This window comes from Nuphar pumila, chromosome 2 (genome assembly GCF_984573655.1).
Source record: "Nuphar pumila chromosome 2, dmNupPumi1.hap1.1, whole genome shotgun sequence".
Classification (NCBI taxonomy): Eukaryota; Viridiplantae; Streptophyta; class Magnoliopsida; order Nymphaeales; family Nymphaeaceae; genus Nuphar; species Nuphar pumila.
Window position 1 is genome coordinate 133,496,795 of NC_143250.1, and position 144,179 is coordinate 133,640,973.

The window sequence follows — 144,179 nt, forward strand, 5'->3', positions numbered from 1 at the left end:
CAAGGTAAATAGATCAACGGTCATAATATAGAAAAAATGAAAAAATCCTGAAAACCTCATTTAGCACCTATCATTTTCCACCTACCCATTACTCTCTCTCTCTCTCTATCTATCTATATATATATAAGTGAAGAAAACATGCTAAATGGGTATTTTAGGCTTTTTTCATTTTAATTTTAAATTATAACCATACAGATGTGGTCTACATACTTGATTTTATAGGGATCAGCTCTTGGAGAATTTGATTTCAATGCATGGGTGAGTTTTACAGGGTTCAAAAAATTAACGGTCCAAAATTTTTGTTAATTTTCAAGGCTTCAAATATCACTTTTTTTTATCAAACACATGGTCTATGCACCGATTTCTAGTCAATCGACCATGCCAACCACATCTATGAGGTCCGAATGGCAAAAGAAGCACTTGAAAAGATGAAAAAATCAATTAAAATAGCATATTTCAAGCATGTTTTCCTTGCTCATATATATATATATATATATATATATATATATATATATATAGAGAGAGAGAGAGAGAGAGAGAGAGTAAAATGTTTTCCCTAAGTGGGGATGGGGTAACCTTTGGAAATGGCGACACAAGGTATAAATGTGTGTTTCTTTTTTTTTTTAGTTGCTTTTCATGAAACCAATCTTACTGATGTGACCTACATGTTTTTCTTAATGAAAACAGACTTTTGAATCGCCAGATTATGACATTTAGGTATGTTTTTAACTGCCTACAATTTATGATACTTTTTTGGCTCATAAAATCATATTTTTTATTGAACAAACACTATTCAAAAGTTTTTCTTGCTGTTTGGAACATTTTTAACATATCTATGAGGTCCAATTTTATCAAAACAACCTCGCCTATGACTTTCAGAGGCAACATCTCTCTCTCTCTCTCTCTCTCTCTCTCTATATATATATATATATATATATATATATATATATATATATATATATATTAGCTATCCGCAAGTCTGTCATACCCTCTAGTCTAAACTGTCCATTCTTTTATATTTTCTTGGCTTTTTATGATCTTCATGATTTGGTTAGCCAAAAACATGTGTAGAAATCGTCCTGTATTGTGTTTTAAGCAGATTTTCTAAAGGCTAAAAAATTTAACTGTTTACAATGTCAAATTTTTCAATATTAAGAAAATCATATTTTTATGATAAGATTCAGTTAAAGTGTGTTGTAGTCTAAAGTGTGGCTATATATATATCTATATCTATATATATATATATGGAAAACATTTGGTCACGATGACATGTACACATACCTCTTCTTTTTCATTGTTTTCATTTTCTTGATTGTTTTTCATGAAACTAACCTTGTAGATATGATCAAATTACATATTTTTCTTAGTGGGAATCAACTTTTCATTTGTCTGATTAAGACACATAGGTGCTTTTATAAGGCATAAAAAATCAAGCCTACAATGCAATAATATTTCAGGTTATAAAATCATGTTCATGCAATAATATTTCAGGTTATAAAATCATGTTCATGAAAAAAAACACGATTTAAAAACTAGATCCTACCATTTGGAACGTGCTAATTACATCAATGAGGTCTAATTCATTTTAGGAGGCGTGATGTTTTGGTAACATTACGAAATGTTTTCCTTATATGTATGTGACATAGTTTTCGTCCATGATTGACGTGACTCAGCTAAGTCAACACAGTGGTTTGATAGGTCATGTTAACTTTATATATATATATATATATTTGTCAAGTCCCGTTTTCGTCAATAATTCTATGGTGCTCCGGGAGCACCTACTCCCACCTAAAGAAAGCTTTAATTTTTTAAAATTCTTGAGGCTTTTTGTTGATGAGACCTTATAAAAATGATTAACATGCCTTTTTTTAGTAGAAAACAATTTTTAAATCATGTGAATGTCCTCTATATGTAGGTTTTTCAAGATCTTTAAAAATCGGTGATCAACAATGTACCAAAATTTTAAGACATAAAAAACCTTATTTCTTTGTCTAAAAAACATTATCCAAATCATGGTTTCTATCAAATAAACTATGTTGAATGAATATATGAAGTATGATTGAGTAGATACAACTTACACATATGGTTTCTAGTATATATATATATATATATATATATATATATATATATATATATAGAGAGAGAGAGAGAGAGTAGGTCCTATAGTCACCAATCATTTTCTGCATGGTTTGTCTCAGAAGTTTTTGTTTTGAAAAGTTGTTTTTTCAACAAAAAAACTCGATAAAATATCATAAGTTTTAAAAATAAAAATATAAAATAATAAAAAAGGTAAAAACAATACATTTAATAGGATTTTTCTTGCAAAAAAACATAAAAAAAATCCAAAGGGCTTTTAAAATCTAAAAGAAACAAAAATGAATACCTAAAATATATAAAAAAGATGTTTATGAAAATCTTGAGAATACCATGAAAAAAAATCGATTGACCTTGAAATAATGACAATATCATTTCAAAATATTGATGACATCGATGACTATGGTAGGTGAATAGTTTGAACCATGTGAAAGGCATCGAGAATCTTACTCCTACAAATGTGCTTGGTAAATATTCAAGCATTCAAAAATCACATTTTTCATAAAAAAGACATGATTCAATGGTTGATTCCTAGCAAATTCACCATGCCAAACACATCCACATGGTTGGATTTGCAAAAAAAATGTTGGAAATGCTCATATTTTTAGTTCTCATATTCTAGTGACTCTCTCTCTCTCTCTCTCTCTATATATATATATATATATATAAGAATATTTTAGGCATGCCCTATTTTTGTTAATAATTCTATGGTGCTCCGGGAGCACCTACTCCCACCTAAAGAAAGCTTTAATTTTTCAAAATTCTTGAGGTTTTCTGTTGATGATACCTTATAGAAATGATTTACACGCCTTTTTTTAGTAGAAAACAAATTTTAAATCATGTGAATGTCATCTATATGTAGTTTTTTCAAGATCTTTAAAAATTGGCTTTTGCTAGGAAACCATACTTAAATGGTGTTTTTTTAACAAAAAAACATGTTTTTTTTTACTATGAAAATATCAACAGTTATTGGCTGCTGATTTTTTAGCCTTTAAACGACACTTCTCATGTGTCATAACCAGACGATTCAAATGTTGATTCTCTTAAAAGCAACTTCATGGTAAATCACATCTTTATGCATAGATTTTAAAGACAAATGTTTAAGAATTTTAAAAAATATCAAGCACGTACAAAGTGCATATTTATGCATTTACATCTCTCTCTCTCTATATATATATATATATATATATATGTGTGTGTGTGTGTGTGTGTGTGTGAATTGGAGTGTTAACTAGGCATTTCCAACACTTTTTTTGCAAATCCAACCTTGCAGACATATTCAATATGGTTCATTTGCTAAGAATCGATTGTTGGATAATGTATTTTCAATAAAAAATGCAACGTTTTGATGCTTGAATATTTGAAAAAACTCTGAGCTACTGATTTTGAAGTCTTAAAAGATCCTTCTTATGCATCATAATCAGATGATCTAAGGTCAGTTTCTATAAAAACCAAGCATCTAGATCAAATTCATACTGTAAAATTTAAGAAAAATAAATAAAATACATGAAAATCTCAGTTCATACTTTAGTTCATATATTTTTAGTTAATATATTTTAGTAGCCCTATATATATATATATATATATATATATATATATATATATATATATATATATATATATATATATATATATATATATATATATAAAGAGAGAGTAAAGTGTAGCTGATTGATGAAATATACTTAATGATATGTGCTTAATGGGTTTTTTCTGCTCTTCTCGTGTTTTTTTCGCAGTTCTAACCCTATAAATGTGTTGGGCATGGTAGATTTATGGGAAATCCATACCTGGATCTTGTGTTTTTGATGAAAGAAAATGATATTTAGAGCCTCAAAAATTTAAAAGGATTTGGACTGTTGATTTTTTAAGCCTTATGAACCCACCCATGTGTCAAAATCGAACACTTCAAGAGTTGATCCCTATAAAATCAAGTACATAGATCACATTTGTACCTTTAGATTTTAAAAATAAAATAACTTAAAAACCCATTAAGCATATTTCATTAAGCACCTCTCTCTGTAGATATACACACTTTGTTGCCTTGTTGCCTAGCACTTTGTCTTGCCATGTTTTTTCCATGTTTTTCTTAAATTTAACCATATATATGTATTCTATATGTTTGATTTTATAGGAATAGACCCTTAGATCATCTAATTTTGATGCACATATAGGTTTTTATAATGTTTAAAAATCAACTATATGAGATTTAAATAAATATTAAAAGTTTAAAATATCATGATTTTTATCAAAAAAACATTATCCAAGTGTCGTTCCCTAGATAATCACTCATGCTGAGCACATCTTAAATGTCGGATTTGCGAAAAACAACCTGAAAGCATTGTTCACTCGCGGTAAGTTCGTGGGAGTGCGGTATTATATATAGGGTTAATTTAACATTAGATGAATTCAACATTATGAAAATGACTAAAACCAATGTTATCAGTATCGGTGTGTATAGGCTTATATGCATCGACATAATTTTGATATGTCGCATGCCTGAATCAGCTACTTTTAATAAATATATAAAATATCAAAATTAATTATTTTAATGTTTTTAACATGTTGCATTATGATTGACACATAATAATTTTTTATTATTTTTAGACTGATATATATATATATATATATATATATATATATGGATAATGTTTGTATCTTTATGGTTAAGAATCCTCTAATGAAAATTTTGAATATTTTTTGTTTTTTTATTTTCTTATCGTCTAACCATCCACATATAATCTACATGTTTGGTTTATCAAGAGAAACCTGCCCTTGTTTAATTACATTGTTAAGATTGATCTTTTTGCCTTGTTTTTTAATAGTTTAAATTGGTAGTCACCGCATGTTGGAACATTAAACTATGCCCCCTTAAAAGCTGTACGATTAGGGGGGGAAATGACATGCTTTTGGGAATATTCAAGTATCTACGCAAATAATGAAGCATATCTCTCCGCGTATGGTCGTCGACAACTCAAGCTTGTGTCAGTTAAGTATGTGACAGATTTGTAAAAATAAAAAATTTAAAACACTGCACTTATTTTTTTGTTTTTATTGTGAAGGGTAAATTACGAACATGGCATTCATTATTTTCAGGCGACCAGGATATTGGAATTAGCACCTTTGACTTCCCCCACACAACTGAGTTTTGAAAAAACTGTTTCAGCAGAACTTCAAAAAGAACATGGCAATCACATTCTCCTAATACTGAGCTAGGATTAGATGTTTTTATATAATATTGGCATACTGAAATCATGGTCCAAACTGTGGGTTTCCTAAGACATGTTAGTCTGTTTTATATAATGAAAATTTGCATCTGTACCCAAGGCTTGACTTTCCTTAAGACATGTAAGCCCATTGAACATTAATGTTTGTTTATTACAGGAAGAAACTGCATTTGAAAACCAAAGATTTGAACCATGCTGGTTTTAGCCTGCCATACTTAATGGTTTGATAGCGTAGAACCCTGTAGGTGCCCCCTCTCATCTCTTAGACAGACTCCTGCTTCACCTTGCAGAAAGGAGTATCCATATGGGAACTAGAACTTTGGGTAGGCCTAGACCTCCTTACTTTCTTATCCATGAATTCAATACCATGTGGCCAATCTCTCTCTCTCTCTCTCTCTCTCTCTCTATATATATATATATATATATATATATATATATATATTAAGGCCTGAAATTTTGAAAGGTGATTTTTTACTTTTGTTGGTATGACAGTTCTTAAGAAATCGTTCATTGAGACTGTTGGATTCAAGAGTCAAGCCACTCTCTCACTCTCACACACACACACACACTTTTGAATAGTTAGCCCGTGAATTGCATATAAATTACAAATTGCAGGGCCATGACTAGGCCATTTTTCCAGGAACTGATGCACATGTCGACTCATATCATAGTCAGGTCCCCACAATAATCAAGTACACCTAGGCGCCGAATGACTAGGCGATTTGGCTTAAGGGACCCAACCTACTAATATCCTTATAGTTTTTTTTTGTCGAGTCTCCTCTTCCTATGGATAATCTAAAGCATATTCCACTGCTTCATGTGGCTTGTCTAGGGAATATTTCTAAGTATGTCCTACATTCTACATTCTGCATTCTACTATGACAGCATAAGCAGCAGCCTTTGACTTGTTCACATTCTGAAAATGCCCATATATTTGGACCTAATAAATTTTGGGATGTCCCAATAATCAACAAATGTCAAAAATGCGTTTGTCACACCCCACTCTAGGGAATCCACTTTCCCTTGAAAGGTACTTCTAAGAGGGAAAGAACTTCCCCACCATGGGAGGTGCAAACCTAGTTTGATAGGAAATATGCTTTTTGGCGTTTATTATGTAGACTACACCACATATTTTTCATGAAGATGTTGGTTTCTTTTTGTTAATAAATAACTAGATGTATCTTAGTTGTAACTTAGCATGATGTTATTTGATTTATTTAGTGATTTTAAAAAAAATATGTTATTATTTATTTATTTTTTTGTATTTAGTTGACTAATAACACATTACTTTTATACAAAATCAAAAGTTAACAAAACCCGAATGGGTCACCGAGTTGACCTGCTCGAGTCACAAGTCACTAGTGGACGAGCCGATTTTTGAACTATAGTTATTAAATAATTTTCTTCTTTTTTTTTTACAAAAAACATGTTTAGTTTCAACCAAGGTTCCTAATTATGAAGATGACACTATAGTTCTTCAAATTTTTTTGCACACTCTAGTATAGTTTATTGTCATAAAAATTATTATTTTTACTGTGCATTTGTTCCCCTCGTTCAAACATTAACTCAAGATAGGCTTGCATCTGTTGTGTGCAATCTTAGAATCACAATCATTTATTTACCTATTGCAAGATTGTGATTCTTCTCTGAGAAAGTATTGCCACATTTTTCTATAAAAAAAGCAGGTACCTAGAGCGGCCTTCTCATTTTCGTGCTTGGTGTAAACAGAAGTTTCCTTCTAAGCACCTCGTTCGGGTGGGATTGCTTATCACGTTACTGCTAGATACATATGGGTGATTCCTAACAAAGTCATCTGAGTAAACACCAGATTTTCCAACCAAAATTTATAGTTGATGGCCTCAATGCAGTAAGAAAGCATATACTTCCTATTTTGCGTCTTGTTCCAGGCTTCATGCTGGCTGTATGATAATCGTTAGTCTCTTCCTCCTCAAGGTTTTCTGCAGTTCCCTTATTCACTTCTTACCGGGTGTAGCTTTCCTCTTTTGGGATTTATAACCAAAAGAAATCGCACCTAGCACGAAGACCTGGTCGTGCTGGCTCAGCTTGCCATACCTATGATCGCCGTGCCAACAGTGTAAAACTCCGAGGCTAAGACTCCTGTCCCCTGGGCCTATGCTAGGCAGTGGCTAGCGCAGAGGAGCGACACCCTTGAGATTCAAACCTTCACCGTCTAGCAGCTAAGGCCCCACACCACTACGCCAACCTCCTTGGGGCCTTGTGGGGTGAAATGCATATGGGATTTGCTATCCGTGACCATTTGGGTCACTACTTTATGCTCTACTGGTTTTTTAGCAATGGATATAAGTTTAAGGATGAGCTTGAATGTAGCAATCTTGTGCTGCAAAACATTGCTACTCATGAGCAATGAAAACCTACCCACTAAAAAACATGCCAAAACTTACCCAATGATTTTTTTTTTGGTATTTTTTTTCAAAATTTTGACTGTATAGATGTGTTCAGCATGACTGATTTACTAGAAACTGACACTTGGATCATGAATTTTGGATAAAAAAATGGTATTTGGAGATTCAAACATTTATGAAAATTATACGCGGTTGATTTTTAAAACTTATAAAAACCTATCCACGCATCCGAATCAAATGCTCCAAAAACTGATTCCTATATAAACAAACATATATATCACATCTGTATGCTCGTAATTTTGAAAAAAATATCAAAATTCTAATAAAATGTGCAGTGGGTAGGTTTGGCATATTTTTTAGTGGTATTATCAAATTATTCCCGAGGGTGGACAGGGTCCTGCTAATAAATCAGGCACTTGAAGGCCAAGGTATATTATTGGTGATTTTGGCTTCCCTCATGGATACCATCTTCTCCTTCAAAGCTTTTCAGTGCAGATATGTTCCCAACTCAAGTAACTTTGTCAGTTATAAGCTCTCTCATGGCCTCTTATGGATCGGATCTAACAGGCTTTGGAAGGATAAACCACAAGATTGGTTTCCTTCTATGTCTTACCCCAGCTTGTCAATCAAAAAAAAAAAAAAGAGGACCTCTTTTTATAATAAAGGGCATCAAACAAATGCTCCCCAAGTGTTTCTTCAAATGTTTTGAGAATCACTTCCCGGTTTTAATATCGAGATTCCACATACTGCTTTGTATAAAATAGGGAATAGGTTTGTTTTTATTCTTCAATTTCAATGCTCTTCTTTCTAAGCTTGATAAATAATTTGATAATGACAATAATTTTGAAAGGCAAGCTGGGGTTAGGCAGACCCAAACCCGTTACTATTCAACATACCACTGGGGTATTGAACCTGCAACGTCCCACCACAGGGAGAGGTGCACTGACAGCTCCTACCAACCGCGCGGAGCCCCCATCCTTGCCAATGACAATACGGAGTATATGCAAATGGAATTATGTGTGAAATGCTAATAACTGGGCATTTTCCATATATTTTGCATAAATATTACTCTATAAATGTGTTCAATATGGTCCATTTCCTAAGAATCGATGCCTGCACTGCGTTTTCTAACAAAAGATGCAAAAAGATATGCATTTTTTGAGCCTTGAATAGTCATGAAAATTTTGGACCATTGATTTTCAACCCATGTAAAAACCTATTCACACATTGTAATTAGGGATGGCAGTGGGGCGGGGCGGGGCGGGGGACAAGGTCTCCACCCCCGCCCCGCCTCAAGATTTTATCCTCTACCCCCACCTCCATCCCCGGCGGGGATGGATTTTATCCTCCACCCCCGCCTTCATCCCCGTTTCATGTCTTCCATCCCCGATTCAAACGGGAATGAGGCGGGGTGGGGAAAAGTGCACGTCCATCCCCGCCTCCATCCCCGAACGGGGATGGATTTTAATCTTCGTCCCCACCTCCATCCCCGTTTCATACCCTTCATCCCTGGTCCAAACGGGGCGAGGCGGGGCGGGGCACCGCTTTCCCCCGGTCCACTGCCATCCCTAATTGTAATCAAATGATTTAAGAGTCGGTTCCAATGAAACCTATTAATGCAAAAAGCAAATGTCAAATATCAACCCTTGCTCTTTGAAATGGAGGACCACAAGGTTTACGTGACTACACCCACGGGGTTGGTAAGGACCTTATCATTTTGCCTACTTTGTTATAATATCACTTGGTGGGATGCCAGCAATTTTGGGTAGGGGTGCATATCACTTGTCCTTGACCAAAGGAGTGAATTAATAAATACATGAGAGGGATGGCTGGCATCTTTAGTGATGTGCAAACTCAGCTTGTTTTACCAAGTGGTCCTGAGTTCTGGATTGGTTTGTTTTTTCAGGACTTTTATTAGTAGCTGAAAGTGAACCAAGATCAAGTTGGATCACTTTGACTTGCTGCAAATTTAACTATAGTAGTCTTGACCTTGATCAAAACTAACCTCAGTGCCTCCAAATTTAACCTCAGCTTTGGCCCAAGGGAGGTTGGCGTAGTGGGATGGGGCCTTGGCTGCTAGACGGTCAATCAAGGTTCGATTCTCATGGGGCATCACCTTTCTACTCAAGCCAAAGCATAACATAGGCCCTGAGAGCACGAGTCCTAACCTCAGAGTTTTATGCTGCCAACATGATGACCGTGGGTATGGTAGGCTAAGCCTAGGGATGGCAGTGGACCGGGGCGGGGGACAAGGTCTCTACCCCCACTCTGTTTCAAAATCTGAACCTTCATTCCCGCCTCCATCCCCGCACAGGGATGGATTTTAACCTCTACCCCCGCCTCCATCCCCGGTCCAAACGGGGGTGAGGCGAGGCAAGGCGGGACCCGTTTTCCCTTGGTCTATAGTCATTCCTTAAAGGATTGGGGATGCAGTGGGGTGGGGAAAGGCGGAGATTGAGACAGGGATGGGGCGGGGCAGGGGAAAGCATAAGTCCATCCCCGCTACGGGGATAGATTTTAACCTTCATTCCGGCCTCCATCCCTGTTTCATGCCCTTCATCCCCGGTCCAAACAGGGCGAGGTGGGGCCCCGGTATCCCCCAGTCCACTGCCATCCCTAGCTAAGCCAGTGCGATCAAGTCTTTGTGTATGTTGTTGTTTCTTCAGGTTATAAATAAATAAAAAAAACCTCAGCTTTATTTGAGCCAAAGAGCCTAATGCTTAGAACTTAATGCCGTCCAAAGTGGGCTCAGTCTTAGTAGTCAAAGCATCCTTAGGTTTGAGACTTTTTTTTTTTGGACCAGGCCAAGAGAAAAACCATTTTTTTTTTATATTTACATGAAGAAACCACCCCAAGATCAGAGACCTAGCCGTGCTGGCTCTGCTCATGGGCTTACACTTGCCCTTAGAAAGGGAATGCTTCAGCTTGCGCAAGGGATGACATCCAGTGTTGTGAGAGGCGTACGCCTTAGTACCTGAAGCCTACGCGAAGCACACGCTCAAGGTACTGAGGCGTTGCAGTGATGCGCCTAAGGTAAATATAAAAAAAGAAATCTGATTATGAGCAGATGGGGTTTCAGCTTTTCAAATCTGATCATTAAACAAAGGTCGTTCAGATGCAGTCGAATACGCATTGAATTCAATCCATTAACATCCCTACAAAAATGCCACATATTTTTACGATATTTTAGATATACCACGGATACTTGAGAGTCTCATGTTGTGAGAGGCTTACGTCTCAGTACCAGAGGCCTAGCTTCGCCTCACCGCATTTAACAACCTTGATGACATCCATAAAAATCCATGGGCCGAATCCTTTAGGGCTAGGGGAAAACCCATTTGTTACTGACCGCATATTGGCAGGCCTCCTTCTCGGTAAAAACCTTCAAGTCTTCAAAAACCCTAATTTTGTGTTAGTATTTTTTAACTAATAATAATTATTTTTTTTTATTTTAATAAATTTTAAAATATTTGTTTAAAAGCATTATAGTTTTCGGGGTCACTAACCGACACCAGGGCATGGGACCAATTCTTAAGTGCTGTCTAGTCACTTTTTGACTACTAAGGATCAAATAATTAGCTTAGCCTTTCAGCTTGCAGCTGGAACCATTTGAATTAGGGGCGCATATAGATCAGGTATAATCCAACCTCCTATCTGAATCTGACAATTTATTTTCGGATATAGATCATTATACTAAGATCCAAAAGATATTGGGATCAGATTCAAATTTGCATATTTGGATCATTTTTTAAATTGGATTGGATTTGGACCAGTGCCTTATATGGAATTTATTACTCAGATTCAGATCTGATCCGAGCAGTTTGCATATTTTACATGTAGAGACTAGAGACCTTGATTCGATCTTCTTTGACAGGATCTAGAATGACCATGTATAATTTGGATCTGGATCAATCTCACATCATTATATCTTATTCAGATTCAGACTCAAATTTGGATCAGCTGAATGAAGTTGGGATTCAGACTCATAACAGTCAGGATCCAATCCGTACCCGATCCGCTTTGCAGATCTCACTCCAAGCTCACAGTTTGTTGGGGCTATTGTTTTGGCAAAGGGTAGTTTGGTCATAATGTACCATGCAATTGGATAAGGCAAGGGAGAGTTTGGTCAATGACTCCAAAAGAAAAGAATCTTTTAAAATTCTGACTTGGCGAACTTATAAAATCCAAAAGTGCTTCCCATATTAAAATGAAATATTGGGATAAAGCGAATCTTTCTTAAAATAAGCAATCTCTGTTGCTAAATTCGCGAACTTGGTCACATTCCTGATGATGCCAAACACAACTTTACATTAACCAATTCAAACTCAAGGTGCAATTAATGGAAACTGGACCCCTTTAGTAGAACCTGAATTGGACCCACTTCATATTGTCTATAAACCCAATAAAGAGGTGGGGTAGAAAAAGACTCCACTCGTATTTGGTAGCTTAATGTTCATCTTGTCAGGCATGAACCTGGATCTGGATCGCTTGTTCCGATGAGCTCTTTTGAATTAGAAAAAGACTCCACTCGTATTTGATAATGTTGATTTATTATCACATTATATAGTTGGATTCAAGTAGCAAATATTCCAATATGAATTGGATAAGGAACATCAAACATGTATGGTCAGGTCTTGCCCGATCTGGGATTTGGATCAGATAGGCACTTGGATTCAAGTTCAAACAGGGACTAACCGAACCATTTTTTACATTTTCCACTCGGAAGCTAATAAACCTTTTCTGTGTAGATCCAGACCTATGGTTCCACTGAGAGATCCAAATCTTATCTGGATCTGGATAAATTTTATAAAAGTTGGATAAAGTATCAGATCTAGCATGACCGACAAATATCCAGACCGTTTATTTTTATTTTCGTATAACCGACACATCACAGACTTCCCGGGGATTGTATCGGGTCTGAACTGGATCCGATCCACATTATCAGGTATCTGGGGTTTGATACAAATATGCCCCGGTGGATCTAATCAGATCCAGGTTGGAATCGAGTGAGCAAATATGGCTGGATCTGGTGAAAGTACCAAGTGTATCCCAACCCAATTTTTGAGGAAAAAAAAGAATAACTTTTACCCATTTTCAACGATCCAGTACCATATAGGCTTATGTCAGAACCAGATCCGAAGCCATACTGTGATATCAAGGTTGGACACGGATCCTGATCAGGACCCGCTCTACAAAAAGTGGATTCAGTACCGGGTCAATAATGATCCGACCCATATGCAACGGGGATCGGCGCTTCCGCGTGACAAAGAAGGAGAAATCCATTTCCGTCCTCATTCAGAACTATTTGGACAAATCAGTCATTTGCAATTTCCCCTTCTTTACTAACCCCAACGTGGATAACTTCCTTGATTAACACTCTACTAATGACCTCGATTGCCCAAAAAAATCCACTAACGAAGGAACAAAGCTAATTCCTCACTCAAAACTACTTGGGCAAATTAGTCATTTACAGTTTCCCTTTCTTTACTTTCTCCTACGTGGAAAACTGTCTTAATTAATTACACTAAACCACCACTTACCCACAGAAAGTTTCGCTAATGACATACTAAACACTGTTTAAGGAATCCAAGGGTCTTTACGGCCGAGTCTTGTCGATTTGACGGTACAGATCTTCCGTATCGGGAGGGGGATTATCCCAAGGACCGTCCCTATTGGGATTCGAACCCCGGAACTGCCTTTTCGCCCTAGCCGACAACATCATGATACATTCCCGAATCTGGACATGGCGAACCTGAAAAATGCCGATTGCATCCCAACCGCGCTCGTTCTCTCTCTTCCCTACCTTCCCTCTCCTCGCTATCTCTGCAAACAGTGAACTGGAGTCATCTGATGGGTGGGGGCCGCCCTTCCCGAGATTCACTTCGCGTTCAGATTCCTCAAACCGTCAAAGATCCCACCTCCCTCCTTCTTGCTGACCTAAGAAAACCCTAATTCTTCTTCCTTTTTCCCGTTTTTCTTTGACCGATTTGTTGGAATTTGGTGGGAGTTTTGATTTTTTCGGTTTGTGATTGCGTGGAATTTGTGTTTTTTCTGAGAGGATCGGGATTTTCTTTTCTTTTTCGACTTTTTTTTGGTGAGATATGGGAGGATTTTAGGGTTCTTTTTATTTTTTTTGGTTTCCTGTTGTGTTGTGGAGGGGTTGGGAAATGGAGTTTGTGGAGGAAGTGGGAGAGAGCTCGTCGCCTCCGAGAACAGCTTCGTCTCCGCACCATGATATCAGGGATGATGTTTACCGGAGGCTCGTCGATAGCGGGAACGAGGCGGCGCTCGATCCGGGCTTCCGCGAGCTTCTGGACGCGCATTTCAATCGGTTGCCTCCGAGGTATTTGTGTCTCGAATCCTTGAGTTTGTTACTTTTTGAATTCCGTGGTTTAAAGGAATGCGGAGGATTTTTTGGTTAATTTTCAGGGATTTTTATGCGTATTAGTTGAGTTGCGTACGTGTTTTTTTTAGGAATTCTTTTGTGTTTTATTGATGATAACTTAGAAATAGAAGTTTCGGATTGGTTTAGGGTTTATAGCGAGAAGCTATGATTATGGTTTCCTGGTGTTGGTGCCAGACACGTAATTTGAGAAGAGGGCTACATGTAATTAGAGTCTTGGTTTCTTGGATTAATTGAGTCCCTCTTCTTCAGACTCTTTTTTTTTTGTTCTTTAATTGTTCTGTTTGGATTCTAATCGCAAAGGAAAGACAGTGTAACTTTTAGGATGCTAAGAATTCAAGCTTTTATGATGGGACAGTTATTTGTAAGAATAAATCAAGCTGGTTTGATTATATGAGAGAAACTGCTATTCTCAAGGATGTAATCATTGAAATCACAAAGGAGTATCTGAATCAGTCGTACAGAATTACATCCTATCCTTGTAAAGTTGCACATCTTTCTACACAAATAGATTTGATGCACAGAAACCTCTATACTGATTGTGGTCTATGTTTAGATGCATCTTATCAACGAATACCTAAAGAAACTACAGGGCTCAAGTTTGAAGCTGTAAAAAATGATGGGTTTCAGATGATCCCTAGAAAAATGGCCTACTTTTTTTTTCCTGATTTTTGTTATCTTCAACCAGGAGGTTTCGGTGCACGAAAATACTAAAATACTGGTGTTCTTAGGTGGGATTTAATTGATCACCAGCATCTTGTTCTCCTTCGTTCAAAACAATACTTAAGAGATCTTTGACCCAAGAAGTGCCAAGACACTGCGTTGGTGCATGGGATTCTAGTCTGGTTGTGGTAAGGACTAAGGACACCACCAGATCGATGTTCTACCAGATAAGAGCTGGTAGATGAGTCAATGAGGACGATTGATTTGCTGTACAAAACTCAAGAAGTGCAGGTGATGCTTGATGTTGTAACTTAGATGCAGTTTTGACACATCTGTCTGATTGCAGTTTTGGACATATGCAACAGATGGCTAAATTTTCAAAAACTATCATCATTTTATTGCAATATTTTTCGAAGTTGATATGTTTCTAATTCTGCAATATTTTCAAAATATCACCTATTTTGGCAATATTGTGCTTTAATCATGATCTTACAGGGTAAAAATATCTTTATATTTATACAGACTGATATTTTCCCAAGATTTTCCTTCTTTTTTGTAGTTTTTGTGAGATTTTACTCGCTGAGATTTTCCCAAGGACGAGATTTGTGAAATTGCTTTTGACTTCATAATTAGGCGTAGGAATTTGTTTCAGGTTCATAAGATGCCTCTTATAGGTGGTAATGTGGTGTGAAAAGTCAGATGATTTGTTTAGGGACCATTTATGCCACTAGGATATTCCTTTTCTATTTTTTTTATTTTTATTTATGTAATGCATATGATATCTGCACTTATTTTCACTTCCTCTTCAAATGAATCCACTTTAAGCAGAATTGCTTCATAAGGCACAACAGAGCTGATGGATATATGGTTTCTAACTTTTGGAAGCCAGCCGGAAAGAACTCTCATTTAAAACAGCCGTGTAGCTGATTGTTGTCTCCCTAATCATGGAAAGCTCTTATGCTGTTTCCTTTTTTATTGTCTATGACCAGTGTTGGCCATAGTGATGGTGAGAGGAGTTTTTTCTTTTTCTAGATCTTGATTATTTGATCTTTTTCCTGTTCCGTCATTGTCGACCACCAATAGTCCTTTCATTATGCTAAGTTGTTTCTTGCTGCTGCGTGATTTTCTGATTCTCTTGAGATTGTTGTGTGCTTCTTTTTAGTTTTTTCCCTTTTAGGTCTACTATTGGTTTTTTAGGTATTCACAATTCTTTTATATCAAATGTTACTGACAGTTTGTCTTCTCTTGTTTAGTTATATACTAGATGTTAATCTTGAGAGGGTCGAAGATGTGTTGCTACATCAAAAGATACTTGCTGATGCAAAGAAACCCAACAAGCGACCTGTTTTTCATGCTCGTTTCATGGAGGTTAGTGTTATGTAGGAGAATAAAGTGTTCTAGCCCAATTTATGCATGTTTTCAATGATCAATTTCTTGTTCTCATTGGAGATCATATTTCTGCTGATAGATGATCTTTCTTGATGAATGGTAGACTTCTTTTTTGACATTTCTGGATAAGGTGTAGGAGAAAATCGTTATGCTGGGCCAGTAACTCATGACAAGTAGGTAGTTGTGAGTGGATGGCATATTTCTTGGGCTACAGATTGCAGATTGATGATGCAAAGGTTACAGTAAGTGATGCATGAATATTAACACACATATTGAACATAGAGAGGAGTTTGTTTGCTTGGAAGGTAAGGTTGAAACTTGAAGTTAGCAACCAAGAAACAAGAAGTTCAAATATGCAGCCTTTTGTGGGAAAGATTAAACACGCTGTATTTGAAATAGCTGACAGTGCCCATTCCTTTGGTTACAGTGTTTTGAAGTGGGAAAAACAAATTCTGTTAACCGCTTGGTGGCTGTGAATGCCTTTTAGTGCCTCAATTGTGCTGCTTATGTGCTTCTTCATTTACCTCTTAATGGAATAGCTATCTCTTTCATTTAAGAGGTGGACCGAAGGAAAACTCTATCAAAGAAATGACAAAACAAGGGCTGGTTTCATGAGGGTTTTCAATGAATAAGATGAAAATGAAGAAGCAAAAAGGAAGAAACAAGATGCATAAAGCATAAAAAATGTTGGCAAGCTCATCAATCAAGATCAACTGACTCCAGGCCACACAATATAGGCGTACATCTTGCACACTTACTATATGAGTCAACATCCATTGCAAGTTGGAAACTTGGAAGACTTGTTGACAAAGATTCTAGAAAATTTTCTTTAGCCAAAAACCCATTGGTTGATAATATTCACCATCCTCGCATATGCTTCTATTCAAGGTTGTAAGTAGCGTATCGTTACCCATATCGATCAGACTTAAAGTTAGATACGTATCATAGCGTATCATAAAAACTCATAATTTTTTTAATATTTTTTTTCAAAAATTCTCAAAAAATAAAAAATTAGAAAATATTTTAAAAAATCATAACACATGAAACAATGATGAATCACACAAAATTCAACCATAAAATCACATATGAAGCATTTATGTCTCTATGAGCTGGATAAGACATTATCAAACATCAGCTAATATAGATAATATTGCATGCATATCTCACAAGAACAATGCAAAATATTAAATATCTTGCATTTAAAAATATGCCACAAGACTCATACTTTCATATTACATAAACAAAAACAAAATAACCAAGTTTATATACACTTAAGTGTTAAATAACCAAGTTTTTTGAAAATATAACCTCAATCATCATCATCATTATTTTCTTCTTCTTCTCATGATATTATGCTAGGGGCTATATGATCAGAAGTAGGGAGCTCATATTCGTCATATACATCCTCCCAAGGTTGTGGCCTTACTCATCTTTTTTCTTGTCTTTTTTCTCTCAGACCAGTGAGTAATTAATGACGTTGTCATTTCACGGCATTCGAAAAATCTCTTGACATGCAGGGGCCAACATTGTGATATGTCCCTGCTAAATGATGCTTTAACCGAGAGATACCGCCTGAAACAATCTAATGACAACAATTACACTTGATTTTCAATTGGTTTTCACTCACTACTTAAAGTGCCCCATTGCCATTGTAGATCATTTGATGCCATTTTCCTCCAAAAAAGTTCAATGAGAATCAAAGAATACAAATTTGTTACTTTAGCCCACTCCTTTGAGTGAAAAAGGATAAAAAATGCACTCTTACGTGAGAAATCTGCAAAATCCCTCTCCCTTCTGCACGAATAGGCTCCCAAATAACTCTTACGCTTCTTAGGGTTCATGGGTTCTTAGGTACCTTAAAGGTACACTTGGAGATGGTCTCTATTATAAGAAGAGAGATAGAAATGAAGATATGCTCACAGGAATGGCTTTCTCAGATGCATATTGGGCAGGTGATCCGGATGAACGAAGATCATTCTCTGGATATTGTGTCTTTACAACAACAACAACAACAACTACTACTACTACTACTACTATGCCTTCATCCCAAAACAATTGGGGTCGACAATATGAAGTGCCATACATTAATATCTTTTTGTTCGATAACATTACAAAAAGGGTTCTTTGGAATTCAAAGAGAATCGCGTAGTAAATATCGCCCTTCTTAGAGCCTTCCCCAATCAACCTCCCGGACCGACGACCTGTATCCAATATTTGTTAGATGAAAATTTTATATCACACCCATGATCTGAGAGTTGAGAAACCGAAAGTAAATTTAAGTTTAATTTAAGTATAAATCTAATTTTTGGAATAAAAAACCCTTGTTTTTCAACATTTTCAATTTCTTTTACTTCAAGAGATGTTCCATCCGTGGTTGAAACAAAGGATGGAGAGCGATTATTTGAGTAATAAAAAAAAGAACTCATACTTGGGGTCATGTGAAATGAAGCACCCTAATATAAAAGCCATGATGTCTTACCAGGAGGAGAAAAGGTTGACATGGCGGCTCCGAAAATAGCCCCTTTGAGAAGAGGTTGAAGAGCATTCACAATTTGCTACAATGAGAGAGCTCTATTTGAAGATGATGATCTTCCTTTTGAGGTTGGGATGTGGTAGCCATGGCTAGCAACTTCTTCCATTTTGGGCATATAGGCTTGATGTGCCCCGGTTCCTTACAAAAATGACACAAGAGCTTGCTATAATCCCTCTTTGCTCTTTGACCGCTTGAACTTTGGTTTTGATTTTTGAAATGAGGAGGCTTGTAGGTCCTTAAATTGCTCCCCGGTCTTGAAACGACATTAACACCTTCATTTTCTTCATTATTGGAGGGTGTTGCTAGAACACTTGAGTTACTCTTACTTATACCCATACGTGTCTCTTCTCCACTTAGTTTAGTAATTACATCTTCAAGAGATGGGGAAGTGAAGGCGGATAAGAGAGATGATCGGATTTGTTCAAATTCGGGCTTAAGCCCATTCAAAAATTTGAAAAAACGATCTTCTTCTAATTGCTTGTGCCTAAGCTCAATAGCCTCTCCGCTCCATTTGGGTTCAAGCATAGCAAGCTCATCCCAAATGGAAGACAACTCCGTAAAATACTCTCTAATAGTCATTTCGTTTTGTTTAAGAGTCAAGGCCCTTTTTTGAAGATAGTATTTGTGGGACAAATCCCTTGAAGTGTACATTTTTTCAAGGTATTCCTACACTTGAGAAGCTTTCTTGAACTTTATAATGTTGGCATTGATTCTTGTCTCCACGAACGAGAAAATCCATGAGAGGATTTTGAAGTTTCTCGTCTCCCATTCTTTATGTTTTTTGTTATAATCTTCAAGAGCCTTGGCTCTTTCTTCTCCTTCAAGAATTTTTATTTTTCTTCTTTCCATCAAGGTGATCTTAGGTTCCGGTTCGGTAATCGAGCCTTGGACATAGCCCCAAAGTCCTTTTCCTTTAATATGCGCCTTCATATTTTTGACCCAAATGTGATAGTTTGAGCCATTAAGTTTAAAGTCGAGAGAGAAATGAAAGTCTTTTTTACCCATTGGAGATGAGAAATGCAGAAAACAGATACATACCTCAAGAGATTTTTAGATCTTTCTTGGTGGAAGAATATTCTAAAATATTGGATGAATAAGAGAATCCACGTCAATCGCCAAAAAATTGAGGCCACATTTTTTGAGGCACCGATAAAATGTGAGAATCCACACGATCTTTTTTCTTCAACCTTGCTCTGATATCATGTGAAAGTATCTTCAACAAGATACTATAATCAAGACCCAATATTCTTGATGAAGAACAAGTGCATACATGCACAATAAGAACACTAAGAACACTTGTGCACAAAGGCACAAACCAATCAATCTCACAAATGCACTAAAAGAAAGAATATAATCTTTATTGAACACTTGGGCTTTGACCCAAAGCCATGAATTAAATACAAGGGGAGGATCCCCATTTATATAGAGGTGGAGACCTTGGAGGGGCTCCACTTCTAGTCGTTGGAGCCCCTCCAACGGTCACAAATGTGATCGTTGGAGGGGCCCAACGACTAGATGTTGGCCCCCCAAGGTACACACTAACCTAGGATTTGTGACCGTTGGAGGGGCCCAACGACTAGATGTTGGCCCCCCCAAGGTACATACTAACCTAGGTTTATAGAAAAGAAAATAAGAAATAAAAGAAAAATAAAAAATAAAAGGAAATTACAACATATCCAAAAAGTGGATATGTGCAAAATGACTAAACTACCCCTCTGACTATTACGAGAAATAAATATATATTATATATATATACGTAGGTAGATATATGTATATATATATATATATATATATATGAAATATATATGTGCATGTATCTTCCTATATATATATTAAATAATTACATTGATTCGGTATTACAATTTAACAATGTCATCTTCTCCAAAAAAACTAAATAATAAGCAAATAATAGAGATTTTTTAACTTAACCCACTTCTTTGAGTGAAAAAATGGTGAAAATGCACTCTTACTAGAGCAAACTGAAAAAACCCTCTCCCTTACGCATGGATCGACCCCTAAATCGCTCTCACGACTCCTTGGTGTTGGACCAGTGTGGAGCTCGTAAGGTGAGGGTTGGGGGTGTATGGCCTCGAGGCAAGAATTCTTGTAACGTAGTTTTGTAATTTTATCCAAAATAGGTTGCCCTAGACTCCTTGTATTTAAAGAGGGCAATCCGTCTTTTGTAAGATATGTGTGTATCTCAATCTGGATATCAATGCGGTCGTGGACGTAGGCAATTCTTGTCGAACCATGTAAAATCCTTGTTCTTTGTGTGGTTGATTTCTTTCTCTTTTCCCTGATTTTGTTTCTTCGATCTATCGATAGTGTGTTGAATCATTCCCTAACACTAGGGTGCGTATATACCCCTCTAATGGCCTCTTCACAAATGAGAAAGTTGGCCCTCAAGAGGTCTTTACAACAACAACAACAACAACTACGCCTTCATCCCAAAACAATTGGGGTCAGCGATATGAACCAAAAAAGAAATTCATTTTGGGTCTTCCACATGAATCCTTTTCCTCCAATCATTTCTATCCAACGCCATGTCCTCGGTGAGGTTCAAAGCATTCATATCCTTTCCTATCATCTCCATCCAAGTCTTCCTAGGCCTACCCCGACCTCTTTTAACTAATATATTTTCCCATTTCTCCAACCTTCTAACTGGAGCATCATTAGGCCTTCGCCGAATATGTCCAAACCACCGTAAACGATTCTCTCGCATCTTTAAAACCCAAAAAATAAAAAACAAGTTTCGACCATTTTTAAAGTACGCCGAAGGTGTATTGTACAATATAGGGGTGTAACGTATTGTTGTTTCCCATAGTAATGATTTGTATCGTACGATACTTACAACATTGGTTTTTCCAATATCCTTAACTTAAATGTGTTTTAGATTGTTGCCAAAACTCTAGGTGTGTTTTGAAATTTTCTTAAAAAGTTAGGTGCTTTTTTGGAAACACTTTTTAAGAGCAAAATGTGTTTAGAGGTTGAATCAGTAACTTTATCATGTTAACTTGGGTTAATGATAAACTGACTTAAATAAAAGGCAATGTGTTTTTTGTTAAAGGAGCATAAATTTAGGCGTGTTTAAACAATATTGAAAATTTAGGTTTGTTTTTTACTATTGCCAAAACTTTAGGTGTTTTTTTTTGAAAATTTCCCTATTCTTTTGCTTCTCTTGGTCAACATTGTTGTCTGATCTAACATTTTTTTTAAGGCCTTTATGTTTACATTCAAATTGGGATTTGTAGCTTTTTTTTTCTTGCAATTGTTGGTTTTGATTTTAGAGCATATATTATAGCACCTTCTACTAAATGTTCATATTTTTGCTTCAATTCCTTAATTTCCTGGCTAATAATCATTAGTATGTCCATTCAAATAAGGCATTTCCTTTGCATACCTTATGAAATGTGATAATTCATACTGTCTATTAATTTGATTTTAATTCTTTCATTATAAGTATGCTGCCAGTATGTTGATATTTTCATTTATTAAAGCAATTGTTATATCTGTCAGCATATTCCTACTAGAGTGGACAGTGAGGGTATTCCACAACAATGTGTAAAAGATGTTTCTTACATAGTTGGATGTGATTGTGCTGAACCTGAAGAGGACGTGAAATCAAATAGAAGGTATTGAATCATGTCAATTCTTTGTTGACTACATGTCAGATTATTTTTTTCAACTCTTGAGAAGTAAAAAATGGTTTTCAGAATGAAATTTGAGTAACTGCATGAATCCCATCAATGGAATTGGTATTTTATGTTTTGCTGGACGTATGTTGTAGATGTTCTTGCAAGAGTGGTTATTGATACTTGATACTGCTCTATTGAGTTGATCAGGATGTACGAGATTGAATTTGAACCTTGCTCAAAGCTTGAAGACTTGAACTTGGATGCAAGGCAGTATATTGGGAATGGAGATGGAAGATTTCCAACTGGAACACATTATTCAGGAAGGTGTTGTGAAATCTGACTAGGCATTTGATATTATGGTTTTTGGGGGAATGATCTTTGTAGTTTCTTTATCTCATTGTGACATGTTTATCATCTTGACCTAGCCGCATGTTTTTCTAATCTGGAAGGCCTTAACTTCACTGACTGCCATTGCCCCTTTTAGAATTCCATGGTAGTGCTTTCTCTTGAATAAACATGGTACGTCTATAATTTATACAGAATAATTGCATTTATTAAGTACTACTTCCCAAAACTAAGAATTCTTTCTCTGGAAATGTAGTGGCTGTGAAAGTACCCCTATTGGGTTGTCCACAAAATGTCACCATGGAGCTTTGAAATCTGTCAGGTGCAATAAAATTATAAAAATCAGTACCTTGTGGAAGCCTACTATAACCCATACACAGTTGCAACACCTCAGATACAATGTAATGATGTATATAAGCATGTGGTAATTCTTTTATATACCACAGGAGAATTTTACATATATATGTGGTAGTTCTTTTATATACCATAGGAGTATCTTACAGTATTGGACACAGTTTCTACAATGACTTTGGGGAAAAGTAGAACTATTTATGATTAGCACACTGTGATTTCAATGAATCCTTTTGAAGGTGATGTCTACTTTCTTGTAAAATTACTAAAATGCCCTTGGTAGTATCAACTAATGTAGAGCACCAACCTTGGTTTTTGGATGGTGCAAGGGGAAAAAGTTGAAGTTGCTAATGTCCAGTAAATGACATGGAGAAGCAATAATCTTGGTCCTACAATTTAGAATGTAGGCTTTCTGGAAATGAGGAGTGGGTGTCCCTATATGTGCCCCTTTATTAGGGAAACTGGAGGTTTTAGTTGTTTTTGGTTTTGTGACTTGTCATTGGGCCACCTAAATGGCCACATCCCTCTTGGTTCAACTCAGTGAAATACTTGAAGCTCAGTTGCAGACCTGTTGCAAGCTGGAATCATCAACACTCAGAGCTAGTGGTGTTGATGCCAGTCGGAGCATGATATATCTTATAAGTCGATGTAGCAATGTACCAAAAGTAGGCTGTCAGGTAGTGGACTGTGGACATGTATTACATACCCACATATAACGTATTTAACAGGTCACTGTGGATTGTGGTGATGTTGTACCCAATGGTCTCATTGGAACAATTGACAAGTTGTTGGCATCAAAACAGGGACATTTTTTCTGTAAATTACTTTTCAATCCTTAAGGAAGAAAGCCAATTATACTGGGAGAACTCTAGAAGAGAATTGCAGGATCTGAAAAGAAAAACCAGCAGTTGATAAGTGGTAGCTATGAACTGTATCCAATTTGGCAAACAACAATTGTCAATGAAATTACATATGCATGTTAAGATATTTTGATTAATCTTGATCTGTAGTACTGTTGGTGTAGAAGATATAAAGATAAGGGATATTATGATCATATATAGGTGTTTGTTAAAACTAGAAAACCTCCAACATATTTTTTTTGTTAGTATTCTTTTCTTCTGTTGTTCTAAGCTGTTCTTTAGCTTCCTAATCTCTCTCTCTCTCTCTCACACACACACACTAGTGCACATGCTACATCATAATCAACAAACTTTGGTTTCAAGATTTCCAATCTTCATCTTGGACATATTTTCAGGGTACAATTTGAACTTAAAGTCTACTTATTTGCATTTTGAACTCTTACTCTGGTTGTAATATGTCCTGCTTTCACTAATTTTTCTTTGTTCAATTTGACTGTAATTAATTCTGTATTTTGGTGTTTTCTTTTTCTTGCAGTCAAGAGGCCGCTGATGTCCCCATCCATGAAATCATATTTTCTACCCTTGATAAACCAAAGCTTCTTAGTCAGGTATATCATTAGCAGTAACACATGCATGCTGCATGCACATGTGCACACACACACACAAGGAAGTTATCTTACTGCAAGTTTTTGGTGTTGAGGAGGCTTGTATCTTGTAGGGGATGCTCATTGCATACCCTTTGCCAAGTGGGTTGTGTGTGTATGTATATTTATATTTATTTGTTTATTTATTTATTTATGTATGTATCTATGCATGTGTATCTGTGTACACCAGAATAAATATGTAACATTTAGCAAATAATGCATAATACCAACAATAAAAGCAACCATAATTGGAATGTTGTAAAAGTGTATCTATTGTGTGTACCAAAGGGGTCTAGGATTGAAAGTTTAGGACATTATAATATTAAAAAATTATTAAAGAATACAATAGGGCACACCATATAAAATTGTAAGGTATCAACCATCAAATATTTACTTCAAAAGAATAACAAGTTTCAGTAAATATTAAGAAAATAAAAGGAATAGCTTCTGGATGTCCTTTATTGATCATTTTCACTAATCACAGCAAACACAACTTTTTTTTTTTTAATTTTTCTCTTTTATTTTTGGTCTTATATATTATTGATGATAAGCTAAAAGAAAATTTCATTTTTTTGTGTAGCCTATTAATAGGGTGTGTAGGACTTTAATAAGGTCTTATTTATTCAGTAGTATCTTGTTGAAAGTGCAAAAGATATAAATGAAATTGTCCGAAAACTTTTGATGAAAATACCAAAAATTAGATTGCCGGATCATATTGTGTGGATGTGTGACAGTATGATTTATCATATTGTATCATGTGATATAATTCAATTTTCAAAACATTGGTTTACTCACAAAACTGCCAAGGGATCCAAATTCTTCTTTAAAGTATTTTGGAATGTAGTTGACTCTCCTTTAGGGCGGCCTGTTTGATTGCTTGTCCAAGATTGGAATAAAGCAGAAAAAAAAGATGTTTTATTTGTTCTGTAACAACTTCCTTCAGCATTTGTTTCGACTCAAATAGGAAATCATATTTTTTGTATAAAAATTTTAAATATAGAAAGCCCTAATCAAATCAAACCTAATTCAAATGGCCCTAATTTGAAACCCTAAATCAAAAAGCTCTAATTCGAAAAGCCTAATTTGAAACCCTAAATTGAAAAGCTTAATTCAAAACCCTAAATTGAAACCCTAATTCGAAAAGCCCTAATCAAGCGAGAGAGGGAGAGATGGTACTGAGGAGAGGAGAGATGGTCGCCGCCATCGGGCGGAGCCCACTGTTAAATTATGTATATATAAATATATATATATACATATACTTATATATATACATTCGTATATATATAAGTATATATATATATACATTCGTATATATATATAAGTATATATATACATATATGTATATATACATAATTCTTTTTCTTTTTCTGTACAACCAAAAACCCGATATGGGTGTTTTGGTAAATTACCATGTAATTTTTCCTTTTTATTTTTTTATTTTTTCTTTCTTTTTCTCTTTTCCTTTTTTCTTTTTTATTTCTTATTTTTCTCTTTGGAGTACCATAAGGGGCCCCACCCATCTAGTCGTTCGGGCCCCAACGATCATATTTATGACCGTTGGGGCTCCCAACAACTAGAAGGGAGCCCCCTTTATGGTCTCCTTTTAGTTCTCCTCCTCTATAAATAGAGGAGGCTCTCCCCTTGTAAAGGTATTGGGTTTTCACCCTCCACTTTCTTTCTTCAATAATATTCAACTTATGACTTTAAGTCATTTTCTACTTTTGTGAGTTTTGTGTATACACTTTTAGTGTTTATGTTCTTGGCTCTTGTGGTCACTCTTAAAGAGTGCTTTTTGCTCTATTGGTGCTTCCGCCTCTCTTCATTACATGGTATCAGAGTTCGATTGGTGATTGGGCTTCTCTTTGCTATCTTGGGACGTGTGCCTCTCAAGCTTTTGAAGAAAGAAAGAATATTTGGTGCGATGGAACGTGATTCTAAAGTTGAGCTTTCTTTTAAGCTCAATGGGTCCAACTATCTTATGTGGGCCTCCGCTATGAAAAATCATCTAAGAGGTAAGAAACTATATGGTTTTGTTATGTGAACTACTCCCGAACCTTCTCTTGTTCTCACTAAAATCGAAAATGAGGTTGAAAAAGCTTTAGATGGCGATGAACGCATCAAAGCTATCAATGACCATCAATCCAAAGTTGAGGATTGGGAAAGTAACCATGCCAAAATTTTGGCATGGTTTATGAACAATGTAGACCTAAAAAATTGTGCTAATATTGCCAAATTTAGGAAGGCCAATGAGGCGTGTTTTTTTTTAAGGGTACGTATACCCAAAAGGATCTTGCCCATCAATTTTTTTGTCAAGAAAAAATCCGTTCCACCAAACAAATGGATATGAGTGTCCAGGACTACTTTAGCTCTCTAACTCTTTGGGATGAACTTGTTCTTCTTGAGCCTAAATGGGTGGCTCCGGAAGATATTGAGTTAAGAAGGGAACAAATTAAAAAAGAGCACTTTTGAACAAGTTAGGGCATCACTTCTTCATAGAAGTAAAGCCTTACCCATTGAAGATGCCCTTGCCGAAATATGCCAAGAAGAAACTCGACTTGGCCTAAGCATTAAGAGTGATGAAGTTTTGGCCGTTTCTAGGCCCGGATCAAATGTAAAATCATATAGACCTCCTCACTTTAACAAAAATAATGGGCCTAGAAAGAGAATAATATGTCACTATTGCAATGAATCGGGGCACATTAGACCGGTTTGTCCAAAGCTTAAGGGAAAAGTAACCGCGGTGGGAGAAAATTCTCCCAAGAAGGAAGAAGAAAGTGCCAAAGAGGGAGATATCAAAGAAACTTTTAATCATATCTCCGAAGTTCTCCAACATCTTCTCAAGACTTCTTCTTCAACATCCGGAGCCGCCATCGCCTATTCTTCATCACCTTCAGGTATGTGGATACTAGACTCCGGTGCTTCATTTCATATGACATCTCATAAAAACTCTCTTTCTAATGTTTTTTCCGAACCTATATCCTCTTATGTTTCAACGGCCGATGGAACATCTTTAAAAATTGAAAGTATTGGAACACTTGATTTTAAAAACTCTCAAAACTTTTTCGTTTCTAAAGTAAGAATCGTTCCAAAGATTAATCTAAATCTTTTTTCTGTTTCCCAAATCACCGATCATGGATGCCAAGTCTCTTTCTCACCTAAAGATTGCACCGTGCTGGATCTCCAGTAAGGGAAGCTGATTGGGCAAGGCCATAGAAGGGGTGATCTCTATTTTATGAATTTTTTGACTCTTCCATCTAAGTCATCTTGCAATCTTGTAAAGGACAAAAGTATTGGAATTTGGCATGAGAGACTTGGTCATCCAAATTTTGTAAAAATGTCTCTTTTCTCTTTTTTGAACAATACTTGTAAAGACAATCACATGACTTGTAAAGATTGCATTTTTGGGAAATCTAAAGCTACTCTATTTCCTCAAAGAAATTATTTCACCACTCGGCCTTTTGAACTTGTTCATTTCGATGTATGGGGACCTTCCTCTATTTTGTCCAAAGGAGGTGTTTCGTACTATGTGGTCTTTATTGATGACTTCACTCGATTTACATGGATTTACTTCTTAAGTCGCAAATTCAAAGTTTTCTCATTCTTTAAAGAATTCCATGCGATGGTTAAAAATCAATTTTTAGGAAATCTATCAATTCTTAGGTCCGATTCGGGAGGTGAATACATGTTCAATGAATTTCAAAGCTATTTAAAAGAAAATGGAATTTGTCATCAACGTTCTTGTCTCAACACTCCGTAACAAAATGGTCTTGCGGAAAGAAAGCATAGACACATAATAGAAACCACAAGAACGTTATTAATTTCAAAAAATATTCCAAAATCCTTTTGGGCCGAAGCGGTTCTAACCTCAACATACCTTATCAATAGAACCCCTTCATCCTCTTTGAAAAATCTTTCTCCATTTGAAAAACTTTACAACATGTCTCCCGATTATAAAAGACTAAGAATTTTTGGATGAAATGCTTTGTTCTAACTCGCAAAAATGCTAAACTTTCTCCTAGGGCTATGAAATGTATTTTCTTAGGATATGGCGAAAAACAAAAAGGTTATCGATGTTTTGACATACTAAAAAACAAACTTTATATCTCAAAAGATGTCACATTCTTAGAAGAAGAAAATCGTTTTTCGCACCAACCAAATGAAAATATTGATTATTCCTTTCTATTTGACTTGTTGCCTCAAGAAAATATCATAGATGATCATATTGATCCTAGTGAACCTCTCATTGAAGATCATTTTGAACATCTAAATGATGATCAAAATTTAGAAGAAAATATTTCAAGACAAATACAAGTCTACTCTAGAAGGAATGAAAGAAATCCACCTTGTGCCCTTAAAAATTCTCTCAAAGTGAGTCGATCGAAGAAACCTCTCAAAGAAGATCAAATCGTATTTCCAAAGTACCAAATAGATTTGTTTCTTATGATTCTTTTTCTCCAAATTTTCGAGCATGTCTACTTGCTGTTCACTCTTTTCATGAACCATCCCATTACAATGATGCTAAACAATATGCTCATTGGAATGAAGCTATGGAACTTGAACTTAATGCTCTTAAAAGGGCACAAACTTGGAAAATCATTGATCCACCCAATGGCAAGAAACCCATTGGATGTAGATGGGTTTTTAAAGTAAAAACTAAGAGTGATGGTTCATTAGAAAGATATAAGGCTAGGTTAGTAGCCAAAGGATATGCCCAAGAGTATGGGGTAAATTATAATGAAACTTTTGCCCAGTTGCTCGAATGACTAGTGTTCGAGCTCTTATTGCTATAGCCTCTGTTAAAAAATGGCCAATTTTTCAACTTGATGTCAAAAATGCCTTTTTGAATGAAAATTTAAATGAAGAAGTTTATATGGAACCTCCTCTAGGTATGAATTTAAATGAAAAAATTTTAAAATTAAAAAAGGCCTTATATGGACTTAAGCAAGCTCCTAAGGCTTGGTATGATAAGTTTAATAGTGTATTAATCAATTTAGGATTTACTTCTTGTTATACTGACACTGCTCTTTTTGTTAAGAAGACAAGTGACTCCATTGTTATGCTTCTGCTAGATGTTGATGATATGATCATCACTGAGAATGACAAAAAGGGGGTAAATGATGTAAAGTCTATGCTAAAAGAAACTTTTGATATGTCTGATCTTGGATACTTGAGATATTTTTTAGGAATTGAAGTGGCTTATTCCGTGCGAGGATACATCCTATCTCAAATGAAATTAGCTGCAGAAATTTGTACCAAATCAGGAATATCCGATGAAAAGAAAGTTGAGACTCCCGAAGTTATCAATGCAAAACTGAGACTTGAGGATGGTGTTCCTCTTGAAGATCCAACCCCCTTCCGTCAATTAATTGGATCCCTCACCTATCTATCCATCACACGTCCAGATATAGCTCATGTGGTTCATGCAGCAAGCCAGTTTCAGCATGCACCTACTTCGGTTCATATGAAGGCCGTAATGAGAATTGTGCGATACATCAAAAATACCATCACCAAGGGACTTTTTTTATCCTCTTCCTCATCTCTTGAGTTAACTGCTTTTACTGATGCTGATTGGGGAGGAAATCCCAATGATCGTATCTTAATTACGGGTCTTTGCATTTTTTTAGGTGAATCTCTCATTTCGTGGAGATGCAAGAAGCAACAGAAGGTCTCACTATCATCCACTGAAGCTGAATATCGGGCCATGGCAATGACAACTATGGAAATTGTATGGCTCAGAAGTCTCCTTGGTGACATGGGCGTTCCCATTTCCACTCCTACCAAGCTCTGCTGTGATAACAAAAGTGCGATATACATTGCCAGCAATCACACTTTTCATGAGCGGACCAAGCATATCGAAATGGATTGTCATTATGTTCGAGACGAATATCTCAGAGGGACCATCACATTACCATACATTACTTCAGAATATCAACTGGATGACTTCTTCACCAAGGCGCTCCCAACTCCACGATTCATGTTTCTTCTTAGCAAACTTTCGGTCTTCTTCCCGTAAAGTTTGAGGGGGCGTGTTAAATTATGTATATATAAATATATATATATATACATATTCTTATATATATATACATTCGTATATATATAAGTATATATATACATATATGTATATATACATAATTCTTTTTCTTTTTCTGTTTTTTCTGTACAACCAAAAACCCGATAGGGGTGTTTTGGTAAATTACCATGTAATTTTTCCTTTTTTATTTTTTCCTTCTTTTTCTCTTTTTCTTTTTTCTTTTTTATTTCTTATTTTTCTCTTTGGAGTACCATAAGGGGCCCCACCCATCTAGTCGTTGGGGCCCCAACGATCATATTTATGACTGTTGGGGCTCACACCCACAACCACCCTGCTTGGAGAGAGAGAGAGAGAGAGAGAGAGAGAGAGAGAGAGAGAGAGAGAGAGAGAGAGAGGAGTCGGGGTATACACCCCCAACCCATCCCGATTATTTATTTATTTTATTTTTAATACATGTGAACACTGTCACGTCCCTATTGTTCCCAGGTGGGGGGGAGGGTGGATGGTGTTTCATTGCTCCTGGGATGCGGTAGATGCGCCACATCCATTATTTGGTTGTGATGCTGTCCTGTGCACCGGTTGCATCCCACACAATCTATTATTGTACTGCAATGTAACTAGGAGTATACATTTGAAAATGTTCCTGCTCAAGCCTATTAAGGCCTCATTAACAAGAAAGAGAGAGGGTAGAAGAAGATTAGGCTTGCCTTGCTAAAAACTGAAACTCTTTCATTTAATAAATGTGTTGAGCTTGAACTTAGTTGAACTGAAGCCTGAACTAGCTTATTAAGAGCTTTAACAATTTAGGTCAAAACCTCAAAGTTCTATCTCCCTCTCTTCATATATATGTACATATCATAAATATTTAAAATTAAAACAAAACCTATGTCACAAGGACACATCTTGTAATCCCATGGACCCATGTTGACACTCTCAAACATGGGTATGGGTTCTGGATATGGCACATATGTGCGCTAGGTTCGGGTTGGGTTTGGTGCAGTCAGGACCCAAATGTGAAATCCAATTTTTTTAAGCTTGTTTTTTGATGTTGAGCAAGATAAAGAAATAATGATAATTGCTTAGCGAGATATATAATGATAATTGCATAGACATGGATTCTAATGTCATCAACTTGTACCCATGTGACCGGGAACAAAACTCATTCTATAATGGGGACTTATTTTTCACACAAAAGGTGACTGTTAAAATATATGTATACCATATATATATTATTTTCCTGTTATCTTTTGTAATGCCCACTAGGGGCAATTTAGTCCTTTTCTTATTATGTAAATAGACATGTCCACTAGGGACATTTTTTACCTTTTTCTTATTTTTCTTTCTTTTGTTCTTTTTCTATTTGTGTAGGGGAAAGAGGGTCCGGCTCATAGAGTCGTTGGGTCCCTCCACGGTCACAAATATGACTGTCGGGGAGCTCCCAACGACCATATGGGAGTCCCCTTGGTTCGATAAAGTGTATAAAAAGGGGCTTTTGCCCCCTCTCCTCTCTAATTCTTTCTATAGCTTTTCAATATACTATTCTTTATATTTCAAGCTCTCTGTGTGTCACACATTGTGTGTGTTTGGTGCCTAGCTCTTTGTGGCTTATTGTATTTTGCCCATTAGTGGATTCTTGTTTATTTGTTTGTGCATTCATTGAAGTTACTTTATGATATTGTTCTTTGCACTAGTGTTTCATTACATGGTATCAGAGCCCCTAGGTGATTGAGTACTCTTGGGACTCTTTTATTCTATTTTTTGTGTGCTTGTATTTTGCACACTTGTTGTTATCCTCCTTCCTTCTTCTCTTCCATAATGGCTGTCAGGGATGCAAAGATTGATCTCTCATTCAAATTGAATGGGACTAACTATAGAATATGGGTGGCCATTATGGAAAACAACCTCAAAAGGTAAAAAACTTTGGGGATTTGTATGTGGTATGGTTTCGGAACCTCAACTAAAGCTCACCAAGAAGGAAGAAAATAAAGAAAAAACCTTGAATGAAGAAGAAAAAGCCAAGGCTATTGATGAATACCAATTCAAAGTTAAAGGTTGGGAAAGTAACCATGCCAACATGAACAATGTGAGGCTCAAAATTTGTGCTAATCTAACCAAATTCAAGAAAGCAAATGAAGCATGGTTCTTCATGAAATGTATGTACATTCCAAGAGATCTTGCTAGACACTTTTTTTTGCAAGAAAAAGTGAGAGCAACCAAGCAAGGAGATATGAGTATTAAAGATTGCTATAGCACTTTATTTCCTCTATGGGATGATGAACTAGCTCTCTTTAAACCCCAATGAGAAGGAAGTGCTATTGCTATGAGGCAAGAACAAATAGAGAGAGAAATTTTCTCAATTCATCATGGGCTTAGGCCTGAATTTGAACTACAAGGATCCCTACTTCATAAGGCTTCAACTCCTCTTAGTGAAATTCTTGCCAATCTATGCCAAGAAGAAACATGCTTGACTCTAAAAAAGGATATTGATGGAGTACATGCGGTATCTAAACCGGGCAATAATATGAGGACATATAAGCCTCCTCACTTTTGAAAAAATAACTATAACAACAATGGTGGTGGAGGAAAAATTGTCTTCATTATAATGAACTGGGGCATCTTAGATCCGATTGTCCTAAAAGAAAAGTGGCTTTCATTGGAGAGAACTCAAGCAACTTAAATGGAGATCAAAAAAAGGATGTAGATATCAAGGACTCCATTGCACAATTTACGGAAGCATTTCAACAATTTGTGAGGAACAACTCTTCTGCACCTTCTACTTTCAGTGTTGCGCTTTCATTAACTCCCGATATGTCTTCTTGGATTCTTGATTCGGGTCCTTCATTTCATATGATTCCAAATACATCGTTTTTATCCGAACCAAACACTAATTCTTTCGATTCTTTTGTTTCTATGGTCGATGGTATATCTTTGGATATTAAGATACTAGGAACTCTTGAAACCACTTTAAGCAATGACAAAAAATTCTTTGTTCCAAAAATTAGAATTATTCTAAAACTTAACTTAAACCTTTTTTCGGTTTCTCAAATATTTAATCTTGGTTGTAGTGTCTCTTTTTCATCTTCAAATTGCTTTATGCAGGATCTCCGGTCCAGGAAGCGGATTGGGCAAGGTCACATAAGAGGAGACCTATACTATATAAATTTTTTGTCATTACCATCTAAGTCTTTTTGCAATCATTTTCAAACAAAAGATGTTGCCACTTGTCACAAAAAACTTGGACATCCTAGTCTCTCTAGGATGTATCTCTTTCCTCTTGAGAAATTTTGTAATGAAAAGGAATTTACATGGAATGATTGTATCCTTGAAAAAATGCATTATCTTCCTTTTCAACATAGCAACTTCATTTTGAAAAGACCCTTTGAGTTAGTGCATTCAGATGTATGGGGACCAACACCCATCATGTCTAAAGGAGGATATTCATATTATGTTGTCTTTATTGATGATTTCACTAGATATACTTGGGTTTACTATCTCAAAAACAAATTCGATGTTTTTTCTGCTTTCAAATAATTTCATATCCTTATTCAAAATCAACTGCAACATAATATAGCTATCTTTAGATCCAACTCCGAAAGGGAATACATGCCAAAAGAATTTCAAAATTATCTTAAACAAAATGACATTATTCATCAAAGATCTTGTCCCAAAACTTTACAACAAAAACTCTTATCATCTCTAAAAATGTTCTAATTTTTTTTTGGGCCGAAGCTACTCTTTCCGCAACATATCTTATAAATAAGATGCCATCCTCATCTTTAAAAAATGTCTCTCTATTTGAAAAATTGTTTAAAATATTTTCATATTTCAAAAGATTAAGAACCTTTGGTTGTAAATGTTTTGTTCTTTTTTAAGGACAAGACAAACTCTCACCAAAGGCTCTTTAATGTGCTTTTATTGGTTATGGTAAAAATAAAAAAGGATATAGGTGTTATGATGTTAAAAACAACAAACTTTATGTTCCAAGAAATATGACTTTTCTTGAAGATCAAAATGAATTTGAACATCAAAAACTCAAGGAAGATGTTGATTATTCTTTTTTATTTGACATACTTCCTAGAGATGACTCTAAAAAATCTAATGATACAATTTGGGATAGTAAGATTGTTTGTGATAATGAGAATGTTTGTGATAACCATTCTCATCAAAGAGATGATTCTCCTTGTGAGAATCCTAATGATATTCATGTATATACTCGGCGTGAGGGAAATGAACCTTAAAATGCTTTTGACATATATTCACAAAATCTCCCTTTAAATGATCAAGTTGAGGAATCCTTACCTTGATGATCCTCTAGGAGCATTAGACCTCCTCAAAAATTTGTATCATACAACTCTTTTTCCCCAAATTATAGATCTTGTCTAATGATGATCCATTCCTATCATGAGCCTTCAAACTTTAAAGAAGCTAAGCAATACTCTCATTGGATAGATGCCATGTACCTAAAATTAGAAGCACTCAACAAGGCCAACACTTGAAAAATTGTAGCTATCCCTTTAGGTAAAAAGGCTATTGGTTGTAGGTGGGTCTATAAAGTAAAGATTAAAAGTGATGGGTCATTAGAAGGATATAAAGCTAGGTTAGTTGCTAAGGGATATGCATAGAAATATAAAATTAATTACGAAGAAACATTTGCTCCAGTTACAAGGATGGCGAGTGTTACGACTCTAGTAGCCTTAGCATTGATCAAAGAATGACTTATCTACCAATTAGATGTCAAAATGCCTTTTTATATGTGGATCTTTGTGAAGAAGCTTATATGGATCCTCCGTTGGGTCTTGAAATAGAAAAAGGAAAAACACTTAAGCTTAATAAACCTCTTTATGGTCTTAAGCAAGCTCCTAAAACTTCGTATGACCGCTTTAGTAAAGTTCTTGATAATGGATTTACTTCTTGTTATACCGACACTGCTATTTTTGTTAAGAATGCAGGGGACCACGTAATTATCTTACTTTTGTATGTTTATGATATGATCATCACTGAGAATGATAAAAGGGGCATTGAGTCTATTAAAAATGTTCTTAAAAACAATTTTGATACGTCTAACCTTAGATTTTTAAAATATTTTTTAGGGATTGAAGTTGCATATTCTCCTCGTGGATATGTTCTTTCTCAAATGAAGCTTGCATCGGATATTATTGCTAAGTTTGACTTGACTGATGAAAAAAAGTGAAGATTCTCGAAGTAATTAATGCTAAAATGAGAGTCAACGATGGACCTCCTGTAGAAGATCCCATTCCTTATCGTCAATTAATTGAATCTCTAACATATTTGTCTATTACCAGGACAGACATTGCTCATGATGTACACAGTGTAAGTCAGTTCCAGAATGCTCCTACTACTATTCACATGACAACTGTCATACGAATTATCAGATATCTGAAGGAAATTATAACAAAAGGGCTATTCTTATCTTCTTCTTTATCTCCAAATTTAATTGCTTATACCGAATCGGGGTGAAAGCCCCAATGATCATATTTTTACCATAGGTTATTGTGTTTTTCTTAGAGAATCATTAATTTCTTAGAGATGTAAGAAGCAACAAAATGTTTCTATCTTTTATAGAAGCCGAGTATAGGGCAATGACCATCACTACAACTGAACTTGTTTGGTTAAGAAGTTTGCTAAAAAATATGGGAGTTATCATTTCTATTCCTTTGAAGCTATACTGCGACAACAAAAATACCATTTGCGTTGTTAGCAATCATACATTTCATAAACAAATAAAACACATTGAGATGGTGTAACGCCCCAAAAATCCAGGACTTGAAACTTTTAGAATAGTTTAGAAAGCTTTGAAATCATACAATAATCAGAGTTTAAATAATACTTCAGCGGAAAATGATATTTTTAAAACCACAAGTCAATGGACCTTGAGCGCATTACAGCGTAAACTTTCCTTTGTCAAATCCCGCACAACCATTGAAATCACATGGTTTAAAAATGGAGTTTCAATAATTGAGAATTCGTTTGTTGAAACCAAGAAAAAGCTTACTAAAATAGTTTTATTAACTCACGGTTTCATAAAAGAGAAATTTTGAAACACACTTTATACCAAATTTACCAACATGTCCTCAGGAGCGAAACGTCAGGGAAAGATCTCTATCTTGATCTCATCACGTCATCGTGCCATCGCAGACTATATCACCTATACCTCATCTGCCCATAAAATGAATCAGTTTCACTAAAAACTGGTAGGTGCACAGACAGGACAATATAAAACATAATTAAGCAGAATAATTTAATATGTCAAGTAGACAGGCAATAGCAATTTAATTTCAACAGATTCACAGAGCAACTATCATGAGCACAATGCTAAAATTATTACAAGCATTTTACTGGCACAAGTAGGCTAACTATTATAAGCAAAGCACTGCACAAGAAAGTTAACTAGCAAAATACAATGCTTCATCAACCACACACCCAATTCCATAAGTATTGAACCGGTGGTACACCATAGCTTTCATACGCGTATAACTCAACAAATTGTGTAATCAGATTTAAATTATGTTTCGATATTAACCCGCCAAGCGGGTACGCACAAGGCACGACTCTAGAAACAACCTAGACTGATCTGGGGGTTTATTATGCTATGTATTTTATGATAACCCGGATAGCTGGCTGAGTCCGCACCTAAGGGGATGGTCGGTGACCAAGAGAGAAATCCCCAAAACATCATAAACAATGGATGCATCTCAAACATGGAGAGCTACCACATAGGATAATTATGGTAGTCTCATTCCCCTAACTCCGATGACTGGGGAAGCCGAGTCTTTTGCTCGTAACTGCTATTTCGGCCTGTCCATCGAAGTTTTGTACCTTCCTGTCCTCTCTCCTGACAGGAGTCAACGATTCGAATGAGTATATCAGGGGTAGTTAACTGAAGACTCATTCTACATACTCTGGTCTTTCGACCAACTCGAATATCTTCCCGGTGAAGGCAAAAACATCACTTATTTAGGTGATCACAACATTTTGTTATTTGCACTCATCGAGGTTGCCACAACCTACTCATCCAATCATTGCAACGTAAGAAGACGTAATTGTCAAAAAGTACGGTCGTACTTGTCAAAAGTACGACTACGATGAAAGGGAAATGGTTCCACAAAAGAAACCCCAACAGATATTATCTGCAAAAAAATTAATACAACACATCCTGGCAAAATAAGTCTTGAATTCACTTCAACAACATTTTTCATATTTCATGATGCAAGGTCATCTCGGATCTCTCGTCCGATCAACAAAGTACTTAACATGTTGCGCATGTCTAAAAGTACGCTATACTGAACCAGGGAGGTGTGTGGGCTTCTCAAAAGGAACACCTAACACACAACTTCATAACGATTCAAAGAATAAAGGAGTGCTCATTTGACACGATTCATCCTTAACAGCCATAATGCCACATTAAGTCATTCACGCAAGGCACAACACTATCAAACTCGCATCCAAAATTTATCCTAGTATCGACATGTGACACTAGATTGATAAATAAAGAATGGGTCCTTCAACAGAACCCCACTCAATCATATGCTCATGCCCCTGATCGGGGTTATTCGAATTGGGTTGCAACTCGAATCGGGGTTATAAAATATTTCTCCCAAGTGTGCGGACTTGGGAGGACTCAAATGCAACTTCGAAATCCTGCAAGGATTAAAACTTAACTTTGCAAAAGCTGTGCCATTTGAAGAGCACTGGGTTCACAGGAGGAAACCCTCTTTAAAAGAACTATAGCGCACAAGTGCAACTTCTAGTGTTTTGAAAACAAGTGATAACAGGATAGACACAAGACTACATTTATGTAAGTACATAATTACCATGAGTGTGAGCATATGCAGGTTATAACATGTCAACAAACAACTCTCGACTTGCGATGCCGCACATCGAGGGAAAAACGCATAAGTAACACACGAGGTGCCAAACCATACCTTGACCACTTTGATAGGCAGACACATAAGGTCATAAGTAATACATGAGACACGAAGTCGTACCTCACTCAAAGGAAATATGCAGGCAGAAATGTATACATGCAAACAAGGGCATATGTATTTCAAAAAGTACGAAACCACACCTCAAATTCATAAACAACTACGCAAAATAATAATCGAAGAATGAAATTGTACATCAGCCCATAGGAACGTACAAGCAAGTATATATGCAAGCAATTAAGGGCATAAGTATTGCAAAAAGTGCGAAACCACCTTCAACACATAAGCAAATACGCAAATTAATACTCGAAGAGTAAAATCGTACCTCGACTCATAAGCATGCAGACAAGAATAATACGCCACGCAAAAGCAATATAAATCTAAGTACAACTAGCATGAACATCTTTCAACTTAATTATGTTCATCAATTGCCCTTTGTGCGACTTTACCCTACCTCAGGATGTCGTGGAGCTGTGTGCGTCTACGAGTGAGGATAATACGAGGGTTGAGCCGCGAAGCACGATCGGGACCTGTTGCATAAATATGCAAGAGTGTTAAATATTCAATTTTGCTAATATAATTAATGGTGCGACTGAGGCATTGGTAGAATTAGGCGAGAGGGGACCTCAGCCCCCTTCCTGACCAAACAACAAATGGCAGGGGCCTCGGCCCCTACCCGACAACAACTGACAGGGAGTAAAACCCTGATTGTTGATGACAGCGAGGCGGCAGGGGACGAGCCCCTGCCGACGGCACTAAGGCGGCAGGGGGCAAGCCCCTGCCGACAACAGCGAAGCGACAGGGGGAATAACCCTTGCCATCGGTAGTGAATCGACCAGGGGGACATCCCCTGTTGATAGCAACGAAGCGGCAGGGGTCGCGCCCCTGCCGACGGCAGCGAATCGGCAGGGGTCGAGCCCCTGCCGACACCGGCGAATCGGCAAGGGTCGAACCCCTTGCCGTCAGCACAGAAGCGGCAGGGGTCACGCCCCTGTCGACATCACCGAGGTGGCAGGGGGCTAGCCCCCGCCAAAGAGAGAGGAATTGGGGCGGCAGGAGCCATCAACCTCCTGCCGACCCCTACACAGGTCATGGCAGAGGGGAAAGTGACAGGGGGACGACCGACCTCCTGTCGGTCGCCCGATCTCCCACAAGGAAGAGAAAGGGGGTCCGCAGGGGCCATTGGCCCCTGCCGGCACTCCGGCACACCCCAAAAGAGAGAAGGTGACGACAGGGGCCCTGTAGGCCCCCTGTCGGGTCTCCAATGGGCAAGGAGGGAGGTGGGAGGGCGCGGCAGGGGCCGTGCGCCGCCTGTCGGCGTCCTGGCGATGTGACAGAGAGAGAGAGAGAGATGGGAGGGGGAGGAGGAGAAGGTGGAGTGGCGTACCTGGGAGGCGGTGGCCGGCGTCGGCGCGGGGCGCAACGACGGTAGCGGTGGTGAGCGCAGAGAAGGATGAGGCGGGGTCATCGCGAGGGGATCGCGGGCGGCGCTGGTGGCGTGCGCAGGGAAGGAGGAGGGCTGTGTGCCTTCCCCCGCCCCCCCTGCAGTGCTTTTAAAAGCCTCATGGGGGGGCGACGAATGGGGAAACCCCGATGGGTTTCCCTAATCCTTCCGAAAACGAAGGTGGAAGGGGGGGGGGTCCTGAGTCGGGTTATTAAAACCCTAATGAAGAGGGGCCCGGGTCGGGTACGGACCCGACCCGGCCCGGGTCCAATAAATTTTTTTAAAAGCGGGTTTTACAGATGGACTGTCATTATTTTCTTGATGAGTTTTTATAGGGTACTATTCATGTATTGTAGATTTGGATTAAATGTAAATGCTATTATACCAATTCATGATTTGTTTCAATTTTAGATTGTCTGCCGGATTCGTTTTACTAAAGCTTTTGGAAATCGTTTGAGGCTTTAGGACAAACCTAAAAAAATTTCATCATTTCTGTTCTTGCCGAATAGATATTGATAACTTTTTTTCAATTTCAAACATATATTGTATTTCGGACATGATTTATTGGGGCTTGGATTGTCTACTTGGGCCACACTGTTCTCTTTTCAAGTGCTGCTATATGGGACTAAGAAATGTTCCTTTTATGTTATGTTTGTTCTTCATAGATTTTTGTATCTTTCAATTCATTGGCACTTTTTGCTTCACCATTGTCAATTCAATTTCAGGATGGTTCTAGTATTCCCTTTGTCTTTCTTATTGCATTTGCTTTTTTCTTTTACACAATTTTGTGGCTATTGTTTCCACAGTGTTCGTATTCTCTTCTGAATTTGTTAATGCTACATATCCTACTTGTGATGCCTAATGTTATGATTCTCTTTCTGGAAGTGTTTGAAATCTTCATTTTTTTTTTGCATCTGGAACCTTGAAATCTGCTTCTTCATTTTAGTTTTTAGATGATTCTATTTTAGAAGAGAACTTGAGAAAACAAGCGCTCTGTTTTATATTTGATCTGATTATATGATGTTTGACTGTGTCTTGGTATCCTAGCTCTCTGCTCTGCTTTCTGATATTGGACTGAATATTCGCGAGGCACACGTTTTCTCCACAACTGATGGCTATTCATTGGATGTATTTGTAGTGGATGGATGGCCTGTTGAGGTAAGTTTCTACATAAAAAAAGCAACTCAGTGTAGAATGACACTTTGCTACAGCTACTATATACCAGTCAAAAGAAGCTGTTTTCAGTTACTTGAATAGGTGTACTGATACTAGTGGTTTACAAATCATCTCTCCTTTGGACTTGTCCATTTGGGCCATTTTTTAATTACAATCACTTCACTTTCATTCATATGTTGAAATTACAAGTTTTTTTCCCCTCTATTTTTTCCTGTTGAGATGTAATGGTTAGTTTATTGTTATGAAATATTGCTTGCAAAATTGGTAGACTTCTAATCCATCTCTTGCTGGGATATGAAAACTAGAAATGAAGCAGAACAGTTTTTGTTTTTTTGGAAACACAGTAGAATGGATTATTTTTTTATCTGGTTGGCCAATCTATATTATTCTGATGTTTGTGGTAGTTTAGGTGAATTGTATCTGTAACTTCATAGGGCAGTATCTTAGGGTACATATGGATATCTGTAGGCTAAAGCAGTGGATATTTTAAATTGTAAGTTTATAGGTTTTACCATAAAGACAATTACTACTTTTATTATAAAATGATAACTTTTTTTGGGAAAAAAGAGGAAAAATTGAAAGAGTGTGTTTTCCTATTTTTAGGGAGAAAAGGGGCCAAAGGAAAAAAATTAGTGTAGTTTCTTGCTTTTAAGGTATCCAGTCACATATGTCTAGTTCTTAGATTTTACTTGAATATTTTAGCATAACACTTTTGGCATATTATCACATGGAAAAAGAGCAGCTAAACACTAAAATAAGATAATATTTGCAATATCACCCAATATTTCAATGTTGGTGCAATATTGCAGGTGTATTTTAATATTCCATTAGATTCCATGACTGTATCAGCGCAGGATGCAGCATATTGCAAAAAGATTTTTGTATTTCTGTAGACAGAATGCAAGCTTCTGACACTGATTTTTACTGTGCTGCTTATGCACACAACCAGTTATATTGCTTCATAAACATTTAATTCAGAATAGGAACACAAATGGAGTATTATCTTTCAACTCCGTCCATGTTCAGTGGATAGGAAGTCACCATGGTATGTGAATGTAACTTAAATCATTGGATTCATTAGCATTACTGAATTTTGATGGCACATGCAGTAGGACAGAGACATGGACACACTTGAACACACATGCATGTGCGTTAAAGAACAAAACAAAGTAATTGAAAATAACAAATTATAGGGGAAAATGGCAAGATACACATTAACCATATTCAGCATGTCATGGCAAATGCCAAGACACCCTAGACATGTGGCTCCAAACCACAATTGTGATACAGACATGGCTCATCTTTTTGCTTTTGCCTAAAGAAACATGAATGCCTTCTATGAGACTTGCTGATCAAGTAACTTCTTCATCTCCAACACCCCCTCTTCCCCTCCACCCACCTCAAATGCAGGTTTAATGTCCTTTGGCTGGCATATTTGCTCCTTGAACATTTAAGCATATATGTCCTCTTTGAATAATAGAGCACACATATTGCCATGACCAAACCAACTCTCATCTCCAAATAAATGTGCGCATGTTTTCTCCATCACCTTAATCAAATTTTATAATATAAAATTTTGCAGTCATTCAATATCTGAAATGCTTCACATGGTTGCAAAAACAAAAAAAGGAAGAGGCAACATCTGTAAAGCAGATGGTGGGCTGCTGGTCCTTGACTATGTCACTAGATTACACATGCTGCCCCATTTCAAAGCACAAAAAACTGGCAAAAGATCTTCCACCATATTTTTCCATTGAAGCTGGATACTGTAATGAAAAAAAAAGAATATAAGAGAATGCCACTGAGGGCTACAAGAGAGAACAAATACAAAAGGGTCACTTATGGGCCAAATACAATCTCACAAAGGAGATACACAACAACAAATCACAGGAGAGCAACAATATAAAAAAATATAACTTGTATTTCTCACAAATATGCTTGGAAAAGCATAACCTTTACAATGGGGAAGAACCCCTTATATAGACATAAGATGAGGTCACAAGGGCTAGTCCAACTAGTCGTTGGACTAGCCCCAACGGCTAGAAATCTAGTGTTGGAACTAGCCCAATGACTAGTTGTGCTGTACACAAAGGAAATGACTGAAATACCCCTAATGGGTATTTCAGTTTACACACACCTATATATATATATATAACGACAATGTACGTTAACAGATACCTCTTTGGGAATGCATAAAAATTGCAACCAACCTGGGTAGTCAAAATTGTGCCCAAGCACTGCCCTAGACCACCAGACAGCTAAGCACTGACCTAGACACCCAGGCAGCCTAGGCACCTATATGCAACCACATCCTAGGCAACATGTAGGTGAATCCTTGGCGTCTTTTTTTTATACCCTCTCTCTCTCTTCTTCTTGTCATCCTCCTCCCACTCCTTAAATGGGTTTCTAGGGAAAATTTAACAGCAGCATGAGCAATGGTGCAACAACCACTTGGACAACAATTATTAGGCATGTCTTGGTTTGCAAACCCTATTCACAGTGGTTCACACCTAGTTTCTTGTCAAGTGTTCAAAAAGATAGTTCATATGTATGCTTATGATTGCCCACTAGAGCTGAAAAGTTTCGAGTCTCCATTCATTTGTAGATGGCATACTGTCCTTCCCACTCTCCTTTAAACATGGTGTTCTACCTCTGCACCATGAGAATCATATATCGTATCCTTTGTGAAGCAGAATGATTAAAAACTTTGTTGGGTTTGTGACAGGCAATGCCACTTGAATACTCCATATTTTCTTTCATACTATATCTCTTATATACTAGTAATAATGGGAAACCCCATAAAAATGGTCATATCCCTGTATCTACAGCTTTACCCATGTGACATCGGACTCAAGTATAAACAATTGTTGCATCTACAGTGAATGGCACCAGCCTGCAAATTTTCGGTATCTATTTTGAAGTATAGCCAGTCAAAGCCCTCCCTCACTGCAGAACAGCTCTGCAGTATGTCCATTCTTGCGTTAGAAAAGCTTCATAGAACACACAGCATGCCATTTGGAAACTACAATCTGTTAGGAGGACTGGAGGCAGTTTACACATAAGAGCTTTGGTGTTGACTTCTTTAAAGAAGTCTAGACAGTTCCTTACAATAATACTTCTACGATGACATTGCATGTATGTTGTTATGGAAGCATTGGTTGCTGCTACTGGATGTCTTATGAAGGGTTATTCTACTTCACAATAAATGGTCACTTACTCTGTTATTGTACAATAATTGATATTAGGAAGAGTTATGCTCATGTTTAGTGTTTGTTGTTTCTTTTCCAATTTGACTTGCACAGGATTTGTACCCCCCCCCCCCATGATTTTAACCCTTATTGAAATACGTGAAAATTGAAAACTTTTATTTTATATTTAAAATCATCAATGAAAATAGTTTCTAACAGGGGTTCAAAACCTCGAGCGGGTTACGTTGCACTCAAAATAATTATATATTGAATTCAAAAGAGGATAATGACAAATAAAATACTTTCATTCAAAAGAATGGTGTATCATTTAAAATATTACAAAACCAATACAATATCGTGTGTCTGAATTCAGTACTTGGGAAAGGAAAATGATTGGCTCGTCGACATCCTGCAACATTCCTCATCCGCTCTGCATCATATTATTTACCTGCAAATATCTGCCCATAAAAAAGGGTTAGACTTGTGACAGTCTAGTAGGTACATACACAAATTCCAAGTAACTCATAATATTAAAACATATTCAAATGCCACAGTTCAGGTCTACTTATGCAACTCAGATGTCACAGTTTATCCATAGCTAGGACTAAAGCTATTCACAGAAAAATAAGACCAAAATACCAAAAAGATCATACTTAATTGTTTTATATTGTAAGAGCATGTTTTCATCTCAAACTGTGTGATTCAGAGGTCTTTGTTTCGATATTTATCCACTTGGTACGTGGGGTGGCAGAACATTGCATACAATCAAAACATCAGGGGATATATTATTCTTAGGTATTTTAACTCGGGTGCTTAACTGAGCAGACCCAAAGTAGGCGGTCCGTGACCGGGATAAGTCACTGCTAAGGCAAAACAGAAAATATGATGCATCTTAGACTACTGCAATAGTTAGGATCTACCACCTAGGACACGTGGATAGCCCCGACGTCCGAAGACTTACGAGTGAGTGGAGGCCTCACTCCAAAAAATCAAAACAAAATCACTCGAAGTTGTACCATCTACCTTCTCTAAGGTAGAGATCAGAACAAAATAGGTCAAAAGGGTTATCTTTATTATGGAGATCATTATTTTATTTGTCTTATATTTGGTAGGTTAGAATGGGGCTCAATAACCCCGATACCCATTTTTAGGATGATAACCAAAGTCCTGTGTACCTGACTCAATCAATAATTGCCTTATATACACGTGCACTTCACCAGTAAGGCAGATCTAAAACTTAGGTTTGTGTGTAGGCATGTTTTACTTATCAGATAGTGCTTTATTTTGCACTTCAAGGGTTCGTATTGACCTTCAGAATATATAAGCATGCCTTGACGTCTTACAATACAATATCAGTTATAAGCCATACTCAGAATGTACAAGCGTGTCTTGACGTCTTATAGTACAGTGACAATCATAAGCCATGCTTAAAATGTATAAGCATGTCTTGACGTCTTACAACACAATGGTAGTCATAAGCCATGCTTAGAATGTACAAGCGTGTCTTGACGTCTTACAATACAATGGTAGTCATAAGCCATACTCAGAATGTACATGCGTGTCTTGATGTCTTACAATACAATGACAATCAAACGCCATTGTGCTCTTAGGGCATCAAAAAGGTTCCTTGGCCTTTTTCTGGCCGCAAGTGTTTATTTTATACAAAACATCATTGAAAGAGATTGGAATGAAATCATCATGTGAGTAAAACATGACTAAATAGAATAGAACAATACCCAACCTCTTGGTCTACCGACCAAGAGGTTGGGTATTGTTCCTTCAACGACTCGTATACACTAACATCAAAGTATTATCCATTTGTAGATGGGCCGGTAGTCCTTCTCGAGAAAGCGAAAGTCATAGAGCAATTCTTTGATTCTGGAGGTCGTTACAGGTCAACAACTAAGAAATGATTGGCATAGTCGCTCATAGGGACATATCCATCCGGATAGAGGATAGTCTAGATCGATTCATAGATAGATCTCTCTCCACATGAGTATCTCCGTGGATAGAGATAAAGATAGGGATCCTTTTTTATAGATAACTATCTAGTTAGTTATCTAACTAACTAACTAACAATATAACTAACACATTTTATATATAACTAACTAACTAAGACCCCAGCCAAGGATCCATCGGATCTTTTTTGATGGACTGGCAGCATGACGGAATTTGTTGAGGTCATAGAGGAGGCAATGCTTTTTTCTTTTTTCTCTGTTACAGGTGGGATCTTTGCATGGGAATAGGGTTATGTACATTCTCATTATGTTATGAGAAGGGGTCATTCGAAATACGAGGCATGTGAAATGCAACATGATTTAATCGTAGCAAAACTATTAAAACATAGTTCATTGTAAATGGGCCCATGCAACATTGATCGTAGACTAACACATGCATCAAAAGAATATGTTCCAATATTAAAAGTTATGAGCCTTTGGTATATGTAAATTGTTAAAATGTACCTCATATATATATATATATACGTATATAGATATATATATATATATATTACATCAATACCCGATAGGGGTATTTTTGTAATTTTACATAGTTGTTTTAGAAAACAACTATTTTGTTTAAATGTAATTTTCTTTATTTATTTTTTACCTTTTATTTTTGTATTTTTTAGAACCAAAGAGGGGCTCCAACCATAGAGTCGTTGGAGCCTCCAACGGTCACAAATGTGACCGTTGGGGGCTCCCAACGACTCCATGGGAGCCCCCTTTTGGATCTTCTTTTGAGGCCTTTTGGCCCTTCTTTTTCCCTCTCTCCCTCTTGTATAAATAGGGGTGAACCCCTTGTGTATTTTCATTCTTGAGAGCTCTCTCTCTTCTCAATAAGAGGTTTTTATATTGTTGCCTTCTTTAAGGCTTGTGCTTGTATTGTCCCTTTGTGGACTTGTGATATTGTCTCTTTTATTCGTTGTTGTAAGTGCTTGTATGCACTCTTTATATTTCCGCAATATCTCATTACATGGTATCAAAGCCACTCGATTCTTGAAGCAAAGGTGTGGTTCGTATTGACCTTCAGAATATATAAGCATGCCTTGACGTCTTACAATACAATATCAGTTATAAGCCATACTCAGAATGTACAAGCGTGTCTTGACGTCTTATAGTACAGTGACAATCATAAGCCATGCTTAAAATGTATAAGCATGTCTTGACGTCTTACAACACAATGGTAGTCATAAGCCATGCTTAGAATGTACAAGCGTGTCTTGACGTCTTACAATACAATGGTAGTCATAAGCCATACTCAGAATGTACATGCGTGTCTTGATGTCTTACAATACAATGACAATCAAACGCCATTGTGCTCTTAGGGCATCAAAAAGGTTCCTTGGCCTTTTTCTGGCCGCAAGTGTTTATTTTATACAAAACATCATTGAAAGAGATTGGAATGAAATCATCATGTGAGTAAAACATGACTAAATAGAATAGAACAATACCCAACCTCTTGGTCTACCGACCAAGAGGTTGGGTATTGTTCCTTCAACGACTCGTATACACTAACATCAAAGTATTATCCATTTGTAGATGGGCCGGTAGTCCTTCTCGAGAAAGCGAAAGTCATAGAGCAATTCTTTGATTCTGGAGGTCGTTACAGGTCAACAACTAAGAAATGATTGGCATAGTCGCTCATAGGGACATATCCATCCGGATAGAGGATAGTCTAGATCGATTCATAGATAGATCTCTCTCCACATGAGTATCTCCGTGGATAGAGATAAAGATAGGGATCCTTTTTTATAGATAACTATCTAGTTAGTTATCTAACTAACTAACTAACAATATAACTAACACATTTTATATATAACTAACTAACTAAGACCCCAGCCAAGGATCCATCGGATCTTTTTTGATGGACTGGCAGCATGACGGAATTTGTTGAGGTCATAGAGGAGGCAATGCTTTTTTCTTTTTTCTCTGTTACAGGTGGGATCTTTGCATGGGAATAGGGTTATGTACATTCTCATTATGTTATGAGAAGGGGTCATTCGAAATACGAGGCATGTGAAATGCAACATGATTTAATCGTAGCAAAACTATTAAAACATAGTTCATTGTAAATGGGCCCATGCAACATTGATCGTAGACTAACACATGCATCAAAAGAATATGTTCCAATATTAAAAGTTATGAGCCTTTGGTATATGTAAATTGTTAAAATGTACCTCATATATATATATATATACGTATATAGATATATATATATATATATTACATCAATACCCGATAGGGGTATTTTTGTAATTTTACATAGTTGTTTTAGAAAACAACTATTTTGTTTAAATGTAATTTTCTTTATTTATTTTTTACCTTTTATTTTTGTATTTTTTAGAACCAAAGAGGGGCTCCAACCATAGAGTCGTTGGAGCCTCCAACGGTCACAAATGTGACCGTTGGGGGCTCCCAACGACTCCATGGGAGCCCCCTTTTGGATCTTCTTTTGAGGCCTTTTGGCCCTTCTTTTTCCCTCTCTCCCTCTTGTATAAATAGGGGTGAACCCCTTGTGTATTTTCATTCTTGAGAGCTCTCTCTCTTCTCAATAAGAGGTTTTTATATTGTTGCCTTCTTTAAGGCTTGTGCTTGTATTGTCCCTTTGTGGACTTGTGATATTGTCTCTTTTATTCGTTGTTGTAAGTGCTTGTATGCACTCTTTATATTTCCGCAATATCTCATTACATGGTATCAAAGCCACTCGATTCTTGAAGCAAAGGTGTGGTTCGTGTATCTCATATTTTGTGGATATCTTCTCACTTCTTGGCAACATCATGGAGGCAAAGATTGACCTATCTTTCAAGCTCAATGGAAAGAATTATATGATGTGGGCATCAGCAATGAAAAATAATCTCAAAGGAAAGAAGCTTTGGGGTTTTGTCATGGGTACCGTTCCGGAACGTAAGCTTATGCTCACGAAGGACGAAGAAGGTCAAGAAAAGGCTCTTGAAGGAGATGCTCGCCTAAAGGCCATTGAAAATCATAAAAAAGAAGTGAAAGATTGGGAAAGCAATCACGCAAAAATCCTTGCGTGGTTTATGAACAATGTTGAGCTTAAGGTATGTGCTAATATCGCTAAATTTCGTAGAGCCAATGAGGCTTGGTCTTTTATGAAGGGTATGTATACCCAAAAGGATCTTGCAAGAGCATACTTCTTGCAAGAAAAGATTAGAACCACCAAGCAAGGTGATTCTAGCATTCAAGACTATTATAGTGCCCTAAACCCTCTATGGGATGAATTGGCTCTCTTGGAGCCAAAATGGGTTTCTATGGAAGATGTTGATTTGAGGCAAAAACAAATGGAACATGAGCGATTGTTTCAATTCCTTTTTGGGCTACGTCCCGAATTTGAGCAAGTGAGATCTTCACTTCTCCATAGATCTATTTTTCCTCCTATTGAGGATGCTATTACCAAAATCACTCAAGAGGAGACAAGGCTTGGCATGAGTAAGCATGTTGACGAAGTTCTTGCCGTATCAAAACCGGGTAACAATGTTAGAACCTATAAGCCTCCTCATTTTGGGAAACAAGGAAACTATAATGGAGGAAGAAAAATGATTGTTTGTCATTATTGCAATGAGCCAAGTCACATTAGACCCGCTTGTCCAAAGCTTGTTGGAACCTTCAAGCCTAAAGTGGCCTCTCTTGAAGAAACCACCACCAAAGAAGATGAAGGCAAGAACAATGACATCAAAGAAACTCTTGGACAAATATCTATGGCTCTCCAACAAATGCTAAAAGTTTCTTCCTCCACATCGGGTGCAGCTATTGCTTCAACATCATCACCCGATACATATTCTTGGATCCTTGACTCCGGAGCTTCTTTTCATATGACCCCTCATGAAAATGCACTTATTGATGTTTGCACCAATTCAAAGGACTCTTGTGTCTCTACGGCCGATGGAAACTTTTTAAAAAATTTAAGTATTGGCTCTTTTAAAGATTCACAAAATTTTTGTGTTCCAAAAGTAAGAGTTGTTCCCAAACTAAATTTAAACCTATTTTCGGTTTCTCAAATTGCCGACCATGGATGTGAAATATCTTTCTCATCTAATGGTTGCTTTGTGCAGGATCTCCGGTCCGGGAAGCGGATTGGGCAAGGCCATAGAAAGGGAGACCTCTATTATATGGACCATCTTGATCTCCCTACAAACTATTTTTGTTCTTATGTCCAAGAAAAATCCATGGAAACTTGGCATAAAAGACTTGGTCATCCGAGTTATTCCAAAATGTATCTCTTTCCTTTTGGAAACAAATTTTGTAAGGAAAAAGAAATTAATTGCAAAGATTGCATTTTTGGAAAAATGCTGTCTATTCCATTTCCAACTAGAACTTTTCTTTCATCAAGACCTTTTGAATTGGTGCATTCAGATGTTTGGGGGCCTTCTCCGGTTATGTCTAAAGGGGGCTATTCATATTATGTTATGTTTATTGATGACTTTACTCGGTATGTTTGGATTTATTTCCTTAGTCATAAGTCAGAAGTATTTACTTTCTTTAAAGATTTTCATAAAAAGGTTCAAAATCAATTTCAAAATAACATATCTATTTTAAGATCCGATTCCGGTGGCGAATACTTATCTCACGAATTCCAAAACTATTTAAACAAAAATGACATTTGCCATCAAAATTCATGTCCTAGGACTCCCCAACAAAATGACCTAGCGGAAAGGAAACATAGGCACATTATAGAAACCGCTAGAACATTACTTGTTTCTAGGAATATTCCAAAGAAATTTTCGGCCAAAGTCGTTCTAACCTCAACTTATCTAATCAATAGAATGCCCTCTTCTAAGTTAAAAAATGCTTTTTCCTATGAAAAACTTTTCAAATTTTCACTCGATTTCAATCGTCTTCATATTTTTGGTTGCAAATGTTTTGTCCTATTACATAAAAGGGATAAGTTATCTCCAAAAGCAATTGAATGTGTTTTTCTAGGATATGGTGAAAATAAAAAAGGGTATAGATGTTATGATTTTAAGAATGATAAACTATATATTTCAAAGGATGTAACATTTCTAGAAGAAGAAAACGGTTTTGATAAAATAGAAGAAACAAATGAAATTGATTATGTATTCTTATATGGTCTTATTGATGAAATACAAGAAGATTTTCTTGAAAACATAAACGATACACGTGAGGTATCCACTCTTGACATAACACCCTCAAATGATAGTGATTCAAATATAAATGTTCATGATAGTGATACCAATATAAATGTTTACTCAAGAAGAAATCAAGAAAATCCTATTAGTGCCCTCGAAAAATACTCTCAAATTTCTGAATCCACTGAGGAACCACAAGTTAGACATTCTTCTAGAATATCAATACCTCCAAATAGGTTTGTATCCTATGATTCCTTAACCTCAACTATAGGGCGTGCTTAATAACTCTACATTCTTATTTTGAACCGGCTCACTATAATCAAGCTAAATCTATACCACATTGGGTTGAAGCAATGCAAGTTGAACTAAATGCTTTAAAAAAGGCCAATACTTGAAAAATAGTTGGTCTACCCTCACACAAAAAACCTATTGGTTGTCACTGGGTCTTCAAAGTTAAAATTAAAAGCGATGGCTCTTTAGAACGATATAAAGCTAGATTTGTTGCTAAGGGATACTCCCAAGAATATGACATTGATTATGAAGAAACATTCGCTCCTGTAGCTAGAATGACCAGTGTCAGGACTTTAATAGCTGTCGCATCAACCAAAAAATGGCATATTTAACAACTTGACGTAAAAAATGCCTTTTTAAATGAAAGTTTAAGTGAAGAAGTTTACATGGATCCGCCACCCGGAATTAATATTAAGCAAGGTCAAACACTTCGGCTTTTAAAGGCTTTGTATGGTCTTAAACAAGCTCCTAAGGCTTGGTATGATCATTTCAGTGATATCATGGTAAAGTTAGGATTTCATTCTTGTTATACTGACACTGCTCTTTTTGTTAAACATGCAGGTTCTAGTATCGTAATTTTGTTGCTTTATGTTGATGATATGATTATCACTGGGAATGATCAAAATAATATTATTGATGTTAAAAATATGTTAAAAAATAATTTTGATATGTCTGATTTAGGTTTTCTCAGATATTTTCTTGGAATTGAAGTTGCATATTTTCCTAGAGGATATATTTTGTCACAGATGAAGCTTGCTGCAGACATATGTTCTAAGTCTGGGATTTCTGATGACAAGAAAGTAGAGACTCCTGAGGTTATTAATGCCAAATTACGGTTGGAGGATGGGGTTCTTCTGGAAGACCCCACGCCTTACAGACAACTCATTGGGTCTCTTACCTATTTAACCATCACCAGACCAGATATCACCCATGCGGTTCACTCTGTTAGCCAATTTCAGCATGCTCCTACAACTGTGCATATGAGTGTTGTTCTCCGAATCATCCGCTACATTCAGAATACCATCAATAAAGGGCTTTTTCTATCCTCCTCTTCTTCCTTGAATCTTCTTGCTTATACTAATGCCGATTGGGGAGGTAATTCCAATGATCGAGTCTCAACTACTGGTTTTTATGTCTTTTTAGGGGACTCTTTGATTGCCTGGCGATGCAAGAAGCAACAGAAAGTTTCACTATCATCCACTGAAGTTGAGTATCGGGCTATGACAACCACGACAATGGAACTTGTATGGCTTCGCAGTCTGCTTAAAGACATGGGGGTTGATATGACTGAAGCCTCAAAATTATGTTGCGACAAGAGTGCCATCTACATTGCGAGCAATCATACCTTCAATCAGTGTACAAAGCATATCGAAATGGATTGTCACTATGTTTGTGACGAATTCTTACGAGGAACTATTGCTCTACCATATGTCACTTCAGAATATCAGTTGGTGGACTTCTTCACTAAAGCTCTTCCAGCTCCCCGCTTCATGTTTCTTCTTGGCAAACTTTCCGTTTTTTCCCCGTAAAGTTTGAGGGGGGGTGTTAAAATGTACCTCATATATATATATATTACATCAATACCCGATAGGGGTATTTTTGTAATTTTACATAGTTGTTTTAGAAAACAACTATTTTGTTTAAATGTAATTTTATTTATTTATTTTTTACCTTTTATTTTTGTATTTTTTAGAACCAAAGAGGGGCTCCAACCATAGAGTCGTTGGAGCCCCCAACGGTCACAAATGTGACCGTCGGGGGCTCCCAACGACTCCATGGGAGCCCCCTTTTGGCTCTTTTTTTGAGGTCTTTTGGCCCTCATTTTTCCCTCTCTCTCTCTTGTATAAATAGGGGTGAACCCCTTGTGTATTTTCATTCTTGAGAGCTCTCTCTCTTCTCAATAAGAGGTTTTTATATTGTTGCCTTCTTTAAGGCTTGTGCTTGTATTGTCCCTTTGTGAACTTGTGATATTGTCTCTTTTATTCATTGTTGTAAGTGCTTGTATGCACTTTTTATATTTCCGCAATATCTCATTACATAAATACCTCGTAGAGCGTATCGAAAAGAGACGAAAAATTCCCAAAAATAACCTGGGAGAATTTTCCTCCAAACAAAACACGAATCTCCGGCGATCCTCAAGTGTGCGCAACTCAGCAAATGCGAGGGTCAGTTCGTGCCTCGTAAACTATGCCCGTAACGAAAATTGGTTATGTGTGCATGGGTTTCGCACCATGTTTTGTTTCAGCCGCGGAGCGGGACGCGCTTGCTCTCAAGGAAGGCTTGATTGAGCTAAGAGGAATCCCTGCACAGAGGGAGCTCGACTGGGATCAGGTGGCAGCAAGGTGGAGTGTAGCTGAAAAACAGTGGGCTTGGACTGAGGGTGGTCAGAACCGAGTGGGTGCTCTGAAGCAGCTGATAAATGGTCAGCGCATTGCATTAAAGTCACCAAGAAGAGCACAAGGAAACGGAGAAGTGCTAGTTTGATGGGCAAGAAGCACAAGGAGAACCCGACGAGTACTTATGTGATAGGGAAGATAAACACCGAAAGTGGAGAATGCGGTTTGTCAAGAAGGCTCCGAGAAATCCATCTGCAACCAAAAAGGAGTGACGACCGAATTGAGATTGAAACAAAAATGTGGGTCCCACAAACAAAGAACCTAGCTAAAAACCATATTGTAGTGGAGGAAAAATTGTATTGACTTAACCTCCGTCTAAAGGCTTGGCACTTGGTATTAGAAAGCATAGCGTCACGGATTAAAATAACTGAAGGCTTTATGAAAACCCAAAAGGCATTGAAGATCATGCTGAGCAACTTCATAAAGATGTGATATTACCTATTGAGAAAAGCCTGGTTTAGCAACCAGGCTAAGCTCTGAAAATGACGGTTAACGTGCCTCAGTGGAAACGTGATCAGTAGGGAGAGTCTTTAGGCTTCAAATCAGGTGAGTCTGCCATAAGGATAGAAGAGGGAGGTGGGAAGATGCATGGATGGTGGTAGTGCAGTCGGGTGGTGCTGGAGATCGTGACATTTGTGACAGAATCTGAGATGCAGTTGATGGTGTGAGAAACAATGCTGGTGCTGATGCAGGTCCAGGCAAAGGTAACTGTGTTGGCCTTAACCCCAACAAAGCGGAAGGTTGCGCTATTGCAGAACCAGGAGGGAACTGTGATATGGTTTGTGGCACCAACATTTGCGCATATGATTGAACGACAAGCTTTCCTACAGAAGACAGTGAAGAAAATGTTTATGCTTCTGTTGGACGTTGGACTGGTGCTATGGGCATAATGTTTACCATTGAAGGTGAAGGTTGAGTAACAGAAGGAACAGGACTTGGTGACTCTGGCATCAAGCTTGGGGAAGGTGTTGTTGGGGTCGGATTCGAAAAGCAGTTCTTAGATACTCCCACCACCACCACCACCACCACATTTAGATCCTAACTGTAAGCTGGCAAGAGAGTCAGCTGATGTGAAGCTGGTGCATTCAAAGGCTATAAAAGAGTTTCAGAGGCTGTAAAAGAGTTGGAAAGAAAGAAAGAGAATAAGAGGGGGTAAAGAAAAGAGGTGAAGTGAGAGCAGAAGGTGAGAAGAAAAGAAAAACACACAAAACTCTTAAAAGGGAACTCGGTTTTGGGTTTTCAAAAAAAGGGGAGGCCCCTTTAAATAGGGAGAGTGAGGGTTAAAATGGGGATAAAAATTATGACATTTGTAAAAAAAAATATTGTTAACAAATGTTTAAAACTTTGAAACAAGTGGAGAAAATGTAAGTACGCGTTTTATTTTTTTCAAAACAATGGGAAAAACCGTGTTTGGCTTTTGGGATGGGCTTATGGATCTGAGTAGGATCTTAACTAGATCCAATCCAGATCTAATTGGCTGGGATGTAGTTCCTCTAACTAGATCTCAGTCTAGTTAGGGGAACTTAGGTCTATATATATATTTATATTTAATTTCTTAAAAAGAAAAACCACAAAAATTTTACAAAAAGGGGTTAATTAAAAAAATAGAATTGATGTCTATGTTCATAAGGGGTTGACTATTGGTCAACAGGGGTTCGGACGATTATGACCGTCAGATCATACGGTTCCTAAAATTTTCTAAAATTACTAAAGTGCCCTCAAGACTTGCTGGGTGCAATTCAACTATGATTTTGATGAAATAAAAACCGCTCTTGGATTTTCGATACGAATGAAACCATGTGTTCAAAACTCATAAAATAGACCTTCAAAATTATGATTTTGCGCGTGGTGTTGTCGGGCATGCTTTGAGCTCTTACGAATTACGATTTTGACGAAATCACTTCTGTTCTCTTTTGAATTGTCGATGTGAACACTACTGTATTCTCGAATAACATAAATTAGATCTTTAAGAATATAAATTATGGTTTTGCCATATCTCAAATTGGGTTCGATCCAAACTAAATTTAACCTTTTAATTTAGATTGGGTTCACTCAATGGATCCGATCACAAATACGATATTTAGATCCTTAGTTAATTAGTGGTTCCTTCGATAATCTAATTTCCCTTAAATTTCTGAGATATATATTATTAACTATATGGAGATAAAATGATCTAATAAATACCAGAATATTATTGATAAATAATTTGATAATAATAGTTAATCATAATTAATATAATTTATTATGCTAACATAGTTTATTTATAATCCTGGAAAATTTGCGGGCATTACAGGATTGGCCAGTCTCTCATTTACTTAGGTGACTTGTGGGAGCATGTTATGTCAAAACAAATTCAGTCTATTTGTTTCTATTAGGAGCTTACTTGAGGGCATAGGCAAAAACTAAATCACAGTATAATTTGGTTGATTAGCACAGAAATAATAAATTTATAACAAATTTATTGAAAACCTGAATGCTGTCAGCTTGGTACCAGGTTGTTTGTCGCTTGTTAGTATCAATGCAGCTGGAGATCTCGTTTAACGGGGTTCAGACGATTAAGCAGAAAATCTTTTGTATTTTGTGATGGTAGCTTCATTTTATGACAGGATATGTGCAGAGCTGATACGTTCCTGACTAATGCAATGATGTGGCCAGGACACAGATGGCCTGCACAAAGCACTGGAGAAAGCTGTAGCTGGGAGTGAGGTGAGCATATTCTAGCAAACAAGTGATTTCCACTTTCCTATATGGGATTACTCTATATGTTCAATTTATGTATGATATTTCTTGCATATTTTTACTTTGTTGGTTGTGTTTGTTGTCTTTGTGTTTGATTTGTTATATGGAGTTGAAATATTGCTATTCTATGGTTGACAAATGGCACAAGTTCCTCCTGTATCCTTTGCCTGTAAGGCTACTGTTTATCATGGAAATATAAATAACTTCCTTGCTTGAGTTTGGACACTGTGGGTCTTACAAGTATATATCCTTCTCTTCACAGAAATAATGCTTTTCGTTTCCACCTATTTTTCCTGTGCAAAATCTATCAATATATGCTCTTAGTCTTAGTGCATTACTAAAGACACTGCCAGCCAGTAGAGTTTGGCTAGAAACCTGGAGTATAGGCTTTTTTTTTCAGATGCTTTGGTTTTTGCCTATGTAAGCCAACGTGCTAGGTGCTGCTTAGGTGCCATACCCCTAAAAGGAGCATATATATTCAGCAATCACACACAGATAGATAGATATATTCACACTAAAATGTGTTAATTGGAAATGTGTGAACCAGTGTGAATTTGGCATTTTTTACGTTTTTTTTTTTTTGCCAATACGACCCTGCAAATGTGTTCATCCCTGTCCACTTGCTAGGAATTGACTAATGGATTGTGTACTTTCTATGAAAAATATGATCTTTGGATGCTTGAATATTTACTAAAATTCTAAGCTGATGATTTTCAAGCTTTAAAAGATCCTGCTTATGCATCGTAATCGGATGATCCAAGAGCCGATCCCTATAAAACCAAGCATGTAGATCACATCCGTAGAGTGAAATTCAAGAAAACAGAAAAAAACAAAAACTCATGAAAATCTTAGTTCATACTCCACTTCACATAATTTTAGATACGTATTCCAGCGGCTGTGTGTGTGTGTGTATATACTCTCTCATTATATATATATATATATATATATATATATATAGAGAGAGAGAGAGAGAGAGAGAGAGAGAGAGAGAGAGAGCTTCCAGACCATTTTTCTCCCAGACTGTCCTTGACTCCTTTAAAACACATACTTGCATGTGTTTTTTGTTTAATTTAAACCCATAGGTATAATCCCTATGATTTATTTAGTAGAACACATGTATTAATTTAAACATTTTTCATGTCTAAGTGTGGTTTTAGCTCAATAAAAAAATCAATAGTTCATATTACACCAAAATCTTGATTAACTAAAAATGAAGAATTCTTGTTAAATTGATTCGATCCAAAGCATGGTTTTTAGTGAATAAGTAATGAGAAACACATCTACAGGTTTGGATTAAACAAAAAACACATGCAACTGCATTTTTTAAAGGGGTTTGGGACCGTCTAATATGTAAATGGTTTAGAACTATGTCACATGGGTGCGGGTGCGGGGGTGCGGCAATATATATATATATATATATATATATATATATATATATATATATATATATATATATATATATATATATATATATATATATATATATATATATAAGGGGGGTCCTGGGGTTCCCCCCGGCGGTCCAGGGGGGGGGGGCGCCCCTGGCAGCCCCCCCCCCCCCCCAAGATTTTTTTTTTTAAATTCCGCAGTCCATTTCATAGGGCAATTTTAAAAAAAAAATCCAAAATGACCCTAGGTGCATTGACCGCACCCAGGGTCGGGTTGATCGCATCGGGTGCCGCACCCGCATCGCATCGACGCGGGTGTGGCACCTGTCTGGCCGAATCCCTGTGACATAGGTCTAGAAGCTTCACATTTCTCTCTCTCTCTCTCTATATATATATATATATATATATCAGTGTTGTGAAAAGCGTTGAGGCGTAGCGAGGCGCTCCACCAAATTCTGAGGCGAGGCGTAAGCCTCAATTTTTTTTTAACTTAAAAAAACTATAAAAAATATTTAAAATTATAAATAAATAAGAAATGCTTTATTGATGAAGCAACAACCAACAAGAAATAAAAATCTCAAATAAAAACAGAAAAATATGAGATTAACATGTAAAAGTAACATTAATGCAACAACTTGATCTATGTAAGTATCTAAGAAATAAAATATGAGCATTCATTTGATAAAAAATTAGCATTAACAACAAAATGCATATTAGTACTAACAACATCATGTCATAATTAGAAAATGCATGTTAACATTAACAACCAAATGTCAATATATTTGTCCAAAACTCTTCCAAATGAGAGTGTTAACATTCATAATTACAACTGAAAGACCCACAAAACATATAAATGGCCATAGCTATATGATATGAATTAGGGCCTAGGCTCTTCTTTTGTCTCGTCATCATCAATATTTAAGTCTTTAATGTCATTATCTGAGGAGTCCATATAAATATGTTATCTTTCATCTTCATTCTATGACTCTTCATCATCTGCACTTTCTTCATCCACGTTCTCAGTTACTTCTTTTGCTTTTCTTTTTCCTTCAATAAGAAATCATGTTTTAAATACTTATGTTATGTAATTAAAAAAATACATTTATATTCATAGCTAGGTAAAAAAAGAATATAGCTTTACCTCGATCTCTTGAAGACCTGACTTGCCTAGAACCACTTTGTGAATCATGAGGTGAAGTGACTTTTTCAATAGGCACATGCTCAATGACATTTATGTCGAAGTTCGGATCCAACCATGAATCCTCCAACCAATTGGGATCACTAGGCAACACTGAATCTTTCTTCTCCACAATCCACTCATCGCCTGAGTCTATATGATCTAGGCGTATAGGGTCTTTGGTAGCCCTCCTCATATTTCTCTCTCTTAATTTCATATTGTACATTACAAAAACCAATGCATTTATCTTCTCTTGTTCAAGTCTATTCCTCTGTTTTGTATACACCTATAATTTCAAATCATTGATAATCAATTATAAGATAATTACACTTATAAAAATGTTTTTCAAAAATAAAATATAAAGTCACAAACCAATGAGAAAGTACTCCAATTCCTCTCACAGCCCGATGCACTACACGTCAAACTTAGAATTCGAATTGCAAAATTCATCAACTCAGGATTTTTGTGCCCAAATGAACTTCACCAGTCAGCTGCATTCAAATAAAACAATAAAAATTTGATAAAAATATTAAGAATGTCATAATTAACAAAAACATAAAAACATAATTAACAAATAACAATATAATTGCAAACTTACCAGGACTTTTTAATTTTCTTGTTGTAATAACTGCCTCTCTACCAAACAACCCCTTTGCCTTTTTAAATGCATCGATTTGTGTTGTAATTTTCAACTGAACATTTGCATCAGAAACTAATTTTTCAACACAATCATAAAAGCCACTCATAACTTCTTCATCCGGGTTGAAGTTGTGAGCATAATGAAAATGATGATTTAAATAATAGGCAGCTGCATGCAAAGGCTTATGAAGTTGCAAGTCCTATCGTCTATCAATGATATCCCAAATAGGTTTATATTTTTTTTCAACCTTGTCAAGGTTTGAAGCAATTTCCTCCTTTGCTCTATCTATTGCCTCATACAAAAATCCCATAGCAGGCTCATCTGCATCCACTAATCGCAATACTTTCACGAGCGGCAGTGTAACTTTAATTGTATATGATATGGCAGCCCCAAACTTATGATCATTAAGAACAATATAAGAAATGTTTTTAGCATCAGATTTCTTATAGTAATTAGATGATCTAAAATTTGAAGACAAGAACATTGACTTCAATTCTTTCTTATAACATCCAATACTATAAAGTGTGAGATATGTTGTAGCAAAACGAGTGACGGCTAGACGTAGAAGTTCTTTCTTCTTTGTGAACTTTCTCATCAAATTTAATACTCATGCATGACTATAAATATATCTTGTAATTTTTTTTGCCTTTTCCATTGAATCTTTAAAAATTGATATCTTTCCAATATCTTCTAACATAAGATCCAAGCAATGCGCAACATATAGTGTCCAAAAATATATTTTTCTTGTTGTTAACATATTCTCACTTACCACATAATTTGGTGCATTATCTGTAATGAATTGCACCACATTACTTTCACAAACTTCTTTAACTTCTTTAAACAACTTACACAAATTTGCACTAGTTTTTTCCATGTCACTGATGTCAACGAACTTAAAAAATATTGTCTCAGATGAGCTGTTTACAAGAAAATTAATTAAATTTATTCCTTTTTCATCTGTCCAACCATCTGCCATAATACTGCAACCAACCTTTGGCCATTCTTTTTTTAATTCTTTTAAAATTTCATGAGTACAATCTACCTCATCCTTCAAAATCCACGTTCTGATTTCATGATAAGAAGGCGGTTTGAACCCTCGCCCATAATTTGCAATAACTTCTACCATTGCACCGAAATATGGGTTGTTACAAAGATTAAATGATAGGGCATTTGAATAAAAAAAATCTACCAATGACACGAAATACATTTTTTCTTTCATCCCTTTTAAAAACAATGTTTATTGTGGTTTGTCGTGCTTCTTTGTTTACAAAAAAGTTCATGGGACCACCTGTGATTTTGTTTGCATCACTATATGATCTGTTGGTTTCTTTATTCACATTATCGCTTGTTGATGATCCAAAATAAACACTCCTTCCGATTTTCAACTTGTTTTGTTCTTGCTCTTGTTTCTTTTGCTTCTGATCCCTTAGAATATTTTGAAAAAATCTTTTTACATCAGGTGGAACCGCTTCACACGTGCTAACACCGTGGTTTGTGCCAGCTAAGTGATGCTTTAACCTATAGATGTCTCCTGTAGTTTCTTTATTACAGTAATTGCAAATTACATGTCCTGCGAGTTTGGGATCTTTAGTGGGATTTGAAATTTTAATTCCATGATCCCATCCTACATCGTTTCTCATTATTCAACTGCAAAAATGCATATAAGAAAACATATATTAACACAAAAGTTTGGATTCATATTCAAACAAAAATGGATCAATCGAGAGTTAATAAATAAACAAAATCTAAAATAAAACAAACACTTACACATGGAGATCTGAGGTAATATTTTCTTTTATATTCTTTTATTTTTCATTAACCAAGTTGTGGATATACATGGTGGTATTTATGATGAGTTGTGGAGCCTGATTCATAGTTTTTTCCCTTACAGAAGGGGGGCCCTAGAAGAAATTTTTTCTTGGGCTTATGTTTGAGACCCGATTTCTTATGGATCAGACCCAACTTGTTTAGGTTTAGGGTTGTTGGCCTTGCCTCGTTGATGAAGGCAAGATGACATTTAAAACTGACTGTATTAACAAGGGGAGAGCATTCTACATTTGGTAGATTCATGAAAAGAAGAACCTGGTGGCATGACGTATTAAGTTATTGAACCACTTTATCTTTATCACGGTATCTTGCATTAACGTACTATCCTTGGAGTTAAAAAATAGAAATTTTAGATAGTCAAAAATTGAAACTATATGAAGTCAAAGGAACAGTTCTTTTGATGCTCTTTAGCTAATAACAGTTACATGATTGTTTCTCCTCTTTTTTTTTCTTTTCTTTTCTCTTTTTTGTTTGTGAGTGTGTTTCATACTCTCCTTGCTCATCCAGGCACTAGAAACCAAGGGTTCAGTGACTCACAGGGTGGATCTCAAAGTACTAAGAGGGTGAAAGCCGACTTTTCAGGAGTAGAACAGTTAGCTGGTTGCAGGGATCCAAAGATTGAGGTGTCAATGATACCGTGTCATGTTTAAAAAATTCCACGCAGAAACTGAAAACACATGGTTCTGATCCAGTCGTGGTTTACACAATCCCAGTGACTTGAAGGTATAAAGTGGAAACCAAAATGAAAGAGGAAAGAATAAACTATGCTTAGCACCTCTGCAAACTTATAAACCCAAACAACATTTTGTTGAAATGAGAGAGTACCTGTTTTTCGGCTCCACCACGAGAGAGAGAGAGAGACTGTGAGAAAAAAAAACAGAGAGAGCGGCTGCGTGAGAAAAAAACGAGAGAGGCTGCGTGAGAAAAAATGAGGGAGAAAGAGACTAAGTGGAAAAAAAAAACAGAGACGAAAGAGAGCATACCTATTTCGGGGCTCCACCACGAGAGAGATTGCTGTGAGAGCTGAGAGAGTTGAGAGAGAGACGGCTGTGAGCAAAAAAACCAGAGAGAAAAAACGAGCATAAAAAATAAAGGCCCCCCTGATCCTAATTAGAGTTGGGTAGGGATGGCAGTGGAACGGGGGAAAGCGGGGCCCCGCCCCGCCTCGCCCCGTTTGGACTGGGGATGAAGGGTATGAAACGGGGATGGAGGCGGGGACGAAGGTTAAAATCCATCTCCGTCCAGGGGTGGAGGCGGGGATGGACGTGCACTTTTCCCCGCCCCGACCACTTTTCCCCGCAATATCCCCGCCCCGCCTCATCCCCGTTTGAACCGGGGATGGAGGACATGAAACGGGGATGAAGGCGGGGGTGGAGGATAAAATCCATCCCCGTCAGGGAGGCGGGGCGGGGGTGGAGACCTTGTCCCCCGCCCCGCCCCACTGCCATCCCTAGGGTTGGGGGCGCTTCATTTAAGCTCTAAAATTTGGTCGAATGATGGTTTTGACCCTCATTTGACCAAATTAATTGAGGTGTGTACGCCTCATGCTGAGGCATGCCTCGCCTCGAGGCGTGCACCTCAAGGCCTATGAGGCTCACGCCTCGAGGGTTTTACGCTTTACACATGCGCCTCAAGGCATGACACCCCTCGCCTTAAGGCGAGACACGCTTTTTGCGCCTTGAGGCACGTTTTTAATAACATTGCTCTCTCTCTCTCTCTATATATATATATATATATATATATATATATATATATATATATATAGTCAGAGATATGAACGATATTTTCAAAATATCGTGATATTGTCATTGTAAATTCAACTATTGATAATATATGTAAATATCTCCAATTTGATAATATTGTGATATTATCATGACACGATATTATCATGATATTATCAATTAGTTTTACTGTTTTTATTTATTTTTTACATTTTAAAAATGTTTTTCTTCTTTATTTTACATTTTTCTTATGTCTTCTATTATTTATGTAGTTTTTGTCTAAACATGATATTTTCTTACTATTTTTTGTTATTTTTTATATTTTTTAAGCCTCGAGATTTTCCTGAGATTTATCACCAAACCATAATATCACAAGAAATAGCCGATACCGATATTTGTGACTATGATATATATATATATATATATATATATATATATATATATATATATATATATATATATATAGTCACCAGAATATGTTTCATGGAAATATGTTTATGAGAGTATGAACTGAGATTTTTGTGTTTTTTTTTCTTAAATCTCACCGTACGGATGCAATCTACATACTCAATTTTATGGGGACTGGCTCATATGCAAGATCTTTTAAGGCTTGAAAATCAATGGCTCAGAATTCTTGTAAATATTCAAGCATCCAAAAATTCTATTTTTTCATAAAAAATACACGATCCGATAGTCGATTCCTAGCAAACGAACTGTGCCGAATGAGTCTGCAAGGTCGGATTCACGAAAAAGTGTCAGAAATACCTAGTTCACACTCTGATAAACATATTTCCAGTAAGCATAATTTAGGTGCTATTGAAGGCACAAAACTATTGAGCTGAAAATCACAGGTTCAAGATTTATAGACTCAATCTGACCACAAGTATATAATGCATGGGTTGTTTACTAAGGATCAAACCTTGGATCGTCTGAGTTCAATCTTAAAATATGATTTTTGAGTCATGAAATTTTAGTGCATTATAGGCCGTTGATTTTTGAAGTCCTTAAAAAACCTGCTTTCATGTCACAATTACATGATTCCAAACTCATTTTTTACCAAACAAACCTTGTAGATCACATCCATAAGGTCCAATCTACAAAAAAAGGTCTAAAACATATGAAAGGAAGTTGTTTATTCTCAATAGCTTTGTGCCTTCACTAGCACCAAATATTAACCCTATATATTTAGTGATGCAAACATGCTAAATGGTTTTTTTTTTTGCTTTTCCGGTGCTTTTTTTTTTGCAGTTTCGACCCCATAGATGTTTTCAACATGGTTGATTTACTAGGAGTCATTACCAAATTCATGTGTTTTCTATGGAAAAAATGATATTTGGAGGCTCAAAAAATTACAAAGATTTTGGAATGCTGATTTTTTGAACCTTATAAAAACCCACCCATGTGTTGGAATTGAACGCTTCAAGAGCTGATCCCTATAAAATAAAGTACGCAGATCACATTTGTATGATCATAATTTAAAAATAAAATGAAAAAAGCCTGAAAAACCCATTTAGCATGTGTCATTTAACATGCTTGAATCACTATATATATAGAAGGTGGTAGCTGCCAACCACCTTCTCAACAAGACAGCAGCGGACTGCACGCGACCGTCAGATTGCGCACTTTGAAGTTGCAAAAATGAGTGGACCGCTCCTAAAGCCCTGTTGGACGGAAAAAAACAATGAGCGGACATGCATCATGCGGGCGTGCATCCGCTTGGGTCTCGCTGAGAAGGTAGTAGGCAGTTACCACTCTCTCTCTCTCTCTCTCTCTCTCTATATATATATATATATATATATGTGGGAAAAGTTGGGTGTACACACCCATTTGTCACCATTTTTAAAAATTCTGGCTGTACAAATGTGTTTTATATGGATCAATTTAGTGGAAATCGGCTTTTGAATCACCCGATTCTAACATGTAAGCAGGATTTTTGGAGGCTTGAAAAATCAACAGCCCACAAATTTTTTAAATTTCAAACCTTAAATTTTTTTGTATCTAGGGACTGGTTCCTAGCAAATGGAGCATGCTGGACATGTCCATGTAGTCGGATAGCAAGAAAATTATTGGCTGTAGTGGTACATTCTGAGTGTGCGCACCTAAGTTGTGCATACCCACCCACCTCTCTCTCTCTCTTATGTCCCTTGTTAGGACTCTTCAAAGATTATAGATGTAGGTTTTTGCTTGATTTAAACCAGTAGATGTGTTTGCCACAGTAAATTTGAAGGAGGGGGATGACAATGTCCCTAGTGGCTAGTCTTTAATTTCGTTTTTTTTGTCCCAACTAGGTTGACTAGTCCTGCCTTGGCAATAGGCATCGACTAGGCCTTTTAGGGGGCTAGCACCTAGGCACTAACTAGCGCTTTTGACTGGTTAGACTAGAACTAGCTGACTGGGTGGCCTATCCTAGGTGCTTGGCCTGTGTCTAGTCAGCACTTTGACTACAAAGATTTTGGTTGCTATCTCATACTTGGCGCATCATTTGTCTGGGGACACCACCCAATGACACAAGCTGCACACATAAAGCGAACATGTCAACATGTTCAAGTCCAGTTCATTTTTATCTGGCATCCACTATCATCAGTTTTTACTCCATGAACAAGTTTCTTATGCTTATCCAATCTCTCTCTCTCTCTCTATATATATATAGATAGATAGATAGATAGAGAGAGAGAGAGAGTCAGAGAGAGCATTCTGTAAGGCGTTTGAGCTGAAGATGTTCAAGGTAACATAAGTAGGAGTTAAATTCATGCAATAATATTTTATATGTTGAGGATTATGTCAGAGTTTGCACCACTAATAAATTTCAAGGCAGTGATATTCTTGGATTGGTTACCTTAGAACTATGTCACATGGGTGCGGGTGCGGGTGCGACACGGGTGCGGCGCAATTTTAAAAATTTTGGACACGGGGACTCGGCTATATATATATATATATATATATATATTTAAATATATATATATATATATATATATATCCAGTGTGTGCATATGTCTATATAAATTTTGGACTCGGCTCGTGACTCTTCCAAGTTGTCTCAGATCCTGAACTAACTGAGTTAAAATAGTAGTATAACTGTGTTAGAACCAAACTAGGCTGAGTTTATCATTGACTCAGCCGAGTCTTAGCTACCATGGGAATAAAACATCATCAAGGTATTAATTAAAAGCATTAACTAAAAGCATGTTCTGGTAAATGCATTAAATATCTTTTGCTAAAATTCATAACATTAATTAAAAGCATTAAAAGCTTTTAATTTTTCAAAGCTAGATTTGAAAAAGAGAGAGAGAGAGAGAGATCTCGGTGGATGAGAAAGTGTTGCTACTCGTGGATGAGAATTTATTAGCTTTTATAAGAGAGAGAACTTGGTGGATGAAAAGTGTTGGTACTCGTGGATGAGAATTTATTAGCTTTTAAGATTGAGAGAGAGAATTAAATGATAATATTTAAGAATAATTTTTTTTCTGGGCCTAATGTTTAAGACTCATGCTATATATATATATATATATTTTTAAAAAATATATAAAAAGATCTTTTTTTTTTGTACTAAAAATAGACATTTTTGGACTCGGTCAACGTTGACCGAGTCCAAAATTAAGACGGACTCGGCCTGGACTCGTTGACCGAGTCCGACTCGGCGTTGACCGAGTCCAGGCCGTGTCCGAGGCCGCACCCGTGTCCGCACCCGTGTCGGGGCGTGTCGACTCGGGTGCGGCACCTCCCTAGCCGAGTCCGTGTGACATAGCCTTAGAATTGGTGTGGGTTCTGGACTTCTGCTTGCAGTGGGGTGCTGAGATAAACATGTTCTGTATTCAATTTTTGAGCATATTCCTTGTTTGGTGGCTAAATTCTTTTTCTTTTCAATAAGAACTTTAGGCAAACAAAAAAAATAAATTGATTTACGCTATTCTGGCATTTATACAGAGTCTATTTTGATGAACTCAAAAACCTTGCAACATACAACTTGCACCTTTTTTTCCTTTTTTATGTGTATATTTATATTTATATACACTTGAGTGTACAATCTAGCTATTTACTGGTACTATCCAACATTTAATTGTTGTGAGTTCTGGACTTCTGCTTGCAATTGGGTGCTGAGATAAACATGTTCTGTATTTGTTTTACCTTATTCCTTGGTTGGTGGCGATTTTTTTTTCCTTTCAATAAAATCTTTTAATTGAAAAACAGAAACCGATTTTAACACTATGCTAGCATTTATAACGATGGTCTATTTTGAAGCCTCAAAAACCTTTCCGCATACAACTTGCAGTTCTTTTTCCTTTTTTAATGTGTATATGTATGTTTCTACACACTTGAATGTACAAAATCGCTATTTTTCTAGCACTATCCAATATTGGATTTGCTGGAATTCAGTAGGTGGCACCCACATGTACCATCAATCCAATACTCAAATGGCTCCTATCAAGGGAATCAGTTTTTCTGTTCAAATTGGGTCTAAAATCTACCCAACTTTTGTCACCAAATATATTTGCATGAATGGGCTATTGCTGATTTTTTACCACATCAAGGCCAGATATTGGTAGAGGGAGTGATGCCTTTCAAAATAGTGCTGAGAGCACCAGTTATATCAAATATCCATCTCTTTAGTCTTTACACAGTCCCAAATGTTGATCTTGTTTTGATGTTGTTGAGGAGAATTTAGAAACAAGTGTTTTTCCATAGGAAGAAGGTCCCATGATATTAGGTTAATGTGATCGTTAATTTGTCATGGTATTCGGTTTTTTGTGCTGGTGACATCTTGTCGCCTTCTGTTATTTCTGAATAAAATTTCATTCTTCTTCAAAATCAATTATTGTGGTATTCTGGAGTTAACCAAAGAAAATTAAGAATTATCAATTAAAAAAATATTATACATAAGTCTTTAAAATGTGACACAAAGCTCAGATAAAAAAAGGTAACACAAATATATGCTCTTGTAGCAATTCAGAATGATGGTCCTTCTTTGGAGAATATCAGGACTACCTGGTAAGTTTTGATTAAAAAGGTAAAAGCCATCGACTTAGTCTCCTATTTGTGTGAAGATGTGGCAGATTATATGTAAATGTGTCTGGTGGTTCCTGTGTAATATACTCTTTTTTCTTTTAGATATGATCTGTCTGCTTTCATGGTCGATGCTCTAGATAATGGGCTGAACCAAGATTGTCTACAACGTGCTAATGTTGGACTCATACATCACTGCACTTAATTGGTGATTACATGTGCAACATCTGTGTACCTTGAATGAGCCTTTGATGTAATCTGTTGGATCAAAAGTTCTTGAATATCAAATAATCTTTGATCTATAAACTTTCCTTGGACCAGGCTTTTGCATTATATGTTGATTCCACCTTAGATTTGAATAATCTGTATTGTTGGTTCTCAAGGTTGATGATTTGAATGATGATCTCACAGTGTCTGCATTCATGGTTGTCTGTATAAAATCAATCTTTCATGCTAAATCTGTCTTATCTGGTCCATATTGTGGCCTTCATTTTGGGGAAAAAAAATCTATCATTTGAATGTATCATCAGTCATCTAGTTTAGGAGACTAGAAATTGCACCGATGCTGATCTACACAGTAACAGATGCTTTGTGCTTGGTGATTGTCGTTTCAACACTTGAAGTACTAATTGGATATTTTGTTCAAAAACTAAAGGTGGAGCTTTTGGAAAGCATGGAAAGTGGTTTTTTAAAAATACAAGACTGTTGGAACGTGGTATATAATGGTATTCTTGTCATATAGGAGAACTTGTGTGTGTGATGAATATTTTTTGTTCTTTCAGTTACAAGATGCTCTTTTCGTTAATATGAAGGTTATTCCTCATTTAATTAATCGATATTGTTATGAATGATCTGCTTTTGTGTAATCATTTATGCATCTCATCATCATCATCATCATCATCATTATCATTATCATTACCTTGTCCGTGTCTTGTCAATATGCGGGATCGGCTTCTCATAGGACTCATAATCTAGGAGCTTAGAAAAAACTCAACAACCAGCTGCCACTAGATTCTACCCTACTTGTCAAAGTTTCCAACTGGCAGTTTGCTTATGCATCTATGGAAATAGTTTACTATCAGAAAATAGAAGCTAATAATTGATTGTGCACAGATGCAAACATATTGCAATTATATTGCCTCTTTTACTTGTGATTATGCTATCCTCTTCTTTTTACAATTTTGAAATTCTGATGTATTGGTCATACTTGCTTTCATTGTTCATGCAACATGGTGGTGAAGGGTATGTTCAGCATCTTATTGGACTCGACCGGGTTTATGAATCCCAATGTTCATAGCGCCACTATAGTGATGGAATTGATGAATTGGCCATATTTCAAGTGGTGCTTAAAATTTCTCCATGTCCGCGTTTGTCTCATGATCAAGCTCTGTGTTTTTGTAAATTATCTTTCTGGTTTTTTATGTTAAAAAAACATGAGTTATCAATCTGGCAATAAGTCATTTGTGTTATCTGGGGATGTAACCAAAGCTCCTCTGGATGAGAATGTAGGATTCATGGTCAGGCTCTTCATCACATTCAGCCAGCGAAAGGATTCTTTTAGCACCTCAAAAACAAGAAGATTGGGAGATTGACAAAAGATTGTTGAAGATGGGAGAAAAGATTGCATCTGGATCTTGTGGAGATTTGTCAGTCTATCAAACTGAAAATTTTAGCAGTTTTCTTGCATTGATATTATTATCATTCACAATGCATATATTCTGAACGAGTATTGTCTTTTGCATGGCAGATATCAAGGGATTTACCTAGGACATGCTGTTGCCATAAAGGTTATTAGACCCGAGCATCTAAATGATGCCTTGGAAGTTGAATTTATTCAAGAAGTTATGATCTTGAGGTGAGCAATATTGAGTTGCTTGGGCTTTTTCTTGCATAATTAAGCGAATGAGAAATGTAATGCTTTGGCAGTTCATGATAAGGGATATGTTCATGATGGAGAGACCATATGAGATGCTGGTTTGATTAATAGCTTAAGTGCTCGAGCACTTCAACTTCCTAATCATGTGTACTTGAAGCATCATCAGTTGTTATTTCCATGATCTTGCAAAACAAAATAATTGAAACTCATTGGTGTGCTATTTGAATGTGGTGAAGGTTCCAATATTGAAATAGCTATTGCTTTATCGGGAAATGCAGTGTAGGATTGGCTTCACCTATGTCACAGGGACTGGCCCAACTGGGTGCCGCACCCGCGTCGACGCGACGTGGGTGCACGTGCGGGTGCGGCACCCGGTGCGGTCAACCTGACCCTGGGTGCGTTGACCACACCCAGGATCATTTATGTCCAACTTTTGGACTATATATATATATATATTGAAAGTGCCGCACCCCCTCACCCAAGTTTTTTGAAAGTGCTGCACCCCTGCACCCGCACCCATGTGACATAGGGCTTCACTTTATGAAATTTATCATCTTTTTGTTTTGATGAATGAATTCTTTTACATATATCTTCGGCTTGCGCCTATTTTTGCCTGGTTAGTGTTATTAAGATGTCATGTTGTGGGGCATGGGTATAGTCTTATGCTGTCGAGCTGAAGATGTTATGCCATTAGTCCATATATGAAGAGAGCTATAAGCATCTTTTGCTTATGAGCAAATATATGGGAATCTGAACTTATTTTCTGTTCGTCTGAGTGGGTTTTGTAGTGCCAATTTGTTCTACATAATGAGGATGCCTTTTCGTCTATGTTAAGTGTTCCCTATCAAGAGAAATCAGAAGCAGAACCTTGCTTGTCTTGTATTGGCTTCAAGGGCTCTCTCATTTTTCGATATAATGTTTAATTTCTTTTTATCACATTTTTTTGAATTGTTAATACTTTGCTCCAAACACTTTGTCCACCTTTTTTGGCATACCTTTTTTCATTTTTTCAGTTACTTCTATGCTTATATATCCTTTTTTTATGATTTCCACATTTTTGTTTAACTGTCTTTCTTTTTTGCAATTAAGTGGGACTTTTTTTGTTTGACTGCCACTTGTTAAATTGAAATAAGAGGGTATTGTTGCTTCTTTTTGTTCCTGTGTGGGGTAAATAAGATGAAATTGAAGGATGGGAAAATGAAACTGGAAAGGAAGCTTCTAGATACAACAAATGGCCAATATCCTTTCTGTTATATGAAGGAGACTGGTGATGGAGCTGTAGGTGGTAGAAGATAGATATGGCGTTGTAGGCCCTTCTTTGTAATTATGGCTATACGACAACCTGAATAAGGAGAAAATGAGTGAAATTGATAACTAGGAAATTATGGCCTTCCCCAAAGTACGATTACTGACCTTTCCATCGCTCTTTCTCTCCTTTGTGGTCATTCTCTTTCCTTAAGGAAGAGGGGTTCAGTATGTCAGGCTCTGAGGTGTCTTTGAACTTTTTAACCTTTGATAAATTATAGAGTAAGTTAATCTAATGCATTAGTTCATTTTGATATTCATGGTTTTTTTACTGTTTTGTTCATTTTGCTTTCTGTGTATGTACTAAGTATTTTTACTGAAGATGAATTAAGAGAGAGCCTACTATTTTCTTTCCCTGTTCGAAGCAATCTTAGCAATTTGTAGTCCTATTGGTTGCCCTTCCTGTCTTAATTATGGAAGAATGTTCCATGCAGGGAAGTTCAGCATAGAAATGTTGTCCGCTTCATTGGTGCATGTACAAAGGCCCCTCAGCTTTGCATAGTAACAGGTTTGCTGGTAGTTAACTTATTCATCATGTTTCATTAAGGCATGTTTGCATGCCCCATATTGTGGATCTTGAATGCTATGTGCCAAGAAAATACAAAAAAAATCGAACATGCAAATAATATGATGGGATTTTAATAAGACAGCATGAAGTTTGCTGCTCTAGAATTTCCTTTTTATTGCCAAATTGTTTTTTAACTTGTCAAGGTAAGTGTTATTCATTTTCTAGTGTAGCATGACATTCAAATTCTCAGAATTTTAGTGCAAGTGAAGACTGATTTGTATAACCCAAGTGGCATGCTGTTGCGATCACATTTTTATCCATAGACCATTTGAAAAATAGTATGAATTTGGTTAGCTACCACTAGCTGTGGAAAATGCTGTAATTTTCTTTCAATGGAACTTTTAGTTTTGGTCAAAATAAATAACAAATGTGTAAATAGTCTAACTGGCTGTTCACATGCTCCACTTGTTTAACTGTTTTGTATATAATTTTACGAAATGTTACTATGGCCCATATCAATTTCCATGAAGATTTCTAGAAGAAAGTTGGACAGCCAGTTCTGGTTCTACTTGGTTGTGTCTGGGCACCAATCTCATTTCACACTTAATTAAGTCATACTTGGATTTAGTTTTCATATCTTGGTTGAATTGGGGTTCAGATCCACCTGGTTCTGACCTCTCATTATTCGCATCTCGGCTGCACTCCTAAGTGTTAATTAGTTTGATGCTTCAGTTCTTTCTTATTCTGTCTTGTTTCAAAATCCATCTTGCTGCTACAGGGTTCAATGGCGGAGCTTTCCTGTCAAATAATGATTGTATTTCAAATGCTTCAAGTCTGATGCTTCAGTTTCCTGTTTGTTCTAGTCCTCATTACAATCAAATTGCATCTGTATTAGCTTTCATACTTGTTTTCTACTAGCATTTATGTACCTTTTTTTCAACATTGCAGAGTATATGTCTGGAGGAAGTCTCTATGATTTACTGCATAAGCATAATAAGGTTTTGGAGCTCCCCAAGTTGCTGAAGTTTGCAGTAGATGTTTGCAAAGGAATGGAGTATTTGCATCAAAACAACATAATTCACAGGGATTTGAAGACAGCAAACCTGCTAATTGATAAAGGAAATGTATGTACTGATCCATTTTATCTTGGAACATGATCTTGATAGTAGCATTGTTTTGTTGAAACTGTTGAGGCATTATTTGTGTTTTTCATGTTTTTTCTGTAACTGACTAGTGCAGTTGATGTGTTAGTATGTGAAATGGGCACTTCACTTAGCATGTGTTTCCTCTGTCAACATGATACAACACCAGACATGACAGACGACGCACCATGAAACTTCATGGACATTATCGCACGGGACATCAACACTGTCCTATTTTTTTTTTGTCTTGATTTTTTTATATTTGCATGCATTTTCTTTTAAAATTTGTCATTTTTATATCATTTTAATTTTCACCTTAGATTTAATGTTCTAATAATTTAAAGTTGCTGTTAAGAATTTTCACTTAAGATGATATTCATGTTTTATATATATATATATATATATATATATATATATATATATATATATATATATATGTGTGTGTGTGTGTGTGTGTGTGTGTGTGTGTGTGTGTGTGTGTGTGTGGCTGTGTCCCTGTGTCTTTGATTTACAAAACTCTCATGTCATACCAATGTGTCTGCATCATGTCTTGTACCCGCATTCATGTCTATGTGACAGTGTTTACTAATTCTTTGCACAGGTACATAAAAATCATTCTAACTTTTGATAGTTTTTCTTTTCTGCTGTTCATGTTTTGTGTACTCTGACTGCCATGACATTGTATATAACAAGGCGTGTTTGCCTTTTTTTAAAGGGATGTGAAGTAGGAGTGGAAAATTATCTTCGGAAACTGAGATATATCAGGGAAGTGCCTAGTGATTGCGAGGCTATTGGTGTAGGATGTATTACAGATGTCCATTTGGATCAACTCTCTCATTTGGAACTAGACACAAGGTGCAAGCCTAGGAGTGCATCAAACCGCCAAGTGCAAAACCATTAACATTAGGCTGTTGGAATAACATAGCATTTTTTAGTTATCCCCATGCAGTTTAGGTAGCTTGTCATTTTAGTCGCCTCAAGTTAATGGGTAGATTTAGCTTGACTTAGCTCTTATTAGTGCTATTTTTATTTTAACTGAGGCTATGATTGTAGGATTCTGGGCAGGGTCACTGGATTCTTATTGATTGGACCTGTCTGCAAACTGTGAAAAATAAGATGGAAGCACATATCAAAAGGTTATAATCAGCAATATGGATTGGTTTACGAAGAAACATTGAGCCTGGCACTTAAGATTGTCACTTTTGTGAGTCGTGCTATCACTATTGTTGCCAAATGGCTATAATTTATAACAATTGGCTGCTAAAAACGTGTTCTTACATAGCGAGTTAAACAAATTGTTTATGGAGCAGCTTCCAAGATTCAGTGAAGTCGATAGTTTGAATAGATCAATTTATGGTTTAAAATATCAAGAAAGAAGGATGAATGCTCAAGAAGAGAAAGCAACAAGGAGAAGAGCAAAAGGAAACTTCATTACTTAAAGGATGAGAGAGGTTACAACAAATAGAGATAGACCCCCACTCACTAACAACCAAATACACTTTGGACAAATCTTGACTTCTTACTTTAACTGCTACGCTACTATAAACTAAAGTTAAAAACTGCCTCTATAGATATCAGAAAGTATATAGATGAACATTGTACAACTACATATGATACAATGAATTACATATCTTTGTTAGAATTCCACCTTGGTACCTGTATTGAGAAAACAAGAGAGAGAGACGAAGAAAAGATTACAAGAGGGGGGCTGCGGCTGTCACGATTTCTTATTTTAGAAATCGTGACCTAATGGATATATTAATACACTTAAGTTTACATTGTGGGTCGGGTCAGGTCTGGTGTAATATCCGAACCCGGATACAAATAAGAATACAAGTTTATACATGAATGAACTCGGGTCTGGTACAGGATCCAGACCCGAAACACTGTGCACCTTTTTCACCCCCCCTCAAGTTGATCATGGTTATGGACCATGCACAACTTGCCTTTAAGCATCCAAAAACGATCCTTTGTTAACCCTTTCGTAAATAGGTCCGCAACTTGTCTTTCAGTATTGACGAACTCAGGCTCAATCTCTTTTTCTTCAACTTTCTGTCTCACAAAGTGTTGGTCAATCTCAATGTGCTTAACACGACTGTGATGTACTGGATTGAATGACATGTTTATAGCACTGTGGTTGTCACATAGCAAGATAGTGTGGGAGATCTTTTCTCCTACTTCAGTTAGTAGATGTCTGATCCATGTGGCTTCGGCAGTAGCAGCAACCATAGATCTATACTCAGCCTTAGTACTTGATCTAGCGATAGCCTTTTGTTTTCTACTGCTCTAAGAGACTAAATTTCTTTCAATGAATGCACAATATCACGATGTAGATTTTCATTCGTCAGGGTCTCCTGCCCAGTCTGCATCACAATATACAATGAGTCTGTGCTCATCTTTGCCATATGGCTGTGGTGAGTATATCAATCCATCCCCAATAGTCCCTTTCAGATATCTAAGGATCCTCTTGACGGCCTCGATATGTCCAGTATGTGGTGCATGCATAAATTGAGACACTTGATTGACTGAATAAACAATATCAGGTCTAGTGAATGTGAGGTGCTGTAACATTCCTATTATGCTTCGATACTTGGTGGGGTCATCACACAAATTTCCATCATGAGCGCTAAGTTTTTGATGAAGCACACTCGGAGTTCTCAAAGGTTTGCAGTCTTTCATGCTTGCCTTGCTGAGAACATCTACGGTGTACTTGTGCTGAGTGAGTGTCAAGCCATGAGCCTGATTATCAACTTCTACACCAAGAAAATAGCGCAGAGCTCCAAGATCTTTCATTTTGAACCTCTGACCTAGTAAGTCTTTTACTTCTTGGATGTGGGCCGCAGAGTTTCCTGTGATAACAATATCATCGACATAAATTAATAACAGAGTGGTCACAGTCTGACTTCTGAAAATAAACAATGAGTGGTCCAGCATGGAACGTGAAAATCCATGTTTCTGAATCTCTAATGAGAAGATGTCAAACCAAGAGCGAGATGCTTGCTTCAGACCATAGATAGCTCTTTTTAACCTGCACACATGATTTTTACAATTTTGTTCTTGATATCGTATGGGATATCGTATGGGATATCGTATGCGGCTTGATTTTCTGACCTCAAGAGTGTGAGGAGTCAGATTGTTGACTGAGACATTATCCGAATGACTTGATGTTGTCAGTCTCTGTCTAGAATAGACAATGCCTTTGTATCTGCCCGGTACTTTCTCTGAATTCTGTGGCCCTGACGTCTTAGTGTTCTCAGACATCTCTTCTTCTTGCTGCACGCAATCTGATGAACATGCTTCATTGGAGCCAGCAAAAAGTTCTGAACTCAACCAAGGATAGTAAACTTCAGTTGGTATATTCGTTGCATCAACTCTGTCATCAAAATTTTGTTCATCAAAGACATTTCTTGAGATTCTGATACGTTTGTTGGTGGGATCATAACACCTATATCCTTTGTAGTCATTTGCGTATCCCACAAACCTACACTTTTGGGCCTTGTCCTGAAACTTGTTTCTCAGGGACCGATCAATATGCACATAGCAAACACATCCAAAAACACGCAGATCATGATAACTAGGATGAGCTCCAAAGAGACAGTGATAAGGAGACTTATTTTCCAGAACGACCATGGGCAATCTATTTATGACATGCACGGCAGAATAAAAAGCTTCTGTCTATAGGTTGATGGGAAGATTGCTGTCATGAAGCATACTTATGGCACTTTCAACGATATGTCTATGTTTTCGTTCAGAAATCCCATTTTGTTGAGGAGTGTGAGGACATGACACCCTTCTTCCTATTCCGTTATTTCGAAGAAAAGAAATAAAATCACGGGATGAAAATTCCCCACCTCCATCACACTGGAAAAATTGAATGGACTCAGAAATTTGATTTTTGACCAAGGAAAGAAAATTTTGAAAAGACTTTTGACTTATTTTTTATGAAATATATCCAAGTGTATCGAGAATAACTATCAACAAAGATTAGATAATATCTGCTTCTAGACCCAGAGACAATTGGGGCGGGTCCCCACACATCAGAACAAATAATCTCAAAAGGTTTTGAAGCTCTCTTATTAATGGAATGGAAAGGCAATACATGACTCTTGCATGAAAGACAACTAGAACATTTATGACTACTCTCATCCTCATTAAGACCTTTTGGAATGAGATTATTAGAAACAAGTTTCTCAATAAAATGACTCCCACAGTGTCCTAACCGACTATGCCATAAGAATGACTTATTACATTCAGAGATACTAAAAACACTGGCGGAAGAGGATGAACACGACTCTAATGAAGGCTTCAAAATCAAGTGAGCAGGGCGAACATCATGACATGGAGCTTCTTCAAAGACATACATGTTGCCTCGTCTCTTTCCTTCAGCGAATGTTTCCCTCGTGCGTAGGTCCTTGACCTGCACAGAGAAGGGAGTGAATTCAACTGAAGCATTGTTATCATCAATAAGTTTGGAGACGGAGACAATATTTTTCTTTATGTCAGGAGCATGAAGAACGTTAGAAAGAGTAAGAGTGGAATGTGACATGGGAATGACAGTCTTTCCAACATGAGAAACAGGATGGTGGAATCCGTCTCCAGTGACAATCTTACTTTTTTCGAAATAAGGAATAGGGGCAGATATCAACAAATTTTTAATCTCTCCACTGTCTCTGGTATTTATGAACTTTCTTTTGGTTTCTGTCTGCGGACCCTTTCCTTTATTCTCTGGATTATGCCAACAATTCGCCTTGATATGCCCCTTCTTGTTACAAAGGAAGCAAGTAGGAATGAATCTTGATCCCTATGCATGAGCTGACATGTTTGGAGTGGGAAGCAAACCGCGCCCTCCGTGTCCACTTCGCCCTTGTCCTCCTCGTCCCCGTCCTCTACCATAAGTCACTTCCGTGGTCAAAACTTCTTGAGTATTTGGATGATTATGAGTTTCTTCAGAGAATCCCTTCAGAGTCATTTCATACTGGATCAATTTGACTCGTAGCTCATCGAAGGTATGAAGAACAGGAAGGCACAATAGTGATGTAACTATCATATTGTAGTCAGATCCCAATCCACTCAGAGTTTGTTGCACTATGTCATTATCACTAACGGCACACCCTGTAACTACAAGCTGGTCTGTGATGATCTTTATCTTGTTCAAATATTCCATGATGGTCATAGAATCTTTTCTTAGCAACTGAAATTCTCTTTTTAGAAAAACCACCCTTGCTTGAGAAACCTGCGAATACGTCTGAACCAGTCGTTCCCAGAGTTTTAGCGTTGTACAGTTGTTAGGAATGGCAACGAGAATTTCTTGAGACAGAGTTGATGTGATGTATGCAACAACTGATTGATCTTTCATTTCCCAATTGAGAAATTCAACATTTTTGACATACACGATTGAACTCGCCCCTTGGTCATCTTTTTCTTCTCTCGGGATAAATTCTGGTGGGATTGAAGTGGTTCCATCCAGGTGACCTAAGAGGCCTTGACTCCTTATGAAAGGAATAATTTGTCTCTTCCAAATCAAGAAATTTGAGGTGTTTAACTTTTCAGAAACAAACTGGTTGAGAAAACTTGAAGAAAGGTTTGATTGAGAGTGATAAGAATCCATTGAGAATGAGAATCAACAGGAGTATCCATGAAAAATTCTAACCTTTTTTTTGGAACAGAGGGTCGTAAATTGTCAGAATCGGAGGATCCATGAACTGATGTTCAACTTGTGAAAACTGCTATACAACGACGTGTGAAAAACACCTTCACACATTAAATATATTTGCAGAAATAAGAATCAGGAAGGGAACTATACAATAAACATATATTTGAATATGCAAGTACGAGGAGAAGGTTGAACATAGGAAGATCGAACAGACAAGCAATAAAGGAATGTCAAACATGCAATATCAATAAAATGAAATAGGGATCATAATTGGTCTGGTGTTTCACATGAGTCGATTTCAGTGATTCACGTGAAACACAACCACTCCTTTTTACGGTTTGGGTTCACGTGAATAGGATTCACGTGAGCCTCAAATCCAAGAGAGAAAAAGACCCACTTGAAGTGTGGGTGCACAGAATAATTCAGGAAAGAGAAGAAGAATGAGGGAAAAAGAAGAGAAATGAAGAAGAGTAGATAAGGGGAAAAGCGAAAAAAAACCCTCAAAATTCCGATTGGATGTCAGAACTCCTGTTTAGAAGAGATGAGGGCTTCAGATTGGACTGTTGATGGGTTCGGCTGAAGAAGATGAAGAGGACTCGCTGAAGGATCTCGGCCTTTGATGGTTCGGCTGAAGAAGATGAAGGGGACTTGCTGAAGGAAGAAGATGAAGACGTGCTAAACTCCGATTGTCGCACCTGACGGAAACTTTTTTCGGCCCTTAGACAGATCTCGGCTCTGATACCATGTTAGAATTCCACCTTGGTACCTATATTGAGAAAACGAGAGAGAGAGAGAGACGAAGAAAAGATTATAAGAGGGGGGCTGCGGCTGTCACGATTTCTTATTTTAGAAATCGTGACCTAATGGCTATATTAATACACTTAAGTTTACATTGTGGGTCGGGTCGGGTCAGGTCTGGTGTAATATCCGAACCCGGATACAAATAAGAATACAGGTTTATACATGAATGAACTCGGGTCTGGTACAAGATCCAGACCTGAAACACTGTACACCTTTTTCAATCTCAACACTTCCCCTCAAACTTAAGATGATGCTAAAGGAATCATCCCAAATTTAGAGAGATGTTTTACAAATTTGATGGTGTAAGACTTTTTGTGAACACATTTGCAATTTGCTATTTATAGCTCACATGCCCAAGAGAAGTGATTCTATCTTCATATGCACACCTAGTAAAGTGACAATTAATTTCAATAAATTTTGTTATCTTATAAAATTCTGATTTTTTTTGCAATATTAATAGCACTCATATTCTCACAATACAATATGGTCTTTCCATGTACGAGCACTATAAATTCTATTGACAACCGTCTAATCCATATAATCTCTTTTGTAACTTGAGTCGTTATCCTGCACTTTGCTTCAGTTGTGGATTTAGCCTCTCTTTGTTGTTTCTCACTCTTTCATGAAATTAAAGAACTCCCAAGAAAGACACAGAAGCCTGGAGTAGAGAGTTTATCTTGAGTACACCACCCAAAAGCAACATCACAATATGTTCTAAGCTCACATGAGGTTGACGATGAAAAGAACATTTCATATTGCATAGTATCTTTAACATACTTGATGATTCTAAGTACAACATCAGGATGCACTGACCTTGGTGAACTCATAAATTGGCTTACTGTGTGGACTGCATAAGACATGTTAGGCCTAGTTATAGTCAAGTATATCAAACTTCCAACTACCTGTACACAACATGATTGTCTAATTCTTCTCCATCCGATGCTCTTAGCTTCATATTTGGCTCCATGGGAGAATCATCTTTCTTAGTATCATCAACTAATTTTTCCTTGGATATTAACTTAGTTGTGTACTTATATTGAGCCAAGTAAATTCCTCGCTTTGAATAGGCCACCTCAAGACCCAAAAAGTACTTTAGGATTCCCAAATCCTTCGATTCAAACCAATGTTGTGAAAAGTGTTGAGGCGTAGTGAAGTGCTCCATCAAAACATGAAGTGAGACCTAAGCCTTAAAATACATTTTAAAAAAATTAAAAAAACCTTTAAAAAATATCTAAAAGTATAAATAAATAAAAAATTCTTTTTTAATGAAGCAAAAACCAATAAGAAATAAAAAATCTCAAATAAATTCCAAAAAATATGAGAATAACATATAAAAGTAACATTAATGCAACAACTTGATCTATTTTTCATACATGCTTGCTTGAAAAATAGCTTTATTAAACTACTAAAATCACACATAAAAATCCATATCTACACTTGGTCTCAGAAACAAAAAGCTTAAACTTGTTTTTTCAATTGAAAATTCGTGAACAATGTGTAATGAGATATGACAAAAACAAATAAATGCCTCTTACGGGCAAGTACAACATCCATAAATGAAGCCTACTTTTGGATCAAGATACAATCACCAACACAATGCCATTTATGGGCAAGAGAGACAACATAAAAAATATAATGAATTTATTCAGAGAGTGCTTGAGAACAAGCATTACAATACAATAGGGGTTCTACCCTTTTATATACACAAAGGCAAGAAAAAGAGAGCCTTGAAACCCTCCTCAATGGCTAGAGATAGTCGTTGGGAACATAAATGCCCTTTAACTTTTGGCTAAAGGACATTTATGTACATAAAAAAATTTACCTAAAAGACCTAAAATAATTTACTATTGTGCCCCTAATGGGAACGACCTATTACATAAGGTAAAATAACTAAAATACCCCTAATGGGTTTTACTTATATATATATATACTTTAACACTCCTCAGACTTACAGTGTAATCATCGAAAGTATGAAACTGGAGAGAAGAGCTTTTGTAAAGAAGTTAACCAACTAAAATTTTGATTCTACATAAGGCAGGATGATGGTCTTCTTCAGATACTCTTCATGAACATAGTGACAATCTATTTCAATATATTTGGTACACTCATGAAACGTGTGATAGCCGGCTATGTAGATGGCGCTTTTATTGTCAGATCATAACCTTGAGGGTGATTGAATATGCATGTTCATATCTTCAAGTAATCTTCGCAACCAAACAATCTCTGATATTGTAGTATCCATTGCACAATATTCAACTTCAGTGAATGATAATGATACTTTCTGTTGTTTTTTACATTTCCACAACACAAGATAATTACTTAACAATACACAAAAGACAGTAGTTGAGCGATGATCAATCGAAGCACCTTACCAGGAGGAGCTTCATATTCCGGAGGTGTATCCATATAAACTTCTTCTTGTAAATTCCCATTTAAAAAAACATATTTTGGATATACAATAGTCAAGCAAGCTTCAACCCAAAAATGTTTTGGAACATTTTTTGAAATTAAAAGGGTTCTAGTGGTCTCAATTATGTGCCTATGTTTTCTTTTAGCTAATCCATTTTGTTGGTGTATAAGCACATGATCTTTGGTGTAAAATCTCATTGTTTTCTAAATAAGTTTTGAAATCATTTGACATAAACTCTCCCCCAGAGTCGGAGTGGAAGATAGAAATTTTAGTTTTAAATTGATTTTTGACAAGGTTATGATATTTTTAAAAATTTTAAAAAATTTCATGCTTTTTCTTAAGAAAGTATATCTAAGAAAATCTAGTATAATCATCAACAAAAATCACATAATAAGAGAGATAACATAGGGGAAGGGCCCCATACATCCGAATTCACTAATTCAAACGGTTTAGAAGAAAAGAAAGTCTCTTTAGGAAAAGAGAGGGCTTTCATTTTTCCAAGAACACAATCCTCACAATGAAATTTTTTATTACAAAATTTGTTCAAATGTGGTACATGGGATAACTTTGATAAACTAAGATGTCCTAGCCTTTGATGCCACAAAATTATGTCTACATTTCGAATATTATAACAAAACTTATCTTTTGGAAGCAAAAGATGATCCATGTAGTAGATGTCTCATTCTCTATGTCATTCCCCAATCTGCTTCTTGGACTGGTGATCTTGCACCCAACATTGGTTAGATGAGGAGACACTACATCCATGGTCGGTAATTTGAGAAACAAAGAGAAGGTTTAAATTTAACTTTGTGACAAATCTAATTTTTGGAATAAAAAATTTTGAAATACTTTTGAAATTCCTAATACCTTTTATATTAAGAGAGGACCCATCAACGGTAAAAACATTATTTTGCGTTGAATTAATGCAACATTCAGAAAGCAAAGAAATATGTGGTCATATGAAATGAGGCTTCAAAATCTAAAAAGCAAAAAACCTTACCGGGAGGCGAAGATATAGAGACCGCAACCCCTGAAAGAGAGGAAGAGGAATTTTTGATTAGTGGATGAAGGGCCTCCATGATTTGAAAGAACATAATCCAATGGATTTTGAATCTTCATTGGTTTCACTTATTTCTTCGTGGGACGTTCCCACAGATGCTACCTTTTTGTTTTCTCTTCCATTAAACTTGGGACCAGTGTTATAAAAAACGTGCCTTGAGGCACAAAAGGGGCGCCTCGCCTTGAGGTGCGGCCCTCTGTGCCTCAAGGCACAATTTTTTTTTTTTACAACAAGACTTCTGAGAAGTAATCAAAAAGATTTTTGTAGGTTAATCTCATATATTTTCTAGTTATTTTAGTTATGTAATCAATTTTTTAGTATATTACTATATTTTAACTTTTGTTGGTTAATCTCGTATATTTTTCAATTATTTCAGTCATGTAATTAGTTTCTTAATATATTTTAACTTTTGTTGGTTAATCTCATATATTTTCCAGTTATGTAATCAGTTTTTTAGTTACTTTTACATGTTAATCTCATATTTTTTAGAATAATCTCATATATTTTAACTTTTTTTGGTTAATCTCATATATTTTTCTGTTATTTCAGTTATGTAATCAGTTTCTTTGTATATTTTAACTTTTGTTGGTTAATCTCATATATTTTCCAGTTATGTAATCAGTTTTTAGTTACTTTTATATGTTAATCTCATATTGTTTAGTACTTATTTGAGATTTTCTATTTCTTATTGGTTGTTATTTCATCAATAAAACATTTCTTTATTTATTTGTATTTTTAGATATTTTTTATAATTTTTTTAAAGTTTTCAAATTTTTTTTTGAGGCTTATGCTTTACGCCTCGCCTCGGTTTTTGGTGGAGCGCCTCGCTACGCCTCAACGCTTTTCACAACACTGCTTGGGACAATATGGCTTGATGTGTCCCAGTTCTCCACAGGTGTGACATATATATATATATATATATTGTCATCATATATAGTCTCCCGTAGTAAGGTTTTGAAAAATTAGGTGGTTTGTAAACATTTGTATTGACACTCGGTCTTGAAATGGCCAAAACATTATCCTTGATCTCCTTAGACTCTGATATTGATTTCAATCTTGTCTCCTTCATACACATATAAGCTAAAACTTCATCTAAGGGAAGAGGTTTTTCCCTATGAATGATATTGACCTGAACTTGTTCAAATTCGGGTCTAAGACTTCTAAAAAATTGGAACAATTGTTCTTCATGCTTGTACTTTTGTTTTTGAACATCATTATGTGTCTCCCATATAGGCTCAAGCTTAGCCAATTGATCCCAAAGTCTTTTGAGGGTATTGTAGTATTCCCCTACCATTTTATCTCCTTGCTTACAATTATGTATTTTGTCTTTAAGATTTCACTTGTGAGCAACATCTTTTTGAGTATAGGTTTGTCTAACATATTCCCAAGCTCCATCCGCTCTTTCAAGTTAAAGAATATCGGAACATAGCTCCTCATGCATATACTACCCCTAAAAATAAAGAACCTTGACATGGCCCACTTCTTATTACTTGTAGGCTTTTTTGCATTTAAGCATAGCTTGTTTTCTATCAACTCCCTTAAGGCTTTCCTCCTTGGGTTCACCATCAGCTCCAACAACTATTTTTGTGAGAATTGGTTGTGGTTCCAATCTTGAACCATTGACAAATTGCCACATATCTTTACCCATGAGAATTCTTTTCATCGTTGCGGCCCACATATTATAGTTTTTCTCATCAAATTTAATGGGAACAATTACAATTTCTTTATCAGCCATGGCAGAGAAGAAAAAAACGATAGAGAACAAGAAAGAGGAAAGAAAAGAAGATTGCAAGAAAAAGTGTTGAAGAAGTTTGATGGCATGCTTCTCAAGACAACGAGCCAACAAACTAATGCTCCACCAATCTCACGATCCTCTTGATCTTCACTTACAAATTACACCCCAAGAGCACATTTAGCTTCGATGCCATGTAATGAGATATGACAAGCACAAATAAATGCTTCTTTTGGGCTCGTACAACATCCACAGATGAAAACCACTTATGGGTCAAGATGCGATCACAAACACAATGCCACTTATGGGCAAGAGAGACAACATAAAAATATAATGAGTTTATTGAGAGAGTGCTTGAGAACAAGCATTACAATACAAGACGGGTTCTACCCCTTTATATACACAAAGGCAAGAGAGCGAGCCTTGGGGACCCTCCCATTTAGCTTTTGGCTAAAGGACATTTATGTACATAAAAAAAATTACCTAAAAGACCTAAAACAATTCACTGTTGTGCCGCTAATGGGCACAACCTATTACATAAGGGAAAATTATTAAAATACCCCTAATGGGTTTTACTTATTACGTCAAGAAATATATATACTTTAACACAATGTTGTTCTTTATGGCATTACAAAACAAACAACAAACATTTTTATTTATCAAAAAATCATTTTTAATTTTCATGATGTAACAATCAATTGCATGTACATGCACAGTCACATGCATATTTGCAAATACTCATACGAACTAAAAATAACAATAAACAAATTGACATATACGGTTTTTATATATACAGTCAATTAATTGCAGAAAAAAAACCCAGTCATTAAGAAGCGAGTTAGAAGGAGAAGAATGGAAGAAGAAAAGGAAAACGGAGGAAAGAAGGTAAGAAGAAAAAGGAGAACAAAAGGAGAGAGAGAGAGAGAGAGAGAGAGAGAGCTGGTGGTGGTGCTCCCCTTCTTCGTCTCCTTCCTTTCAGTAGGAGAGAGATAGAGAGAGAGATCCCTAACCTGTCGGGCTTTCCTCAATTCTTGGTTTTTTTAATATCAAATTTGGGTCAAAATAGGGGCTTTGACCCTCATTTAACCCAAGTAGGTTGAGGCGCATGCCTTAGGCCTTTTACGCTATTTATGTGTGCCTCAAGGCACAAAGGCCCTCTCTTTGAGGCGAGACACGCTTTTCACAAAACTGTTTCAAACACATTGATCAACTTCTTTTTAGTATCTTCAATCTTTTGCACATAATCAACTATGACAATCATATTATCCACATACGAAAGCAGTATGCATTTCGCTTGGTTAGATGATGACACAAACAATGTTGAATCATGGTAGCTTTGCTTGGAACCTAGGGATTTTGTAGCAGAACTAAGCTTCTCAAACCAAGCCCGTGGAGCTTGTTTGAGATCATACAAAGCTCTCTCCAATTTGCACTCTGTTCCTTCAGAATATCCTTGTGAAGCTTCGTGTACACTTTTTCATCCAAGTCTCTATTTAAGAAGGGATTCTTTATATCTAACTGCCACAAACTCCAAGACCCATTTGAGAAAAAAAATTGCATAATCTATTCCATATTGTTGGCTAGACCCCTTTGCCACCAACCTATATTTATATCTTTCAATGGAGTCGTCTGCCTTGGTCTTTATTTTGTAAATCTACTTGCATCCTACTGCATTCTTTCTGGATGGAAGTTTCACTAGCTCTGAAGTCAGCATTCTTTTTAGTGCACTTAACTTTTCAGTCATTGACATTTGCGACTCTTATTTAGAAGTTGCCTTTCAATAAGAATTAGGCTGAACATATGAATGAATTAGGGTCAAATATGCATGGCGGTTTGGAGAAAATGATACATAGGATACAAAACAAGTAGGAAGAACAAAAACTCCTGAGCAATAACGTACCTAGGAAGGAGATGAAGGAACTTGAACCGCATGTTCAAAATCAGTTGGAAGGGAATTAGAATTAGCCTCCAAGTGTTCAGAACTTCAAACTCTTGCTACCCTATTTGCTCTAGAAATGGTACACACATATCTCCTTGTCTTCTGACATGTTTGGCCAAACCTGATATATGGCATTTGAGAATAATTTTGAACATTAGAATCTATCAGGAGCAATAGAGGAGTCTCAAGAAGAGGAACTCAAAAGAGTGGAAAGAGATAGAAAATTGTATTCCATTAAAGAATGAAAGAATACAACCCTTTTACCTCTTGGTTACACTACAAGACAAAATGCAACTATAGAAGAATCATAGAAATACCCTTGTAAATTAGAATATGTACACTTATGAAGGGTAGCACAAGACTACATGAAACCTATATTACATGCCAACACTCCCCCTCAAACTTGAGATGATACTAACCGAATCATTTCAAGTTTGGAAAGAAATGCTCTAAAATGAGATGGTGAAAGACTTTTAGTAAACGCATATGCGACTTGCTCTTTTGATATTATGCCATCCTCATAAGCACGCCTGGTGAAATGACAATCAATTTCTATGTGCTTTGTCCTCTCATGAAACTCAGGATGTTTGGCAATGTGAATTGCACTCATGTCGTCACAATAAAGAGGAGTCTTCTCATGATTGTCTATGCTAAGATCCTTTAATAACCACTTGATCCATATGAGCTCTGTTGTCACTAGAGCTATGGCACTATATTCAACTTCAGTTGTAGACAATGCTACTCTTTGTTGTTTCTTGCTCTTCCATGAAATCAATGAACTTTCAAGAAACATGCAAAATCATCACAATATACTCTAAGATCACATGAAGTAGATGAAGAGAATAACATATCATACTGCATTGTATCCAGGGGTGTCAACGGGACGAGTTTGGTTCGGACCCAAGTGGAACCAGACTGGCCCCTATTTTTGGGTATGGTATCAGGTCTGGATATGGGTCTAATTGGACCCACTATAAGAGAAACCATGTCCAGACCCGATAAGAACTACATGAACCAGACCCAGGCCATACCCAATAAAATAATATTTTTTATCATTTTTACATTGAAAATTTGCAGGTCTTAATCAAAACTCGGGTGGGGTATAAAATTTCACAAACTATACCCGGATCCATGTATTAATCGGACCTTTAGGTCCAGACCCGATAAGAACTACATGAACCAGACCCAGGCCATACCCAATAAAATAATAATTTTTATCATTTTTACATTGAAAATTTGCAGGTCTTAATCAAAACTCAGGTGGGGTATAAAATTTCACAAACTATAGCCGGATCCATGTATTAATCGGACCTTTAGGTCCAAACCCGGGTCTTAATCGGGTCTTATTTATCACCATACCTGGACCCTATAGGGTTTGGTACGGGTCAGGTCCGGGTAAACCCGACTCGTTGACACCCCTAATTGTATCTCTAACATACCTAACTATCCTTGGAATTATGGCCATAGTGATTTTGGTGCACTCATAAACTAACAATGTGCACAACATATGAAATATTTGGTCTGGTGATAGGTAAATTATGCTTCCAACCAATTGTCTATATAAAGTAGGATCTTCTAATGTTTCTCCATCCAAAGCCCTTAGTTTTGTATTTTCTTCCATAGGAGAATCCACTCCTTTTTGTGTCCTCAACAAGTCTTGCTTTAGTTACTAGTTCTATGACATACTTATGCTAGGCCAAATAAATTCCACGCCTCGAGTAACCAACTTCAAGGCCTAGGAAGTATTTCAAATATTTTGGCAAGCTTCTCTTGTCTCTGTAATCTTTTGAACATCATCACATGTAGCAATCATGTTATCTACATATAAAAGAAGTATACACTCCCCAAGACATGATGAAACAAGCAAGGCAGGATCATGATGACTTTGTTTAAAACCCAAAGCTAAACTTTTTAAACCATGCTCTTGGAGCTTGCTTATTTCATAAGTCCATATAATGCTCTCTTTAGCTTATACACTTTCCCTGCATCATAGTATCCTTGAGGAAGAGCCATGTAAACTTCTTCAACCAAGTCTCCATTCAAAAAAACATTCTTCACATCTAATTGCCACAATTTTCATGCATTAAGAGAAGCCACTGCAAAGAGAGTTCTAATAGAGGTCATATGTGTTGTTGGAGCAAAGCTTTTGCATAGTCTATGCCATATTGTTGAGTGTAGCCTTTGACAACTAATCTTGTTTTATATCTTTCAATCGAGCCATCTGCCATAGTTTTAATTTTGAAAACCCATTTGCACCCTACTACATTCTTTTCAGGTGGTAGTTCTCCCAAGTTTGCATCATTTCCAAACCATCCAACACTTCAACTATTGCCATTTGCTATTCTTATTTGGAAGCTGCCTCTACATAGGAAGTAGGTTCAACGTAGGAAATGGTAAGAGCTAGAAATACATAATGTTTTGAAGAGAACGACTCATACAAAACAAAATGAGTGGGAGAAACAAAAACACAAGAACTACGATGTACTTGGTGAAGAGAAGAGGAAATGACTCGAGTTGCACTATCAGAATCAGCTGAAAGTAGATCAGGATTGGCCATTGAAGATTCCATTTCTTCTTGCTCTACTCTCTCTAGAAAAGGTACAATTAGGACTCCTTGTGTCCTTTAATAAACTTGTTCAAATATGTTAATTGTAACAACCCAAACCGGGGCCTCTCGAGCTCGGGTTCGTGGACGTTAGTTCCCAAACCCAGGCTCGAGAGGCCCCGGCTTGGATTGTTACAATTGGTATCAGAGCCAGGTTTTGATCTTGAAACTTGTGGGTTATGGGCCCACCACGCTTCCGCTGTGCCACTTTGATTTCATATTCATGGAGTTTGTCATCTTGCCCCCTGCCAACGGGTCCTTCTCAAAAAGAGATTCACTGATCCAAAAATCACCCGAATCTGATATCGGGGTGAAAAGTTGTGCCTAATCTACTAATCGGGCATAACAAGGGCAAAATAGTCTTTTTACCTTTCCTGCAGATCAGAAATCCAGGTAACGAAATTCTCCAGGGATTCATACTAATATCCAGATCTGATTCATCATTATCTTGAGTATTAACTATTACCCCTTTTTCTTCTTTCTTAAGATAAAGCATTAGAAAAGATATATCTTTCTCATTTTCTTCCATCTCCAACCTACTCAAAATATGGAATATATTCTGAAAACTGAAATCCATATTCTTTTTTCAACTGCATAATAGCACTTGTATCTCTTTTGCCCTTTAGAAAATCTCAAGAAACAGCGTTTCACAGCCCGAGAAGAGACCTTGTCTCTGTATCTATCAAGTAACATTACCAAAGACTTTTACAACCAAAGACTTTCAACGTGTCATAGTTGGGAGAAACTCCATACATTTTTTGATAGGGGGATATGCCTTTTAGCATCCCTGAAGGCATAGAATTTATTTGATACACTGTCATACTTGACCTAAAAGGTAGAGCATGACTCTCAGTCAATTTGCATCTTTCACGATTTTTAACATGCTTAGAAACAACCGCTTTGGACCCTTTCAAACCATTTGAAGACACAAGATATTGGAGTCTAGAACTAGATATATGACCAAGTCATAGATGCCAAAGCATAGAGTCATCCAAAACTATAGCTCCAATATTGGTTTTCGATCTTCTTTGCAGTCTCATGTCCAGCCAGTCTAGGTTATAGAGGTCTCCTCTTCTATGACCAATCTCAATCTTCCTCCTCGATAGTTGCTCCTATACAACAGAACCAAGAGGAGAGAAAATGACATTACAGTTTAGTTTACTCAATTGGCCAACTGAAATGAGGTTCATAGCAACAAAGGGTACATAACGAAGTTGAGAAATGTTTAACCTACTCCCAAGACAAGAAGAGGGAGTAATGGACCCAATTTTTGAGAATAGAACCACTGCAAGGAACACAATTATCTGAACCTCCAAATCTACCACCACTTCTGCCTCCTCTACCACCTTGCTGCTTGGCCTTCACAAGAGCAGTTTCTTCAGTGGGACGTGATCCAAGAGACTTATTCTTCGTCTTTTATGCCATCAACTCTCCTATGGTCTGGATCAGAGTAGGAAGAGACACTCTATGATGAATTTCATTTCTCACACTATCAAATTCAGACCTCAAAACCATCAAAAGATCTATGACTTGTTGATCATTTGCCTCTGCTTCAAGCTTCTTACAGTCACTGCACTTCTTGCATCTTGCCCACTTCACATTTGGGAGCATGGGAGTAAGAGCATCTTAAAGTTGCTGAAACTTGGCACAGATGTTCTGAATTGATTCACCCTCTTGCCTCAAGGTTTAAGATCTTGAGACAATTGATATCTGCGAGCCCAATTTGATTGCTCATAAACTTGTTTCAAATACTCCCAACATTTCCTTGCTTTCTTAAACTTCACAATATTCATGGCGATGTTTTGCTCAACCGAGCTGAGAAGCCATGACTTGACCTTGGCATTGTCCCTATCCCACTCATCAAACCTTTTATCAGTCATCAACAACTTCGGGCTTTCTTTTTTAGTAATCCAGGTATCCTCCATACCTGAGCCTAGGGGTGGGCATCGGGCTGGCCCGGGCCCGTTTAGAGCTCGACCCGCCGGGCTTTAAGTGTGGCCCGGTTCTTAACGGGCTCGGGTTTGAAGAGCAGCCTATGGCCCGGGCCCAACGGGCCAATGTAAGGTGGGCCGGGTCTGGCCCGACCCGGCCCAAATACATTTGTAAATAGTAATAATTAACAAATTCTCAACTTCCCATGCACCCAACTAATTATCTTTTTAGTTTTCATAAGATTAATGTAACTAATTAGGTAAATAATAATAGTTACCAAGTTACTATGCAACAATTAATTTTTTAAAATTTTATATTGTTAAAAAATTAATAAATAATTCAGGCCCATCGTGCCGGCCAAGCCTGGCCCACGTATATAATGGGCCGGGTTTCGGCCCGGTACCTAATGGGCCTGGGCCTTAAACATTGGCCCAAACCCGGCCCATGGCAGGCCGGGTCGGCCCACCTCTACCCGAGTCCCTTAACAATAGTTCTTACATCCTCAGCCCAATATGCATAGTTGGTTCCATCCAACTTAATAGGTATAATATATATTGATTCCTTCTTGTCCATACTTCCTTACCCCTAAACTACAATTCAGCCTGCGCACAATACAAATTCACAGCAGAAAAATAGAACCCAATGGGTTTCACCACCCTTAGACAAAACTAATGAGGGACACCACATATCTGAATGTACAAGATCAAAAACCCTATCGTACTCTACCTCCCTAGAGTCGAAAGGTAATGCATGACTCATGTTAGTGCTTCAATGTTTTGATGTAACAAACACTTAGGACCCTTATAAGTTGAAAGCAGAATAGGAACTCAAATATTATAGTAAAGTCCAACAGTGAAAACATGTCAGATTCTCTAAGAATTTTCAAAACCTTGTCTTTACTGGTAAATGTTAACATAAGTTTTGAGGAAAAAAGTGAATATGTAAAAGCATGAAAACTTATCGTTTTTATTCTGGAATAACCCCTCAAAAATACCAAGGTACTACATTGGGATTTTTGGATCTTATGTTAATATTCAATATATGGGGAAAATGTCATTTTCAAATTCTTGACGTTAAAATCATGAGAAATTTGAAGTCCTTATATTTCTTGTTAAATGCATATTAAATGAAATTATTTATTAGAAACTTGAGCATGTGTTTTGCATGTCTAGACTGCCTTATGCATCTTTCTTTACATGTGTAACTGTGCCTCTGGATATATTCTGAGGATCTCAGTGAAGTCAGATGTTAAAGCTTATTTGTTTTTTTCTTTTAATCATGATTTTTACATGGCTAAGCAGTTTTATTTCTCCATGCTTGAAAAATCAACTGATATGTTTACTGGCATTCATTGAAATTAATTATACATCAGGTTGTTAAAGTGGCTGATTTTGGTGTTGCTCGTTTCCTAAATCAAGGTGGAATCATGACAGCAGAGACTGGAACATATAGGTGGATGGCACCTGAGGTAGCATCAGTGATTGCTTTTATATTTTTTAAGCTTTTCTGGTTTTCTGATATAAGTTGGAACAAAAGAACTTTCAAGAAAACATAATGTGTATAAGGAAAATTTTCATCTAAAGAAGTAAATCAAAGAAAGCAAATACAGAGCTTACTCCAGAAAGCTAGTTATTTTAATTCTAGCCAGGTGGCATGACTTCAACCCTTTGATTTTTCTCTATGCTAAATGTCTGTCTTAGTAATTCCTTCTAATTGTTCATCATGGAGATGGAATTTCTCCTGAAACATCCTATCTTATGCTTTTCCGAATATCTTTCAGTTCATTCACCCATCTTGATTACTTTCTTGGCATAGTTTCTTGAAGAATTTTTTGTATTATGTAGTTCCATCCAATGGTGGTGCTCAGCCACCCACTGCCATATGCAACCTGTGACTCAGTTTATGCTTGACTTAATCCATATTACTGAATAAGACAATAGTTTGCTTTACTTTTACCTTTCTGAACCTGTTAACATCCACTAGACACAGTAGACACTAACCAAAAGAACTTGATATATATCCATGTGTGTGTGTGTGTGTGTGTGTGTGTGTGTGTGTGTGATAGAGAGAGAGGTAACCTAGTTGGTGTTTAAAGAGAAGGCTGTCTAAGTTTTACTGATAAGTTGTAAATATTTTCCTTTATTTTAGTTTGTTGTAATTTTAAGGAAATGACAAACCCTAGATTTTGTCAGCCACAGACTTGCATTTTTCTATTCCTAGTTTTAACATTGTGTTTTACTCCTTTTCCAGTAACATGCCTGTATCTTCTCTTATTTTCTGTTTTATTTATAAGATCATGAACATTAAAGTGTTTTGCTGGGTTTGGAATGTACAAGTGCTGATATTCTTTGGTTCTCAAATGCCACCAAAATTTTGTCATTAATAGGTGATAAATCATCAGCCATATGATCAAAAGGCGGATGTATTCAGTTTTGCTATTGTACTATGGGAATTGTTAACATCAAAGGTTTTTCTTTGAACCACCTTCTATTATTGAAGATTTATTAGTTGATTTGAACTCAATATTTGCCCGTATTTTTTCTTAATGTGTTTTATGATCATGCAGATTCCGTATGATACCATGACACCCTTACAGGCTGCTTTAGGAGTGAGACAGGTTTTGCTACATGAAGCACTTCCTACTCTTTTATGTTGTCTGAGTCACATGCCCTGTATTTATCAAATTAATGATGGGTGGAGTCATCGTCTCCCTGATGCCAGCAAGGGGAACATAAATTCCAGGGGCTCCACCCATGCTTCCACACACGTAAGGGGGTAAACCAAGGGGAATTACGATATGGTCCATATCCAACCATTTCTCAACCCCCTTGTTGCCAGAATGGCATTGGGAGTGATGAAGGAATTGGTCAATATTCATTTGTTTTGGTGGATATGGATGAGTTCTAGCTTTTTTACCAAACTTTCCTGAAAAAAGAAAAAAGAAAAAAGAAAAACCTGATGGTGTTCTGTGTTTCTTGAGGCCACCATAGTTTAAAAACTGTTATGATTAAACGAAAATTTTTATTGAATTTGTTGGCATCATCCAAATGCAGACACCAACAACCACCATGGTTATGTGTGTGTTTTTGCATGCACAACTCACTGGTGCTTATAGAATGTGCATGTTAGAGAGAGGAGAGATAGTGAGAGATACTGTTAGTTTTATTTGACACATTTGACATTCTGCCATGATGCTCTGTTCAGGGGTTGCGGCCACCACCACCTGACAATGCTCCCCCCAGACTATTAGCTTTAATGCAGAAATGTTGGGAGGCAGTTCCTGGAAAACGCCCGTCCTTTTGGGAAATAATTTGTGAACTTGAAGATATCCTTTCTGAGGTTTGAGTTCGTTCATCAATCACCATATTGATCACTTCTATCCCATATAGTAGATCTCCCATAACAGTGGATCGTCTTCTGCAGGTTGCGTCAGTCACGTGACTCTTGAAGATTTGCATTGCTGCAGTCATTTATCATTCAGAAGAGAAGGTACTATGTATCTTCAGGGTACAGAAATACAAGCAACTACAAGTTTATTCGCGCAGATCCCCTTTTGTGTAATCAGAGCTTGTTGGTTAAGGTGAAAGAATATGTAAAGATGTATCGTATTGTAAGCCCCAGTTGCTGGAAGAATGTATACGTCATCAATTTGTTTTTGAAGGCTTGAAGTTTGTATCAAATGAAATACGTGTGGGATTTCTTCTCTTTTTCTTCTTGGGAGTTTCTTGAATGTATTACAGATCAAGTTCTTGCAGTATGCATTGCAGCATGAAAGTAATGGAAAACGGTTTTGAAAAATTGTTGTTCTAGTGGTATGTCATATTCATGGAACAGTCTTCTTATTTTTAGAGAAACAAAAATAGAATGAACCAACTGGTTGTGCAGCACAGGAATGGGTGTCCTTTTGCGGGCTAGGACGCTCATCCAGGGTTAACTATCTAGGGGGGGGGGCATTAAGTGACTTAGCTAAGTTGGCCTGTTCAATGCCAGAGTGAGGGAAAGATTATGAAGCAAGGGTGGCTGGGATACTCTCTCTCTCTCCTGTGTGTGTGCGTGTGCATGCATGTAGCAGTAGGAAGATGGATCTTTTTCTTCACTGGGTGGTTGGTGGAAGCATTCACGCACTGTTTGGGAGAGTGCAATTTGTACTTCAGGAATTGCTCATTAGTTTCATTTTTTTATATTTGGAAATTTTACCTCTTGTTTGGAAATACCTTGCAAGAATCTTGCCAGAATTGGTGTTTCTTTCCCAAATACCTTCACCCTACAAGGTTATATTTTTTTAAAAATGCTTGTATTATATGACAAAAATGATGTGTTTCTCAAAAAGCCCTACAATTTGCCAAAATCTGTTGATGTCCAAAATCGCAAAGGTTGAGAGTAGACCATTTTAACCTTCAGGATATGTAGATTGTAGTGTACATAAAAAATGATCAGTATCCGAAAAATGCTTTACAATTTACCAAATCTGTCGAATGGACAATATCGTAGTTTGCAATTTTTTCTTGGTGCTTTTATCCCTTGCAAGTGCAAATTTTTGATTTTTGCATGTCATGACTTTAAAATAATACCCAGGTAATTCGTCAACAAAATCACATTTGAGGTTGTAAAATTTCAAACAATTTGCAAAACTTGTGACAAGTTTCACGCAATCACCAGCGAAAATCATAAAATTTGAAGTCCGCTAATACGAAATTGCGGACTAGTATCACATTAAGTATTGTGAAATTATGAAAAATTGTGAAAGTTCGATATTACAAAAATTTTTATTCCAATCGTACATGTATTGCGTAATTATTTTTTCTTGTAAAATTTTGTTCGAATAATATAAAAGCAAAGCTAGAGTTTTACAGAAACTAGGTTTTTTGAGGGCTCCAACTAGTAAGAAATTATAATAATTTTTTCACGACCAAGCATTGACAGTGAGAAGATCATTAGTGGAAAATCATCGACGACAATTTTTTTCGATAAGGGCATCTTATGGTATGGATGACAATGAAAATGAAATCCTCAATCCATTCTCATCATAGAGGACGGGAAACGATGATGCTGTATCTCCTCATCAACACAGAGTCGACGTATCTCATTGTCAACGTTCGATCATGTGGTATGGGTGGGACATGCAACATTCTTGAGGCCTCTGCTTTAAAAAATTGTATTTTTTTTATAAGCACATCTCATAGTATGGGTGAGATAGGAAACCAAAAGTCTACAAGTTAGCGTTTGATGCGGTGATATGCAGGAGAAGAACATAGTGTAGTATTTTCTTTTCATAAAAAATGTAGTGATATGCCACATTCTTGAGGCCGAAGAGATCGAGGTACCTTTACACGTACTTTGTTTTCTCCCCATAAAAAAGGAAGTTAGAAAAGCAGCATTCTTGTGAAAGAATAAAATAAATGCAATGCATGAGCGGCTTTGCTATGTAAAAATCTTTGTTTTGTGAAAGAATGGAATGAATGTAATCCATGAGCAATGCCATTTTGTGAAAGAATGATGCTTCGTTTCTCAACTCCTTTTTCGTATCTGAATGCCTTTTTTTTGCAAACCCCAAATTACGGCCCACCTCCAACAATTTTTTCTGCGAATCGTGGATGCGAAAAACAAAATTTGCAATACCAATGCGATGCTAGTAATTTCTCAATATCAAACTTTCATAAATTTTTGCATGTAACTTGCGAAATTCTTTTTTGATTTAAAAAGAATGAAGAAAAATTCTGACGTACCAGTTTGGGAGAGTGCAATTTGTACTTCAGGAATTGCTCATTAGTTTCATTTTTGTATATTTGGAAATTCTACCTCTTGTTTGGAAATACCTTGCAGGAATCTTGCCAGAATTGGAGTTTCTTTCCCAAATACCTTCACCCAAACAAGGTTATATTTTTCAAAAAAAAGTTGTATTATACGACAAAAATGATGTGTTTATCAAAAACCCCTAAAATTTGTCAAAATCCATTGATGTCCAAAATCACAAATATTGAGAGTAGAGCATTTTAACCTTTGTGTGTGCAAGCCTCTTGAGGATATGCAGACTGTAGTGTATGCCAAAAATGATGCGTATCCAAAAAATGCTTTACAATTTACCAAATCTGTCGAATGGATAATATCGTAGGTTCTCAATTTTTTCTTGGCGCTTTTATCCCTCGCAAGTGCAAATTTTTGATTTTTGCATGTAATGATGCTAAAATAATACCCATGAAAATCGTTAACAAAATCACATGAGGTTGTAAAATTTCAAACAATTTGCAAAACTTGTGACGAGTTTCATGCGATCACTAGCAAAAATCATAAAATTTACAGAAATTCGATAATTATGAAATTGTGGACGAGTATCACATTAAGTATTATGAAATTATGAAAATTTGTGAAAGTTTGATATTATGAAATTTCTTATTCCAATCGCACATGTATTGCATAATTACTTTTTCTTGCAAAATTGCGTACGCAGTGCAACCTACAATGTAAAAATTTTCACATGATATTTTTTGTTTTCAGCAGTAATCATCACCTAGTTGTTTTTGGTGTTGGGTTCAAAGCCAATCTTAAGTGGCCCAACTTTGTTCTCATCCATATCAAATTGGATTCATTGTGCATGTTTGGTAACTATATGGATGAGGAGAGATAAATCATTCATTGTTTTAATCTAAGTGATCTTATTTTTTGTTGTTACATAAAGTTTGGTCGTATGTATTTATTGGTCAGTGGTTCTGTTACATAATTGGCAAAACAAAGAAAAGAAAAAGGAAAGGAAAATCATAACTTTTGAAAAATTCCCTTTAAGTTTTCTAAAAATTGTGTTACAGTGGTTATGAAGCACTTTTAAAATAAGACTTCAAGTGTGCTAAAGATTAACTTAAGTAGTTATGGCCTACAAAAAGGTGTTGTCACTGAAAAATTGCGGTATGATCGTCTTGAAAATATTTGGACAATCCCTATGTTCATACATTTAGGGTCTTTCTATATTTTTTTTCAATTACCATTAGGCACAAATCCATGAGTAATTAATAATGAATGATTGATTTTGGTTAAAATGTTAAGGATTTTTGTTTTTTATCAATTAGTATAAATGCATAATTTACGATTTTTATATGAATTATGGTTTTGATTTGGTGTTTTTCAACATGTTGAATTATGCTTTTAGGGTTTATGTGTTTTTTTTTCAATTATCATTAACCGTGAATCTATAAAGAATGAATACTTAATTTTGGTTAGAATTTAGAACTTAAAATATTAAGGGTTTTGTTTGTTATTTTATCAATTAGTAGAGACGTGAGATCTATGATTTTTGTTAGGATTTAGGTTTTTGATTTGCATCATTTCACATTACATGAATGATTAAATTAAGGCTTTAGGGACTTTTTGTGCTTTTCTTTTTTTTCAGTTAGCATTTTAATTAGTAATAATCATCACATTATGTGTTTATTTTCTATTTGGATGGGGGTTTGTTTGTGTTTTTCAAATTACAATAATCATGATTCTATTTTTTATTTTTATTATGATTTTTGAGATTTCTTTTTGTGTTTTTGTTGATTTGTATTAGTATTTGATATATCTATATTTTATTGAAGTAGTCTGACCATTCAAATATATGTGCAATGTAAACATTGGTTTGATATTTCATATTTTAATTAGTAATAATCATCACATTATGTGTTTATTTTCTATTGGGATGGGGGTTTGTTTGTGTTTTTCAAATTACAATAATCATGATTCTATTTTTTATTTTTATTATGATTTTTGAGATTTCTTTTTGTGTTTTTGTTGATTTGTATTAGTATTTGATATATCTATATTTTATTGAAGTAGTCTGACCATTCAAATATATGTGCAATGTAAACATTGGTTTGATATTTCATATTTAAGACTTTATTTAATAGTAATTAATTTTTTTCATAGTACAATTGTGCCCACCCTAGTTTAGATTCCTAGCTCCGCCCCTGCGTGGATGCCAATGTTGTCAGACAACATTGGTCACTATCACAAACTTTTTTCACCACTTAGTTTCATGATGGAAAATCCATATAAATAAATAATATAAACTATCAGGCAAAAGAAGAAAATAAAATAAGAATTCGTAACCAGAGGGATTTGACATAGTAGGTTGGGGGCCTAGGCCGCTAGGTAGGTGGTCTTGGTTCAAATATCATGAGTGTCACCCCCTTGTGCAAGCGAACGCATGATGACTCCTTGAGGGCAAAGGATTTTAGGTTGCCAAGACAATGACTATAAGGATGGAAGGCGGAGCCTAGGACTCTGATCCTGGGAGTGGTTTCTCCGTGTAAATAAAAAAAAAAATCCATAAATACAAATAACACCTCTTAAACAAGCTCTTTTGTGTCTCATGCAAAAATCAGGATCTTATTAGCTTTTAATCCTTTTCAGAGAAAAGAATATAGGCGATCAATCAATTGGATCCGATTCCAGCTGTTGGATTTGGCTCTAAATGGCCCACACCAAATCCAATTTCTTTATACAATCCAACATGGGATATACGGCTGCAAACATACTGGGCTTACAACCTTGATGACCTGAGTCTGAACTGTTCAATTTCCTTCTGTAACCGACAAGGTTGGTACAAGAATGGGCACACGACCCATGGTTTCTCTCTCACTTCTATAACTCCAAAGTCTCAAACAGGTACCATTTTGGCTCTGTGGGACTGACGAAACAGAATCCATCAAAATGATTTCCTGCAAAAGATGACTAGCACAATGGGACATTCGTTCCTTTCATGTTGGCTGCAAGCAACAAGCATTATACACAGGACCAAAGACAACAATCCCATGTCATTGATAAAGTTGACAACATACGCAAATAGTTGTGTTCTTTTTTTTTTTTTAAGAAATTACAGAAATGATTGATGGAGCAGATTCCAAATCTAACCAAGGTGGGCACTAGAAGAGCGCCTTGTAACTCAGGAAAGGCTCCACAAATGGGGATATCAATTCCCCAGCAGATGTGAAGTTTGTGAGAGTGCTTGTGAAGACAATGTCCATCTTTTCCTATGCTGCTCTCTTGCATCTTACCTATGGAATCTATCCACCAACCTGTTTGGGATCAAATACTACCCATCAGGAAACTTTTCCTTAGATGTGCAGTCGTGGTTTGCAAAAAAGGATTGAGGACAAGGTAGGGAGCTGGAGTTGGAAACGCGCCTTAACAAGTTGTGGTGTGGGTGATTTGGAGAATCAGAAATGAACAAATCTTTGGGAACCATCGTAAAACGTCTAACCACTCTGCAGCGCGAAGGATCGCTGTTGTTGAGAGAACAACTGATGACAGTCCTCAAGAACTCAACGTCTAAGGTTGCTGTCAGATGGAGAAAATTGGTAAACCGGATTCCTCCCAAGCCGGGTTGGCTTCTACTGTCCATTTAACAGTTGTTCCAGAGTAGCATGGCATTTTGGGTTTACTATCAGAACACATTCAGGCCACTTTAACACAGCAGGCTGTTTTTCTAAGCCTGAAACTATAGCTGGGTGCGGGTGGCCCAACATTTTTGGAATTGATTGATGATAAATACAGCGTTCTTTTGGAAACTGGTCGGCATGATCTTTGCAGCACATCTGATCAATTTTCTTGAAGATCGTAATCAAGGTAGGATATCCCTCAACCAGTGAGGGTGCTTTTGCATAGCATAGATAAATTTTCTGTACATAAACCACACTTTAATTCGAAATCTATAGCGAAACAATTGTCAAAATTAGCTTTAGGAGGTGTTTAGAAATGTTAGAAAAATCACCCCCCCAGATTGGTTCCCCAATAAGGTTGATTGTTAGAATGTATACTGGTAAGGGTCTGCCTTTGCCTTTCAAAAAAAAAATCCAACTTACGGAAAGCTCATGGCATGAAAGAAACCTGTCCAGATAATTCACAGCCAGGTATGCACTCGGTGGTTGAAAGTTAAAAAAGAAAGAATTAGCATGTGGGTATGATAGGGGATAGGACAGGTGTGGGTTGATTGAAGTAAACATTGCATAAAATTGATTCGATCAGACAAAAGTTTGGTTAGATATTAAATGCAGTCAGATTTTTAAAAAATTCTAAATAGAAAACCGATTCATATTTTGAAATGAATCCATACTGAAAACCTGACCCAACAAATAATCAATAGCTCAGCACCCATGTGGGTACCAAATCTAAGCAGGGTCCCATGTGCACTTATGTGATCAATTACTTGTAGTCTAGACCTTCTGGATGACGATCAACTCATCAAACCCTGCAAACCGGAATCAGATCAGGTCATGCGGATGAATGCCACGTAGCATATAACTGTTCTGTTGACTTTTTAACTTTTCAAAATACAAAACAGACGGCCACGATGTTGGCATGAGCAAAAAAAGCTCATGCTCAGCATGACCTGATCAGCTTCCCTGCAAACCTGCATTTCTAAAGTAGATCAGTTTCACGGTTCCTTGAACGGTACATGCATGAGCGCATAGATGCCTTCATTTTGCAGGCAGATACCGCTCATGTAGAGAATGGTCGGCAGCAGCTCCATCCTCTGTTCACTTTCTCCGAGTGCCCGTTGGTCTTGCTCTCTAAAGAAAAAAAATAGCCAAAAGTTATTTGTTCTCCTTCCAGCGGGGGAGAGAGAGACTCCTACATGTCACTAAGGATTTTGTTTTAACTAACTATCATGATTTCCACCTATAATTTCAACTTAATATGTGTGTATACAGGTTATACATAATAAGAATGGATGACATTTCCTGGACCATGCAAGGAGATATGAAAATGGACAAATAACCTTGGCTAAAAGTGGATTAAACCCAGTGAGAATACATAAAAATGTTCCTCTAACCTTGAGGAATAATTATACACAAGGCCCTCCAACAGAAAAAAGTATTAACCAGGGCAACCATTTCGGAAGGCAATTCATAAATTTTTGCAATACTGCATTTATGGAGCTTAATTTCCCTAAAGATAATACCATTTTCATAGTACTAAGGAAGAATTTATATAATTGAAGTCCTTGACTGACAATAAACATGATAAACAAGTGCAATTCTTTACAGCCTACAGTTGACGAGAAGATGGTGACAACCTATGTCACACGGACTCTTCTAAAAGGGCACCACACCAGCGTCGCACCCAGGCGGGTGCGACACTTGGACACAGCTTCCTTTGTGTTAGGTGAAGTCAACCACACTGAGGTCCATTTCTATCCAAAAGTAGATTCAGTTAACCCGAATCAAGTCTATTTTTATCTATATTATATATATAAATACATAAATGCGCACAAATACACATAGTGTTAACTTAAAACTGTTAAAATATATATATATATATATATATATATATATATATATATATATATATATATATCCTTCCTGCACCCCTGCACCCAAGTTTTTTTAAAGTGCCGCATCGCCGCATCCGCACCTATGTGACATAGGTGACAACATGATTCCTAAGGATTTTTGGTTTACAGAAATCAAAGCACATATAAAAAGCATGTTAAGCAGCGACTACAGTTAGCATTTTAGAGCATCTGGTTCAGCTTGTCAAAGCCTGTTCTATAGTTTCTCTTGTGGATCACTGATGGTTAAAAGCACCACTAAGTCAATTGACATATTAGCAACCAAAAAATGTTGCAGTGAGTTGCAAGATTTGCATACCCTGTCACTCTCCAATGGATGATATCAGGAAGAGTACCCTAAAAATATGCACAAAGGAAATCAGGCATGCAAACAAAAAGGAGAGCTCTTCCGGTAATGTCACCCATTCTGTTCATTATTTCATTTGCCTCATAAGAAAGAGCCAGCATCCTGGGGAAGTTTAGTAATGTCATGCAAGAAAATAGGCATGCTGCAAGAATGCTCCTTTCATAGCGTCAACAGTTATATCACACGAAAGAACAGTATAATACTTGAACCAATTCATTTGATCTCCAAGTTCTCTATCTTTTAATGTTTTAACATTTCCAAGATTTTTCGGTTGCTCTAGGCATGAACTAGGATCAATCAAGAAGTTGAACATTTTTTTAGCACCAATCAATCTGCAACATTACATCACTTGATATTTACAAAAAATGGAATTAGGTGCTTCAAGTCAAGCATCTTGGTCCATAGAGAGCCAACTTACTAACCCGTTAACACAGCTGTCCTATAAACACTGACATGATAACTCAGAATAATCATCACCATAACAGGTAAAAAGAAGCGATCAAAGAGACCACAAGTTCAGGGACGCAAGTGAAACACATAGGCATATTGATACTCTAACATGCAAAAATAATGAACAGGAATACAAGAGGCAATCAGCCTTTTAACAATGACTAATATCATCATATGACAAAAATGGCACTCAACTTCTAGTGTGGCCTCAGAAACAGTAGCGAATTAGACAAAGAAATCCCACTGGAGATTAGAAGAAACTACACAATTAATAATCCAAGAAATGAAACCAAACAGAAATCGGATGTGCACTTCACTGGTTACGAATTTCTAGCTTCCTAAAAAAGAGAGACCACAAATAGACGGGAATACTAACACTGAATCTAGGAACTTTGCTTGCATTGTATTATTTGGTCCACATAATGGAAGTGGAAGTGATAACTTTTGGGATTATGCAGAATTAGAATTATACTAGGAAAATCCTTTTCCGGCTCTCTTTTAGCCCAACCTCTCTATCCCTAGGGGGTATTGCTCTATTAGCAGGTTTTTATGGAAAACCCTATCTATTTCTGCTGTGGATGGCAGGCAGGCCTATATATATTTTTGGATGGAACAGAATACAATAAACAAAGCTGAAGAACTTGCACTTGGTCTTGGCAGAAAGACGGTAAAACCAAAAAGACTTGCGAGGACTTAACTCTGTCCAGAGAGACTCAAATCCTCTGCCTGAAAGAAAAGGGAAGCAAGCTTCCCAGGAAAGAACAGGAAATGATGAATATCTAGGATAAAGAAATAAACAAAAGGGTATTCAATAAGCAAAGCATGAAGCAATAGTGGAATTACTAGGAAAAAACAGTCAATATTATGTCAACAATTTGCTAAGTATTCTAGCTGCAAATCAAACTTTATCAAAACATAGAGGGTTCAAAGAAAGAAACAATTAAAAACAACTCAAAGCTTTGGAGTAACTATAGAACTCGAGTCACCATTTACCAGGACTAAATATCAAGAGTGGCCCACTGGGTGCCAGATATTTACACACTTGGAAACAAAGCAAAATACAGCAATGGTACATTGAAAGTTTGTAAAAGAACAAAATTTTAGGCATCTTCCAAAAAGTTAAGCTAGGCAAGCCGCTTGAGCCTCCATGCAAGTTGTCAGACTTCATAGTTACAGGCTTGCCATAACAAAGACCATTTTTTGTCAGATATCAACTTTAAAGTCAGAAATCAGCTGCATCTTCCTGTGCACTTATAACCCCGCAGCCTAATGCAACAAACCATGAAATGCGCTATTGACAACACTCCTGATTCCCTTCAGGTTCAGGGTAGGCAGCCATTTCAACTAGTTGTTGACAAAACATACAAAAAGAATAAAGTGACAAACCACAAACACATTATCTTAATTGTATTCATTGGCCAACTCTTCCCGTTTCAACTCTAATGCCATATGCTCGTTTTCAAGCTTCATCCTTTCATTTTCCATCCTGAGTTTGTCCAGTTCCCTGTCTTTCTTCATGCTGAATCTCTGCCACTTGAAACGCTGCTTTTCCAACTCCAAAGTTTGAGCCTGAAGGCTCAGCTTTTGCTCCTCCAGCTGCAACGCACGATTCGTCATCCACTGCCTCTGCATCCAAGGTGCTTGGGACCTGTGTTGAAGCATATGTTGCATGTCTGGGTCAAGGATCCCAGGATGAGATCTTCTGGCACAGTCCTGAGAACCAGATGCATTAAAAAAGCTTGCATCTTCAACATCCTGCCCTGATTTCATCCTTTTTAGAAAGGTATCAACCCCTTGAAACCCATCACTTTCATCATGTAAACCATTGATGCCCTCAGCATCGTCATCCCTGTCATCAATCTCATGCTCTTCATGTTGATCTTCATCGACATCTTCTCGTGAATGATGGCGCCTCCTATCACGATATTCCCCGCTCCTAAGAGCTAACTGCACGCTCTTCTGCAACGCAGGATCACTGGGCAAAAACAATCTGTTCCCATTATGATACGAACACATCTCTTCATAAAATAGATGCTTTGAGCTCAAAATCTTCCTAACATCCTCCTTCTTCTTCTCCGAAAGATTGTCCATGTAGTCCAATAAGGTTGGGTTTTCAACAACCTTGCATGAAATGCCCCTACCAAGCACATCTGTCAACCTCTTATACCGTTTGTTCAGATCATTGAACTTGTCTTCACACTGCTGAGGTGAAACTTCATAACCCCTTTCAGCCATCACTTTAGAGACTGATTTCCACTTCCCCTTCTTCTGTAAGATTGCGAATTTCCTCTTTCCACCACCGCAGTCAGAAGCAACATCCTCCCCAATATATGAGACGATCATAATCAAAAGCCTCACCATTACATCAGTCCACTTCACACGATGCCACTGAGAATTTTCCTTCCCTTTGCCGCCCTCGTTATGAGCATCAACTCCCTCTTCAGTGAGGCTGTGTTCGTCCTCATCGCTCGTGGAAGTTTTGCCCCTATCTGCACCCGTCCAAACCCAATGGCCGCTTTTACAATCAACGACTGGAAGCTGCTGGCCATACTCATTCATGTTTCCAACAGACATGGCAAACACGTCCTCAAGTTCGGGACGGGCTACCGTGTTTGGGTGAGGATTTTGTTGCTGATGGTGGGGATGAAGAGAACCCTGAAGGTCTAGTACCCCACATGGAGAGCTAGATAACAGATTCCCTGCTGATAGACGACCTTCCATTTCTACCAACAAATGAAAATCGCCTCAAATATGTAGATTTCTTATCAGATCTCTAGCACATCCTCACCAAGTTCTACCCACTAACCAGATAATTTTTGCACCAGAGACAAAATCAAAATTGAATCTCTATTCCAGGCAACCAAGGCTCATCTTATGCATAACCCGTCTTTGTCTCAAACCGAGCTACTGTGGATGAAACGTCTAAACGCCATCCATTTCTTTGCATCCCCAGAACGTAAAATCTGCCGACGTGGATGGATAAAATCAGATATTTTCCTCAATGGTACCTCCAAGAAGATAAACAATAAACTTCTTATACATAAATCCCTTAACTTCCTAGCTAGTAGATGACACTTAATACATTTCCATAACAAGAAATGAACATCCGTAAATGATACTACGAAAATTTTGATTTTAAAGATAAACGAAGTTCAGAGTATCCTCTAAATGGTGCATAACAAACCTCATTCGCTTCTTCCCAAAACCTATCCAATTCTTACCACAAACAAAACAATACTCAGAATTAACTAAAACCCAAAAAGCAAACATAAGTTAAATCTCCTCACCATTCTTGCAGAAACCCACCAACCAAAACCATTCATTTAAATCAGAAAAAAAAAAAAGAGAACAAGAAAACCCAACTCGGAACATCACTAAAAAACCTCAAGAAACACACTTAAGCGAACAAAACCTCGCCCCCGCTCTCTTATCTTACTCTCCATGTAATTCATCTCCAACCATAAAAAAGAATACCAGAGAGAGCGAGAGCAAAAACAGGTAACAGAGAAGCTATAATTATTGCTGCAAGCATACAAAAATGCAAAAAAAAAAAAAAACCTCTCTGATCCTCCTTCCTTGAAACAAGAATCAACTGTGAGAAATCAACAATCTGCAGAAAGTATTTGTGGCATATTCCACAAACAACCAAGAAGGTAGAGGGTCACGCATCAAAGAATGAATGATCCCTCCCCACTTTATATCATATGGCCTTTTATAACAAACAACCGATGATAAAAGTATATAAAATAGATTTGATGTGGGGGCTCAGTTGGAGTAACAAACACTGCTGAAAGAAAAAACAGAGGAGGTAGAGAGCGAAATTCTAGAGACGTGACGGGTTTGGATTATGAGCTTCTAGGGCTTCCCAGACTTCTTCTGATGGCGGTACAGGAGTATTTTGGTCATCTCATTAGGTTGGTATGTGTCTGCCAACGTTTTTTTTTATACATATGTCGCCGCTGCTTTGAAATATCATCATTTTGTTTGGTCATTTTATGCATTCATTCATAGGTCACAACTCACAAGGCTCATTTTTTATATTTTTTATAATGTTATTGAACAAAACATTATTTAAGTGCATTTTGTTATGAATGCAACTCATTTTTATATTTTTATTCATCCTGAGTTAGATTCTAGTGCTTTAAGGTGTAATTACCTGCTTTTTGCTTTTCTAGGTATAGCTTGCCAGTGGAAAAAAGAAAAACAAATTATCTCCATTTTACTCATAACTAATATTAGATATCTTTTCTTTTTCTAATTTTAAAGCATTAGTGTACTACCATTAAGCAAAAAAAACTTTCGAGCACATTCTTGCTTTTACTAGGTATTTTTCAAAATGCATGACCAAACCTTTGTTTACTTTTCATTTTTGGAATTTTTTTTCTTTAGTTTATCATGCCACTTTTTTGTCTGCAAAAATACTGTCATTATCCACTACCATTAGGGACCAAGATAATCTATATGAATTACCTGATGCGCTTAAAGCATAGTATAAACATTTGATCGTGACCCCAATTCTCACTTAATCATCATTAGTTGAACAACTTAATATTGAATGGTTCAGTGAAGCGTGATTAGAGCATTTAAACATCAACTTGATTCCATGATTAAAAAATTGTTGTCTAGTTAAATGGAAGCGATTAAGACTTTTCTTTCAAGTGAAGCATTGATTCTTCCAAATGTTGCTTTGATTTGCCATTACTAGTGCATTCTGTCGAAGCTTGAAATATCCATCCAAGTTAATCAGTTTCCCTTGATTGACTTGGATGGATATTCGAAACAGATCTGGGTTAGGACTCAGCTAGGTCCGAACTAGATCCAACCCGTTGACACCCCTAAGGGAAACCCCACATTCAGTATGGAGCCTTCCCAACCTTGATTTTGGATCAACTATATGTCAAAAAAAAAAAAACTAGAAAAATGAAAACATCAAACTTGATTTTGGGTCAACTATGCCTGGGAAAAAGAAAAGCCATCTTGATGACTGAAAAAAATGGAAATATCACCCAATGGAGCTACATGGATTGATATGGTTAAGGTAGGGCAGCTCATAAATATGAACAACAATCAGTCATTGGATCCGGGTGGATTGGTCTTGGATTCTGATGAAGCCCAATGTGAAAGTATGTTGATCAACAGATTTAGGGATAGGAGAGGGATTTGAGTCAATTTGACTTTAGTTCAGAGAACTAACAGGTCCGTCTAGTTAATTATATTTTTATGGAGACTCCCAAATACCCAAATTGTTCAATGGTCGTATATTTAGGGCAAGGGGCCCAAGCAGTGTGACAAATATCGCGAGATTTATGAAAATCTGGGATAATATCGCGAGAAATTGCCTGAAAGTTTAAAACAGCAATTTCTCGCAAGATTTATAAAATATCGCGAGATTTATGAAAAAACATAAATACCATGATTTAAACGTGATATTTACGTTTTAAACGGCTATTTATCATGAAAAAAATCATGTATTTTTATTTTTAAATAAAGTTTATTAATATTTTCTTATAAAAAATATTTTTTATAATTTTTAATTACATTTTTTATTGCCAAGATTTTGCTGGAAAAAAATGTGAGATTTTATGGATTTTTTTCAATTTCTCACAAGTTTTTGGAAAACGAGAAATTGCCGATAACCCTAAGTATATCTTACTTACACCTAGTGACTTAGGTGGTGAACCCCACGTTCTAGGAGAATCTAGTGTTCCCCAAACCCGGCAAGGGGCAGCAATAATCCCTCGTGAGGAAAAGCCCAAAACGTCCCTTCATGTTATGTTTTCATGGACAAAATACTAAGGGTGTCAACGGGTCGAGTTTACCTGGACCCAACCCATACCAAACCCTATAGGGTCTGGGTAAGACCTGGGTTCGGATCCAAAAGTCCGATTAATACATGGATCTTATTATAGTTTGTGAAATTTTATACCAGACCTGGGCCCAACCAGCGTTTCAATTACTACCCATAATTTTTCAATGTAAAAATAATAATAAAATATTATGGCTCGGGTCTGGTTCATGTAGTTATATTACTGGGTCTGGGTATGATTTCTTTTATGGTGAGTTTGATTAGACCCGGGTCCAGACCTGATACCAAAATCGGGGCCAGGTCTGGTTCCCCAAACCCGACCCATTGACTCCCCTAAGAAATACGTGCTCAAGGATTCGTGTTCCAATCTCAACTAGGAATATGGATATTCACATCCATGCACACATGGGTGTGCTCATGTCCACACCGTTTTGCTAGAATTCAATGGAACGGCCGTATGGTGACAAACTTGCAAGGCCTGAAAGTAAAGCGAAGCCCCACGTTATGGCTATCAGACAAACAGACTACTGAGATGTATGAAAAAAGGGTAAATATTTGATTCTAAAAGAAGGTACCGGACAATTGAGAAGGAATCATAACTCCCACCTAATTTAAAGCTTTGAATTTTCAAAAAATTTAAACTTTTTTTTGTTGATAAGACTCTGAGATGATCTGTAAGCATTGGTTGGTAGAAAACAAGTTTTGGATCATGTGATTATAGTGTAGATGTATGTTTTTTAAGACCTTTAAAAATCAACGGTTTACAATATATCAAAATTTTGTAACTTAAAAAAGTCTATTTTTATATCCAAAAAACATGATCCAAAGCATGATTTCTACCAAATAAACTATGTTGATTACATCCATCAGGTTTAATTGAGAAGATACAACCTACAACCATGATTTATAGCATGTGGGAGTAGGTACTTCCGGAGCACTAGCATTACTATATATATATATATATGTGTGTGTGTGTGTGTGGGTGTGGGGGGGGGGGGGGGGGAGGGTGTAATGTTTGCTACACTCATGGCCAAGGATTTCAAAGGTGGATTCCTGCTACTTTGACCATGTTAGTGCAGAGGAGCAACACCCATGAGATTCGAACCTTGACTGCCCGTCTAGCAGCCAAGGCCCCACACCATTGCGCCAACCTCCTCAGGACCTTGTGGGGTGTAGCTGCATATGGGATTTGCTATCCGTGACCACTTGGGTCACTACTTTATGCTCCACTGGTTTTTTAGCAATGGATCTACGTTTAAGGATGATCTTGAATGTTGCAATCTTGTGCTGCAAAACATTGCTACTCATGAGCAATGAAAACCTACCCATTAAAAAACAAGACAAAACTTATCCAATGAAAAAAATTTGGTATTTTTTTCAAAATTCTGACTGTATAGATGTGTTCAGCATGACTGATTTACTAGAAATCGACACTTGGATCATGAATTTGGGATAAAAAAAATGGTATTTAGAGATTCAAACATTTTTGAAAATTGTACTGTCCTTGATTTTTAAAACCTATAAAAACCTATCCACTCATCGGAATCAAATGCTCCAAGAACTTATTCCTATAAAAACAAACATATTGATCACATCTGTATGCTCGTAATTTTGAAAAAAATATCAAAATTCTAATAAAACGTTCGGTGGGTAGGTTTGGCATATTTTTTAATGGTATTATCAAATTATTCTGGAGCTCTCGAGGGTGGACAAAGTCCTGCTAATAAATCAGGCTCTTGAAGGCCAAGGTATATTATTGGTGATTTTAGCTTTCCTCATGGATACCATCTTCTCCTTCAAAGCTTTTCAGTGCAGATATGTTCCCAAATCAAGTAACTTTGTCAGTTATAAGCTCTCTCATGGCCTCTTATGGATCGGATCTAACAGGCTTTGGAAGGATAAACCACAAGATTGGTTTCCTTCTATGTCTTACCCCAGCTTGTCAATCAAAAAACAAATAAAAAAGAGGACCTCTTTTATAATAAAGGGCATCAAACAAATGCTCCCCAAGTGTTTTTTCCTTATGTTATTTTGAGAATCACTTTCCGGTTTTAATATCGAGACTTATTCCATACATTGCTTTGTATAAAATAGGGAATAGGTTTGTTTTTATTATTCAATTTCAATGCTCTTCGTTTTATGCAATCCCATAAACCTCATAGATGTGATCTGCATAGTTTTGTTTTGTGGGAAATGGGTTTTGAATCATGAGAATCTAACATGTAAGCAGTTTTTTCAAATATCTGTAAAAATCAAGGGCTTACAATGTACCATAAATTAATGACCCCAAAATTGTGTTTGGATGCTGGAAACATGTATTCCAAGGTTTTGGTCCCTTAGTGACTCAATACAACCTGCACCGATGATTTTCACTTCAATAGTTTCTTACCTTCATTAATGCAAAATATTTCCATGGAAAAAATCTGCACATCTTTATATATATGTGACAATGTATAGGGGTGTCTTTTTTGTCTAGCATGACTATATATTACTATATATTCATTTTCCAAATGATCATATTCTCCATTTTTCTTCTTTTATAATACCCTTATAAGGTGAAAAAAATCTCGAAATTATCTACTGATTAGCCACAACTAGGGGTGTCAACAGGTCGGGTTTGGTTCGGACGCAGTGGAATCAGACTTGGACCTGATTTTTAGGTATGGTATCAGGTCCGAACCCGGGTCTAATCAGATCCACTATAAGAAAATCCGTACCCAGTAAAACCATATTTTTATCATTTTTACATTGAAAAATTGTGGGTCTTAATTGGAATTTGGGTCGGATCCAGGTCCAGACCCAGGTCTTACTATTTATCACCATACCTGAACTCTATAGGGTTAATTTGGTCGGGTCCAGGTAAACCCGACCCGTTGACACCCCTAGCCACAACTAACTTGATGGTCTTTGCACTAGCAAGAACAGCCACGTGATTTTTGTCTTACTATAACAGGCAATCATATATCACGGAAAGGATTCAAAGAATGTGGTATGCACAACTCAATGATTTGGCCATTGCCTCGGAGCTACTGTCATTAAATAAAAAAAATGCCCACTTGCAAGTATCGCCAATAATTCAATACAAGGGCAGTGCATGTATCTCTAATGCTTAGGGATGGCAGTGGACCGGGGGAAAGCGGGGCCCTGCCCCGCCTCGCCCCGTTTGGACCGGGGATGAAGGGTATGAAACGGGGATGGAGGCGGGGACGAAGGTTAAAATCCATCCCCGTCCGGGGTGGAGGCGAGGATGGACGTGCACTTTTCCCCGCCCCGCCCCGTCCCCACCACGATCCCCGCCTCATCCCCACCCCAACCCCGCCCCGACCACTTTTCCCCGCAATATCCCCGCCCCACCCCGCCTCATCCCCGTTTGAACCGGGGATGGAGGACATGAAACGGGGATGAAGGTGGGGATGGAGGATAAAATCCATTCCCCGCCGGGGATGGAGGCGGGGGTGGAGGATAAAATCTTGAGGCGGGGCGGGGGTGGAGACCTTGCCCCCCGCCCCGCCCTGCCCCACTGCCATCCCTACTAATGCTACAGCTGGTAAACATGTCTAACGGATAACTGAACGGAAGCTGTTTAAGCTTGGCTCTCTTTTTTCTTCTTTATAATTGAGCCGAGCTAAGTTTGAGCTCATGAAAAGCCCAAGCCGAATGAGCTGAACACAAGTTAAACTTATTTATGAAAAACTAGATTTTTTCATAGTTGAAAATAATAGAATTTGGACCCTGAATCTACTAAGCCAAGCTCAAACTGATTCATTTATAACATAAATAATTGTTTCCAACTTGTAAGTAATAGGGTTTGAACTCTAAACTTACTGCTTCCAAGCCAAACACTTCGACCATCTTCACTCCATGATATTAAATATATATGAAAAACATATTTATTATTAATTAGCAAGCCTACATGAATCGAGCTGAGCCGAACATTGATTGATCATGCTCGATCTTGCTGAGCCTACCTTACAAGTTTGAACAATCCCTTTAAGAGAGGAACATGAGTCGAGCCACCAGCATATCATCTAGTTTCCAAGCCCTGCCTAACGCTCACTAAAGTTGATGTGGGGGCATGCAGTGTGGTATAAATCTGCCTTTTTATGAAAGAATTTAAAAAAGATGGACATGTTCCCTTATATATCATTCAGATTTTTTTGGTTTGTTTTAGGGTTTTCATGTGCTTGTTAATATATAGGACTGAGATATAAGCCGATCTGCACATTGCTTAGTTCATAAATTCAAACTCATAAAATAGGCTTGGCAAGTCAAACATGAAAAATATAGGTGTTTGGCTCGACTTGGCTTGTATAAGCTTGTTAAGAAATAATAAATATATTTTACATTATATAATACTGTGTAGAACAAATGAATGAAATATTTGGTTTGCAAACAATACATTTATAGATAGAATCTTATTTCTTCCAGCTCCAAGACCTTTTTTTTTTTTTTGTAATCTCCTTTTATTGCACCAGCTCGTGCTCGGCTTGTTTATCTAGAACTCATTATGTGCTTGGACTCAGCTCGACTGGCTACAAGAATGAGCCAAGCTTGAACTCTTCAAACTCAGATCATTCGGCTTGATTACTAGCCCTGCTGTATTATTAATATGATACAACAACTTCCTCAATTCAAGGAAAAAAGGAGTTGAATTCTTCCACAATATTGAGATATCTAATTCATTATTTTAACATAATAACCTTGTTTGGTTTTGTCTTTATATATATATATAAAGAGGAGTTGGTAAACCATATGTAGATGTTAACATGTTCATGACATAGTTATATCCTTAAAAAATTTAAAATGATATTGCAGTTTCATGCACCGTCACCACCATGGACATATTTAGAACAAATACTGAAGCTTTAGGAAAAAGAAAAAGGACGCTAAAGGTCATCAACCTACCTTACCCATTTAGATGCCGATGGATATAGTTTACTATTGCGGTCTGTTTGGCTCAACCACAAATGAGTAATTTTAGAAAAAGGAACGCACTTTCAATGGTTTGATTTATGTGAGATAGCCTCAATTATAAGGCCTTATGTTCAGGCATCCAAAATAACACGTTGGTTAATTGTTGTATTTTAAGATCATGTTACCCCCTCAATTATTTTTATTATTTTTTATTTTTGTTGGGCGATATGGTCCATTGGGAGGGACCAATTTCAATAATACAAATATTAGTGGTGTTCAAGGAAGTTTGCTGTCACAAGACACTGTTGTAAAGCTGCAGTTAGGTGCATATTGTCAATAACTATGTGATAAATATCATTATAGTTATAAGAAAGAAAAAATATTGGATAATGGATAAACTCATATAAGGTGTGGTAGTTTTGATCAAATTTGTTCCCATGAATGTGTTCAGCATGGTGAAAATAGAAAGATGGGCCCTTGGATCGTAGTTTTTAGAGGTAAAATACTATTTTTTTATGGCTAAATTAAAATTCAATGCATTGTAGACGGTTTATTTTTCAATCCTCGGAAACTGTCTTGTCCAAAAAACTTGATCCAAGAGCTGGTTTCTACTAAACCAACCATGTAGATCATATATGGAGAGTAAAATGCACAGAAAAAAAAAGAGAGTTTTACACTAGAGGGTTTAGAGCTCACCAGGGTAGCAAACATCATCCCTCTAAAAATATTATAAAGCATATTTTCACAAATGTTAAGAACAGTGATTAAAATTAAATTGAAAATGTCATGACTTTTATCTTAAAACTAACATATTATTAAAATATATGTGAGGTTTCTGTATGTGTAGGCAATTTTTTAAGAAAATTTTAATTTGATTTTTGGATTTATCTTAATGATTTCATAGTTTTCTTGTATTTGTTTCATTTAATTATCATGTTGTCTGACAATTTTTTGCTAAGACTTGCGAAAATCAAAGAACATCTACTACATGTTAGGTACTTAATAAACCTTGTAAATTACTAATAATTATACACACACAGACAGACACACACAAGGCAGTGTAACAGTGGACGGCCTTTGTGCATCGAACGAGAGCGGCCGCATGTCCGCTCAAAAGGCCTTTAGCGGCGACCGTCCTAAAGGTCCATTTTAAGAAAAAAACATTTTGCAGCTTTTCTTTTCTATTTAAAGCAGATGAGGACATGAGTACACCTTTGATGCCATTCATCCTTGTGATGAATGTTATCACAAACACTACCATTTAGCTTTATTTCAATCGTTTGTCTTCCATGTTCTACATCCATCTATCTAGAGCATCAATAGCCCTGACAAAAATTATGGGTCCCATCAAAGAGATATGCACTCCATCTATTGTTATTAGGATGTAGCCCATCATATGATTGAATGGTACAAAGGGACCCCTATGGCACCGACTTAGGGATACTTCTGGGCCCTATTGAAATTAGACGATGCAAGCGGTGGAGACTGATCTGGAAGACATGGTTGCTTACTACTTGGTGGTTTGTTTGGATGTCACGCAATGATGCTAGTTTCCGTCAAATTCAGGTCATCCTTAATCATCTTGTCCATAAAATCCTGGTTGACGTATATGCGATTTTACGTATGCATCTTAGAGACCTCTTCTTTCATCTGAATAACATTCACTCAACGGTGGTTTCTTCTAATCCAGCGGATCCTGGTTGAGCTGGCTTTGTTGTTTGTTGCTAGCTGTCTGTAGTTTCTTTTTCTTTAGCTTTTGTTTTTTCTATATTTTAGTTGTGTTTTCTATTTTGTTTGGTTCATGGGTTCAACATTTTGTTGATCTTCATGAGTATTAATGTTGATCTCTCTCTCTCTCTCTCTCTCTCTCTCTCTCTCTCTCTCTCTCTCTGCCTTCAAACAGTGACATTGTTATATCATATTCAATTTTTGTTACGGTATTGCAATCGTCGTTTCTTTGAATAATATGAATGGGTCACTGAGGTAGATTTAGGTCGTCACCAAGTCACCAACCCTCCTTGACGTGGGCACTGTGTACCTTTGAAATTGCTGAACGTACAAAAGGAAAAGTGTTTGTGATTATTGCTTGACAAGTGCATTGCGTGTGCCACGACCACTGAACAATTTTTTACATCACTCAACAGCCATTGATACTCAAGAAAGATAGCTTGGATGGTTGACTTTTATAAAATAAAAAAAAGGAAAATTCTCATGTTGAAGAATAAGAATTCTAGGACATTAAATTAAAATACAATCAGGGAGTTGGTGGGAGCATTTTATTTCGAGTCTTACTGAATTTTGATGGGTGTTATCCCACCTTGCTTTTGAAGTACTGTCAAGATTCTTTTTCCTTCTAATGCTTGTCATGATTTATGTTCAGGGCTCCACCATTGAGTCATCCATGTGGTTAAGTGGATTTGTGATCATGTGTGTGTGTGTGTGTGTTTTCTTAATTGGCAAGCTGGGATTAGGCAGACGGATCATACTCAACTTCAAAAATCTTGTGCTTAATTTTCTTTTGGATTATATGTAAAATCGCACAGCCCACGTGAGGACAGGGAAAACACAAGAACATGCACACACAAACACACATGATTTTATAGTTGTTCGGTCTAAACTATGACCTACATCCACTCTAGGAAACCTCTCTCTCTTTGGCTTTCACGCACAATAGAGGAGGCCTCTCCCTTGCTTATATAGATTCTCAAAAGGTACATGAAGAGAAGAGTTTCAAATACATCCGAGTTCATGCTTTGTACATCCACTTAGGTAAGAGTCTTGATTAGAACTTAACAATCCAACATTAGACCTATATCCTCTACAACATGTGGGTCTACATTGGCTTTAACGTGTGGACCTATGTGAGAACCCAAAACATGTTCTAAATCTGAACCATGGTTTGGATCTGGATCTGGATCTGGATCTGGATCAGGCTTTGTCTTCACACATCCCCTCAAGCTAATCTCTCATAGATTAAGCTTGTTTACTAAATAATAGAATTTTGGACCCAAAAGAGCTTTGGTGAGGATGTCGGCTATCTGATCTTCAGACTGCATAAACTAAACTTCAATGTCACCATGGGCAGCCATCTCTCTGACAAAGTGATGGTCAAATTCAATATGTTTTGTTTTTGCATGAAATACATAATTGGTTGTCAGATCTGTAGCCCCTAAATTATCACAACAAATAATTGGATCATGAGACGGTTAAAAACCCAGATCCTTTAAAAGTTGATTAAGCCACATCAGTTCAAAAGCTACCCCAACAATGGCCTTGTACACAACTTTTGTACTAGACTGAGCAATAGTATGTTTCTTAGAAGAACTTCACGAAAGGAGATTAAACCCCAAGAAGATGACATATCCACTGGTGGATTTGCAGTCATTGGGACTACCTGTTGTCAGCGTGAGACTTGTATACTTCTTAATATGAAGGCCATAACTGAGGGTCCCTTTAAGATATCTAAGAATATGTTTTACATGTGTCCAATGATCCTGTGTGGGGCTCATGCATAAATTAACAAGCCTTATTCATAGTAAAAACAATGTTTGGCCAGGAGAATGTGGCAAATTATAAAACTCCAACTGTACTTCGGTATTGAGTAGGATTTTTTAATAATTCTCTAGAGAACCTTGAAAGAGAAACATTAGGAGTTGTAGGGGTGACAACACTTTTGCAGTCTATTATACCTTACTTGAGCAAGAGATCTGTAATATATTTTCTTTTATTCACGACAATCTTTGATGAGTCTTGGACTACTTCAATGCCTAAAAAATAATGTAGTGGGCCTAAGTCTTTGATAGAGAACTCTTGACCAAAGGCATGAATAATATTTTTAACTTCTTGATATGAACTCCTTGTTACAATTAGTCATCCACATATATCAAAATATACATCTTTATTTCTTTCTCATGACAGATGAAAAAGGATGAATATACATGAGACTCAACAAAATTCAGTCTCTCTAAGTATAATTTCAACCTTTCCAACTATGCACGAAAAGCTTGTTTTAAACCATATAGAGTCTAGATGAGTTTACATACATAATCAAAATAGTGTTTGTCCTTGAAACTTGGAGGTTGCATCATATAGACTTCTTTCAGAAAATCATGTTATTAATGTCTAACTAGTGGATGTCGAACTGTTATCTGCAATAGAAAGAACAATTTTAACAGGCATGGGTATAATGACTGGACTAAAGTCTTAAAATAATCAACACCCTCTTGTTGACTATACCCCTTGACAACTAACCGAGCCTTATACTTGAAAATGGACCCATTAGCATGTTATTTTATTTTATATATCTATTTGTATCCTACTAGCTTGTGGGCCATGGTAGGAGGAACAAGGAACCAAGTCTGGTTTTTATGAAGAACAATGATCTCATCCTCTATGGTGTGTTGTCATTGTGGTTCCAAGATGACATGGTTGAAGTCATGAGCTCTTTTTCTTCCTATAGGACTTCAATCAAGAGACTGATAGAAACAAGAAGACACTTTATAGAAGAAAAGAGTATTGGCTTTAATGTTTCATCCTGGAAGCTGATTATCATATGATGGGTTCTGATAAGACCAAGATCAATTACATGACTTCCTTCTATAGGATCAATACTAAGTGCAAGATTGGACAAAATGGGAGGCTTAACGTGGAACTCTGCCAAAGACGAAAATGGCCTAACATCAAAGATCATACTATCTTGGTTTTGGTGTTCATGTTCTTGAGAAAGAGCACAACTGGAACCAGGTAATATGACACGTGAGGGGTTTTCAGGAGAACCACTACTATGGATGTCCAAAGATGTTTGGGTCTCGTTAGGAGTCTAAACTGACAGGGCATGATTTTTATTATTTGATCCAAAATGTAAAAACTTGGGTTCATAAAAAATAATATGCCTCGAAATAAAGGTTTTTCTTGAAATAAGATCATAACAAACATAACCTTTGTAGTTGGTCCCATATCCAATAAACACACAAACTTTGCATCTCAAAAAAAAATTGGAATTGACATACTACCTCAAATAAAGATAACATGTACACCCAAATTTTTTTTAGATGCTCGTACCATGGCACATAATTTAATAACAATTTATACAGAGACTTATCACCCAAGTTTGGACTCAGAAGATGATTAATCAAGTATACAACAATATGAAATGCATTAACTGAGAACTTCACATCTAAACAAGCATGTACCAAGAGACTCATTCTTGTCTCACAAACATGTTTATACTTATGCTCAACAATATTGTTTTATTGAGGAGTGTACAGGCAAGAAAGCCTTCAATTTATCCTATGATTATTCAAAAAATCAAAGAAATAATCGTCAACAAATTCTTCACCTCCAACACTATGAAAAATCTTAATTTTCTTTTCAAGTTGATTTTCACCTATAGCGTTAAAATTCTCAAAGCATGATAAAACACATGATTTTTTACACAGAAAAACTCCATAAGAAATGTAAAATAATTATCTATCAGAAGAAAATGATAAATGTGTCCTCTTGAAGAAGAAGAAGTGGGACCCCGCAGGACAACATACACAACTTCTAATGGTGAACTAACAAAAAATCAGCCTTTTTAAACAAAAGTTTATGAATTGTGTTCACATTACAACTAGATCATAACTAGTCATCACATGACTTATTATTATCACATGCTATTAGACCACTCTGACCACGCAAATTTAATTAACATGACTTAAACGACAATGCCAAATATTCTTAGAAAACTTATGAGAGACATGGGCAAAAATTAACTTCATCGAAGGCAACATCATGATTCTTCTTTACACTATGTGGGTGGCTTGGCTAGGGGTACAATCCTCCTCTACTTTGACCTCTTAAAAGAAAACTCTCATTTCTCTGATCCTTAACATAAAAATTGTCAATATTGAATTTAAAGATACAATTATAGTCTCGAGTAAACTTGAAAACAAATAAAAGATTTTTCTTTATGATAAGAACATGAAGCAAATTTTAAAAAGTAAATTGATTTCCATAAGAGGATGGAGAAATATTAGTTATATATGCAATTGGCAAATTTGTACCATTACCTACCATAATCTTGTCTCATTGTTGATATTTTGATTTATTCACCATACTCTGATCAACAGTTGCCACATGGTGTGTGGCTCCTATGTTTGGGTACCACGAGTTGTCTTTCATACTATTTAAGGCCATAGCTACAAAGACCTTCGAGGTGTCATAGAAAGTATGAGCAGTGTGATTTCTTCGACCACAGAACTGACACAATACCTGGTTGTTCCTCTGAACACCATCACATTGGGACGTCCTTGGTTGACCTTGATTTCTCTTGTGCCAATGTTTTGATAATTCTGAAGAAGGGGTTAAAACGACCAGCCCCTCTTCTACAACCACCATGGCTACCACGCCCTCTTAGAGAGAAGAAGGTTGTCATGAATGTCTTAACTTACTGGGGAGGTTTTGGATTCAACTTTTGTAGTCTCTTCTGATTAAGTAAATCATCAAAATTTTCATTGAATGTGGAGAGTTTGTTTAGAGTAGAGGTAGTAACCATAGTGGTGAAACTCTCATACTCTTGAGTCAAACCATTTAGTGTATATTGAACCAGATCTACATCAGAAAGTAGTTCTTTGACAACACACAGGGAGTCCGCAAGAAACTTGACATGGTTCAGATATTCCAACATATTCTTGTCCTCCTTTTCAATATTTTGAAGATCATGTTTTAACTGGAGAACTCTGAGACTTGAGTGAGACACATGGGATTGTTCTAATGCAATCCATGCATCCCTGGCAGAGGGAATTCAAAAAATCTGCCCTAGAACAACTTCAGCGACAGTGATTTTGATCCAACTTAATGTGAATTGGTTTGCCCACTTTCAAATAGTAAACTCAAGATTAATTTTAAGTTTCACACCTTTTGTCACATATTGGCAAGGCGTCAAGAATGATCCATCCACATATTTCATGAGATCTTTATTGTATATGATAGAATCTATTTGAAAGTACCACAGTAGGTAGTTGTTCTGGTCTAACTTGATGAACAATAATGAAGAAAATATGTTTCATTGAATAGATGGATTGGAAACCAAGGAGGATGAGCTTGAGGTCATCACTGTCTGCAAGAGGAGAGGCACAACTAGCACACGAATCTGAGGGAGCCAACATGCTCTGATACCATATAAAATTGCACAGCTCATGTGAGGATAGGAAAAACACAAGAACATGTACACACATAAACACACACAGTTTTATAAGGTTTGCTCTAAACTATGACCTATTGTTATAACTCGAATTTCAGAAGATGGTGCAGATCCAAGGTCTAGGATCCACACGCCTCTCCATGTAGGCATTGAGGGTAGTCCAGGATTAAGTGGGACCTAGGAGAGTGATGTGGCAGCACACATGACTTTCCTAATGGTTGACAAATCAAAGATCTAGAGTCTCGGTCAAGAGCATAAGAAGCTGGACACATGTCAAGACTCAAAAACATGATAATTAAGAGTGGGTTCAACCTATGAGGCATGTGATGCTGAAGAGTCCTAGGGAACGTTCCCTAGTTCTAGAAAATTAATTAAGTTAGCTAATTAATTATGATATAGTATTTTAGTTGGTTTATTCTTTTGTGGAGTTCTTTGTTAAGAAAAAGTCCTAGACTAGTTGGTTTCTTTATGCAAGTAGGACTCAACCCAAGCTCCATCTATATAAGGAGGTCTTTGGGAGTCATACGAATCATTGATTAATGAATTGAGTTTTCTTAAAAAACCTAGTCAGCCCTCTCTCTTTCTCCTTTTGTCTCTCTAGCATCCTTACCTTCTGATGCCCTCTTTTTTCCCTCCTCTCTCTTTCACGTACTAACCTTTCAAACATCTTCTTCTCTTCTCTCCCTCTGGTCACACCTAGCACCACGTGTGGTGGTGGTGGATCCAGCCTACACAAAGCACTCAAGCCCTTCACGTGTTTTCTTTCAGAGGTCCAAGAAGGCTACACTGCTCAAGAAAGCCATTCAGAAGCCTCTATAACCATGGTTTTGTTGTACTGCTCGCTCTGTGAATTATGTTAATTTTAAAAATTAAAGTTTATACTTTAAACTTTAAAATTCTTGAAATTAAATTATATTTTTAGTGCTTAAATGCATATTTTGTTTTATGCATTTTAAAATTTAACTATATCTTCATGTAATCTTTTAATGTATTAATTTTTCTATCTTACGTTAATACGATGGTTGATTTTTCAAACTCCACATAATCTAACACATAGGTTGAAAGACATGAACCAAGGGCCAATTTCTACTAAACCAAACATGTATATCCCATTTGAAGGGTCATATGTTAAAAATAATAATAATAATAAATAATAAAAGATTGAGCTTTTCACTTATCTTGAAACCACGAGTTTAGCCAATGTTTTCACTATATATAAGCCGTTTGGGCTTTATAAACCTCAAATAATAAGTCATTTGATTCATTTCTTAAAAAAGGTAAGATTCTTAATCAAATTTATTAATTTTCTTGATGTATTATTTATTAAACACTTGCAACATAATCCATTTGTTAAATGGTTGCAACAGAAATATGAATTATGATTTTTTTAAATATATTATTTATTAGATGCTTGCAATATGATGCATTTTTTAAATGGTTGCAACTCGCAACTGAAATATGTGTGATTTTTTCTTGATGTATTATTTATTAAATGTTTGAAACAGGATGCATTTGTTAAACTGTTGTAACTTGCAACTGGAATATGAATTATGAATTTTACTTGATGAATTATTTATTAAATGCTTGTAACATGATGCATTTGTTAAATGGTTATATGCTCTTGTTTTATTTTGTCAATGATAATATAAATCTTATATTTTTGGTAAATTAAAAAATATATAGTTACATTTTTTCTTCTCTTTCAATTCTTATTCGCTTTCCTTTCACTTTTCGCTCGAATCCAAGGTCGCTTCTCTCTTCGTTTATCCTTCGAATCATCGTTCGCTTCTGGTTCAATTCCTAGGTCGCTTCTAATCCGCTTCTTTTCTTGCTTCTAAGATGACAAGTTCAGTTCTAAGTTGTTTTGTGCTTCCCGCTTTTTTAAAAATTTAGAAGTGTATCGCTTCCCGCTCCCACTTCCTTGACTACAACTCTGCCTCATCATATTCTTATGTAATGCCTTCTGAATCTTAATGAATTTCATTTGCTTTCCTCTAAAAAAAAACTTGCTACTTTAGAGAGAGAGAGAATTATATATCACCGTTGAGCATTTTGTTGGAAAATCCCTTATGTTTAATATGTTATTACATTCCCACCAGATTCTTGCTTAGCAACATAAAGCACCTTCAATTATTTAAGCCAAAGACAGCACATCTACTTGGAAGTTGACTATTATTAGTTGATAACAACACCTCAGCTTTGGAGATTACGTGGATGAATGAATTTGTCAAGAAAATAATAATGTTATTCTTGCGAAGATGTTGCCATTGTTACTTCACATTTAGTGCTGACCACAACGGTGATGGTGATTGCTGATCACAAAAGAGAATTATCTGACTTTTGACTAGTTTAAGACATGCTTATGGCCATCACTGGGTCAAATTTGACATAGAGCTCCTCCTCATCTGGACTTCACAGTGCTTGGTTAAGTTGAGTTTGATCCTACGTAAGGCTTGAATAAGGTGAAATAAATTAAGAAAAAATAAACACACACACACACACACACACACGCACACACACACACACACACACATATATATATATATATATATATACACACACATCGGTAATGTACTCCATGGTGCAGGTTGTTTTAATCCAATTGGAACTCATAGATCGATTCACCATGTCCAAAATAGCGGCTTTTTAATGATGTTTTTGCAACCAAAAAACATGATTTTGTGGCCCAGGAAAGTATCACATATTGTAGGCTATTGATTTTTGAAGCCTTATAAAAACCTAACTACGTATCATAATTGGACAATCTAAACCAATTTTCACTAAGAAAACATGTAGATCACATTTGTAAAGTTAGTTTCATGAAAAAAAACACACAAAAAAAGAAAAAAATGAGGCATTTGTACCTACAAACAACTGTAGCACTCACACAATGTGTGTGTGTGTGTGTGGAGCATTCACCTAATTGGATCCTCATCTGGATAAACGATCTTGAACTGAATCAACTATTATCCACAAGGAGAAAAAGAAGGGTAAATTGCGATAACAAATACCAAGAAATGTTTGGTTTGGGTTTTTCCCCACTTGAAAGCAGAGCTACTCGCAGGTTTGGCTCATGTTCGACTAATAAAGAGCTTGTTCGAACTCGTAGAATAGGCTCTGCAGGCTGAACATGAATAATAGATATTCAGCTAGGTTCGGCTCATAAAAGTTTGTTAAGTAATAACAAATATATTTTAGATATATTTTACATTATATAATATAGTGCAAAGCATATGGTTGAAGTATTTGGTTTGCAAGCTATAGGTTTAGATATAAAATCTTATTGCTTCGTGCTACAAAACACTGTATTTTTTTGTAATCCTATCATTTCAATATCTGAAACTCTATTTTTTCTGTAACAAGCCAGCTCGATCCTCAGTCATTTAGCTTGGGTCCATTATGAGCCTGAACTCGGCTCAGCTCACTACAAGAATGAGCCAAGCTTGAACACTTTAAGCTCGGATTGTTAACCACCCCTATCTGAAATGGAAGATGTTTTCTGCTTTGGATGAAGGTTAGTATATTGACAGTGGTGTTGGGTCTCTATTTTTTTAATACATCATCCCAGATCGAAGCCATATATCAATTTCTTTTTTCTTCAACTTAGTGTTATATAAGTGACGAACATTTAAAACGGAAAACAATGGGCGCATAATTCTCATGAGGAATTGAAAATTTTAAATTTCTCACGTTTTTATCAACAAAAAGAAATAAATAAAAAATTTACAAAGGAAAATATGTAAAAAGAAAAAACATCAAAATAAAATAACATGTCTTATCGTCAAGAAATAGCCACTAAAAACATAAATCTGGAACTAAAATTATGATATTTACATTTAAATAATAGTATCATGATATATTAGACATATAAACCAGTGATCAAAATCACTTTCTGCGATATTCTCAAAATATCGTTGCTATTTGTCAGACTTGATGTGCTGATGTCTTCATCCTCATGCTTTATTCCTTGTGGGACTTGTCACTTACCATCAGGGGAGTGAAAGCTCAGCAGCAAATGGCGCGTTTGCAATACCCTGTGATTCTTGGATTTTCTCAAGATATTATGATTGTAAATCACAATCACACACTTTCACAACGTTAGTGAAATATGAGAAAAGTGCAAGTTGCGATTGTGATTGCCAACTATGATTGTTTCTGCATTGAATCTTGCGAAAGCTCGCCACATAATCAACTTTGTGACAAACAATTACAGTTGTGATTATTCATCCCCACCTTAAAACCTAGATTTTAGCAGCACCTATGTTGGGTGGTCTTTCATCAAAAGTCAATGTTAGGGGTATAAATGGATCTAGACGGACCAGATCATGATTGATCTGAATCAAAATTCAAATTCTAACTAATTGATTTGAATAAGTTCCGATGAAGTAGAGTTGAATCTGGTTGTGATTTCTATATAGTAATCCAAGGAAAATGAAAGCCTTTAAACAAGTTCTTACATGCAACAAGTACAAACAAACCAGATTTCATCCAGATTTGAACATAGATCTGTACAAAAAATAGTGATTCAAAACCGAATCCAAATTCGAGAAAAGAAAAGAGTCCGATTGGATGGATCTGATCTCAATCCAATCACACATTTGAATCTTATTTTAAAATCCACATGCATGAGAAAAAAAAAAGAAACTCGGCCTGTTTAGTTATACATTGCCGGTCCCAAGCCCGGATGGAGGAGGGTTGCGGTAGGCCTGTGACAGCCAGCATAAAAACTTTGTCATATTCTATGAAAATGAACCAATATGAGAATTTCGTTGGGGCGTTCCCTACTGAGCGACGCGCTGTACTCTCTAGGCCCGGAGGCAGTGATAAATGGGCAAGGGTTGCTAGGTCGTCGCCCAGAAGCGACGCGTCACATCGGCGCCCGGGTGTGGTGTCAAATAGGCAAGGGTTCCCTCACTTTGTTGGACGGGTGGGGGTAAAGAAGTTAGTCCAAGACCATAAAATTAGGTTAGCCACTTGGAACATAGGGTCTTTAACTGGTAAGTTGGTAGAGTTAGTAGATGTTATGTGTAGGAGAAAGATTGATATTTTATGTCTTCAAGAGACAAAATGGATAGGTGAGAAAGCTAAAGTGATAGAACCTTGGGGATATAAGATTTGGTATACAGGAATAAATAGGAATAGGAATGGAGTAGGGATTGTTATAAGTCGTCAGTTTATAGATAATGTAGTTGAGGTCCGTAGGAAGGGTGATAGAATTTTACTTATTAAATTAGTATTAGGTACGGAAATTATTAATATTATTAGTGTTTATGCACCTCAAGTAGGTTTAGATGATTCCATTAAGCATCAATTTTGGGAAGATTTAGATGGAGTAGTACAAGGGATATCTTATGGAGAAAAGCTTTTCATCGGCGGTGACCTTAATGGACATGTAGGCATTAGTAGGGATGGATTTGAGAGTCTCCATGGAGGCTATGGTATAGGAGAAAGAAATGAAAGTGGAGAAAGGATTTTAGATTTTTGTTTGTCCTATGATATGATCTTAGCAAACATTTGGTTTAGGAAGAGGGAGTCTCACCTAGTAACATTTAAAAGTGGGGTTAATACGAGTCAGATAGATTTTTTCCTACTTAGAAAGAGAGATAGGGGTTGTTGCATCGATTGTAAGGTTATACCGGGAGAAAGTGTAGCTACACAACATAGAGTCTTAATTTTAGATCTTAGAATTAGACAATGCCGCAAAAGGGATAGACATAGGATAGATCCTAGAATTAAGTGGTGGTCACTGAAAGGAGCTAAACAAGGAATGTTTGTAGAGCAGGTAGTTAAGGAAGCTAATTGGTGTCTCGAGGAGGATTCAGAATCAATGTGGAATAAGATAGCGGGTGGCATGAGAAAAGTGGCTGAGGAGGTATTGGGTGAGTCTAAAGGCGGTGCACCACTAGGTAAGGATACATCATGGTGGAACAAGGATGTCAAATTAGCTATTAAGGTTAAAAGAGAGTGTTATAGAAATCTAAGTAAGAGTCGTGATAATGAGAATTTGGAGAAGTATATGATAGCAAAGAAGGAAGCTAAAAAAGTTGTTCGAAACGCGAGGGCTAAGGTATATAAAGAGGTTTATGACAAGTTGGATACCAAAGAAGGCGAGAAGGATATTTATAGGCTTGCAAAGATGAGAGATAGGAAATCGAAGGATTTGGGTATGGTTAGATGTATCAAAGATGAAACGCAAAGGGTTTTAGTCAAAGATGAGGAGATTAAGGAGAGATGGAAATATTATTTTGATAAGCTATTTAATGATAGTCATGCTCAAGATCTTGGAGACTTCTCCATTCCTTTTCATGAGATAAATCGTGACTTCATGTGCAAGATTCAAAAGAATGAAATTGCAGAGGCTTTGAAAAAAATGAAATCAAGAAGGGCAGTTGGCCCAGATGGTATACCTATCGAGGCTTGGAAATGCTTGGGAGAGAAAGGTTTAGAATGGTTGACAAATCTTTTTAACTTGATTTGGCGAACAAATAAGATGCCTAATGAGTGGAGGAAGAGTACTTTGGTGCCTTTATATAAGAATAAGGGTGATATACAAGATTGCACAAACTATCGTGGTATAAAACTCATGAGTCATACTATGAAACTTTGGGAGAGGGTGATTGAGTCTAGGTTGAGGAAGGTTGTCACGATATCGGAGAATCAATTTGGTTTTATGCCTGGTAGATCAACTATGGAAGCTATACATCTTCTTAGACAACTTATTGAAAGATATAGAGAGAGAAATAAAGATTTGCATATGGTTTTTATTGATTTAGAGAAGGCATACGATAGAGTACCTAGGGACGTTCTCTGGTGGACAATGATGAAGAAAGGTGTTTCTCTAAAGTACATTAGTATAATTAAAGATATGTATGAAGGAGTAGTAACCAATGTCTGCACTTGTGGAGGGGTGACAACCAATTTTCCGATAACGGTTGGGTTACATCAAGGATCTGCTTTAAGCCCTTTCCTATTTGCGATAGTGATGAATGAGCTTACGAGATCAATTCAAGAAAATGTACTGTGGTGTATGTTGTTTGCTGATGATATTGTTTTGATTGATGAGTCTAGAGTTGGGGTTAATGCTAAGTTAGAATTATGGAGACAGACATTGGAAGCTAGAGGTTTTAAGTTGAGTAAGAGTAAGACTGAATATATGGAATGTCGGTTTAGTAAGCAACGAAGTAGGGATGGGAGTGTAGTGAAGCTTGGTGAGCAAGAAATACCGGTGAATGATTATTTCAAATATTTGGGATCCATCATTCAAAAGTATGGAGAAATTGATGGAGATGTAAATCATAGGATAAAGGTTGGGTGGATGAAATGGAAAAGTGCAACTAGAGTGTTGTGCGATCGTAGAATGCCATTGCGGTTGAAGGGAAAGTTTTATAGGACGACTATTAGACCCGCTTTACTATATGGTACGGAATGTTGGGCTGCCAAGAGACATCATATTCAAAAAATGAGTGTAGCTGAGATGCAGATGCTTAGATGGATGTGTGAAAATACAATAAGAGATAAGATTCAGAACGAGGAGATACGTAAGAAGGTAGGTGTTGCACCCATTGAAAATAAGATGCGAGAGAATCGTTTACGGTGGTTTGGACATATTCGGCGAAGGCCTAATGATGCTCCAGTTAGAAGGTTGGAGAAATGGGAAAATAGATTAGTTAAAAGAGGTCAGGGTAGGCCTAGGAAGACTTGGATGGAGATGATCGGAAAGGATATGAATGCTTTGAACCTCACCGAGGACATGGCATTGGATAGAAATGATTGGAGGAAAAGGATTCATGTGGAAGACCCAAAATGATTTTCTTTTTTGGTTCATATCGCTGACCCCAATTGTTTTGGGATGAAGGCGTAGTTGTTGTTTGTTGTTGTATGCATGAGAAAAAAAGTGTCATATTCATGACCAATTTTGCATCAGTTAGTCTTTGTATCAATGTTCTAGCTTAGCTATTATGGGATCCACTCATCTGATAGAGGCGACTCCTAAATGTCACTAAGTTGAAGGGATATCATGAATTTGAAACCACAGGGGCATCCCTTGCCGCAAAGGTGAAGCTGAGTGCACTTCCTAGTGGTCAAAGGAAACCTCAAGGGTTTTATCAACTAGAGGCCTACTGTAAGCCCCCAACTCGCAAGTACGCAAGGGAAGAGTTGCACAACATGGGGTGGCATTGCCAGCTGCGCACTTGGGTGCTGTGCAGACCAGCACCTGTGGAGAAGACCCTCTGGACCCTACGACGACAATAAAGTGGTCGGGACCCTGCTCAGACTCGGCAAAAAGATGCACAGTGAGGGGCCACACCGTGGCGTGGATGGGCGCACCCTGCACGTAAAGGAGTGCACCCTCTGTGCATGAAGGGGAGCAACCCCAACGCATGAAAGGGTGTGGCCCCTGTACGCGAAAGGTTGCACCCCTAGTGTATGGCTTTGTAAAATTTATATAACTAGACCTTAGTCCTTTTTGCGAAGGCACTTTTGAGTTATCAAGTGTATTCCAAGCAAGTGAATAAAAAAATGGGTTGTGAGCCCTTGTTCAAGTGTGTGTGTGTGTGTGTGCATGCTTCCTATCTCTTGGCTCAATGTTGGAGCTTGTAAATGTGGTGACTTGATGGTTGTGTCTTGTTGGAATCCATATTAGTGAGCAATTTGTGGGTGTTAGGCTGCTAAGTTTTCTTGGGAGGCTACACAAGGTGTGCCTTTGAAGTGTGAAAAAAGTACACCTGTGACAGTTGGTACTAGAGCCAAGTTGACATGCCATGGCAGCTATGAGAGACCTGTGTGATCGGATGGTGCAGATAGAAGAGCTGCTCTCTGCACTAGAGGCACAACTTGTTGCAATTGTGCAGAATATCAACCTTGTTAAAAATGAGTGGGTGAACTTGAGGCTCAAAGACAGCAACTGGTTGAGCGCTTTGATGGCCAGATGGAGGTGTTACATGGAGATGTGCACTCAGCCATTGAAGTGGTCCAGGAGGATATTGTGGTGCTTAAGTGTGTTGTCGAGTGCATGACTTTAGGCAAATAAAGGAAGGCTAAGGACCATGAACCTAAAGGGTTCAATGACACTCATAGTTACAAGAACCTTGAGAATTTTTTGTGGGACATAGAGTTGTACTTTCAGGCTATGCACACCTCAACCGACTTCAATCTCCATGTGGGAACAGATGAAAAGGAAACTTAGGGCACAATTTATGCCGACGAATGCAACATGGGTGGCTCGAGAGTCCTTCAAAAAATCAAGCATACTGGTTATATTTGAGAATATGTGAAGCAATTTTTGGCATTGATGTTGGATGTTAAGAACATGCCTATCTAAGACAAACTCTTCAACTTCATGAGTGGGTTGCAAACTTAGGTGCAGTCAGAAATTCGACAACAGAAGGTGAGCAATCTGACTTCAGTGTTGGCCACAACAAATGCCTTGCTCAAATTTTGATTAAAGATTGAAAATGATGTGTTAAAAGCCAAGGATATGACCCTATGGGATAATCGAAAGCCCACTAAGGAGTACTAAGCATAGGAAGAAAAAGAAGGAAGACAACCTCCCTGGGTTGTTTTATCTGTAAAGGACCCTATTGGGCCAAAGATTGATCTCAATGAATAACCTTGACTTTTGCAACCAAGGCGGATGCCCCTGATTCAACATACATCTACTTCATATGGGTGAGTGAACCTAATGCAGATGTTGAATGCCCTAAAGATCCAGAGTTGTGCTTCGCTAAGACCCTGGTTGATGTATATACAAGCTTGTACCAATAACACTCCTACAAGTGTTATGTTGGACTATGGGCAACTCATAGTTTTGTGGCCATAAGGGAAGTGGCTAGGTTGGGACTCACGCTGGAGCGAAATGATGGTTGTTTGGAGACCATTAACATATAATCATTTGAAGTTCATGGAGTGGCGCGGATGGTGCCCATCCAGATAGTTAGTTGGATGGGGTCATGTGATTTGACTATGGTCGAGATTAATGACTTTGATGTCATCCTTGGTATCAAATTCTTTAAATTGGCAAAGGCGACTGTGTTCCCTCACTTGAAGGCATTGAGGATAGTCGATGAGAAAGCCCCTTGTATGGTCCCAATGATGTTTGTTGGACCTTCGAAATTACAGGTAGTATCAGCCTAGCAATTGATAGATAGATTGAAGCAAGGTAAAGAGACTTACCTTGCAACCTTGCGGCAAGTCAAAAAAGAGAATGTGGAGGGTTCAATGCCAAACTCGGCATCGAAGGAAAACAAGGATGTATTGCTTGCAAAAATACCTAAAGAGTTGCCCCCGCGATGTGATGTCGATCATGCCATCAAGATAGCTTAGGCAGTCAGATTTTGTAGGCCTATTTGAGGTCTAAATGGATGCCTTAAATGCGGCATTGGGTGGGGTGCTTGTTACAGACTGAAATTCAGAGGAGATGCTAGATCTGAATCTCCAGGTTTCAATGTCCAATCAAAGGGGTCTCCCAAGTCAAAGTGAGACCCCTAAAAGATGATGTAGTAGTCTATATGGTGAAAAGTTAATGGACATGTATCCTCTTTTTATCCAAACAAGAGAAAAGGATATGGGTCTCATATGAAGGACACATGGCACTCAATGAGAGATCTTTACAAGGGAAACAACTTTCTTTATGGGTGAGGATACTTGGCACCAAGGAGGAGGAAAAGAAAGGAAGGTGGCTATATGAGAGGAGGCCCAAAGTTAATATATTGAGGGTCACCCCTTGTGAAGGAGAAAGACAAGAAAAGAAAAAGAAAAAGAAAAAGAAGGAACCCCCTACTTTCCAAAATATGGGGGACGGTCTCCCCCTCTCTCCTTCTTTCTATTTAGCAAATTGGGTACAACTAGGTTATTTTTATTTTATTAAAATATAATTTCAATATAAAACTAGAATAACTGGAGCCTAATTAAAGAGAGACGCTAGTCAGTCTGACCCCTCTCTAGTCTAGTTTTAACTACTAGTTAGGAACCTATTTTGGCAATTAAAGGGTGTACGAGGATTTTGGGTTAGATTTTTCTATTTTGGATTGAAGTTAAACCCAACCCAAGCCCCTTTTTTATATAAGGTGGCCTAGGAGCCCTTTTGGAGGTTTATGAATTTGAATTGTTTGCTCTCTCTCTCTCTCTCTCTCTCTCTCTCTCTCTCTCTCTCTCTCTCTCTCTCTCTCTCTCTTTAGATACCATGTCTCTTCTCTCTCTTGTCTCTCTCTCTCCATCTCTTTCCTCTCTGGTCTCCCTCTGATCCACGTGAGGACCAAACCCTCAACGGTTGGTCGGTCACCCACTACAAGAAAAATGTGTATTAGCGACGAACGCTATCCATTGCTAATCCATCACAAACTCCGTCGCTAACGTGTTTAGCGACGGATAGCATCTGTCGCATAATCCTAGTTGCTAAATTGCGACAGAATTTATTTGTCGCCAATCCATCGCTAATTAGCGACGACTTAGCGACAGTGTAGCGACGAATTATATCCGGATATAAACCATCGCTAACTTTTGGTCGGCAATTTAGCGATGGTTTAGCGACGAATTAAAATCCGTCGCAACCTATCAACTGAGTTTAATTGGTGACGGATATTTTCGTCGCTAATCTGTTGCTAATTTAAAATAAAAAATAAAAAATTTATGCTGAAATATGAAACTCGAGAAAAAAATTTCGTTATACAATTCATATAACCTGCTTATAAAAAATAAAGTACACACAAAAAATACATATACAGGTGAAACAAAATTAACACAAGTGCTAAGTTAAACAACCAAATACAGTCTTTGCCAAGTTATAATTAGTTACAAGTACGTCAAACAAATTAAATACATGAATCTAATTGTTGTCAAGATTCGGGCATCATCCTCTTTATTTTCTCGATCTACTCCTCCCTCCATACATCCATCAACTCCTCTACGCTGATCATCTCCAGCATCCTACAAGAGAACCAAAATGTTAGTATTTATAAACAAAATATAAACAAAATGCTCATATGTGTTATAAAGCAGTCAAAAAACTTTATATGTGATTCAATCATGCTCATATGTGTTCTAAGGCAGTTAAAAAACTTGCATATTGATTCAATCATGCTCATATGTATTCTAAGGCAGTCAAAAAACTTGCATATTGATTCAATCATACTCATATGTGTTCTAAGGCAGTAAAAAAACTTACATATTGATTCAGTCATGCTCATATGTGTTCTAAGGCAGTTAAAAAAACTTTATATGTGATTTAATCATGCTTATATATGTTCTAAGGCAGTCAAAAAACTTGCATATTGATTCAATCATGCTCATATGTGTTATAAGGCAGTTAAAAAACTTGCATATTGATTCAATCATGCTCATATGTGTTTTAAGGCAGTTAAAAAACTTTATATATGATTCAATCATGCTCATATGTGTTCTAAGGCAGTAAAAAAACTTGCATATTGATTCAATCATGCTCATATGTGTTTTAAGGCAGTCAAAAAACTTGCATATTGATTCAATCATGCTCATATGTGTTCTAAGGCAGTAAAAAAACTTGCATATTGATTCATCATGCTCATATGTGTTCTAAAGCAGTAAAAAAACTTGCATATTAATTCAATCATGCCCATATATGTTATAAGGCAGTTAAAAAAACTTTATATGTGATTCAATCATGCTTATATGTGTTCTAAGGCAGTCAAAAAACTTGCATATTGATTCAATTATGCTCATATGTGTTATAAGGCAATTAAAAAACTTGCATATTGATTCAATCATGCTCATATGTGTTCTAAGGCAGTTAAAAAACTTTATATGTGATTCAATCATGCTCATATGTGTTCTAAGGCAGTTAAAAAACTTTATATGTGATTCAATTATGCTCATATGTGTTCTAAGGCAGTTAAAAAACTTGCATATTGATTCAATCATGCTCATATGTGTTCTAAGGCAGTTAAAAAACTTGCTTATTGATTCAATCATGCTCATATGTGTTCTAAGGTAGTAAAAAAACTTGCATATTGATTCAATCATGCTCATATGTGTTCTAAGGCAGTAAAAAAACTATCATATATGCTAATATCATGCTCATATGTGTTCTAAGGCAGTCAAAAAACTATCATATATGCTAATATCATGCTCATATGTGTTCTAAGGCAGTTAAAAAACTTTATATTGATTCAATCATGCTCATATGTGTTCTAAGGCAATTAAAAAACTTTATATGTGATTCAATAATGCTCATATGTGTTGTAAGGCAGTTAAAAAACTTGCATATTGACTCAATCATGCTCATATATGTTCTAAGGCAGTAAAAAAATTGCATATTGATTCAATCATGCTCATATGTGTTCTAAGGCAGTTAAAAAACCTGCATATTGATTTAATCATGCTCATATGTATTCTAAGGCAGTCAAAAAACTTGCATATTGATTCAATCATGCTCATATGTGTTCTAAGGCAGTAAAAAAACTTGTATAATGATTCAATTATGCTCATATGTGTTCTAAGGCAGTCAAAAAACTTTCATAGTGATTCAATCATGCTCATATGTGTTCTAAGGTAGTTAAAAAACTTTATATTGATTTAATCATGCTCATATGTGTTCTAAGGCAGTTAAAAAACTTTATATGTGATTCAATCATGCTAATATGTGTTCTAAGGCAGTTAAAAAACTTGCATATTGATTCAATCATGCTCATATGTATTCTAAGGCAGTTAAAAAACTTGCATATTGATTTAATCATGCTCATATGTGTTCTAAGGTATTCAAAAAAACTTGCATATTGATTCAATCATGCTCATATGTGTTTTAAGGCAGTCAAAAAACTATCATATATGCTAATATCATGCTCATATGTGTTCTAAGGCAGTCAAAAAACTTTCATAGTGATTCAACCATGCTCATATGTGTTCTAAGGCAGTCAAAAAACTTTATATTTGATTCAATCATGCTCATATGTGTTATAAGGCAGTAAAAAAACTTTATATGTGATTCAATCATGCTCATATATGTTCTAAGGCAGTAAAAAAACTATCATATATGTTAATATCATGCTCATATGTGTTCTAAGGTAGTCAAAAAACTTTCATAGTTATTCAATCATGCTCATATGTGTTCTAAGGCAGTCATAGTGATGAAAGCTTGCTTGTATGTGTTCTAAGGTTGAAATCTAATGACATGAAACAAATGACATAAATCTTTATACCTGACGGGCACCGAAGCTCATATTGAATGCAAACAAAGTTCTCCTGTCCTGAAAAAAGTTGCATAATTCATTACGGACAATGTTGGGAATGACTTCATTTAAAAAGTGATAATGAAATACTTACGGTCGATTATCAATATACACTATTTGAATTAGTCGTCGTGTGTCACACTGAGAAGACTCTACATCTGGCATTGTCTCGTGATGTGTATGAGTAGCTGGTGTAGGTGGGTCAAATTATACTCTGACTTCAAATTCAATAGTTGAAAAACTGCAGACAAGATAGTGTGACTCTCGCACCCATTCCACAGTGGCTCATCAACATCTCTAAGTAAGTCATAAAATGTACTAGTTGCATCGTTTGTTGCTTCTTCCTCTACTCCGGTTGGTGCATCACTATATCTCATAGCAGAACCCATTTTTGGTCCTACGATATCAAATATCAAATCCACATATGGATTATCGTGCACCACATTTACCCGTGCGTCAAAATTATTCTAAAATTCTTCACCATGGAGCGTCCAATTCTGATTACCACTAACAAAATCCTTCTTGTATAGGTGATGTCTAACTCCATGAGGTTCTATAAATTGATTGTTCTTACACATCGTGCAGGGGCATCTAATTCAATTGGTGGGATTCACTGTACTGACACTTGCCGTTGTGAATTCAATAAAATTGTCAACACCATCCATATATTCATGCAACACCTCATTATCAACTATCCTACGATACATTCATTCACGGTTTGCAGTCATTTTGTCCTATAATATTACAGATATTATCATCACCAGTTAAAAGAGAATCTTAATAATGTTATGATGAAACAAATATCTAATTTATCTATTAATTCTTGTTTGGTGATTATTTGTGAGCAATTTTTTGTTTAAAATAATACATAGATTTTCGTGTGTAACATCATCACATCATATTTATACACATCACGAGGATATTTAGAAATTTGAAATCACATTACATAAAACGATACATTCATTTGAACAAAAAATTCATGATACAATTTCACATGGAATGCATAATCAAATGAAAAATAAGTTCATGCATGCATGGATACAGACACATCAAACATTGCAATACATTCAAATCATTCATATTAAAACAATATCAAATATGTACCTGCAGCAAACACACTCCAATATCCCGCTAACTACTACCATGCCTAGCATGGAATCTGTAGTCCAAAAATAAGAACACTTCTATTCTCATACATTAAAATCATGCTCAGCATGATCTCCAAACTCCATCAAAGCAGTCTTAGATATCCATAACTAAGTGAGTGTGTGAACAGAAAAGTATTGCATCAAATAAATTAAATAACATGTCATGCGCTTGCATCACTTACTCACCACGGGTATTTACCCGATTTGAATTGCTTTTGCCTTTGCATATTTTTCTTATTTCTTTTTGCATTATTTTTTTAGTCACATGTGATGCTTAGCACTAAGCATCACGCAATTAGCTCAGCAACTTACCTGTGAAACACATATATACAAAACAAAACAGGGAGGGGGATCGACCCCTCCCTGGCAAAAAACAAAAGGGAGGGGGCTCGGCCCCTCCCTCTCATCCCGTAAGACAGGGGCAAAAAAAAGGGGGAGGGGGGGGAGAGGACCGAGCCCCTCTCACTACTCCCATAACATAGGGAGGGGGCTCGGCCCCTCCCTGGCGAAAAAAAATATAGGGAGGGGCCGAGCCCCCTCCGCGACTCTCGTAACATAGGGAGGGGGCTCGGCCCCTCCCTGACGAAAAAAAAAACATAGGGAGGGGGTCGAGCCCCTCCCGCGACTCCCGTAACACAAGGAGGGGGCTCGGCCCCTCCCTGACGAAAAAAAACATAGGGAGGGGGTCAAGCCCCTCCCGCGACTCCCGTAACACAGGGAAGGGGCTCGACCCCTCCTTGATGAAAAAAACATAGGGAGGGGGCTGAGCCCCTCCCGCGACTCCTGTAACACAGGGAGGGGGCTCGGCCCCTCCTTGACGAAAAAAACATAGGGAGGGGCTCGATCCCTCCTGCAACTCTCGTAACACAGGGAGGGGGCTCGGACCCTCCCTAACGAAAAAAACATAGGGAGGGGGTCGAGCCCCTCCCGCGATTCCCGTAACACAGGGAGGGGGCTTGATCCCTCCTGCAACTCTCGTAACACAGGGAGGGGGCCGAGCCCCTCCCGCGATTCCCGTAACACAGGGAGAGGGCTCGGCCCCTCCCCGACAAAAAATGTAATGGTCGGTCTGAGCATCGGGCATCAGCAAAGGGGGAGGTCGGCGGAAAGAGACAGGGGAGTCGGGGGTTACCTGAGCGTTGGGCGTCGGTGAAGAGGGAGGTTAACAGAAAGCAGGGGGGTCGGCGAAGGGGGAGCGTCGGGCAACGGTGGAGCATCGAGCGACGGACGAGGGGCGACGGGCTGGGGGGCAATGGGCGGCGGACCGGGGGGCGATGGGAGGCAGGTCGGGGGGCGACGGGAGGCGGGCCAAGGGGCGACGGGAGGCAGGCCGAGGGGCGACGGGAGGCGGGCCGAGGGGCAACGGGAGGCAAGCCAGGGGTAGATGGGAGGTGGCCGAGGAAACGTGGCAGAGAAGAAACAGAAAAGAGAAAGAAAGAGGGAAAATTTAGGGATTTATGGGGAAATTAGCGATGGATTCGCGATAGCCAAATTTCATCGCTAAGTCCTAAGTCGTTGCTATTTGGTGAGGACTTAGCGACGTAATAGCTCTGTCGCTGATCCATCGCTAAGTTGCAACGGATATGATGACGGAATAAAATTCATCGCTAATCTGTCGCAACATAGCGACGGATTATCGATAGAATATTTTTCGTCGCTAAAATCACAAATAAATGATATTTTAGCGACGAATATCTTTCTCTCACTACTCCGTCGCCAATTTACGATGGATTTTGTCTGTCGTAAATGTCCGTCGCTAATTAGCATTTTTCTTGTAGTGACCCCTACCGAAGAGCTCAAGATCTTTTGGTGTACGATCCTACTTCCTGTAAGCAAATTCGATGTTACTGCATTGCAAATCATAAGCTTGCATCTTAGGTCATGAGAAGCATCTTGCCAACCTATTACAAACCTTCAAGTGGATCCTAGACCATAACTTTAGCCTTCTTTAAGTCTCTACCTAAGCTCTGCAATTCGAAACCCAAAACTACATCCTGCTAGAAACCCCAGTTTAACTGTAGAGCTCATTTCGGCATCCTCGAATGTCAGCAGCCTAGCCCATTGTCCAACACCTATACCAAACCTCTTCACACGTCCTTAGGCCTTCCTAGGACCTCTGGTCCAAGTTTCACACATTTTAGAATCTGTTCTATACCCAACCAACTCATCGGGCTCAAAACGCACCTACCCGATTATCAATTTAGCCCCGTTTCCACCCATACCGCCTAGTTTGCCATAATGAGGAACCTCCTACCTCTTTATCACCGTGTCAACCAAAGTACATAGCCTAAGACACCCAAATCATTGGTCCTAAGACAAAAAATACTGCAGATTCAATCTATTATAGTCCATTGGACTCCGATTAGAGTACCAGTCTACCGCAAGCCCCAAATTTTGACTAAGCCTCATTCTGTTCCCAATGTCGGTTCGTCCAACATGAACCTCAAATTTTTTTAGGGTACAATAGTGTTGTTGCATGAAGAAGTGATACTGAATAACACTATGTTGTTTATAAAAAGGAAATGATGGCAGTGGTTTGTTGCTTGAGGTTCAGCACTACTTCATGAGAAGGCCCTTTGTAGTGTGAATAGACAATGTGGTGAACAATCGCTTTTCCACACAGAAATGATTCACACCAAAGTAAGATCGATGGTTGGAATTCTTGGCTGAGTTTGGGTTCAGCATAGTGCATAGGGTGGGCAGGTCGAATGTTGCCATTAATGCAGTCATGCGAGTAGTAGGATACTTGCTACAATGCATAAAAGAGATGACTGCCAACAACCTAGTGACCAATCAGTTGATGTACCTGCCGAAGATTTTGGATTTAAGAGGGGTTATTGTATGCCAAAGAAAATAGAGCATATGTGCCCTATTCAGGTGGTCTGCAAAGGGAATTATGGCATGATATAGGATGAGCCAGACAATCGGTTCAAGACCCAGCGATGGCTCTAGTGTTGTGCAAATATTATTGGCCCAAAACAGAGGAAGATGTGGTGAACTATGCCAACACCTACTTGATGTGATAGCAGGACAAGGTGGAGCCGAGAAAGCCAGGAGGCTTGTGAGTTCCTCTCCGCATTAGTAAGTGGCAATGGTAGAGTGTCTCTATGGACTTCATAACAGCCTTGCCTAAAGTAGATATCATGGCCTACAACTTGGTTAAATGGAAGGGTTTGTCGAATTCAGATAAGAGTTGGGTGCAAGATAGCTCACTATGGTAGTTCGAGAAATAAGTGAAAAACTATCTTGCTGGTTCATCAAGGACATTGAACAACGTGAGTGAGGGAGGCCTGTGGTAAGAGTCGCGCAATGTGGGGTGGCATTGCAGGCTGCACACTTTGGTGTTGTGCGGACCATACGGAGAAGACCCTCTAGACCTTAGGACGGCAACAAAGTGGCTGGGACACTGCTCAAACTCGGCAAAGTGACACACAATGAGGGGCAACACTGTGGTGTGGATGAGTGCAACCTTGCGCGTAAAGGGGTGCAACCCCTGGTTGTTGAAGGGGTGCATCCCCTCTGCATGAAGGGGACAGAGCCCTTGTTCATGAGCGGGCGCAACCCCAACACATGAAAGGGTGCAACCCCTGTGTGTGAAGGGTTGCACCCCTAATGTATGGCTTTGTAAATGTTATATAACTCTAGACCTTAGTCCCTTTTGCGAAGGCACTTTTGGGCTATCAAGTGTATTCCAAGCAAGAATAAAAAAAAGGGATGTGCGCCCTTGTGCAAGATTGTGCAAGTGTGTGTGTGCTTCCTATCCCTTGGCACAATGTTGGAGCTTGCCAGTACGGTGACTTGTAGGGTGTGTCCCATTGGAGTCCCTATTTGTGAGCAATTTGTGGGTGTTAGGCTGTTAGGTTCCCTTGAGTTCAGAGAGTCTAGGCCGCACTAGGTGTGCCTTTGAAGTGAGAAAAAAGTGCACCCATGACACCTACCAATGTGCAGTTTATGGTTTGGGGGCACCGGGCTGTTTCCCTTGGCTTAACCGGAAAAAAAAAAAACTTAGGGCTTACTGGATAAGCCATAATGAATATTCCGTGTCCTTTGGCAAGCTTAATAAATGTGATTGCAATGATCTATTTAATATCTAAACCAACTTAGATGTACCAAGAGGTTGAAACTGTTTAAAGAAAGATACACTTTATATAACTCTTACGCAAAATTGCTCTTGGTATCTTATTTGTTGGATTTTTTTTTTTGAAAGGCAAGCTGAGGCTAGGCAGACCCCTACCAGTTATACAACTATACGGTTTTGAACCTGCAACGTCCCAACGCAAGGTGACATGTACTGGCTGCTCCTATCAGACAAGCGGAGTCCCCGTTGATCTATTTGTTGGATTTTTGATATATTGAATGCTCAGAGTATGATACTCGCATCCCATAATAAGATCATAATCTTACCTTTACATCCAGAAAATTTGTTATGCAATGCACAAACTCTGATACGCCTAGTGTATGTCATGACACACAAAATCCATTTAAGATAATGCACTAACTAGGGGTAGCAAAATCTGACCCGACCCGCCGACCCGCCAACCCGCTTCTTAGCCGGGTTAGGGTTTGGCTTAAATGGGTTCATGTCGTAAAGGGGTCGACCCGCCTAACCCGTTTATTGAACGGGTCGTGTTCGTGTTAGGGGTATGCCAACCCGTCAACCGGTTTGACCCGTTTAATAAATGGGTTAGGTGGGCGGGTCAACCCGTTTACACGAACCCGTCAACCCGCAACCCGTTTATATGTATATTAACTTATCTAACCCTAACTCCTGTTTGACCAATAGTCCGAACCAAACCAAATTGTAAACAAAAATGTCTATGTTATCGGGTCGACCCGTTTAATAAATGGGTCGCCGTGTCAACCCCACCAGTTTATTATTAAACGGGTTAACCATGTCGCGTTGGGTTACCCATTTAATAAATGGGTTGTGTTTGTGTTTGCCACATCCGACCCGTTTAATAAACGGGTCGTGTTTGTGTTGAGGTATTCCAGCCAACCTGCCGACCCAACCCTATTGCCACCCCTAGCACTAACATTCTCACTCGTATATACCATTATGTTAATTCAGCCATGTTTATCACCCATTATAGTCTCTACCATCATCATCAATATCATTATGATACCAAGGACATAATATGTCTCCACTCAAAGGTGTCCTCATTTACAAAAATTTACTTGATTGGCGGAAGAAAAGATCTCTCTCTCTCTCTCTCTCTCTCTCTCTCTCTCTCTCTCTCTCTCTCTCTTCTTAATCATTCAGCGTCAATTATTGTTGTGGTTATGATGGAACTTGACTAAAGAATAAGAAAAGAGGAATTTGGTTCAAAAAATAAACCAGCTTTTTGCACCATTTGCACCCTCTATAGCGTCACGAAGGCTGCCCCACCTAGAATGTTCCATTGGTGCAACGGGCTACATCACGATATTTGAAAAATCCACAACTTGCATAGTGTTAGGTTCTTCCAAATGTACAGCTCACATTGAAGTCAAAAAGAGGAGTTCATGTGAAAGAACCAATGCTGTACAATATCCATTAGCCAATTTAGCTTACAAGATCATTAAAGTCGGGTTTCTTTATTAGGTAGGAGAATTGTTATGGATCCATCCCCCGAAAGAACCGTGCACTATACATTCTTAAGATTGTTAAAAGAGATTAAGAGATCAGGTGATAAGGCAAAAGGACCAACGAAAATGATGATGCACTTTGACCACCCATGAAGAAAATGTGCTAAGGTCTATGATTGATGCAGCTATATAAACAAGCGCATTCCAAGCTTTGGTCATCAAGCAAAAACCAACCAAGAGCAAGCATCAACCCAAACAATGTCCAAAACCAAAGCCAAGCTTAACATAAAGCCAGCCGAGCTCTGCTAGTTTAGGTTCCGACCCTGCTCAAGCTCAGCTCAGCCTCGTGATAAGCATACCTAAGCCTAAGATAGATGAGCCATGATCGCTATATATGCAAGCTGAGCCGAGCGGGGCACTCCTTTGTTTATTGTTACGCTCAATCGACTGCTCATGACTCAGCTTGCTGATCCTACTTTATGAGCAGGAATGAGCTTCATGTGAGCCAAACCAAGCTGAGCCACAAATAGCTCGGGTTGTTTTGCAGCCTACATGCTTCTGTTAAAAGGCATTTGAGTCTTCTTTTTATTCCTTCAAAAGAATCCTATCATTTTTCAATTTGTAAAATGCATCTTAATTAGGGGATAGCAGCAGGTCAGGTTTAGGATACCCTGTTTATGAGGGCAACTGATAGTTGAGTTGAACATGTATAAGCTTTGCATGAAAGAACGTCCATGAAGAGACCAGATCAATCTAATACTCAATAATAGTAGTAGAGATGCCTGAAAAGTTCTGCTAAGTGTAGATGTCTTTCGTAAATTGTTTAAAAATTTTCTCATAATTACCCCCTCACGCATGTGTGTGTGTGTGTGTGTGTGTGTGTGTGTGTGTGTGTGAGAGAGAGAGAGAGAGATCTAAGTTAGATGGCAAGGAAACCTTCCCAAGCTGATCACTCAAGATGAATTACCATGCCCACCGTCAATATAAGAAACTAATTGCTGATTAAGAGATTTCATAGACAAGCTTCCCTCTAATACACTATGCTCCTCATTAGGCTTCTAAAGGAAAGAGTCCCATGTGTAGAAAAACAATCCTCTTAAAGAATTAACTTTCTTATTTCTTCTGCCCTTTAAATTTTCCAATGGCACACGTCCTTCTTGAATAGGGTTTACCTCTAATGGTGCCATGCTAGCTGTATCCGCCCCCTGAGATTCATTAACCAAACTGAGCTGCTGAATCTCATGAACAAGTGCAGCAAAGTCAGCTTGAACCCAAAAGTGCAGTGAAGACATTAGCAACTGTATCATATGTTGAATAGAATGACTCCAAATTCGATAATCCAGATTATAGACATTGCGACATCTGAATTCCCCCCATGAATTTGAACATACATCCTTGCACCCTCCGAAGAATTGGAATTCTGAAGAACAACCAACTTCCCAAACATATTGACACCCCTCACGTGTTGGCTTTTAAATAGTATTTATCTTTGGACAATGATCAGAATTATGAGTGCATGCATAGCAGCACACTCACCATGAAAGACGATTCATATTCTAATTTAATCAGATCTAATTTTTTTTAGTGGGATTTGATAAGCTAAAGCCATGTCCAATTATAATCAGATATGGTTTTGATCTTTTTCTACCAAATCTAATGAATAGCTGAATTTGACAGAAATC

General features: G+C 37.2%; 2 protein-coding genes across 3 annotated transcripts; one reads left to right on the plus strand and one right to left on the minus strand.

Moving 5' to 3' along the window:
* Positions 1 to 13,459: 13,459 nt before the first annotated feature.
* Positions 13,460 to 95,359, plus strand: LOC149847161 (serine/threonine-protein kinase STY46-like). 2 transcript variants are annotated; one of them, XM_089996852.1, is made up of 16 exons: positions 13,460 to 14,048; positions 16,025 to 16,139; positions 22,210 to 22,325; positions 22,536 to 22,652; positions 24,420 to 24,492; positions 40,994 to 41,104; positions 56,761 to 56,811; positions 70,108 to 70,244; positions 70,346 to 70,453; positions 72,214 to 72,287; positions 73,236 to 73,411; positions 92,934 to 93,029; positions 93,948 to 94,028; positions 94,128 to 94,178; positions 94,766 to 94,900; positions 94,985 to 95,359. In XM_089996852.1, exons 1-16 carry the CDS (start codon positions 13,873 to 13,875, stop codon positions 95,000 to 95,002), a joined length of 1,635 nt encoding a protein of 544 aa, XP_089852978.1. In that variant the 5' UTR covers positions 13,460 to 13,872; the 3' UTR covers positions 95,003 to 95,359. The 2 variants fall into 2 exon arrangements, with proteins under 2 accessions (XP_089852978.1, XP_089852979.1); XM_089996853.1 differs by lacking the exon at positions 93,948 to 94,028.
* Positions 95,360 to 104,653: 9,294 nt separating this feature from the next.
* On the minus strand, positions 104,654 to 107,575 carry LOC149847162 (uncharacterized). The gene is made up of 2 exons (XM_089996854.1): positions 107,239 to 107,575; positions 104,654 to 106,643 (listed from the first exon to the last, which is right to left on the minus strand). Exon 2 carries the CDS (start codon positions 106,399 to 106,401, stop codon positions 105,082 to 105,084), a length of 1,320 nt encoding a protein of 439 aa, XP_089852980.1. The 5' UTR covers positions 106,402 to 106,643; positions 107,239 to 107,575; the 3' UTR covers positions 104,654 to 105,081.
* Between the last annotated feature and the right edge of the window lie 36,604 nt (positions 107,576 to 144,179).

Bases quoted from the DNA above. Each gene is read 5' to 3' on its own strand.
- LOC149847161 (XM_089996852.1), top strand. From the start codon at position 13,873: ATGGAGTTTGTGGAGGAAGTGGGAGAGAGCTCGTCGCCTCCGAGAACA. The intron at 14,049-16,024 runs GTATTTGTGTCT...TCTCTTGTTTAG, and splicing joins TTCAATCGGTTGCCTCCGAG to TTATATACTAGATGTTAATC. The intron at 93,030-93,947 runs GTAGCATCAGTG...TGTCATTAATAG, and splicing joins ATAGGTGGATGGCACCTGAG to GTGATAAATCATCAGCCATA.
- LOC149847162 (XM_089996854.1), bottom strand. From the start codon at position 106,401: ATGGAAGGTCGTCTATCAGCAGGGAATCTGTTATCTAGCTCTCCATGT.